Source organism: Nesoenas mayeri, assembly GCF_963082525.1.
Source record: "Nesoenas mayeri genome assembly, chromosome: 4".
Classification (NCBI taxonomy): Eukaryota; Metazoa; Chordata; class Aves; order Columbiformes; family Columbidae; genus Nesoenas; species Nesoenas mayeri.
In genome coordinates, this window is record NC_137540.1 from 43,703,067 (window position 1) to 43,847,245 (window position 144,179).

Here is a 144,179-nt window from a genome sequence, read left to right on the forward strand (position 1 = left end):
ACCAACCCTCTCAAGGGTGGCAGAAAGGTGCCAAGAAGGGAGGGTTCCTGCTCAGAAGGTCTCCTGCTGGCAAAACAAGCAGGTGCTCTGTGTGCCCCCACCCTGTCTGCCCCCACAGCAGCCTCTGACACTACGTGTCTGGGAGGCCACTTAAATATAGCTCAAGCTCTTTGGTGTGGTCCCCAGCTCACACTGCAGCACAGCCTGGGTGACGGAGCAATGTGACTCCTAGGAGAAGGAGAAAAACAAACAAACAAACACCCAATTATGAATGTTAAATTTCAGACTCTTCTACCTTAAGTTAAAATAGTCACTGCAAGTTACAGATCCTTTTCCAACTCAGCACCTTCTTTAAAGCTTTGGCTCTTTTGCCTTTCCTAATCAGTGTTTAATTATTAACAGAAGAGTAATTTTTGGATAACGAGTCCCATCTGCTGACTGCCTGAGTGTATTTGGCCTGGCAACCCCCATCTCCAGAAAGCTTACCCATAGCCTCTACACACCCAGCTGCCCATCCTCCCAAAGCAAGAGCAGATGCAATGTCTTCTGAATGCACAGGAGTATCTGAAGCTGATATCCTCTCTTGCACTTTTGGTGCTAGCCTGTCGAGTCCAGCAAGTTCATTTTCTGAAAGGCCACAGCTGGCCCTGCTGAGCTGTTTCTGGAGCGCAGCTCACCCGTGACTCATCTCTCCTGCAGCCCATCTCGCTGCACTTCTCCTTTGACAAGTCATTTCTGTCACTCTGACCGTTACCCCACTCTCAGGTTTGCTAAGCCCATGTAACGGAGGAGACACTCTTTCAGAGGCGAGAGGATAATCAATGTCAGAAAGTGTCAAGAAACCTTTCATAGTGTAGTAAAAGGTGACATAAATTTTAAGTCATCTGTTCCTAGAATTTGCTATTGCTACCAGGGTATTGATGAGGCATATTTATGAGGAAACCACCTTGGGGAATGTTGCTGTAATGCAGCTGGAAGGGAGATGAGATGGTATTTGAATGCAAGAGATCTCAAAACCCTGGGCAGGGTTGCTTATCTCTTTAAAAGAAAGTTTGTGGGAGGGGAGGGAGGGAGGAGGAAAGCTGTTGGCTATTAATAGAGAATATGAGTAGGAGCTTTGTTTTGAATGGCTTCTTCAATTAGAGATATGCAATGCAGAAGCAAGGCTCTCCACACACTCTACCTGCTAACTTTCCAAGTGCGGATCAGGGAGAGGCAGACGGATAAAAAAGCATTGCCATGCAGGGGAGTTATAAATAGGCTGAGTTGAAATGCTCAAATTAAAAAATAACCCAGAGATCAATCAGCCTTGATCTTCAGAGAGACAGTCTCTGAATGTAGGCTAGTGGAGTCAGTGCCAGCTCAGACTCGAGAAATTTGAGTTGCCTTCCCAGCCTTACCTGCCTGCTGTGAGGTTTCCCCATTACTCTTATTTCTCACAGATTTTGTCTTTGTCTATGTGGATTATATGCTCCTGGAGATAACAGCTGTCTCATCTTAGTGTTACAGTGCCTGGTACAAATGTGTCCTGCTTTCTCAGGAACCCTGCTCTTGTATGGTACTACAAGAAATAATATTGCTCTGTACAGTGGTTCTCCAGTAGGGCAATTTATTTGTACTGGAGTTTTCAGTATCTCAAAGAAATAAAAACCAACGACAATCAGAAGCAGCTATTTAGGTGATTTAAAGCTAGGAGAAGGCTTGCTTCTTTAGCTCTGTAAGACAGCACAGCAGCTGGACCCATGAACCCAGCTGGGCTTCAGTAGTACATTAAATTAGTTGGACTATTTTGAAAAACATTACGCAGATGCTTGTGGTTACTATTTGCCTATTTGCACCTTGCTTTAAATAATTACATGTGGGGTGGCAAATCCACCTTCTAATGAAAGAAAGGAGTACTCCACAGGTATGCATGTTATGGCTGATACGCCGCAGGCAGCCTTGCAGGAAAGGTTTAGTATGCAGGTATCAAAAGCAGGAGGACCGAGGGCTGCCAGGCCTGGGCAGAGCTCCTCCCTTCCCAGTAAAGCAGTTTTATGGGAATGCTGACTCACCTGCTCTCTGTATCATAGAGGTGGAGAAAAAGCAATTATACGTAATTTCACTGCATTCCTTTTCCTCCACCACCATTTCACTTGTGGAGTGGAGCTGGCTGAAGAGTCAAGAGTTCTCTGTGTTGGAATGCCTTATAAAATTATACCTTGGGCTAGATATGTAAAAACCTGATAAGCAGGTGTTAATAGTTCCAAATCAGCTTCAAAGAAAGCATAATGTTTCATTGCTTGGCAAGCCAAGACTTAATGCACATAAACCAGTTGTAAATAGTTTGTGCAACAGTTGCAGAGCACATTTACACAGAAGCTGTTAGCAGATCTGATGGTGATGTTTACACAGGCCTCCTCTCTTTTTTTTTTCTGTGTATTTAAAGTTCTCATCACATTATCTCCCCTTTCTTCCCAACTAGGGATATCTTATTCCTTAAGAAGAACATTTCAGCTCATCTGCAAGTACTTGCTCCTCCACACAGACAGTTGTCCAAAGCTGTGCGTGCAAGAATGGCTTCTGTCCTTTGGCCAAAGCCAAATGCTACTGCATTAAATGGTTTCAGGTGCAAAGGGGAACAGCCATGGAGGGTGGCTCTGAGAAATGCTTTGTTACTTGGCCTGTTGTTCCATCCGATCGCTCACATGTGGTACAGTACTTCAACTCTGTCACTTTTCTGCCCCTTGACCTGACAGCACGGCTAAACTATAGTATCAACCAAAAAAGAAGATTGAGGTGCACTATTGCAGTAGCCATTATGAGCTGAGGATTTTAGAAAGGCAAAAGAAGGTGGGTTGCTCAAAATGCCCCTTTCTCCCACTTCGTTAGTGGTTCTGGTGAAAGACATGACCTCTCTCTACAAGCCCAGCACTGCAAGATTGTTCCATGTCTTCTTATCTCCCACTTCCCACCAGAACTCAGATGCTGTTGCTTGCATGCAAAGCTGCCGGTTATTTTGCTAACTTGAAGGAAATACCAAAAGCCAGGAGGCTTGGAGGGCTCCTTGAGTGTCCATCATTACAGGGCTCCTTCTGCCCACAAGCCACCCCCATTAGTCCATGCTTAAGGTAAACCGGGAATGACCTGACCCAACACAGCTCTCTTGGTCTTGGCAGGCCATAGTCAACTAATCTCAGCTGGAAAATAAACCCTGAAATACAGCAAGCCCTGATGCACTGCCAGGTTCCTCAGCAGTGAGTGGGGGCATGCAGGTAAGACCTCTCTTCCCTGACCAGTGCAATGCCGGTGAGGCTGGATGCACCTTAAAACAACATGGAAAATCCTGGGCTAAATTATTTACTTTTTTTTTTTTTTTTTCCTCTCCTTCCTCCAGATATCACTTTAATCTCATTTGATCTGAGTTTCAGTTTTCCCATTTCCCAGCCAAAACCCCTGCAGGACCTCAGCAAGTTGAGTTGCCCAACTTTTGCTGTGGCTATGTCCCTCCATACATGTTTCCAAGACATGGAGTAACAGCAGTCTGGAAATGGGCGGCACCTGCAACGATGGTGACTTATGCCTGCAATCAATGTTTGGAGTGTTTTACATAATTTTACAAGATGGCAAAACAAACAATCCTCTGTTTTAGAAACAAGGTAAATGGTGAACTCCACTGCAGATACCTTACCTCTTGCTATCATGGGTAGACCAGGACACAGTCAAAACAAGAAGACTAAGGCAGAGGAAGCTTGCCTCTGTATTTTTACACTTTTCACATCATATCCTTGGGTTCCAGAGATGTGTGACATTTTGCACTGACCTTTTGCAGTTTCCTTGCACAAAGCTGCCTCGTCACTCAGTGCCAGCATCTACACGTGCATCCATGCTGGAATCTCATTTCCCAGCTTAAGCTTGATACCACCGTGGTTTTATTCCCCTGCTATCATGACTAAGCTGCAGGTTTGATTACAAGCCATGTGGCTTTCAGCTTAAACTCAGAGTGAAGCCAATCAGTGAAATAAATTAGTGGTTCCCCAATATGTTGAACCTTTAACCTAAATGCTAGATAGCAAAATAAAGGTGGTTGATTTGATGGGCTTATTATCAATCTTGTGAAATGTAGGTTTGGTTTTCTTTTTAAATCACCTCCAACATTAAGGCAAATGAACCATAGAAGGTCGTGCTCCCTTTGCACTGCTTTCACTCTGCTACACTGCCCATTTCAACACCACATTAATCTCTGGGGCACTGGAGACCCCCGTTATAAGCAGTAAAAGAATAAATCACCCATGGCAGCTGTCACTGACACCCTTTCCCCAGAGAAGAAACATGTGTGCAGGAGTCATTTGTTTTGAGAAAAATTCGTGGTTTGCTTTTATTTTGTGGTGGGTTTTGTTTGTTTGTTTTTTTCCAGCTTTCCTAAAGGAAAGAGCCCACGTTTGTGACCGGGCTTTGTTAATTCCCCTTCTCCCTGGCTCTCAGCTTCCCACCCAGCTACATCATCCACTTGCTGGCATGAGCAGAGCAAGGAGGAGAGGTGTGGAGGAACTGCGGTGCTGCACGGGCAGGATGGTGCAGGGTCCCCAAGAAACTCTGAGGAGAGCTCACCCCTCGTACGTATGGCATGAAAGGAACGTAAACAGGAAGCATAACAGGAAATTCAACGACAGAAGTTTCACTGTTCATAGAAGCATGATTTTTACTAGCTCTATCACTATTTCTTATATGAGTAAAGAGTGTTTTCCTCACCTTGCTCAGACCTTGGGTGGGAAAAATATGGTCCTTTTAGGCTATGGATTGCTTTATGTTCTGCCTGCCACAATGTTACAACCTGGTAACACTGAGCCCTGAACATTCACAGAAGAGAATGCTCAAGTCCAGCTGCAGGGACACAGCTCCTGGCAGAACTCGTGAAGAGTGGCTCAGGGGGAATATTCAATTGATTTAAGTGGGGTTTTAGAACTTGGCATCTGTGAAAGCTGCTGCTGTCAGGTTGTGCATGCATTCAGCTGTCAGTAATAACACATCCTTCACTTGCTTTCTATGCATTTCAGTCACTAGGAAAAGGCTGATAACTGCTACTTTGCTGTGAAGTGAGGGGAAGAAAATAACATGCTTTGTAGCGTCTCTTGGAGCACTCCTTTTAATCCTTCATAACTTTTTTTTTGCTGTTCCTCCCTGTAAAATTCTCCCTTCTATAATTACACAGATGAGCAATTTTTCTTGTAAATTCTCCTGTTCTCAGCAGTGAACAAGGGGTGCTCCATGCTTACCTCCTCCTCTTGTCCTCACACACCTCTCCTCAGGGATTTTTTCATGCACAGACACAAACCCCACTCCATCACCTGTGCTGCTGACTGATGGATCCACTCTCTCCTCCAGCACCATTCTCCTGTTAAACCTGAGGTGGTCCTCAGAGGCAGGTCAGAGAGAAGCCTGAAGCTTCTAGGCCTGTCTGTCCTGAATGATGTCTGTCTGTCCATCTGCCTGCACTGTGAGCTGGTGGAGAACCAGCGTGGGGGGACCTCAGCACCTCTCCACATGCAGGAGCAGTCCACGAGGGACACAGGTAGAGCTCACCTTACCTAACAACTCACCTGCAAAGAAGGATTCTGTGACTGGCCCTTTCCAGGGCATCCAAGCAGCTACAACCCTTGCTCAAGAGCTCCACATCTTGGCCACTACCAATAATTTGCCGGGCCCTCATGCAGGTGGTTTTCTCCACAGACACCTTCCAGGAGGTGGCTGTACCAGTGGCTTTCCCTACCTGCTGCTGCTCCGTTCCCCTTGCATCTCTCTGCTACTTCACCAGTCTCTTACAAATACGGTTTTCTGACACAGCCTGCCTGCCTTTGCTTTCAAGGCCTTTCCTGATCCCCATCGCCCACCAAAGCTGTCCTTGCTCTGCTGCCCAACAGGTGCTCCTCCGCTTTCTTTCCAGCTGCCACCCCCATTTGGTTGATGCTCTACGGCAGCATCTTTCACAGCTCCTGGCATCTTTACAGTTTGTCCTTCAAACTCTTCATCGTAACAGCGGAAAACCCCACAGCAGGTTGATACCGCTGCCTCTTAGATTGCCCAGCACCACCTCTGTGCCTCTTCTGCCTGCCCCATTGGACCCACCTGCTGTTTGCTTCCCCATCCTTCACTTATTAAGTCTTTGAGGTTGTAAAGTTTCAGGCTTTCAGGAGGCAGTGCCTTTCCTCCACTTGCTGGGACAGCACAGGTCTGGCAGCAACTCCTGCCCAAACTCGTGGGTGACATGATTGGCCATTCCTGGGGACATTTTGTGCCCATTTCAAGGTGCTGCTGCAGCTCTTGGATAGAGCAGGTGCCTTGACCTGCTGGGTCACCCACCACTTGCACTTCTTCTTCCCCACCTCCCTTGCCCTCTCCCCCAAGCTCCATCACACACTGCCATCTGAATGCAAATTAGCACCGATGCTTTACCTGGAGCTTTTTACTTCTGCTAAATATGGCATTCCCCCTGATTTTAAGGTTTTGCTGGTTTAGCCTTTTTCCTTGCAGGATGGTTTTGTTTTGTAGTTCCAAGTCCCATGCCTGGACCACAATCACTTGCACTGACTGTCCTTTCTCCTACTTCATTTTCTCTGTCCCTGGCCCATTGCCCCTTGTCCCTCACCCCCAGTTTTGTAAGCTAGGCTGCTTCCTCCTTCCCCCCTCTCCCTGGAATCATTTTCTGAGTGTTTTCTTTAGCCACTTCCCTTTTTCAGGCTTGCCGTACAGCCATAGATGACTGGGGGTGCAGCATCCTGGGCACACACTGGAGTAACCCTCTGCTCCCAACTGCCTGCCGCAGCACATTTTAGTCTTGTCAACAACTGCACCAACTATTTATAATCAGCTCTCTGATTACATTCCTAAGGTCAATGTCCAACTTAAAAACTCAGAGTAGCTGACACACTGCTGCAAAGCCTCCTCTCCCCCAGGTTTTCAGAGCCGCTGAGCAGTGTTTAAAGGCTGCAGTCAGACATGCCACCTCTCTCTTGGGTCTCCCACCCCCCTGCTGCCCCTCTCACTACCCCAACCCTCGCTGATGCCTCCCACAGAGGTACCTTTGGAAAAAGCTGGTCAAAACTTATCTGCATTGATACGCCTCAGAGGTCAAAGCCCCATGCACCATATACCACAGCAAGGGCTGCCCAGCTCACCCAGCCTGTGTCCAGCCTCAGGGGGATGCAGCCCTCACACCACCCAGCTGGGGACCAGCGGCACAGGTGGTGATGCTCACTGGGATCCTGTCCCTCCCTGCTGCTTGGGGTTTTTGCAGTAGGTGGGAGTTGTCCCTGCTGTCATCACAGACCCAGGTCACTTTGGGTAGCTAAGCCATCTCTTTTTCTTTGGCTGATTTCAGCATGACTCAAAACTCCACAGTTTTTCCATTACTTTCTTACAAATGTAAGCCAGTAGCATCACCCTTTGGGCTTACCTACAGAAATCTGGAATCTGGTGGGTCACCAAGCCCTGCACAGCACTTGTCTTTAGAGCTGGTCTACAGTGGGACCAGGAAGCCCCAGTACAGCAGTAGCCAGAGGGACTTATACGTCACATACAGCTCCTGGGAGGATTGCAGACATAAAATACGGGAACTAGTGAAAGGGAGAGAAGAGTCTGGTTTTCATTTCACCCCTAGATGCTTTCAACTAGCAGCACTTCAGCAAGCAGCAAATACTAAATATAAGGCAGCAGCAGCAGCATCCTCATCATCTGAGGGTCAACCCTCATCCAGAAAGCTCATAGCCCCAGCTGAGGCAAGGTGGGAGAGCTGAGCACAGGGAACCAGCTGAAGATGAGGAGACAAAGAAGGGCGAACGGGCTCTGCAGAGAACCACTCTACCCAGAGGAGGTTACATCTGTCTTTAACCAGCCTTTTGCATTGCATCATACAGGAGAGGGGTGGGCTGTGCGTTTGAGGAAGCTGCTTTTAGCTGAATGGGATAAAAGGGAACCCGAAGTGTTCTGGCTTTGCAACCAAAAGTAGACAGTGAGCGAAAGAGGAAACTCCTGTGTCTGTTAAGAAGGATCCTACAAAAAGAAACCCCTCTTCGAGTCAGCTGTCAAAGTTTAGTATTAATTATGTTTTGTACAGACAAGTGTAAATTGCACAGTGCTGGTTGTTTCCACTGCTCTCTTTATAGGTCTTGTGGTTAAATAAATAGAACTAATATTTTCTTAATGGCTGCAGAATGCTGTGGTAGCACTCTTCATCCATAGGTACATCTTTGCATCAGATACTCTCAAACCACTCAAATAGCACTACGATATCTTTATGCACATGCAGGTAAACCTGTTATCTGGTCCTGCGTTAGAGGTGGTGAGATGGCTTTGCATGACCCCTTTCTGTGTACAATTTGAAGCTAGGAGGACCTGTTAGAACATTTAAGTTGGTCTTTTACATACCCCATGCTATTGAATTTCACTGGATAAGTCCCTTATCAAGCTGACCATGTTCATCTAGGCAGAAATATTTAGGTCTTGTGTGCAGCAGACAGAGTGTCATTGCTGGTCCTCTGAAGTTGGTGGCAGCTGTAGTGAGCTATTGGATCCAATGCCAAATCTTACCTGCAAATGCTAAACAAAAACACTTAGAAAAATGACTGCTATGCACCTTGGTTTCTTTTGAGGCACTTTAATTATGCTACTGTCTTCATGGTAGAACATCTTGGTCTCTAGCAAGAAAAGAAAAAAAAAGTTTCATTTGGTTGGAAAAGTCAGGTCTTAATTTTTTGCTTTGTGGTTATCCAGGAATATCCCAACTTAAGAATTTGATTTTTGACACATAAAAATAAAATCTAAGAGCTTACAAGGCAAGTTCTTCTCTGTTTCCAGTAATCACCTTTCATGATGCAGGCAAAGCAAGCTATTGCATCATCCTTCTGCTTAAAGACCATCACCACAGCTATAGCAGAAGCTTTTTTGGGGAAGTGCTGTGGGATTTTTTTTGTTAAATGTTAGAGGACTATCAGTGGTGCAGCAGTAGGACCTTCAGGGGGAAATGCTACATAGTCAGAATTGTTCTCTAGGACAGCAGAGACAACCCTTTTTGTCTCAAAATGAGCCAATTCTGGTTTACTCTGACATGCAATGAAAAAGACAGAGAGGTTTTCTTGGGAAGCAGCAACGTGATGTTCTTGCATACTTCAGGGTGCAAGTCCTAGGATGTAATAAATGCTAAAGCTGACAGCGAGCAACCATTGAGTTGTGAAAGGGTTGTTGCTTCATTCAGGAGGCTTTTGGTTTTTAATTCCCTCATTAATGTGAGTTTTGGTGCTATCTGCAGTGACACCATGTGGTGATGAAGTAGTAGTTCATCTTTGTAATCTCAAAAAAATGTTCTGCTGCAACTGTCCTGCTGCCTGCAATCATTAGCAGGAGGAAATATACAGCTGAAAGGTAGTTTTTGCTGGTAATGATAAGCATTCCTTATAGGATAGGAGAAGACAAGTCTTCTGCTGTTACTGTTATAATTTAACCATTCTTATTCATACTGTTAATATTTCTAAAAGTGATTTAATATGTATACTGCCTTGCTTTAACAGAAAATAAAGAAGCGTGAAATTATAGTTAAAAATATAAATTGCATATGAAAGTATAGTAAATTACTTTAAAAGGTCAGGAGAAACCATATATACTTCCAAGAGGAATGCATTATGTCTGAAAAAGGACCTAGTAACTTGTTAACCAGTGTATATTTTGAGTAAGTTGCATGGGTTTTCTTCTGTTATGGAGTATAAGAAGTCTGGATTCTGTTGTCAAGGACAGACTGTTTCCAAGAGACTTACCAGCACCAGTGTCTGCCTTGCCTTTTTTTCCTTTAACAGAAACAGGTTTGGAATATGCACTCTCAGAGATGGTTGTGGGGAGAGGGCAGACTGACCACACTGCATGCAAAGATCTGCTTAGCTGGAAGGAAGGGAGTGCTTCACCTGGTATAAACCAGGCAGCACGAATTGCCTCCCCAGTTTCAGACTAGGTCTTTATTTTCTTCATCCTTCCATTGCTTAGCATCAAATGCATTAAAAGAAAAAAACAAAACAGTTTTGCTAGAAAGCAAACATTAGACAAATGTGGACACATGCAGGCAGAGAGCTGGCCAGGACTCTCCTGGTCCCTGTTCCCCCGGCATCCAGCTCCTCTCATAGCCTTGCATGTATACATCCCACATGGCTGGAGGGGCATAATGACAAGCAAACTATTTACACCTGACCATGCCCTTACACCTCTATTTTCTCCACAGTTGATCCTCCACAAATCACCTAAAATCCATCCCTTTCCCTGCCTTACTTTATTACAATCTTCCTCCCCACTGCCTCTTCCCTGAATTCAGCCTTTCAACTTGATGACATTTTCCCAGCTATCATGAGCTCAGCACAGGTGCCACCAACTGGTACACGAGAACACCAGCCCTCAGCCAGAAACACCCAGAAACACCCAGAAGCCTTCCTGGCACTGTGAAGAATTTACTCACTTGAAGTAAAACACAGTTCTTGTCCTGAAAGGACTGACAGGAACATTACCTCCTTCCGTAAGGCCTGCCTCTATGCTTTTCTAAATTACTCACTTTTCATTGTAGCTTAGCTTTGATTTAGTTTTGTTCTATTTTAAAGACTATTGGAAAAGCTGTAGAATCATTTTTCTTTAAAAGGACCAAGAGAGATCAAGACCAGAACGTATTAAATCTATGGGAAGGTTAAACTCAGTGACATGGCTTTCTCACAGCAAAATAACAAATAATTCAAGGAACATTCCTATTCTCAATTACTTTGAAGTAGATAGTCCTGTCAGTCATTTATAACATATAGCTCTGCAGACACTTGTTGTAATTCACAACCTACAAGAAGAAATTTACATATAGGTCTTCGTAAATGTTATTTTTAGGTATGTTTAACAGGGCCCTGTTTAGTTTTTCAACAGAAGCATGGGTAATAAATCCACTGGAACTCATTTCAATTGGTTACAATAGACTAACCCTCTCTCACAAAACATTTCTACAAGAGGAGACAAGGTTCCTCCTACTCACCAGACAGTCATCAGAGAACTCATCCACCATGTTTAAAATTGCCTCCTCTGTATGACTTTTGAAACTGCATTTTCCATGTCTCAATCACCACTCTTATTAACTGATGTTGTTAACATAATGTTTTAAAGCAGTTTCAACTCCCGGTGGTAAAGCAGATGGGAAAAGAAATAGGGAAAGCAGTATTTTGAGAAAAAGGGATGTAAATAAAGTTTAAATTAATTTGTAAAAGCTATCAGATCCTAAACAAATAATACACGATACAAATTAGGAAACAGTATTTAATTTAAGTTAAAAAACCCCAAATGCCTCTGGAAGTGAACATCAATTTGCTAACATGGTTTATGCTACACAGCTGAAAGAGTTTCAAGTTTTGCTTTGCAAGCACCCTATGGTCATTTACTGTTCTGTCTTCCTCTGATCTTAATAAGACTGCCACGAGCTGAAACATCAATAACAATGTTTTACAATTTTGTAAAAACCTGCTTCACAAAATTTGGAGTCAAGAGATAAATTTACATTTTGTTAATATATTTTAGCTAAAAGCTTAGAATTAATCAGTATTCGGCTTCAGAAGTTAAATTTCTCCAGTACCACAAATCTAGGTTTCCACACAGATTAAATCTGGTACACACGCAGCACAGAGCAAACCCAATCTATGGCCAAAAAGAGGAAAGCAGACTACTCAGAATGTAGACTTCCTTTTGCACTGATTTTTATCACCCAAAATATGCCTCAACAGCTCCTCCCTTTGGGAGCTGCAGAAAAAGTTTTGCAAGACTGGTCCCTTCGTCACTCAGCTGCAGGGTCAGTAATACAAAATTCATTTTGAAACAGCTTCCAGGTTGATACAATTGCAACATAAAAAAAGTTATTTAAGGAAAAAAAAAAAAGTAGAAAAAATGCAATGGCTGTTTCCCACAGTTTATGCCCTAAGCCATAAAAACAGTTTAGGTTGGTTTGTAACCTAAATTTAAGAACTCGGGTTAAGAAGAAATGTATGACTATGCTACTATCACATTACCATTATTAGTAAACATAACACATTCTGAATCTTCTTCCTATTGGCAAAGATATGAAACCAAACTATTTACAGTAACTGTTTCTTTTCTCTGCCCCTTCAAGAAAGTGAAATGTAGCACCAAATAGTTCTGGTAAGTGATCTGACCTTTCTTCAGTCTCTTCTTCCTAAGTTTCCAAGCTACTAGAGCACTACTTTCAAATTTGCCAGTGCTTCAGCTACTCAAGTTTGCATTTCTAACATAGCCAAATTATGTTTTACTTCTAATAACAGACATATCTAACTTTGAGACAGTTCATTATGCCACACACAGCAGTGAACAGTAATTCAGATTTAAAAGTGATATTCCATAAAAACATTGTGTATAAATTACAGATAAAATATTAACCGAAAAATTACAACGTGAAATTCTTTTAGCAAGGGAAGTAAAATTCTTTGGTGAGCATAGAGACAATGCACGGAATCTGTTTCTTTGCATTAAAATCCTGCCGAGTTGAGCAAGACTCATATTCTGCCACTCTGCGATTTACACGAGTTAAAATCTGCATGAGTTCAAGCTTTCTTGCATGTTCCTTCAGCATTTTACACAGTGACTGAATAAACCAGGAGCCTTCAGCTGAATTCCTCCAGGAGTAATAGCCTGTGGAAGAGAGAGACACCAAATCGATCAGACAGAGCTGCTGCTGATAGAGGACAGCACAGATTATGGGAACAATGCATTGTTTTCAGTAGCAATGTTTAAACTACAAACTCAAAACCACTAATGAAAGTAGTTTAGATTTGATAATCTCCCCAAATGCCAACTGGAAAGATTTTTCTAATCCTCTCATTTGTTCTAATCTAAGAAAACCTTAAGTAGGTAGAAAATCAAAAGGCAGGAAAACTATCTCCTGCTGCAACAGTCTTAGGTACTAATCATTTACTTTATAGAATATGCACATACGAAGAAGAGGTGACAGTACAGATGAAGACAAGACGCAAAATGGATTTCAGAGTCACTATCTTCAGGACTACATGCATGAAGACTGGAGCCTATTTCTGCTGGCTGATAATGTAAAGTGCACGCTACGGGCTCTGCCACTGCTAATTTTGCTTAGGAACACAATCAAAATAGAGGTGACAGCCAAATAACATGCTGGCATCTATCACCACTTCTGTACATGCATCTGCAGATATCAGATTGTTCTGTTCTCTCAGAACTAACAATACTTTTTATTTCCTGCTGTAAAATATTTGCAGAACTCAGATTAACTGAATTTACAGCAAACGAACACTTGAGGGTTTGCAACTGAGAAAGGTGTGTATTCAGGGTTGTTTGTTTTTTGTTTTGTGGGAACTAAGAGTAGCAATTACCTCAAAAGGAAATCAAACCAGGGAGACAAAAAGATCGAGGGAACAAAATTCGTATTTCCATGAAACAGAACAAATGAAGTTGTCAGCTACTGACTGGACACAACTGCAAATTGTCACTTATGGTATCAATACAAGCTGATACATCATTTCAGAAACAAACATTTCTTTGCCAGTCTCTCACCTGGAGCTGTAGAATACGCATAGAGGAAGTCTGCTTCTACCGGTATTTTTTGACACATTGTTTCTTCTGATCCACTGTCCGCCTCAATACCTGAATCTAATTCTGTCCCTCTACAAGCCTATTGATGGAAAGAAGAATGGAAAATAAAATAAAAAATGAGAAACAAAGGCAGCAATCATGATCAGAATACTGTTGTTGTTTTTTTTCAAGTTTTAAGACAGCAACATCTCAATTAAAAAAACCTACAAAAATAACAAGAATTTATGTGTCACGTTTCCATTAGACTCAGAAGAAAAGTAAGTAGCATTTATTTAAATTAACTACACGGTTTACTTAAGACAGATATTAATTCAAAATTGCATTCAGAAACTCACTGAACTATTGGCTAGTGTTCAGAAAGATTTGGCCTTACCTTAATTGTATGGATTAAGTAATCTCAGCTGCCTACCTAACAGGGCAGACTGTGCCACTTCTAGGCCTGAAGAGAATCTTATTCTGAAAGTAATGCCATTTAAATCAATTTTAGAAACTGTTTTGCACTAATAATATGAAACATTTTTTTAAAGTATACAGCTGGTTTGATGATCATTGTTTAGCTGTACATCACCTGAATGAAAAAGAGCTTGGGTTTTCCTGCTAAACTTCTGCACCTGTCACCTCTGAAAAGGCTTGTTAGTGCTTTCAGTTCAAGAGGGCCATCTGTACCATAGATTAATCCTTCATCACCATGGCTCAGCAACACGCAAACAAAGCTGCTTCGCTTGCTGTGATCTTCTTCAGAAACTTGAAAGAAAAAAAGAAAACTATCTTAACTTCCTGCCTTCCCTAAAAGCTTTGAACATTTGATGCTTCCTATGTGACAGAAGTCTTTAAGAACTAATTCACATGTTTGGAAACCTCCAGAAAGTTTTTGCTTCTGAACAAAAGGAGTCAGCCTACTTTACTTCAGGAGGTTGGACACAGAAAACCCCAAATTAAAGGCCAACCATACCTGTCCTAACAATCAGCCACAGAACCGGGCCAGGAACACCACGAGGAGACAAAGCGGGGTGTTCTGACAGTGTCTCAAAGCCTGAACAGGACACCTTGCTCATGCAGTAATGGTCAGTCTCATGAGCTGGGATCACACTGATGGGGAGTTCTGAGTTTTGAGAAAGGATGAGGAAGTCTGACCTCTCCAGTGAGGCTTCAGCTACTTGGATTACATGGGAACTGAATGCAGTATGAAAGTTGCTGCTGCTGCAGGGACCTAGGTACTAGCATTACTCCGTCTCTCTCACTCTTGTCCTGTAGCAAGGTCCAGAAAAAATTATCAAGCCTCTGAATTTTGTATTTAAAGACATATAGGCTTGATATCAAGTGTTTGCAGGTTTACAGGATTTTTTCCATCTTGTGGTATGCAAAGAGCATAGAACAGATATTCTTTGAAATACTAAATATACAAATATGGTTTAAAAGAAGGATCCAAAAAGAATTCTGAGTGGTAAACTCACGAAGATGCAAGAGTTTGTAGATTAAAACTATAACAGTCCTAAAAGCTGAAGTGTTCTGTTTAGACCTTGCCAAAACATTTAATTTCTATTCCGGAAAAACTGAACTATTTAGATTTTTCTAAAGAGATGCACACTAAGGCATTTCTATAATCTAGGGACAAGCCCTGCATCTAGAAGTCAAGAAGGGCTATTTTTCGGGAATCTCTAGTTAGGCTGCAGTCTGTAGTTTATGCCATCTATTTTGGAGGCCTTACAGAACAGGTACAATAGAAGCCTTGAGTCAGAGAATCTGACTTTCCACTTTCAGCTACAGGCTGCAACTATACTAATAGATTAACCATACTTGGGAGCATTCTCTGACATAAACATTAACTGGTACTAAAGAACCTACATCTATGATAGCAAACACATTTAAAAACAACCAGTAAACCAAAACAGGATTGCTGCAGGCTAACTGGCTGTTGGGAACAATCCCTGAAACACTTTTACTGTTGTAACTGTGACCTGGAACAGCCTGGGAGAGTGCTAGTAGGCATAAGTCACAGTCATGGCAGAAAACCTCCCAAAGGCTAATTAGAACAGACCATATTCCAGGGCTACAGATAGCCCCAGGCACCCTTTAATTTACTGGCCCAGAGGTAGCCAAGTTCAAACAAAGCAGGGCTAACACCAACAGCAGCACAAAGCTCTTACTTGACAGAAGAGTGTTTTGTTTCACAAGTCAAACAAAACACGAGCCGTTTCACTAAAAGAGTAATTCAGTCCACTCACTTGCAGTTCTGGTCCCTGGATCAGAACCCCTCTTGGGCCAAATCACTAAATATATAGTACAGAACCCCACTACACAATTAAGCAGGTTTCTTTCCAACTCACAGAGCTTCAGTGATCCCAGGTTCAGAATATAAATCAGTCTGCATTTAAGTTTCGGCCTTTTTTCCAGCCTTCTTTAGAAGATGAGGAAGGCTATGGAGACAACAGTCATGGCACAAAAGATGGAGAGACAGCAAAGATGAATAAACATAAAAACTATGAAGTACATGTCATCCTTAGCAATAAACAATCAGTAGGTGTGAAATATCACCTAAAAGAACCACAGAAGAAGAGATTTGAGGGATAGAGATGTATTTGGAAACACGGGTTGATTTAATACACACACTGAATGTATTATTACTTACCATTTTTCAATAGTTTAAAAATGTCCGCACATGAAAGATCATTGTTAATCTTTATTTTATATCCCAACTTCATAAAAACTTCTCTGACACTTGCAGCATCTGCATCTGTACCCGACCGTGGTAACATCCCTATACACAGGAGAAATGTATTATATTTTATATGATATAGATAGCATGGTCTGACTGAGACAAATTATTTTCTCACTTATACCTGTGTAAGTCTGGAATATTATTCCATTTTTCCAGATCCATTCTAACAGAAAAAGCATTGCACTGTTATACATGAACATCATCTCCTTTCCTCTGTACCTATGTCGTAGATTTGTCTATTACTCATTTTTATAACTACCTTTCTATAGAAAGACAAAGAAAAGGATTTTCTTTACAAAACCAAAATCATGACTAAAAGGTAAGGCAGACTTGTACTGCCCATCAATTTTATCCCCATTGCTGCTGTACTGTCATGTGTTTGCTGTATGCATATTTGGAAGAACACACAGAAATGAATCGTACCCATTTAACTTTAGACTGCAATCGAAATAAGTCTGCATATTTAATTTTGAAGAATAATACATGTCACTAATTCATCTGAATCAAGGAAAAAACTTAAAAATTTGAAAGCGGTACCGGTCTGTCTGTGGAAGTTCTTATTGTTTATTATTACACATTGCCCCATCTCTGGATAATCCATTCTGTAACTGTAGTCTGGCAGAATTCCAGAGTCCATAGACTTGCTGGCAGGTAGGTTCTTTCTGTATAGAAATGAGACAAACTTTAAGTGTCAATTTCTGATCTCTCTTCTCTACTTTCAAAATAGTAATAAAACAAGGTTATTTTAGCAAAACCAATGAAAATGATGAGGTTTGCTACTTGTTCCATAAAAGTTCCTTCAGCAAGTCTGCTGATGGCACCAAGCTGAGTGGTGTAGCTGATGATCTACAGAAAAAGGAGGACATCTGGAGGGACCTTGACAGGCTAAAGGCAGGCCTGTGGGAAGCTCATAAAGTTCAACAAGGCCAAGTGCAAAGTCCTGCTCTTGGGTCACGGCAATTCCAAACACAAATACAGGCTGGGTGGAGAATGGATTGAGAGCAGCCCTGAGGAGAAGGACTTTGAGGTATTGTCAGATGAAAAACTGAATATAAGGCTAGGTTGGACAGGGCTTTGAGAAACCAAATCTAGTGCAAAGTGTCCCTGCCCAAGGCAGGGGGCTTGGAACTCTATGATCTTCCAACCCAAACCATTCTATGATTCTAAGTTATGTCTGTAAAGTCAGATGGTAGATCTGATTTAAGACTAGTGAAAACTGTACTTTCCGGAGATTAAAATAAATAAAACCGCTTGTATAGTTATGCTCCCAAATAAAAGCTTTGTTTCAAGTTTGGCAAAATGTGCACATACACAAATAATTAAAAATTAAAAAGAAAAATAGTCATTTGTATTTGTAATAACCTTAAAATGTATAGAATCAAGGAAGACTGTCTAAAATGATAATGCCTCTGCAAAGGAGAACATAAAAATAGTTTAAGGAAACCAATAATTACATCAACAAGTAATCAGTTGGGGTTTTTTACTATTATCTTTTGAAAGCTAAGTACCTGGAGATCAGATCAGCTCTGAGAGTGTAAATCTATTCTGGATTCTAACCAAAAGTCGCGTTGCCATTGGATTTTCACAAGTAAACATTAAAAAACCTAGAAAATTACCAAGACTCTATATGCAGGCATAATTCTGCCTTTACATGCACACCAGCTACACCACCACTCATGATTCTGAAACCGCTGAAAGCTTTACTCAGTCAATATATGCTGAATTTGGTATGGATTTTCTCATTTAAGCATATGGGAAAGTGGTTACAAGACTGGGGCCCACTACCATATTGTATTCTACAAACAAAAGGTCTGTAATTCTCTTAAATTTAACTTTCATTAAAATATTAAAAAGAACAACTTCAAAAACAAATGAAGTTCCTGGAGAGACCGTAACTGATGACAGCGCTACACCATCTTAACAACTAGCTGGCACTAGGAAGAACAGGCCTGTGCTTCCTCTCTTCCACCCCGTAAGCTCCCCTTGCACTTGCGCTTCTGCACATGTAACTCCGCAACAGGTCAGCTCAAGCAGCTGAATCAACTGCCACAGGTTCAGGAGAGCTCTAGGAGCAGTTAAAGGTAACGGGTGAACATTTAGCCCAGGGTGAGACAGGAAAGCCTCTTTGGAAGAACAGCTAAGCACCCGATAATACTGTTAAGCCAAGCCTAACTGCACCTCAGGTGTTTTGCTTTTTAGTTACTTGTACATACACATGGCCTATTCTGTCAGAGACTTTATATTTTCAAAGTTAGTATAACAACTCTAACCTTTGTTTATGATTATTACAAATTATCGTAATTGAATATTTTCCTTTTAGCATTATTTCTTCTGGGGCTCTCATCTCCTGTTACAGCACATGATTCCTCAAGACTTAAACTGAAGGCTCAAACCAAAAGGACCTCACTTACCCTTTGAAACCAGGAATAGATTTCGCATCTGCCAGATCTTGCCCCGAATGGGGTCCATCTCCTGTATCCGCCATTATGACACCCAATTATCAGCTTGAAAACATAATAAACCAAAATATATTACAGTTAATTTTCATATGAAATAATATCTTCAGATTGCATAATTTTTGTTAAGCCGCCTTAAAACCTTACACAACCAGAGAGCAATTTTAAATTTATAGAGAAACCAGGAATGCTAAAAGGGGTTATTCACGCAAAATAACTTTAGCTTAGGTGTATTAGTGGGTAAAAAATAGCATTTCTGAGTAAACCCTACATATCTTATATTTGAAAGAAGAACATGAAATATTTCTCTAAATTATTGCATTCTAAAACAGTTCTGGGAAAAACAGCCTGCAGATCCCTGTGACCCAATGATCAAAAATGCCTCCAAAAAGCAGGATAAGAGACAAACAAATTGAAAACAATCATTATAATATTTTAATGTTCCTACATGTATTAGTAACATTTTAGTCTTATGAATATTGTGCCATATATAGATCCTTCTATTTCAGTAAGACAGAAATTGAGGTCCAAAACCAAGCAACAGAAGTTATGGGATGTGTGCAAAGGCTAATACAGAAGACTAGATTTTGTGTCATGGTATTTTGAGAAACAAACATTTTTTTCTGCATTCCATTTCAAATGAAACAACACTGCAGCCAGTCCTAATTCGTGTATGTGAAGGTAACTGCAATATAAATAACAGAAAACAACTGCAATATAACTTTCAATAGTTGATGAAATTAACTCTATGCTGTAAGCTGCTATTAGAACATAGGACAAGAAATTATGAATGACATGCTAAGTCAGAAATTTAAAAGCAATAGACCTCCCTCTCAGTTACTCTGTGCATACTCACAGAGCACATTACCACAAGTTACCTTTAACTCACAATTCTGAAAAGGATTAAGCATCATGAAGTTAAATTGCCAGATAGGACAAAGGAATAAATGCTTAGACCTCAAGAAACAAACAAGGCACTATAAGGCAAGAATTTGAAAGAAACTTGCTTAGCAGATATGGTAAATACAGATGTATAAATAACCAGACTAAGTAGTCAGATTTACCGGTCAGATATGATGAAGATGCTTATTTAAGGTTTAGGTTCTCTGCTGGAAAACTATATTTGTCATCTTACACCATCATATTACTATTAAACTGTTTCTTAATTTCATATCTACACACCAGCTAGTATACCATTAACATCCATTTTCTGTGGTAACCATCACTGACACACCAGAAACACTACTCTGGGTATATAACCCTCCTTCTTTCCTTGTTTCTTGAAAGACATTTACTTACATTTTTAGCGACTTCAGAAGATTTTCAGGGTTACTCCGAATATTATTTCTTTGTATCTTGGAGCACCAATGTAATTAAGAAACCTTCCTGCTCACAAAATTATTCCAGACTTCAGGACTGTATCACATGAATTAGCATCACACAGGATATTTCCTGAAAACCAAATCCCAAAAGTATCAAATAAACTCAGTATCTTAGAAATGAGATTTCTAAAATAAATTATTGCTTTATAATTTAGAAATTTACTTTAAAGACAGTATCATGAGGCAGGAACTACACCTACAATGCTGAACTCACCTGCTTAGCACCATGATCTGGATTAATTCATCCTAACTTCTAAGTCTAATCCCTTCAAAGTTCCCTATAAGAAGAGACAAGCGCTTCCAAAGGGTAACTCAAGTACCTAAGACCTGTGGCACAACAGTGATCCAACCGTATGCCCTCTCGCTGGGCAGGGAGCATCAGCGCTGACAACAAAATCTAGTCTGGAGGGACTACTGGTGTGTCCACCCAGTTGTAACTGAAAAGCAGATCCCAGACCCCTGGGAAGAGGAAAAAATGGATTTCATTGACAAGAATGCTACAAATTCCTCTGCTCCAGCCTAAAGGAGTTTCTATGCCTCTTTCAACACTGTCCCCACCACAACTATCCTTCACTGGTTCCCAGCTTTCCTGAGCTCTCAGCCTGACATTTTTGAACAAAACTTTATTTTGTAGGAAAACATTAACCAGACTGACCCCCAGTTCTGATGCAACCCATGCTGTTCCTTCTTCAGGAGAAGCACTATGTGCAGCAGCACAACCCAAACCCTTCACTGTGGCTGGGATTAACAGGAGAAACAGGGAAAAGGTTAACTTTCTTCCTTGTTTGTTCTTTGTCTGTCAACAGTAATTAAAAGCCACACCATATAAAAAAGCAGAGTATCACGTACCAACTCCATTATCAAAACTAGTCAGCAGGTGTACTGAGAGCAATGTGGCCACGTCCACATGACATTCAGCTTCTGCTAAATGCCCAGGTTTTGATCCCAGCTCTCTGGCACTGGGAAGATCTGCAGGGCTCGTGCAGCAAGTACCTGAATTAGCCAGTGTACACCTACATGAGCTGTGGTCACCTCCTGTCTACCATATGAGCCAGCCTGGGCTACCAATAACTACTTAAAGACTCTGGTAAACTATACGGAAAGCTAACAAACCACTCTCTGCCCAATAGATGGGACCTTGGAACCATTAGGGAGGGTAAGTGGGTCATGCAGCTGCCTTGGGTTCATGTCAGGTGTGCTCCAACCAAACTGTTGCATCCCATTAGGGACCAGTTTTGGTAAATTGGTAGGAATAACACTGGTGAACAGCAGCAGACTTAAGTGGGCAAATTGGAGACCTAACAGACTAGACCACTGAATGCTTCTTATAACATGAATGTTAAAGCACGCTGCAAACAGTAAAAAGTACCTTCAACATTTAAGTGACCTTAAATTAAGACTTACCTCCTTGACCTTTTGCAACCTTAAAACTGCTTTCCTTGATCCAATGCCAAAGAAAGAATGAAATTTGAAGAAGCAGCTAGTAAAACCTATGATTACAATGAGCAACAGTACTTTGCTTCTGAAAAATGTAAAATACATTTTGTAATACCATAAAAATATTTCTTACTAAAGCTTTTCAAACCTAGCTCACAACCTACACTCTCAATTGTTTAATGAAGTGTTAGGGCCAACTGCATTCTACTGCATCACGAGTGGAGCTTGTCTGAGAGTCTTTACAGAAGCTAGAGAGACAGTGAAGAAAAATGGAGTATAATACGCTAGGTATTTAAAACACACATGCTTTATCTTCAGAGTAGAATCTGTAACTCACCTTTAATTTCCATCAATTTTTGAGCACCTTAATGCACCAAGGCACCTGCACTTCCTTAAAGATCAAAAGACATGCACAAAGAGATACCTGTTTTGTTGCTAGGCACTCAAGCACACGTTTTCATCAGCAGTATGTTTTCTGCTTTAAAGCACCCGTCAGGGTAACAGCAACGCTCTCTAGAGAACAGCGCTGATTCTAACAGGCTAAGAATTGCCTCATCTTAGTTTAGGTAATGCAATGATGTCATGTTCTGTCAAGCAGAATACATATTTCCCTGTAGAGAATGATCTCATGCTGTTAGGGATAGGGGAAACAAAATCAGGACAATCCATCAAGAATTTAATTTTAAAATGTTATTCTGCTCCTTGATATTATTTTCTCTGAAAGCTTAGGTAAAGTGAGTTTACAAATGTAAGGAAACTTAAAAAAAACGAGTAGCTGAAATGAGCAACGGCATTTTTCTAAGCTAGCAGAATATATTCTGTAAATTTTAGGAAGCTTATTTTAAAACATTTTATCTGAAAAAAATATGATTTTTTTTTAAAAAACCCTATAAGACAGAAATAGCAGATATAAAAAAAGATGCTACAATGATGTTTACAGGTACTAAGTAGTAAAAAATGAAGTGGTTCAAAAAGGTCCAAAACTATGCCCAGCAAGCTACCAAAAATGACCAAATTGTCTCTATATAGCAACAGAAGTAATAATATATTTTGCCTTACATAAATGTCGTTGTTCCAATGCTTTCATTTTGATAGGAAAATTATAAATAAACCAGCCTGAACTTACTTATTCTACCTGGATCTAATGAAAACAGATTCACATAATTACATATCACCACTGCCATAAGAACCATCAGGTTCTTTTTACAGCAGTGTTTATTTGAATTGTGGACCAACAAGACAAAACAATGATAGTGACAAAAATAGTACCAAAGCTTCTCGGGCAGGGAAGGAAGCAAATAACTTAAATGTCTCTAGTTACCAACTGTATCTTGAAATATGCAAACCACAGGAGACAACACATGTTCAGTATGAGTCAGCTGCTACAAAGCAATAATTGTAGCAGTATTAAAATACATGTCCAAAACAGAGACCAGTATCCTAAAACATGTCTTTAAAGGTTAGAAAAGGGCAGTGTTCCACCTCACATGACTGCAAGAGAAAACGTCAAGCATTCAAGGAAGGTATTTTAACATACATTAAATATATACATGGCACATTGTGATACTAATACAGACATGTAAATTAAGAGTTTTTCATTCTACAATGTATAATTATAACTAATAATTATCTGATTAATAACAGCATGAAATAGAAAAACTGACTGTATGAAAAAACTAAAAAACCTGAAATATACCGCTACGTTTTCTGTCTGGCATTACCTCCCTATTAAATACTGCTACTACTGATGGAAGCATGCCAATACTGTGAGGGCCCTTCACATTACTTCTGGTCTGGATGTGGCTGTTGGAAAACACTGACACCAGGCCAGCACTCTGATCTCCCCAAAGCAAACAGACTTTTAGTTAGTCAGCATTAATCTGCAAAATCAGCAAGAACTGAAATTATTCTGAGGGTAGATGGAACCCTTGCTTGTTAATTCAACTGAACCTATTAGCCACATCACCACTGCAATAGATTACCAGCCCTACCCTTCAACCCGGCGAGCGACAGGACACAGGAGCCGCCGGGCGAGGTCTCCTCGCCGCTAGGAGCATTCAGCCGCAGCGCACGGAGCGGCTCAAGCGTGCCTGCCCCCAGAACGACACAGCTCCGTGTCCGCACCGTGTCCCCCCGACGGCGCCCCCCGGCTCCCGCACACCCGCCCTTTATCAGCAGAACCCTTTCTAGATGCGGTTTAACCCGCCGTCTCCAAAGCTTTATTTTGGTAGATGCAAATACTGATTTTCACCCTGTGCTTTCCTGTTCGTTAACAGCCTATCAGAGGGACGCGAAAAAGCCAATTAAAGTTAAAGCTGTTCTCCCCGCCGGCTCGCTTTGTGTTCAGGCATCTTCCCTACAAAAACAGGTTTAAATGAACAAATTCCCTGCCTTAAGCTTCTGCAAAACAAATAACTGAGGCCCCTTGCTCTCCCTCGGGGGGGGGGGAGCACCGCGGCCGGTCTCCTCCCGCCGTGCCCGGGAGCAAACCCCCCCACAACGTGCCGCCCCACCGGAGCCCCGCGGGCAGCCAGGGCGGCGGGAAGGCGGCTCTCTGAGCCGGTCCCGGCCCGGGTGTGCGGAGACTGCCGCTCCTCTCAGCCCGCTCCCTGCGGGAGAGTCTGTGCGGCCAGCCCCGCCGGAACGAAGCCCACGGGAGCCGGAGTGCCACGACCAGGCCCCGGGCGGGCGCCACCCCGCCCCCCACCGCTTTGTTCGGCCAAACTCCGCGCCCGGTGCCGCCACCGCCACCCACCGGCTGTGCCCTCTGCCCGCTCCGCCGCGCTGCGCTGCCACCAGCCACCCTGCCCTGGGGCTCGGCTCTGTACGGCGCGGAGGAAGCGCCGCCGCTCTACGCCGTCCGTCTGTGCTCCTCCGGCTCCTCCCCGCGCCGGGCGGAGCAGCCCGCTTCCTCCAGCGGCACGTAGTTCCAACGCCAGCGGCGGCAGCGTGCGGGCCGTGCCGGTGAGTCGGTATCGGCGGGGCGGCCGCTCGCCCCCTCCCTGAGGCCGCTGGCCGGCGGGGGCGGTGCTGTGACTGAGGAGACGCGAGGGGCGGCCCCGCGGCCTGCTGGGCGCTGCTGCCCCCGGGCCCCGTTTCGTAGCGCGGCGCTTGGCGCAGCGGGCCGGGCCTCGGGGCTGCCCGGCCACCGCGGCCTTGGGCTGCGCGTACGGCCCGGTGACCCCCGCGCCGCGCCGCGCCAGCCTTGCGTGGGTTTGGGGCTGGGCCTGTCGCAGTTTAACAGAGAAACAAAGCTTTACAGCTTCTCACAACAGGCACTAGCCTACTTTTTGAGGCCTTATCACCAGGTCTAATATCCTGCATTTTGCACAAAAACCCTGAAAATCTTAATTGTAGAAGCTGTAGGAGGGCAAGCTGAAAATTTGCTCCTCCTTGTTTTTGTTGAGGGAAGATGAATGGTGTTTGTCAGTATGCCGCACTTCAGCTCAACGTAAGGATAACTAAGCTAATTTTTGCTAATGTTAAGAAATACAGCGCTAGGGAGGAAGTTGTTAAATGGGTTCCTCTAAGGCTGATTCAGTAGCTGGGAGAAAATCTCATGGATTTATTGGTGTTGAGGAGCATGAACTCTGCCATAGAGCTGTGTTGCGTGCCAGGAAACCAATGTAAATAATGTAATTTTGAGCAGTGGTTGATTTGCATATCTAAACTTTGTTTCTCAGCAGGTGTGGATAGTGCGTTTTGTCTACAGTCCTTACAGGCTTTTGAGCATGCGTTTTTTTTAACAAAAATGTAGAGACACCTAATGAAATCGTGCATTTGTGTTTGTCTTTTCTCCGTAGCACAAGGGAGAAAATTGGTATATCTGAAATAGTGAGTCCGTTTGTTTAAAAAAAAACCTCACCACCCAACAGCTATGTGAGGTACAGAATTACAAGATGTCTGTTGTCTTCATCACTAAAAAAGAAATAGTCTTCTATCAAAGCAGGGGAATAAAATAGCAAGTTCTTTAAGTCATCTCCTAGCAGATGCATTTTTCCCAGGGTTTTCATGCAATCATCCTGCTGATTCAAAAGCACTCATGTCCAGGCGTGTTGGTGACACAATTTTTCTGGCAAGTAAAATAAAAACCATTACTTCCCTTACTTCTGGTGGGACAGAAGAGAGTACAGCGAAGGGGGAATTTCCCAGCGAACTCAGAAGGTGAGTCTGCGGTTACACCTGGTCTGTAGTTGTAAACTGCGCGTGCTCTAAAAAGATGTGTTGTGTTAGGTATAGTTTATATAGCAACTGAAGTTACCTTGGAAAGACCCAACACATTGGGCTGCTTAGAATCCAAGGGTATCTGGACTGCAAGAACAGTGACAACTATCAGTTTAAAGTAAGGGTCATAGCCTTCTCCCAGTTTCAGATATCCTCTCAGCTGTATTTCTGAAAAATTACGTCCTGATCTAACTAGAAAGTTTAAAATGAGTACAGAATTTTGGGAATTTTCCTTGCTTCCCTTCTTTTAATGGTCATGTTGTGGGAAAGTGCTGATGTAGGGAATGTCTTTTGCACCCAATTAATTTACAATAAAGCCAACAGCATCAAAATGAAACTGAGGGTTCTGCCAGCACTTCTGAGAAATGCTGATTGCTGTCTATGATTTCATTTTTCATTTCCAAAGAAGCAGCTAATTGCATGGAAAAGGAGGGGAATGGAGGAAATTCACAGGTCAGGAAATTGACAAGGGCTATAGAGATAATATGTCTGACCTCTGTAAAAAGAAAAAACATTATTTTATTTAGACTTGACACAGGCACTAAACTATCAAAATGCAGGCAGGCTTAGACGTTCCGTGGGCAGAAATGTAGGTGTTCAGGAACATTTACTACAGAATACTTGGAGGAGGATTCAGAGGATCTAAAATTTGGGCTTCAGAGTCCACAAGAGTACTTGAATACTTAAGCTCACCTTGTGGATCCAGCTTGTTAAAGGTTGGAATACTTTTGAGTGTAGTCAGTTTCATCTTGATCTTTCCTTGCAACTGGGAGGTTGTTTTGAGAACCAAGGGTTGATAGGTGGTTATGCTGGACAGAACTAAAAGATGCCCCTTCATCTTTTTTTACTTCTCGCCTCACTTCCTCTCTTTCAGTTTCATAGCAATTTGCAGGTGTTCAGAGGGGCAATGAATTCTCCCAGAAAACAAACATTAATTAAACTTACAAATAATCATATGTATGTTAATGTGTGTTTATGCTTTACTACATTACTTTGTAGCATTTGGATTACTTTTTGACTAGAAGTTTAAAGGTTGCAAGATAGCAAGCATTACTGCATCACGTACTATTTATTGAAAAGAGATAAGATTGCTGTCTTAAGTTTGCAAGAAAGTACATGAGATTTTAAAGCAGGCAAAAGTATCATTGACCAATAGTAAAGGTCAGCAGTGGAAAATGGAGCCCTCATTTTGGATTTCGATTCTTTCACTTTGAGATTCAGAGCTGGAGTGACTGAAATCTTGATTTTTCTCAGGAACTCAGTTGCTGTGCTACCCATACAAATTAATTATTTCATTTGTCTCTCCAACCATAGATAGAAATCATAGTATTTTTTCACTCTTTACTAATGTTGTGTGGCTCACTAACACAGTTTATACACATTTTGAGGAGGAATGTAGCACCGTTTTCTAAACAAAAATGAAACTTCATAGGCCTTCCCTGACTATGCCTATTCTGTTGTGTTTACTTTTGATAGTATTAATATTAAAATCTTTTACTTCCAAACTGCATGGAAAGAATTAATGTTAAAATTAGTATTCTAGCAAGGCTGGGTGTTCATTTGGAATACTGTCTCCTCTTGGTTAATATATAAAGTACATTCAACAAAACCAGAATCAAAATCAGTGGTGAGTACTGGGTGTTTTAAAAGTGTGTCACAAACATAAATTGATACTGATTTGACTATTTGTAATTGCTTAAGGATAAATGAAGAGAAAATGGGAAGAAAGACTGAAGAAAGTGGAAGAACGAGCATCTTACTATGAAAGAAACCCTCTTCCTCCAGTTTATAGACCAAGACTGTCCAAACCCTCTATGCCGTCCTCTGTTTGGAAAATATTTCGTCGACAGGTTGAAGCTTTCAACTATGTAAAAACCTGCAAAGAGGTAAATTGTTTGATAGGTGAATGTGTCTACTTTTTACGTACTTTCAAGGTTCACTTAAAACTTGGTTAACAGTAAAGTATTTTATCAGGTTGAAAGACATTTTTTGTTTTTCCTTTTTTTTCCCCCAGTCCTGAAACGGCAAGGTTTTGTTCTGGGATTTTGTTTGGTTGGTTTAGTGTGTGGGTTTTTTGGTAATTGTTGGTTGGTTGGTTTTGTTGGGGTTTTTTTGTCTTTGTAGGTGATCATGCTAGACTGGAGATAGCTCTAAGAAGTACTAGTTCTAACATATAAATTGATATGTGGTATTAGGTTTTAACAGTAAAAGTGTTTTTTGGTAACATTGTGGTGATAGATTTGTTTCTTCTGAAGATAAGGAAACTGTCAAGGTTGACAGCAGAATGGGAAAGTAGTGAGAGATGGGTAGAAAGAGAAGGAAAAAACAGAGGAAGAAAACCAGATAAACAGGAGGCAGAGACAAAACAAACACAATACAACTCTCCAGTGGCATCAGAGTATCAAGTTCAGATGATAAGAACTGATGAGCCAAATAAATATTTTGCAAAATGTATCCTCTGTTTTCAGTTCTCTGCATTCAGTACTTTTCAAATTTATTGCTGATTTTAAATAAAGTATGATAGTTTCTCCCTGTTGCTTTAGGTGTTTAAGTAATCTTGACAGTCTGTTTTCCAAAATGCACTCTCACTGACTCAGCAGTGTTTGTTTGTTTTCTTTTCAGATTTCCGTTATTGGATTTAAATAACATAGTGTCTAAAGAATATTTGCTATAAAGCCATATGCTGCCATCGTGTCCATGAGACTGTTCGTTTCAGGACATTGTTCCTCTTTCCCTTAGATGCACATGCCACTGATCAGAAAAAAGAAAACTTTACAGAGAAAACACAGTTTACATTAATGCACAGCAAAGAAAAGCTTCAACTTTTTACCACATAACTGAAATCAGAATGGCGTTCTTAATAAAAACAGATGCTGCTTGGGTTGAAAAAGGATAAGTGATCTACTTGTAGTTTTCTAGTATTTACTAACCTTTGACCAAAGAAACTAATGTCAAATAGGAACTTCTGAAGACTTTAACTCGTTCTTTGAATAAAAAAAACTTCCATGTTTTTGTTTTAAAAGGATGTTCATGTCTTTGCCTTGGAAAAGAAAACACAAAGTGGACAGAGATTTTACCTTGTGACAACATATAAAGAGCTTTGGTTTTATTACACGTGAGTATTTGAAAAGGTACCCTATATGTTACTGTAAGATATAGTAGCAAACGAGATAGACTGTTACCCAGCAAGAGCTATTACTGGATAAGTATCCCCAGTAGCCCTTTGCTGCTCTGCCTAGCACAGAGCTGTGATGGGTGGCCTGAGGTTTGATCTTGGCCCTGGGGAAAATCTTCATAAGGACAAACCAGTCTATTCTATAGTGGGTTTCAGCTTTATTTTGAGTTGCAGATGGACAATATTTCCTGGGAATTAAGGACACCATCTACGGAACTTAAATCTAATAGCAGTAGATTTGCTTTAGCGGTCAGCTTTCCTCAGGAGATCATACAAACATCTGACACAAACACATTTCTATGATTACTTATATATAAAAATAAGTGGGCATTAATATAACTGTCCGGTTACCAGTTTATGGTTTTGTATTTGTGTGATGTAATTTCAAGTATTGACGATTTGATTATGCACTGAACTTTTTCCCCCCAATTTTTTGTTTTAGAATAAAGCATTTGGTTATGAAGTAAAAGAAATCTAAGAATCAATTTTTATATTAAAAGTAAACTGGAATTTTTTCTCAATTTGAAAATGAGATTAATTTTTAATTTAGTTGAAAAAAAGTCTCTGTAATCTCGTTTTTAGTGCTTAAGACATATGAGTGATAACTTAGTAAGTTTTTTACTGTAGTTTCCATCATTCCTTAAATTTTCAACAGCATTTCTGTTGACAGTGTGTATTCTAAGACATGAGGGGGATGGGGAAGAGAATACTTTACGAACTCTAGATTCTAGGCCAGACAAATATCTTTGTTGATATTTGATGATGAAGTTACAATTTTTTCAAAGCATTACAGGGCTGCTACTTTTTTAATATGGGTAGTTGATTGAAAAATAAAAGAATATTTAGGACTTCCAGGATCCTTTTTCGCAGCTGGTAAGTATATATAATGTTTATTGTGAGAGGTTGTGATTTGTTGTTTTCTTTTGGTTTTTTTTCCTTAGCATAGGTTATCAAACAAGTCTTATGCACTGCTACGAAGTAATTCCTGAAAAAGATGCTTGCAAGCTTTATTTTGATTTGGAGTTCTACAAACCAGCAAATCCTGGTGCAGATGGGAAGAGTATGGTTGCAAAGTTAATTGAGGTAAACTTGGGCAAAGTAATGTAGATTAATCTAAATTTATTGTTATTTAATATGAAACTGAAGTATTGACCATTTGATTATTCTGTACTAAAATGAAAATGAATTGTAGACCTAATGGTTATTTTAATGAAGTAAAACGTACTGATTTAATTAAAGCAAAGGTTCTCTCCTTTAAGTGAAAATAAAAAAATAGAGAGTGATTGTTGAAGTGCTTGTATTTACTGTAGGTTTACTGATATGATAAGTTTGCTTTCGCAGACTGTTATATGTGCTCTGCCACTTCAAAGCTGTGAAATTGAAGGAATGTTTAGGTATTCCTTAGAATAGCATCAATAAAAGTTCAATTCAGATATTCCTCGGTTAATTTCCTTTGCCAGGTGCAGTCATATATCAAGTAATTGAGTTAAATGATGATGTAGAGAATATCAGGTGACTACACTTACCAGTTTGGGACCTAAAGTTAAGTATCTTTGCTAATAATAATAGTGCAAATTTCCATTTTATTGTACATTTGGTTGGAAAATGAACTCCACTGCAAATTCAATATTACAAAGGTAGAAAATAAAGCAGGTTTTTAGAAGAATATCTTCTATTTCAGTAAAGTGTCTTTGTGAGTGTCCATTGATTTGTGAAACTTCTGACACTTACATGTCCCTAGCAGGAAAGGAAAAGGGAAAGGAAGATTGAAGGTGTTCCTTCATAAAGAACCATTCATTGATACAGATTCTGGAGCTGTTTACTCCATTGTGGATCAATTGTGAAATCTAGAGATTCCTCGGGTTAGGAAAAAAACTTTGGATTTGCTGGATGGAGGATCTGAGATCCTAAAATCTTAAACTTCCAGATCCTTAGGTTCTGAGTCCCAGTCCTAAACATGAGTTTAGGACAAGTTTAGCTTATAGAAGATTTTTAGAGCTATTTTAGAGCCGAAGGTCTTATATTTTCTGCTTAGTTAGTGTTCATAGCAATGAATTAGCCAAATCATAACAGTGAATTAGCATACCAGCCCTTTATATCATGATAGCCTGTCTTCCACTCTAGGTCAGCCTGTATTACAAACAGTGTCACTGTGGGTGTGAACTGCTTTGTGATGGAAAATAAAACAGAAGATAAAGCCACTAAACTAAACTTTGACCTGAAAAACTGAAAATCTGCTCATCTTATCACTGTTAGTATATTCAGTGACTTGCTTATTTCAGGAAGTATAGTCTATGTCAAATTTGTGATGTTATGAGTTAGTTTGAATTAAATACTTCAAATGAGTAAAAAAACCTCAAAGAAGTTGTAGAATCTGCATTTGTGTTAGATTTCATAGATCCCACTATTAAAAATGTTTGGGGAAGAAAGCCTAATTAATGTTTATCATTTCAGTTTGTCAGCCAAAAATTAAAAGAACTTTATGATGTAAATTGCTCAGCTGAAGATGTCTTGAATTTAGATTCCAGTACTGATGAAAAATTTAGTCGACACTTAATATTTCTACCCCAGAAAACTGTATTTAAGGATAATACTCATGTTGGTAAGTGTTTTTTTCTCTTACACCTAGAAATAAAAAGTGAGGGTTTTACTTTGTAAAATGTCATCTCACAGTTCAGTATTTATTTTAATGGAATTACATGTGGAAACAAATATGTATTCCCAGCAGAAGTGACTATTTATTTCTGTTTCATTGAAACTCATTATTTCTCAACTCATCTACTTTCTTTTTCGATAATTAGCATATGTGTTTGCAAAAATGTGATTTTTTTGGGCCTGTATGTTTTATTTATGAAACTATGGGCAAGACTGACTTTTGCCTTGAAAATTGTATTACAGTATGACTATAGCTCCTTAATTTTCAGCTTAATGTCAGTCTTAACAATTGAAGCCAAGATTATTTGCCTTAATACTGTTGGTTTGTGCTCAGCACAGGGTCAGAAAGGCAGGACAAAGATGGTTTAAAACCACCTGTGCATAAACACGATTAATAAAAAGCCGAAAGTAATTTTACTTGTTGCTAGAAGTCAGGATTTCATGTGATATGGCAACTCCAACACAAATAATTGCCAGTTCAGGGTTTTCTTGACTCCATTTGAAAGATAAGTACAATAACACCTCCTCACTTCACAGAAGTATTTTGAACATTCTTTAAAAACACTGGTTATGAAGCACTGAGGTGCCGGTGGTGAGCATTAAGTTCATGTTGAAATTCATAATTTCTCCCTGTATCTGTATTCTGTGTGTTGTGCAGTAAAGCAGGCTTATAGACTTACTTTGAACAATGTGGGCGCAATAGAAAATCAGCTGAGTTTTGTCTGAGTGAAGCAGGAACTGATGGAAAACAGTTTGACCAGTGGTGGAATTAAAATCTGTATCAAACTACAAATGCAGAAGTTTGGGTCTTTTAAAATTGCACCTGCAGCCTTGGTTTTGTAATTTCTTAATATTTGAGTGTTTCATTTTGTAATCCTTGTTCCTTATTGCCTTTGTTTCAAACAAACAAATAGGGTGATGGAGGGGAAGCAGAAATGCTGTTAGAGAGTACTGTATTAATATTCTCATGGGTTAGTAGAAGGGATGAAATTTAGATTGGCGACATTTAGCTCTACCATTTGTGTTCAGGAGGAGCTGTGACAACAGCAGCAGAATTGCAAGAAATGCTGTGCTTTGTTACCAGGTTTCCACTGCTGTAGAACAGGAAGAGCTGAGGATGTTATGTTCATAATTTTGGTCCCACTCAGGTTCCTGATTTTATTCCACTGTCTGCTTGGTCACCATCTGTCTGACTGTCTTCATGCCCAATATTACTTTTCCTTTCTCACCTTTACCTTTTCTTTCTAGGTCTGTATCTCCCCTCATTGAAGTCTTGAGTAAAGATTATACTATATTTCTTGGTTTTTATACCCCCTGTGTTTTTTAAATAGCTTCTTACTATTCTTACTATTATTCTTACTATTCTTACTATTCAGATCCTTACTTCAACACAAAGAGGCCATAGGATTTCTCAGAACCATTTTTTTTTCCAGCTTTTTTTTAACATTAAAGAACCTACATCTCATTCTTAGGAACAGTGGAATGTCTGTGCCTAAACCTTTTGAGGAGTAGCTGACATGGCAAACTAAGCAGATTGTCAAAGTTGTAAGGAAATGCTTATAATATTGGCTTCCAGCCACAAGCATGACACAGAGCAGTTATTTCTTGCATGACACTGTGATAACAGCTAAAAGCCCCAAAGACTTAAATGGGATTACTGCAATTTTTAGTTCAAAACTATGGCCTTTAGCTCCTCTGCCACCGTAAAACTCTTAAGTAATACATGGATAATAAATAATTTGGTATGACAGCAATTTTAGCCTGTGATCTTGACAACTAAATTAGATTAGTCAGTTCTTTCAGCAGAAGCTTGATCTGTTTATTCTAGTCCATTAATTAAGTGTTCTGCATCTCCGCCATGACATGAATTTGACGTGTTTACTGTCAGACTTAAAATATATTTAGAGATTGTGTATTCATGTTCTGCCTTTGCCTTTTCAACAAGATGTTGAAGTTGCTGAAAAAATTGATTTTTTAAAATAATTGAGATATGTAAATATCAGTGTTAGATTCATGCATGTTACCAATAATATTACACTCCAGGCTTTTCATTAATGCATTTTAGTAACCTGCTTGACAAACCTGGCTTAAAGCCTATTTGCTTTGTACTTTGTGCAAACTACTCTTCTGTAGTAAATAACTAATGATGCAGATAACTTCATAATTTCACAGAATCTCTATGAAATACATATATTATTTGAGGTGATAAAATATTTTATCAAACTTAAGAGGGTTAATATATTTTTCAGACACATTGAAGTGTTGTCTCTTTTTAAATTCATCATTGTGGTCTATCTAACAACAATTACTTTAAAATGAGTTAGTGGTATTTATGTGAGATAAACTACACTATGAACTATCACTGTTGTTTCATAAGCATTTTATGTCAGGAGTCATGCACAAAGTGCATGGGCTTAAAATTAAATATGACTAAAAACATTTAGTATATAATACTTGGAATCAGTTACTAGTTAAAATACAGGGACTCAGTTCACAGTGCATGTAAGAAAGCACAGCAGATAATGTAGGTCCACAGGAAAGCCGTGGAGATCAGTTAATTGACACTGATCTACACAGTTGACAAATCCCAAATAGAAAAATATAAAATATGGTCAAGAATCAAGAGTGTGAAATGATGGGTTCAGTTCCCATGTCTGACCAGTTAGAAGAAATAGGAAGAGAGAAAACAAAGGTGTGTGTGAATGATAAAGGACTAACTCCCCAAATCATCTTTCACTGACAAAAACGTTGCTATTCTGAGACCGCACACACACAAAAGCGCAGTCAGTCAGAACTTTTAAAGATACTTTATCTTTTATGGTATTTGAAATAAACTTCAGTTCTGAAATAGGTAGATATTCTCCCTGAACTGAAAATCCAAGTAACTCTTGTTATAAACTGCAGAAATTCTGTGTGCATATTTGAACACACAGGATTAAAACCCTTCTTATGACTATGACTCATTCGTGTGCCTCAGCAGTACTGTAACGAATGATGAAGATGGTGATATTAACGCTTGATTCACTGCATCATCCTGCTGGTATGTAGCATAGGAAGACCCATATTTCATATTCTTTCATTGAAACTTCAACCAACAACTGCAGAATCCTCCTTGCCAGCATTCCTTCCACTTCAGTTTGTTTTTTTTTTCCACAACTATATTTATCTTCTTCTTTATCTTTGCAAGTGATTTGGCCATGGTTTTCATTTGTCTGTCTTGCTTTTGTTACCATTTAGCAGAGTCTGGAGTACAACAGGAGTTGCATTACAGTACTGGGAGTTTGAAGTCATTGCAAAATACTTTTGTAGAAGTAATTTGTTGTTTGAGTAGGTCCTGGTCAAACTGTTATATCAGTTAATATACCACGGAGCTGCAAGCAAAACTTTTTAATCATTCTGACAGTGAAATTAAGGAAAGCAGTAGTGAGAGGGACAATCACAAGCTCTTCACCATCCTAAATCTGAGCTTGTTAATGTATTGTGTGCTGTCATTAAGTACTACAACAATATTCAGCTAAATGAGTAAAAACTACCTGTGATTGGATTAAAAAAATAAGGTGTGTAATAGCAAAGCTATATGAATGTTTTATTCGTGTATCGAAGAGTTCTACTGAGTGGTACTTTAAATATAAAATCAAGCTACATTTTATAACAGACATTTAAATAAGTTATTTCTTGACTCATAAATGATGTAATCTGCTTTGGGGTTGGTTTGTTTGTTTTTAAGGTAACTTTGTGAGAACCATTTTGCAGCCTGCCATAAGGTGGTTGGAGAGTAAAGCTGCAGCTGTGATTCCAGAAGGAGCTGGATGTGTTTCCCAGTGTTCTGCAGAAGCAGTTGGATTAGATGGTTCTCTTAAAAACCTCACAGGTGTCGAAGGTGCTTCCAAAGGCTGGCCAGCTGTTGCTTGCGAAACAAAGGACGTGGAAACAGCACACCAGGGAGAAAATTCAGAATTTTCCTTTCTAATAGTAAATGACAAAGAAGGAGACAAGCAACTTTTTGTGGATCTGGGTAAATATAAGATGTGCTTTTAAACCTCTTTGGGATGCAGCAAAGGATAAGAAGTGAGATGTTGCTTCATCTTTGATTACAGGCAGTAAGAACACCAGTGTTCTTATTGTTGTCCCTATGGTCAGAATTTAAACCAAATACAGTATGTGCTGAAACTGCCATGATAAGTGTGGCACTTTAAAGAAGGCTTGGATTCTTGGTCCATGGAACTTCTTGTATTACTAAATCTCATTATTTTGTTCTGAAGTTTGAAGAAACTCTATCCACACAAGACTCTCTCTTTTATTCCTAAGGACATAGTGCTCCTGTTTGGATTAAGAGTATAGTATGTATTGCATTTTTGTTATTTCAGTTGAATTAGAATTTGCTTAATTATGGAACAAGTATTTAAGGCGTGGCCTTCTGTATTGTTTTGCAAGTACAAACTAAGCCTTCTTCACCTGTTTGGGCTGACAGTTATTAGGTTTTAATGATAGAATAATAGAAACTTTGGGTTGGGCACTTCATGCCTCAGTTGTGCTTAGCGTATTCATGGTATTAAAATGCTTAAAATCTCTAGAAGCACAACACCCATAGTAAAAGTTTGAAAGTTCCACCCTTCTCCATCCCCGTATCTGGTTTCTCTGCTTTTTTATCCTCTTTTAGTGAAATTAAAATAGCTGAGCATACTTTTATACAGCTGCGGTATATGTACTTGAGGACTGTGTATCATTTTTTTCCTCGAACTTCTCTGAAGAACCCCCACTCCTTCACATTCTTCTCCTGGAATTCAGAATCACTTTTATTCCTGGCCTCTCCAGTATGTCTGATTTGTTGAAACATAACCCCGCAGCTGGGCCTCTATTAGGCTTCTCCATTCCTGATTCGGAAGGATTATTTGCACCTACTGTTCAAAATTCCTTCAAGCATATTTGTGAATGGAAATTAGAGAAAAAGAAATTGTTTACTGTGTCACTTCACCTTTTAAGGATTTGATTTTAGTCCCCAAAAATTAACCATCCTCAATATTTATGTTACACACTTTACCTCAAATCTTGGAAGACTAATATCAAAATAGCTGGAATAATGAGTTACATCATGAGGCTGTAATGATAGAAAGGGATGTGACGTTCTCACTGTGTGAGATCTTTTAATTCCTTTCTCTTCATGAAACCCGCAAATAACACGTAACATCCTCCATGCATTCTTAGACTAAGCAATGTCTAACAATGCCTGTTCATTTTTTTTGGTTAGGTTTTGTTGATTGGAATTACATTTTCCTGAGGCAAACTTCACAGTGTGCTACACACAAGTGGTGTCTGGTATACAGGACCCTAGAAGTTTGATGAAGTACTTGCTGGTTAAAATAATTGTGCAGCTTTTTATGCTCAGCTGTATTTCACACAGATAATGTGAAAGCACCATATTTTTTTATGCTGAAGAAACATTTAGTAATGATAATGTCAAAATGATTAAAATGCCTTTGTAGAGGTGGTTCTTAATTCTTTGGAAACATAAAAATGTACATGTGGGCCTGATCTTGCTTTGTTGCGTTTCTTCTGTGGGAGGTGCAGTGAAGTCAGTAAGAATTTTTGTCCGTTTCTTAGACGTTTAGCTGGGTCTAAGGAAAATTGTTTAATTTACAAGTGCTAAGTATCTTAAATCCTAGCCAGCATTGTTATGTTAAGAAATATTTGTTTTCCTGTAGGCGTTTATACAAAGAATAGAAATTTCCGGATGTATAAATCATCAAAAGCAGGAAAAAATGTGATTCTGAAGATAGCAGAGGATAATAAGTTTGTCCCTAACTGTGAAGAGAATGTTTCCTTGGAAGAAGCATATTTTCTTTCCTCGTTGATCTGCAACATTAGGTAAATCTTTAATTCTAGTGGAATTGATAATATTTTTAAATATTGATTTTAGTGATTTTTTTTTTTCCTGCAGCAGTTACAAATGACAGCTATCAATGGGCAGTTATTTCATGAACATTGTTACAGTGTAATTTAGGAGTTCCCAGTAGAACTCCTTCTTCTGGAGAAAAGATTTCTTTGGACTTCTTTCTTTTTTCTTTTTCCTAACCTACTTTCACATGTTGAAAGAACACAGAACATGTGGTACAGCATCTGAGTTATGCCTCATTTCTCTATACGCATTCAAAATGCAAAAATGTAGTAATTATTAGGTTTGGTTGGATTCTGTACAGTTCTGAAAGGAAAAATTAAATACTGTCGATTAACTACAGAGAGTCTAAATATTTTGATGTATGATAAAAAAAAATAAAATATTTTTATACGTGTTTACCTGCATACAGATTTCCGATTTGATACTACATATGCCTCCTTAGGCTGGATACTGGTACATATAATAATCAAGTTTTCTGTATCTAAGCTAAATGTCTGACATATCTTGTCCTGCACTGACTGTATCTTAAGATGATCCTAATCGTTACTTCAGCAGAAAGAAGGTTAAAATGGTACATGCATAGGTATATTACGTATAATATTTTTGATTCAAAACATATTTGTTGTGACTTCAAATTTTATATCCTGACATATTCATTATCCTGAGCTGATGCCAGTAGCCCCAGAGCGTAACTCGTGTGGTGTGTTCAGACCACAGGTATCAGCTGAGCCTGTCATAAATATGGATGAGAAATTCTGTGTGATTGTCTGGCTCCCAGCTCATCATACAGCAAAGTAGTTCATTGTAGAGAGTAAAGAAAAAAGAAAATGAAAGCTTTTCAAGGGTCTATAAGCATAAATATTATACTTAGAGCAAATATTGTTCAAGGAATAGTAGAGCAGTACAGTAGACGAACAGTCTTTAAATGCCTGGATCTTGGGAGTTTTGCCAGGAACCAAATTTTGTTGTTCTGGAGGAGGAAACCTGGTCCTCTGTGGGTACAAGTCAGGGGAAAACAGCAAAATGAGAAGAAAAAGTGCTACAGGGCCTGTGAAAGGTACAGAATCACAGGCTGAGGTGGGCAGGGGCTTCTGGAGTTTCTGTGGTCCAACCCCCCTGATCAAGCAGGGCCACCTACAGCTGGTTGCCCAGGACTGTGTTACATTATACCATATTATGTTATGCTGTAAAAATCACACATTTTCCTTGGTATTCTCTTTTCAGAATAAGGGATGACACCAAAGTTCTGTCATCTGGCTTTTCAGGGGAGGAGAGAAAAGTGTCTGCTTTTTTCAACAGTAGAACTCCCAGAAGCAGTGGAGGTACCGCAAGCCCTTTCTGCTGTATAGAAAAAAGTACTCTTAAATTAGATGTACTATGACTTCCACAGCTGGTGACCTCTAGGTGAGCTTTTCCTCAGCAAGCTGTCTGCAGGAGGCAGAGTACAGCCGTCCCGAGGAATGCTCTGCAGCACCTGAATTCCGTTTACCCCAACTCCTGCTCCCAGTCATGCTTTGTTCCAGTTCCCTCTGTACAGGAAATTGACATTAGGTTTATCCCTGGTTTTATTTAAGGATTTGGTGTGATTCTTGTATATTTTCTGTCTGTGGTCTATATAACATGTAACAATTACATATTACAACAACAAAACCAGTAACAGTATGGTTCTGTGGTCTTTGTTTCAACAGATTTCATGGAAGGTTATCAGGATTCACCATATCCAGAAGTTGATAATTTTGTTCGTTCTTTGGTTAATAAAGATGGGGTTCAAGGAGGTAAATAGCACTTTACTGTTTACAAAATAATATTTGCAGCAGTATTTTTAAAGAATTATTTTTTTGTTCCTCACAGGTATACGACGATGGAATTATTTCTCTCTAGAAGAACTACTTGTATATGATATTTTTGGTTACCGTTGGTGTGAAAATATTGGAAGAGCTCACAAAAGTAACAACATAATGTATGTTCTTTAATTATTAACTTTAAAACAGCTTTATTTGTTTCCTGCTCAACTGGTATTCTATAAAAATGCTGAAAAACTGTTATCTTTGTGAAGTAATCTTCATGCTATTTAAAATATATGCTTAGAGATGCTAACATACATGTCAGAGTATGTTAAAGTTAAGTGGCTCTATGATGCTTCCTAGCTAGGAAGCTGAACAAACAGAAATAAAGAAAACAGATCACTTTTAAATTCATTTACAATATATTTTAAATTCCATTCTTATATTATTAAAATGACAAACCTGCCACCATTTGAGTCAAGATGAGTTTTGCTAGTGACCCTACAAAGACCTGGACTCATAGTTTTAGCAAAACAAGTGTTGAAGAGTCAGAGGGTTTAGATGACCTTAGAATTGCAGTAGATCATTAGCAGAATTTTTTTTGGCTGAAAAATAATGCTACATAACACTTAAATAACCGAAAGATAAGGAATGTGGTTTTGAGAAATACAGGTGTAAAAAGGCACTATGCCATAGATGAACTTGGTGTTTCTCAAGCAAGTTGGTTGAAGCCTGGTGTTTGTAAGGCACAGCTGAAAAAGCTGGCTTGTCTAAGCAGCTGACAGGAAATAGTGATTTTATCTGGCTTCTGTAATGAAATCATCTGTAACAGCAGCAGCAACAAAATCTTATCTTACAGTTAGGTCCCATATAGTAATCTTACTTCAATGTCTTCTTCCAAGCTTAATGTAATGAAGTTGACTAAAGTTCACTTTCAAATGTTAGTCTTAAAAGAAATATATTTTTATCTTAGGAATTTGGAGGTTTATTGAAAAAAAAACTTAACAGACTGTACAAAACAAATATGTAATAACTATGTCAGAGTACAAAAGCAATATCCATAGATGGGGACAAACAAAACCTGTTCATTTAGTGTTAGAGTCTCTTATCGTATGCATTCACTTCATTTATGTACTGTTACTATAAACTAAATTATTTCCTCCTCAGGATTCTCGTAGATCTAAAGAAGGAAGTTTGGTATCAAAAGTGTCATGATCCAGTTTGCAGAGAAAAAAACTTCAAATCACAAAGTATGTATTCTGTGAATTCAAAGCAGTTATTCTTAATGCTTTTTGGTATGTTAACTTTAATGCCATATATTTGATTTAGGTTTTCCATTACCACCTCGGATATGTCTCCCTTTTCTTTTCAAAGAGGTATGTTTTTGTCCTTTCAATATGCTAAAGTTTTTGTGAGTAAATCTGTCTCTGGAAATCATTGAAAATCCCAGCTAATGCAGTCTCTTGAGCTCCATACAGTAGTCATGCTCGTATAGAACAGCTCCCTATAACAGCTGTGTTGGTGCAGTAGCTCCATATATTCATTTTTAAGTTCTCCAGCAGCACATTTAGCATAAAAACTGTCAGCACAGATAAAGTTAATTCACTTCAATAGCCTCACTTCACCCAGGACTAAAGATTTTCTTCTGGTTTGGTCTGAACATTAGTTCAGTGCATGAACCATAAGACCACTGCAGGTGCAGAACGGAAAAACTGCCCAAGTTAAGCTTTGCTCTGCTAGGCCAGATAAAATAGAAGTGCTCCTGGAACACCTGAGTCAAATTTAAGTCCGTGACCCTCAAACTTGAAGTTCACTTAATTCCACTTTAGTTTATTAAAGTAGTTTTTACTCACTTGGGTAGAATATTTAAACTGACTTGATATTGCACCTAGATTCTAAGTCCTGAACCTAGTAGTTTTCCCACTGAGTAGGCAATAACAGTTGGCTTCTTTGCAACTTTTAAATTTCATACTGCAGAATGGCACATTAAGCTCTGCTCAGGCAGAGCTTAATTATCAATAGCTATTAAATTTTGTAGAAAGTGTAATTTAAATTAATTTTCAGATCCTGATAGTATCTTTAAACAGACATTAAAATTAGTTTTCACCTTGTATTATTCTAAGAAGCTGTATACAACAGACTACTTGTAGTTTGGTATAAAAACAGGAAATTTCTATTCCTGTTAAAATAGGCTTCCACAGGTTAACATGACTAGAAATTAAGGTGCTGGAAAATCTGTCTCATTGGCCAGCTTTCTGTAGTATCCGTTATATGTGACAGTATGAGTTTCAAACGTTCATAGCTGAGCAGTTAAAGGCATGAAGCCATTTTCATATGGAATAAATAGTATTCTTGTTTTTAAAAGGAAGAAGAGCATACACTAATGGATGAAAGGGGGAACACAGAAGTAAAACCACTTTCTAATGATTCAGACTTGTCAAAAAGCCCCACATCTCTAGAGGAAAGCTTGTCTCAAGAGTTCCTGTTGTCAGACAGTGAGTGGGACAATGCAAACGATGACGCCTGTTTCCTAGAAGCTACTGAAGATGTGGAACTCGCTGAAGCTGCAAATGATAGTCTGAGTGATGCCATGGAAGGAATTCCTGATGAAATTCTTTTGGAAGCTCTAGGGAGACAGGACACCTGCAGTAAAGAGGGCAGCTAACCACAGACTTGGCCAGCAAACAGACCACTAGCAACGAAATCTGCTTTAACAGTATATGTGTATCACACGTCTTCTGGGAAGGACACTGCAATGTAGTTCAGAAATGCTCTTCCAGAGCTGTAAGACACAAAGACCTGAGTACCAAATCAGTACCCTCATAACTGGATGACCATCAGCTGGCACAAGGAGATCATGGACAGTTACACAGGTGCCTGAAAACTCATTGGGAATGCTGCTCCAAGTTTAGCACTTTTAACACTTGCCGCTGTGCGGTTTCTATTTTGTTAGCCATATTTCTAAGTTTTATTGATAAGACAAGTAAAATAAATTTATTTACTTCCAGAAATGGAAATTATTTATTTCAAATACAAATTAATAAAGAGATCTATCACTAGTTCAAGCAAAGTCTATGTGTTCTTTTTTTAAAGTATATATTACTTTCATAGCCTAAGATTAAAAACCAGCATTGTTAAACAGTGCATATAAAAGTTTTAGTACTTTAAGTGGAATTGCTACTTCATTAATTTCACTGACATTCTGATTAAATTCTTACACAGACTATTTGCCAGTAGAAAGCTACACTCACTGATTAAGTCACTGACTTCTTGTAAACACTGAAGCAAAACAGAGCAGCAACAATTAAACAAGATGTAAGCACTGTCCATTTTAATAATTGTTCCTAAAGAATGTTGAAAAGTCTATTAAAATGCACCTAACGTTTGTTTGATAACTTCCCTCTTGGTACATCTAGAGCCTCTTCCAGTTTCATATTGATGTTCTCAAAGTGTCTTTCTGCTCCTAGAATTCTCCGTGATTCCACCAGAAGAGCAGGTAGGCTGGAAGTTCCATACTGTTGTTAAGGAAATCAAACCACAAAGCAACATTTTGAACTCTTGGAAAAAAAAAAAATCGCTTACATATCTGTATGATCACGATTCTTAAAAGTGAAGAAGAGCCAACATTAGAGAGTCTTCTGAGATGGCAGGATTTCCTTACACATGGCGGGCACGGGGCATTGCCAACAGAAAACACCACACCAGGTCATAAGCCACAGTAAAAGGGGCAGGAGTTCTAAGACTATAAATTAATCTGGTCATGGAATACAAGCGCTGTTCTTTGCATTAACTGTCTTACAGAACGGACATTAAGTACCAGAGCTTTCCCTACCTTTGAACAATAACAACAAAATAAACTGATTTCTTGTTTCTCACTGTATATCTTTCTTCAATTTCTATTAAAAAAAAAGTAGTCAGGCCTGAGGACAAACGTTACTCTTCTACGTTCTCTGAATTCCTGGATAGAGACAGCAAGGTAGCCAAATCCTCTCTGAAATACTTTTGTTTGTAACACAAAACCAAAAAAACAAGCCAGGTACTGCAGTGTTGTTGCAGCAGTGATTCTCCAGTTGCTGCCACAAAGACAATGAACAAAATATTGCTAGTCAATGTAAGCAAACATTAACAGAAATGCCCATCAATCGAGGAAAACAAAAGGGGAGGGGCTTATCCAGAACAGTTCAGAAACACAAAATATGTACTTACTACCAATTTTTCTTCTGGGTTTTCCTCTCTATAATCCAGACAGTCTTGCTGTAGCTCCTTTAAATCCGTAAGTAATGCAGTTGCTTGCCTTAAGGAAGATTTCCTTTCTTTTATCTCATTATATTCTCTTTGTAGTTTTATCAGTTGTGGTTCAGCTCTGAAAAAGATCAAGGGTTTGATGACTGTACCTACATATTTATTTCATGAGTAACTATGAACATATTTCCTCTGAAGAAGACGTAAGGGAAATGTTGGTCAGAAAGACAAAGCATAGGTTAGTATAATATACTATTTAATCAGAACAACGAGCATATTATTTGAACAGGAGCACAGGTCCAAATCCACAGAAAAATCCCAAACTTCTTTCCACATCTCACTTTTAGTGAGTCTGACAATACAGCCACTCTTTCTCAAGCACCTGAGTTTTTCAAGTGAAGTTTCTTAAGTACCCGATGTTCTGCTTCTGCACAGGCTGAGATGTTCTGTGCTTACGCTGAAGCGCATTCGGGATTTACAAACTCGATACATCTCCGCCTAAGTAAACTGAAGGGCTGAATCTGTTAAATTATCACCCCAAAAACTGAACACCAGCAGCCATTTTCATTTAATAGTGTTGCAGCAAAGCTTTCTTAAAATGATCAAATGATTAAAATCAAATACAATAACAAAAAAGTTACTTTAACTTCTCGGCTACCAAATATCAGACTTCTTAAGTTCTTCAGGCTATTATTGTGCATCAACACAAACATACCGAGTGAGCTCTTCTCTGAGTTGCAACAGCTGCTGCCTTTTCTTCTTGATGTTTGTCATTACCTGAAATAAATAGCGAAATAGTGAGGAAAGTATTTGAAACGGTTTCCGTAACTTCAAAAGCAAACAACTCAAATGCCATTGTGTTTTTTTATTTTGAGATTTATGCTTCTGATTCTGAGTGTGGACGATTCCAAGATACCAGACCTTACTTGAAATTCATATTTTAGACATTTTAAAGAACTTTAAAGTGTCAAACTCTGATCTCCATCAAAAATTTATCTTAAGGAACACTGGATTTACAAGCATAGGAGTTTGTGACATTTCAAATACAAACATGATCAACTCTGGCAGGTTCTGTTTCTGTTTGAAAAATGCAGAGAAATATGAATGTATGCTCAGTATCATTGCCATAAATAAGGAACTAAGGATAATTAAGCTGTCTTTAGTACAACATCCAATTAAAAAAAAAAAAACACTAATATAAATTTAGCACCTAAAGACCTGATTTTAAACAAATGCATAAGAGGCAAAATAAGGGTACCTGAATGGCTGTGAATGCTAGATGTTTATTGCAATTTTCATTTTACATGCAGAATAGCAGACCATATCACTTCAAACTAACAAGACTTCAGCACAAAATTGCTACCTCTCAGAATAAGCTCTCTCTTGACTTGTTAAAAACTATTTTGTCACCAAAAAGTTTGCAGAAAAGGTTAATCTTGGCAGAAAGCCTCTGGCAGACGGTGCCTAATATCTCTACATAAATATCTACTGCAGGGCTTCAGCTGATGCTAATGTGTACTCCTCCTTCTTACACCAGTACAGCAGTATATGTATGGAGTTTGCAAGCCAAAAAAACACTCTATTCTCTATTTGTGCAGTTGGTTCTGTAGTACAACACACTTTTTTGTGGATTATTTTCTTTTTTAAGTCAACTTTTTCAAATTCCAATGCCCACCTCTGTATGCTACACAGTCTAATGACAGCACGTCTTTCAGATATTTACCTTAGCATTTTTTTTCTTCATATTCTTTAATTCCTGGACTTCCACTATCTACAGAGGAAAAGAAGGATTACAGATTTACTATGGATCTTAATTTCACCTCTATCCTCCTAAAAACACAGTTGCAAGAATCTTGCATCAGTTAGTGCAAGTAATACTCCTTGTACCAATTAGTGTAATACTACCTAGCTTAACTTTTCTATAACTTCATATAAAACGCATAAATCTAGTAACTTTAAAATTATAGCTTTAGTACTTATCCATTGTACTTACGATAACTCTCACAAAGTCCTGAGTTTATTTTACTAGTTGTAACTAGTAAGAATAATTCTTAGCCTTCCAAGCTAACAAGCTTTTTACTGTTAGGTTCAAACTATTAATTAAAAAGGATGATTTTTCCTGAAGTATGTTAGAGGCCATAGTGAGGCCTCTACACAAGTGTCACTGAGACACAGTACAGAGATTAAATTGTCAACCCCTTAAAAATCCAGCCCACAAGCTGTTAAAAACAATGTTTTACATAACTGTGTGCTTATTCAAATTATGCAGCTTGACAGTTTTACTACATAATGCTTTAGATAGGAAAACACTTCAAGATTATTATATGCTTCCCTATTCTTAAAAGTCAATGATTTTGCATTGCTCTTGCATGACAGCAGTGTTCCATCTAAAGGCAATTATCATTAGTCAAAAGAAAGTCAAGCAAAGAGGCAGCAAATCATAAGCTACACACAACTAACTGATTTTGTGTATTATTTAACTTCACAAGAGACAGAAAATATAAAGTCGCATAAAATGAATGTGTAAAGGACAATATAAAACCATACATATTTTTACTACAATGTAATATACAATCTAATCTACAATCGCTACTACAAAATTGTTTTTATTTATGGTGTACTTACAAGATCTGTGACTTTGTCTGTGAAAGCAGAACAGAAGCTATTGATGGCTTGTCTGCAAACATTTGATTCTATGCTTTGCCTGAAGAAGTCAGAGGGACAAAACAGAACCCATTTGGGTTAGTTAAGGAGAAATTGCATCCAAAAACCATTCCTTTGAGTAATGAATAAAACACCATGTTAAGCAGCTAGTAGCACACGCAACTACGGATCTTCCATGTAGTAGCAACAGTTTAATTTCTATATTGAAAAACATCAGCTGAGATGTGTTGTTCTTATGTTTGGAAAAATATCAAATCCCCGGAGACCACCTCAAGATCACATATGAAAAAATATTTGTATCACAGAAACCTCATAATAACTGAAGTAAACCCATGCAATACTGCATGGCCTAAAGGACAACCCATTAGCAAAAATGCAGGTAATTTGGTTTTAAAACTGAGTATTTAGCCATAGGAAAGCTGAATATTTACCTGTAATTTGCTGCTATCTTCTCAAATTCAGTAAGAACAACATCCAGTTCTGTAATATCTCTAGCAGATCTCTTCAGATCTTTGGGACACCAAACCTGTACAGAAAGTGGGCTATGCGCTGAAAAGACAGAATAAAGATAAGCATTGTACAATTCAGGTATGTTTTCTAAAATAATGGCAAAGTTATTGTGGTCACCATTAAAACAACCATCTAAAACTTATGAAAATTTTAATAGGAAACTGGAGAAGAGGGATATATGAATTATTTCATCTGTGTTTGATGATGCAACTGTGATAGACATACCTGGGAACACTTTAAAATTCGGACGATCAATCATATGCAATCATATACAACTTATTTCTTATCCTTCATCATTTCAAGCAAGTCCAGGAACATGTTAGTAAACCAAGTGACACACTACACAGTGTACTGTGCTGTAAAAACTATTAGCCTGAGTTTGGGCAACCTGCATTCTCAAAGATTCATGAATGGCTAGATCATATTTGTATGTGTTTTGTATTAATATCATATAACCCTCAAAAAAAAGGTATATACAAATGTTTGTTTAAACTTTGCAACTCAAAGGTCCTTGTGCCAACAGCTGTGCGTCAGGGGCATCCCAAACTATGCCCCACAGCTGGAGCTCCAGGCACCCAGAGCAAGGGGTGCACTGAAGCGTCGCACAGCTCCGCACTCAGCGCTGAGCTCCCCTCCAAAGGGAACCGGGCTGCGTGCGAGGGACAACACACACCAGTGCTTTACCCCCTCAGGGGACTAACAGGCAAGTCCAGGGTTGTAAACCATGGGGATCGGAGCTGGGTGGCACACCAGCTCCTCAACTTAACCATTGCTAATGAGTGTCTACACCAAAACTGAAATTAAGACCTCCCATGTCTAGACACAGGATGTTGCTACATAACAGAAATGAAAACCACTGAATTATGGAAAAGCATTCATTTTGAATAAGGAAAAGAGACATGGGAGTTTTGAAAGGTCTACTTTACCAGGAGCATCTGACATGTTCCCCTCTAAAGGCCGCTTCTTCTTCACCTGGAACTGAATTGCATTCAGAGGCTTCTGTGATATAAAAAGCAGATTAACTTAAAGAAAAAAAAAAAAACCACCACCACCATCCTAGGTTCACTCATTTCAAATTCTGACTTACGGCAATTAGGTAGAATGCAGGAAGGCATTTCCTGACTGAAATGTCAGTAACAATTACAGTGGTTTTTGTTTGATTCTAATATGTATCTAAAATCTATTTTATCATGAAAAATCCAGTTATGGCATAAGTATGTTTTACTACAATATGCCATTCTTTAAGAAGACATATTCCAGATATGAAGAAGATATTTGAAAGAAGGAAAGAACACATTCCCAAATGAGCAACAGGATCCAGGAACACCTGGCTATTGTGTTCCCTGTTGACATGACAACTGTAGCTTTAAGCATTTCACTGGGCCATCTCACAGGAATACTTGGAGGATTAATGACTTCAGATACAATTAATACTACAACAGTAGTGAGAAACAAATGAAAGCTCTTCCTCTCCCCCCTGTCTAATGCAGGCACAACATGAAGTTAAGTTAAATTTAAACTGACCTGCAACTTTTTCTGTACCACATTCTCTGTAAGGGATTCATCTTCAGGATCAGCTGTGTTGAATTTCTGAACATCACTGGCAGACACTTTTGAGCTATGCATTTTTTTACTAGGAAAATAAAAATATCCATGTGTAAACTCACTACACACCGAGAAAGAATGACCTTCAACCATATACAAAACAAAATCTTGTGTTTTGGAGAACGTTCTGTACTGCTTTGCCATTTAGTTTGTGCTTCCTAAGTAGACTACATAAAAAGTTGCAAATGGCATATAAAGGGAACAGAAATTTTATGCCTCAACAGCAAACCTCACAACAGTTTAGCGATCCATTACTAGCTGAGCACTGGGATAGCCGTGTTGTATTGAGTAGGAACTTCGAAACAGACAAAATTATTTCTGAGATTATTTTAGGAGGAATAGAGGCAGCTTTCTTGGTGGTGGGCAGGGTTAATAAATAATAGTCTCATGGAAGTACTGTTATTGCCTGGCTATTTTATTCAAGTAAGTATTTCAGATTTAAACCAAATTTGATTTAACAAAGAAGAAATATGCTAAAGCTTGCTTTAAAAGCTTTACTTAAGTAATTTTCTTTGTTACATATAACTTAACTGGTTTCTATTTATTTTTCAATTTTTCTACCTTTTATCTTTAAAGACACCAACATTAGCAGAACTAATACCTCACAGAGGTATTTTAAAATCCTTTCATATTATAAAAATACAGTAAGTACTTCAATCAATATATTGCTTACAGAAGATAGACTCTAATTTATTCTCCCATTTCTTTCCCATGTTCCTCACTCTTACTTAGTCTTTTGGTTTTTCACCTGGGAAGTTTTAAGCTAAAGCATCTGTTTAACAAGCAGCTAGGGGAACCTGACAAACACAACATTTTTCCCATGTAATCTAAAAATCTGAAGATTAAAATAAGTGCCAACAATTATTTTTTTCACCAGACCTTCTTTCTGCATTTTTCCTCTGTGGAGCCGAAACGTGACCCAGTGACCCGCTGGGTGACTGCTCCTCTCCATAGGCATCCACAGCGGTGCTGTGCAAAGGGTGGTCTGCAAAGAGCACAAAACAAGCCCTGTGAAACCTGTTCCCACCTGCTCAGGCCAAGAGCACGGACACGGCACCACTGCCTGCCATTCAGCACTTAGAACTTGTGTGGTTTGCTCACTAATACAGAGCAAGCCTCCTTACAAGTATTATTTGAGGATTAGGACAAATTTATACAGTGAAAAGCTTCATAGTTTCTATAATCATCCACCTGCTATTTCTTCACAAACCGAAACTAAAGGTGCATGAAAGCTCAGCATGTGCGTATGACATATAGCAAGCAAAACATTTTGTACAGTTTATTTAAAGTCTCTCTTTGCTATGGCATACATCAATCTCCTATACATTTAAACAACTGCTTTCTAAATGTTACCTTTTTTTTTTCCCTAATACGGATTTCTTGCTGCTTTATTGACTGCTGTAAGAAGACAGTTATAGGTGCTACTGAAAGTCTGTAAATGTAGAATTCTTGAAGGTAGCTACCAGAATACATTGTGAATCTGAGAACGTAAAGCTTTTAGGCTGCCTTCCACAGTAAATATTTCTTTTCCAAGCACACTGCCACAAAAATTTACTGTTAGCTTACATTAGTATTAGTGGGCATCCTTTTAATAGTTTTTAACACAGACCACAGAAGTGAGGAAAAGAAGAGCTTTTTATTTTGCGGACTTTTCATTATGACAGTCCTTTTGCTATATTGTTCTTTATAGCTCATTTTCAATGCTGTTCCTAGTAGTTCTATATAGATTTCCATTATTTCTTTAGAGCAATAAATACTACAGCTGAGAAAAGGCTCTTAGCATTTTCTCTACAACTTCTAATTACATATTTTTTCAAATACTTTTCTTACTGACACTTACATATAATAGTTATATATATTTAATAAGAGAACTCCACACAGAGGTGCCTATTCCATCTAAACTAATTATCTTCCAGTATAGGGAGGCCTCATTGCACAAGTCCCAGACGCACCATGAAAGTGGTTTTAATGTTTCATCAAAACCAGTGTGTTTTTGTGGTGTTACTTTTCCAGTAAAACAACATCCCTGTGAACGTCTAAGCTTGCTGCCATGCATCCTCTCCAGCAAAGAAACAAAACCTTTTCCTAGGTAAGCACTGAAATATTTTGCCCGTGTGGTTTGTTCAGGGAAATCATACATTAAATAACACTGATTTTAGTACTCACCAAACGAATCATCGATCTCCTCAAGGTGAATTGCGTCCGCTACCTTCAATATCCTTGAGACATCTGGTTCCTCAAGTGGACACAGTTTCCGGTGAGGATGGGAGCCGGCTTTCTGTACCCAGGTGGGCATGAAATTAACAGCTAGTTCACCCAGCTTTGTAAGCATAAAACAGATTCAATATGACAATGAATTTCAAGAACATTTGACTAGAAATACATTTAACCTAGACCATACTGACTACAGAGCTATGATATAAAGCATTTGAAGAACGTGGTTTTTTCGTCAGGCTATGGATTTTGTTTCTCATAAGAGAAGTGATAGTAAAAAACTGACATGTTCTGCTATTTTATACCATGCTGTACCATCAGCTTTGTCTCATTTTATAAAACTAAGTGTATAAGCTTAAAAATCTTACAACAGTCTAATATCTAATTTCCATGACCTGTGGCCCTTTTCTTTTCAGGCATTAAAATAATTCTTCTTACACCTCTGTATTACATGAATTTCCATGCCGTCCAATCTAATGATTTGCACTTCAAAAAAATGAAAATCTGTCTGTAGCTTCTTATAAATGGCAGATTTTATAAGTCGAGTATTACTTGGACACTTCTGTAAAGCAGAAGTGTAGAACGACATTAGTTTATGAAATATTTGTCAATGTTAAGGTGTGTGTTTGCCACACACCTTAAGTGTGGCAGTAAATATCCTCACTCCTTTGCATGTGTGCATGTGTGCTCTTGTAATTCTGCCCAAACTAGTAAAACCTACCTTTAACTTATTTCCAGAGGGATTTATCTTCATTTTCTTCTTTGAGGACATTTCGCTGTTCAGTTTATACTAGCAAATATCTAACTGAGGATTAAGTTACTGAAAAATTGCCCTGGAAGCAAATCTTCTTTCTCTGTCTCGATAACCTGGGAGAGAATGGGAAATGTTTGTTAATTCAATGTGTTATGCATAACTCGCTTCAAAAGCAGCGAAGCTGACTTTATCAGAGCAGCCCGACGCCCGCTGTAGCACACAAGAGTCAGCAACCAGACATACGTATTAAAAATATAAAGCAAGACAACGCATAACGCTACTCACACCTTTACTTTTCCTTCAGCGCTGCCGTTCCCCTCAAGCAGGAGACCCCCGAGCGCCCGGAGCCGGGCAGGGCAATTGTCCCCCACAGGCAGCGCCCGGGCCGGGCCCCGAACCGGGGTTCCCGCCGCCTGGCAGGAGAACCGGCGGCCCCCGTGCTCCCTGCCCCGCCTCGCACAACCGCCGCCGCTCGGCCTGGCCCAGGCAGACGCCTTCCCGCCGCGGTTCGAACGGCCGCGCAGCGCCGGAAGGGGAAGCGGCGGAGGCGGCGCGGCCGCCGGGACAGACCCGCTCCGCTCCGCCCCCGGGCGCAGGCGCGGTACCGGCAGTAGGCGCGGTGCCGGCGGTCGCTCCCCGCCATGCCCGAGGAGCTGTGGCGGCGCTGGGTGGGCGGGCAGGAGAGGCGGGTGCGGACGGCGGCTGTCCCGGGGGGCTGCCGCGCCCCTGTGGCGGCCCCGGCCGGTGCCAGGAGGAAGGAGCGGCCGCTTGTAGAAGCGCCTTTGCTGCTGAGTGATCATTTTAAAATGGAGCGCCAAGGTGCGTGGCAGCAGCAGTTGCCCTCTCTTCCTTTTAAAGAGGCGAGAGGAGAAAAGCCGTTTCCTCATTCCAAATATTAATCATTTTTTCCAGTACCCAGGTAGCACATTGGGGATTCAGTGTTCCAGAAGAATTCCATGTCCAGTGCTCTACTGGGTTTATTATTGTTTTATTTTAATCTCCCTTACACAGTACATGACAAAAACCCCAATGTTTTCTTCTCATGTGCCAATATGGCATCATGGCTCTGACTTCCTACCTCTCTAAAAAAACCCCAAAAACAAAAAAAACCCCACCAAATAAGATCATTTATGCAAAGACAACCTGAAATCTCAGGTTAAAAATGTGCAGCAGTCAAAAAGAAATTGATTCAAAAGATACAAATCTTACTGCAATAGCGTGCAAAAAAAAATCAGGATTCAGCTTAAAAACTTGTAGTTCTCTGGCATTTAGCTACTCAGCAATTGAATTATGATCAGCAGATGTAGCAATTTGTCGGAAGTCTTCACTAGTTGGAGTGGCCCTTTTCATCCACAGGTGGCTGCGCTCCTCTACAGGTCATCTGCTGCCCACCCGCATCCCACACCTCTGCCAGCCGAATAAACTAAATCCCAAAGTGATGTTTCTTGTGCTTAACAAGTGGTCTCTTGTACTTGTACCAGCCCCACTTGGCAGTCCAGGAGCCACAGGTAAGAAGCAGTAGTACAGACCCCACACAGCACAGCAGAAAGCTGCCTTTGGTGGGAAGAAGTATTAAGAACACAAACCTTAGATCCAGCTCTCACCCATCTCTTGGCCACTTAGTTCCTTTAGGAGAGGTACAGTGACACTTCACTCTGTTTCCAAGCAGCATACACACATACTTGAATATAGTATTGAATAAGTGACAAATATTTGGTTTAGAGTTCCTTCAGTAGGGAAGGAATGTATAAGGAACACACAAAATTACTCAAAAAGATAAAGACTACCATGGCTAGGAACAGAAGCAGGCTTATTATTTCACAATAACATCCGTGTTAACATTGAGCTCTAAACATTGTTTTGGTTGTGATGCTCCATCGACCCTGGTCTGATAAATCTGCCCATGAAATCTTTCATACCATATCCCCAATTAAAGCCAGATGCACAGTATAAGGTAGGAAGGGGAGAATGATGACCTACCTGGAAGGAAAACCACTACCACCACCACCACCCAAAAGCACCGTAAGAGTTTAAGAAAACTCCAGATTTCACTCAGGAGTTGTTTATGACAACGGTAAGAATACTGCCTGTCAGAACCCATATTGAAGACAAAAATAAAAGACTGTTTAAGAATACTGATGGTGCAAGTTAGATGTAACAGCATCCCTTACAGATATTGGCCAAAAACTTAACACACAAGTATCAGAGCAAAGCAAAAAGTTACCTTCCAACAGTGAGATGTCAACAACCAGCATTTATCCTGTGTTAAGTTGTGTGTTTGTGGCAGTGGAGTTTTACAGCTTGTCAGAATTACCAAATTTCACCTCAGGCTGTTAGTCAGCAGCATCTTCACTTGATAAATAAACACTTCACAGAGTTGAAATGCAGAAATATTTATTTTGATTTCCTTCATTGGTTTTCAAAATTGTTTTGGTTTTATAAAACATAGAAATAGCCAAGACTACGCAAACATTTCAATTCCAATGTAACAAACTACTGCTCTAACAGCTGACTTGGATTTGTGTACCTTAATTGTACACATGTATGAAATTATGCTACAGAGTAGTGCATTACAATCACACACAAATCTTAGTGCAAACCTTGTTGTGCTTGTATTTTACATTTATCCATGTTTCCAAAAATCAGCAATGAATGCTAATGAAAAAACAACTCTGTTAAGGATAGCAAAAGACTTAATGCTGTAATAAGGCTTATTTCTGCTGATTTCTCAAACAAAAGGTAACTAGTTATTCTGTAATTTATCTGGGAATTAGGTTTTTATCCCTGAACAAACACCTATCCTGTGCCACAAAGCTCTGGTGGTGTATATAAATACTTCCAATTGCTGCAAAGCATCAGGCAAAAACATTCTACCTGACCTATTTTGCTATTCAGTGGCTCATACATAAAGCACAGAAAACTGAAAGGTTATGTCAGAAGCTCTTCTGCTTATAGAGGACCTGGCACATTTTTTAAAATGCATTTAAAATACATGTTCATTACATGGAAACAAGTGGCTAGTACAGGTGCAGTGTTTACCTGACTGTTAGCAGAGCTCAGCCTCCTGAATGGTTTTGATTTTAGGTCTAGAGTGTTCTTGCCAGAGTTGGGATCTGTTCATTGACAAGGCTGGCACCACTCTGGAATTGTGTTAATGTAGCCAAGGTGACGGTTGCTGAATTAACTGCATCTACACTTTCAGTGCAGAACCACCACATGCAGACTTACTCTCAGGACCTTGCATTATTTGGTCTTCCTTTGTGTGGAGTTCTGACTTATAACTGATAAAAGTACATCTTAGAACTGGCTGTAAATACAGAAAAAACCCCATCATTTGGATGCCTTACCCATTAATATTAGGACTAATGCAAGAGGTGATGCCAGCTACACAACTGTAGGGGCTGCGGGATTTTTTTGGTGGCTGTTTTTTTTTTTTTTTTTTAATGGATTAAGTGATCCTTCTGAGGCGATACAAGATACTTAGAGGCTTTTTCAAGCCTGCCAAATCGTTGTGGAATTGACAACTGCAAAACACACTGCAGACAGCAAACATGCTGTCAATAAGAAAACCTTAGCTCCTTGGTGAAGAAGAGTCTCATTTTTGGCAAAGTCAGTCTTAAATAAGTTACATATAGTTACTATTTCTGGTTAAGGCTCTTTTTGGAAATTGTAGGTCACCATAAAAACAGTATGCAACACAACTTGACGGTAAGGCAGTGTTCCATTTCTTCAATGTTCCTATGGCAAGTACCCTTTTTTGTACAGGTTAATGATTGCACAGTTTCCTTCCCTATGTTTGCTGTAGTCAGATTACAGATATGAAGGCCAACAGTAGACATCAGACATGTGCCACCTTCCTCACTCCTCAGTTACATTTTGTTATTGGCATAGAGTTCATCTATCTGTGACTGGAAATATTTTCGCAGTTCCGGTCTCTTTGCCTTCAGTGTTGGTGTCAGCAGGCCGTTTTCAATAGAAAACATTTCAGGGTGCACGACGATGTCTTTGACCTGCCAAGTAAACAGTTACTAGCCAAGCAACACTCCTGGGAATAGACAAGGCTGTTAAAAAGATTGCCCAAACATCAGAGAATCATAACATTGTTTTGGTTCGAAAAGACCTCTAAGATCATCGAGTCCAACCATTAACCTGACACTGCCAAGTCCACCACTAAACCATGTCCCTAAGTGCCATATCTACACATCTTTTAAATACCTCCAGGGATGGTCACTCCACCACTTCCCTGGGCAGCCTGTTCCAATGCCTGACAACCCTTTCCATGAGGAATTTTTTCCTAATATCCAATCTAAACCTCCCCTGGCACAACTTGAGGCCATTTCCTCTTGTCATATCACTTGTTACTTGGGAGAAGAGACCAAGCCCCCTCGCTACAGCCTCCTTTCTGGTCTCCCCTCAGCCTTCTCTTCTCCAGGCTAAACAGCCCCAAATCCCTCAGCTGCTCCTCTTGTGCTCAAAACCCTTCACCAGCTTTATTGCCCTTCTCTGAACTTGCTCCAGGACCTCAATGACTTTCTTGTAGTGAGGAGCCCAAAACTGAATGCAGTATTTGAGGTGTGCCTCATAACAAAGCCCATCACTTAAAAAAATTTCCAGATTGCAGTTTCTGCAGTCATAGTAGATTAGTATTGAGAAGTTTAAAGAATTATGTGTTCAGTTCTTATTGGCATCCTACCTGTTCAAATGACTTCAAACCGGATTCTTTCCCAATCCTCATCATGTCTTCCAGAATGTGTTTTTTGACGTCCTGTGGATACAGGAATACATTGTATAGCTTGCAAACGTTGATACAAAACAGCTAACTGTTTAGTCAGATATGACTCACCTTGTTTTTGCATAGCTCTTCATATGAGCCTTCAATTCCCTTTTTCTTGGCCCAGCTGTGCAGAACTTCAGGATCAGGTACCACAATAGCTACTAAGAAGGCCTAAAAAGGAATTTTTGTCAAGCTTTTATTTTTTCTTTTAAAATTAGCACTAGTTCATACACATTTCTTACTCGTTGTTAGGGTTTGGACAGCAGTTCTGATCCTGCTGTAAAGTCAGCAGCTTTCTGCTACTTGAATACAGGAGTGCAGTTCAGAAGCTTGTGCTTCAGAGAATTACTCTTGTTAAAACCCACATTTCAATATCCAGTTGCAAAAAACCTGGACATCTTGGGTTTTGTGTGTTTATTTTTCTTTTTTTCTTCCTTTGTAGTGGTTTGTTGTGTTTTGTAAGTGAGTTCCAGCCCCCCACCCCCCGCCACTGTGAGCAAATTACATACAGTCATTAATACTCAGTTAAATTAATCCAGCTCTACTATCTGGTCTGAAACTAAATCCAGAAACATGTTACATAACTGCTGGAGTTAAAAGTGCATTCAGAACCAATACGTGTAATGTTAATTTTACCATTTCAGTCCTAAAGTTTGAGGTGAAGGGAAGAAGGAAAAGAAGACTCTTTTCTGCCATCTCATCTTGCCTTATTTTTTAAAATTATCTGAAGAATGCTTACCTGCAAGCTCTCTCCATGGACAAACACCTGAGCAAGTGCTTCACAACTCAGATACACATTTTCTATTTTCTCTGGTGCTATGTATTCTCCCTGGGCTAGTTTAAATATGTGCTTTTTCCGGTCAATGATCTTCAATGTACCATTCTGTTGACAGAAATAACTTCCACTCAGATGAGGCACTTCAAGTGAAAAACCAATCTACACAGCTTAAGCATGCTACACTAGTACAGTAAAATAGTGCCTCAGGATTTGCACTGCTAACACTTTTTTAGTTCTAGAAACACATTAATTACCCTCCTCCTAACATGACTTGTCTTTCAGTTAATTCATTACGTTCAATACCAAATATTTTTTTATTTTGTTTGTTAAATCACTGCTAATGACTATGGAAGTACATTTCAGCCATAGGTTCACTTACTGGTAGCCATTTCCCAATATCTCCTGTGTGAAGCCAGCCATCTTTGTCCAGTGCTTCTGCTGTTTTTTCTGGATCTTTCAAATAGCCACGAAATACATTTGGCCCTTTCACACACACCTGAAAACAGGGATTTGTCAATGTATACTACTACAAAGGGAAGTTAACAGACATTATTTGCAGTGAATGTTTTCTCTAACGGTTATTGATAAACCCAACCAAAAAGACAAGATTAAGTATATGCATTAAATACAGAAATCTCTGCTTGAGATTTCTGGAGACCTAACATTTTCCATCATATCATAAGAAGCAACTGGAAGAGCAACTGGAAGCATCTGTTCTCTTCCAGTCTAGCAGCAATGTTCCTCCCTGCTATTTGAATAATCCAATTTGTCAGAGGAAATTTATTTTTATTTATCTGAAGAAATTCTGCTCAATCCAGAAATTCTGCTCACCCCTCAGCCTGGCAACATGTTCATTGCAGCTTTGGTAAGCAGCAGGGGCTTTGTGCTAAAACTAGTGATGACAAAGCTGTGTATCAAGCAGTCACATGCTTATTGTAGAAAAGTAAACCAGTTAATAGCTTTGAGCTTCGAGCACTCAAGACTTCTCTATAAAGGACATCTGCAATTTCTTTGAATCAAAGGTTGTTGGGATTTGTGTAACAAGTAGAAAACTAAGAACAACTTCTCTGGGTATAACTGGATGCATGGGGATTATTTGGATCAAGAAACATGCTTACAAGGTATGAGAAAGAGGACCAACAAGATTAAAGGTTTATAGATAAAGAGGTTGTAAGAGAGCCAGATCAGACCTTACAAACTAAATTAAAACAATTGGTTGAGTATCTGCCAGTAAAAGAACAAAATTAAAGCAACTAGTCAGGAACATGGAATAGACCCTCAACTATCCAGAGATGATCCCAGATCATGTATTTTCGGTGTTTCCCTCAGCATAAATATAAGAATGCTGGTAAACTACAGTACAATGAACAGCAGATGTTGTCAATATGAGGGAGGTCAGAGTATTAGTGAGGGTTCTAATGACCTTGCAGAGACAGTACTAAACTCATGACCAAAACAAGGTCGTGTTTTAAAAACCATGTAATTTCTGCTGTAAAACAGAACTTGTCTGGAAGGATGTCAGTAGAGGAGAACTCTGCATGTCCCAGTCAAGTCAAAGGCTGACTGATCAAACATTTCATTTTTCACAGCTCCTACAATCACAGGATGGCAGTAGGTGACACCTTTTCCCAGTAGAGACAGCAAACCATTTATCTGTTTCCTGCTAACTGGCACTAAGACCTCATCTGCATATAAGCGTATATAATTCTATTCACAAATTTATCCTTCTTGAACATGGATAACGGGCAGAAGTGAAAAGCAAGGGCTGACAGAATGGAGAATGTTGAAAGCTTACTCTCAGGAAGGAGGACTGGGAGTGTTTAATCCAGCTGAAAAGCAGACAGACAATGACGAGAAAGATCTATTTTAGGCAAAGGATAATGAAACCCACTTCTATAGCTATGGGTTCCTGTTCTGTGAAACATGTTACAATACTTATTTGGTAAATTCAAAATAGTTTGCACTGATGAAGTTAAGACTGAAAGAGTAAGATGGTAGCTGATATATTAAGGGGCTACCATACTTATTCAAGTCCAAAGTAATTCCTGATGCAGAAAACTTTCACAGTAAGTGCAAGCAAAACATTTTAGAAGTTTTTCTTAAAAACTACTTAACTCTCATTACGAAAATTTATACTCAGTTCCTCTAGCAGACCAAGCTTTAAAATCCTATTTGAAGTGAAGCAAAAATTGCAGATGAAGGCTAAACTTGGGGTCGTATGCAAGACAGGAAAGAATCTTGACATTGCTTTCAACTTGCAAATAGTTTCCCACCACCAAGCCCAATTAAATCCTTAAGAATTTCTGGGAATTAAAGCCCTATGATTTGTTTCTAGTCTTGTACAAATGACAACCAAAACAAATAAAGATTATATATTGTTTGCAGTAACAAATTAGTTACTTGCTTAACCTACTTTTTATTTATCCATTTCTCACCCCCCAGCTGCTTCCAAGGCCTCTTGAAAACACATGAAAAACACCACAATTAATTTGCTTTCAGGGCTAGGGGAAAATACCTTACCACATGGACATCTGTTCAAGGTACGTACATAAAGTTCAAGCTGTATACATTTTACTTGTAAAAAAATTGAAAGAGACAGCACATAGCACTACAAACAAAGCTGAATCCTCAAAGCGCAATTTGTAAAACATACATGTTCAATTTGTGCAGGCTGCAGAAAAAAGTTTAGAAGAATGTGTGGGCAGTTGTCACAAGTCATTAGCATTCTTCATGGCATTTTATCTCTATTTCTCTTAATAGTGTTCCAGCCACTTTAAATTACCTCAGCTTACACATCACAAGCTGGGTAAGAAGTTACATGGATCAGCTGTTCTCCAGCACTTGATGGGGTGGGAAGCCCTCTGCTAGCATTTCCCTGAGGGATACATGCAGCATGAGACAGCTGGTTTCTCAGCTTTCTCACAGCTGGAAGACAGTATGTTGGTCATACAAGCACAGTAATCTGTTATCCCACGGTAAATTGCTTTTTCTCCCCTCCAATACACTATTTTCTGTTTTGCCTCTGTGAATTGTTAGCTGATAATGCATACAGGAAAGCAGGTGTCTTTGATTTTGGGTAGCAGGCCATGTTTAGCGCTTTACTAAACTCAGTTACTTGTTATTTCAGGAACAAAAAACATTTTCCAAGATTTCATAAGAGGCTGACATCGACCTTTTGAAATTACTTACCTCACCCTCTCCTTTGGCAGCCAAGTAATTCATTTCTGGTACATCAACAAGTTTGATGATACTGCATGGCATGGGTGCTCCAACATGACCTATTAAATGGAGTAACACTTCAGTAGCTTGAACTGCTTTTTAGTCATGTTCTTGCAGTAATAAGTTGGTTACATGCTAAAGTAAAAAAGACAGCAAACCGACTTCTGGTAATGTTCTGCACCAAAACCAGTACAGTAATAGCTTAAATTTCCTTGGAAAGAAGCATTACATTCTCAGATATCACTAGAATGTTACAAGCCAAACCATGTACTCAGGTTTGCTTTTTCTTATAATCAGGATCCTCACTCTACAGACACATTTAAGTAGCAAAAGTTCCACTATAGTTTCAAATACCAGTGTTATATCAGTTAGGGAGCTAGAGATTTAACAGCTGACAAAAATGCTGACTGTTTGCTCCAACACCCAAAAATGCCATTTAAATTTCGAGCACTGTCTATGCACAGCAGATTCCTATTCTGTAAAAATTACAGGAGTCGATACTATGACCTCCTTTCTCAAATCCACTTCAACAAACAAGGACAAAGCCGACTGTAAGTTTGGATTACTAATTACTACATTTCTAGCTATTTAGGGGTAGAAACTTCAAGGGATCCATCCAAAACTTTCTTACTTCACTTGAAGAAAAACACAATCTTATGCTTCATAATTGGTGTACTGAAGACTAAATAATGTGATCAAGGACCTCTACAGCATCCTGAAATGTAACAGGCAGGCAGACCACGAAACACTGTACCTGCTGTCCAGTCACCAGGAACTGACAGGGAGCATCCCGCTGTGCATTCAGTCTGCCCATAACCTTCATAGAACTAGGATATGAAATCAAAAGACTTTTTAAAATTTGAACTTTTCAACATACATTTTCTTAAATAAAAAGAAATTAATATTTTGCCTCCTTTTCTAGTTGTTTAAATTTGAGTTTAGCAAAATCCCCAGCATCTTCTAAAGAGAGTATCACTAGAATTTTACCATGATACACAATTTTAAGTGCTAATAGTCCACCTTCAGTTCCAATATTTATTCAAAGTTTCACTCAATTTCACATGCTGTATGACACCTGTACAGATCAAAATAGAAAGCAACAGAGAGAGCAGGACAAAGAAACTAAGAACCTTGTCACTAGTAATTACTTCGTTCACATATATTAAGGACAGGTTTGCCCAAGACAGCTAGGAATGGAATCCCTATACCCCATCACAGCTCTGCGATTATTATATACAAGACAGGTTTCCCTTTTTTGTGCAGAATGCACTGCTACACCAGCACGCTTCTGAAGAACTTCAAGAAGTCACAGAGCCTTCACATTTCAGAGTGTTTTCATGTTTCTATCCTTGAAATTCATTTCAACACATCTGTTCATCCTGTGCCATTTTTATTCAGATTTTGCCACAAAAAGCATATGCTTTGAAGAAGCTCTGAAGACAAACGCAATGTGTGCAATCTGATTCTCCCCAGTCTCCAAAGCAACAACACTACAATAACATCACATTGATCAGATTCTCTGCAGTAGTTATGAATACTTCTGGAAGCAAGACAAGTCCCAGAAACTTAGTCCAAGAACATTAATTATTGCTTACAGCAGCAACTCACCTGACAGCCAAGAGCTGCTCTCAGGAAGGTCAGTACACTTGCAGACACAGGGGCTGCTCCTGTGATCATGAGCCTTACTTTTCCTCCCAAACTTGCCTACAACAGACACAAGATACTGTGGACACCAAAAGCATTTTAGAGAAGTTTCTAGAGTCTTTTTCCATCCCACCCTCAGCCACTGTTCACCTACGGTGCCACCCACAAATGTCAGATTGAAGTTTAATCTCCTATTGCAAGCTGTCTTTCTTGCAGTTTTTAGATCTGATTAATGGCTGCAAGAAACAGTATTTCAAACATACAGTTACCTGCAAACACTATGCTGTAGTGCAACTGCAATGCACACTTGGCCAGAAGTCTAAAAGAGCTTAAGTCATGGCCTTACAGCAATGACTATTTTTAACTGCTTTCTATCAGCTTCTCATACATTCTGACTGCTATAAAAAGCAGCCACAGGGGCATGTTGTACAACCAAGGTTAGGGCTGTAGCAAGTGAGTGACAGATATAATAGCCAGCATAACTTACTAGTGACCAACAGTGAGGAGATGGGGGGTGCTACAGGTGGCACTGAGTCACATTCAGCATTCCTCCTTCAGAAGGACAGTGTTTGCTTTCAAAGTGGTAAGAGACAAGCACTCGACTGCTTCAGAGAAACGACCCTAATACAGTTAGCTGATATTATTAGAGCAAATAGAATTGAAAAATCAAGTTGGAAATAAGGCTGTTTTGGTTTTTATTCCGAGTAGCCAGGTAGCCTTTAATCAGCGGTGAAAGCCATACCAGATTGTAACCATTCATATGAAATTCAGCAATTGCAATCTGATGCCCATAAACTAGTAAGCAAATAGGATATATATAGTGATGCTTCAGACTTCCAATATTGAAAACACACATCAAACTGCTGTTCTGTAACACAGTAAGCATATTTGAAGCCCTGTTCCCAAAATAATAATGAACAAACAAATAACGTAATAAAAAAGTTCCAATATCCACCATACAAAGCTTCAGAGGCTTTCAAGCATACCTGTATTTTGCGGAAGATGACTTTATCCCAGAAACTGTTGTTTCTAACTATACCACTTCTGAGTTCTGCTTCTTTCCTCTTGGAAGCAAAATCCAGCATCCACCTCTTTAATGAAGTATTTGCCTGTGCAAAAATCTATTAAGAAAAATGATCTGTGGTTAGAAGCCTCACAGACTGCCATTCCCTTTCTTACAGAAGTATGCATGGTGACAGTGAAAACCAAATAAATTAAACAACCTTTATTGGTAAGCATCTTAATTCTGGTAAGAAATACTCGTGGATTTTGATTTTGGCCTTTTTATCTCAGTTCAAGAGATGTTCACCAAAATTACCACTTAACTAATGCTTGTTTCCCATCCAACTGTGTGATGCTTTTTCAATGTATAGTTTTTTCATTAAAATGTATGAATAAAAGTGGATATTTTACTTCTCTACACCAGTTTGATCAAAAGTTGCATTAAGTATAATCCTCAGCATAATCTAGAGAGCACACCATCATTACATGTAATGTCACACAGGGTTTTCTGAGGAGATACATGTCCCTTCAGAAATACCACACAGATCTGTCTCATATATACAAATTTGCTTTTTAGACCACTTTTCAAAGGCCCCTTCTGGTTGGTCTCGGCAAGTCAGAGCAGACTCAACAGCAGATCACAGATTAGTATATTCACCTGGGAAGAGACAGACCCAACAGCTTACCAGCATGCATATACAAAAGGATGATTTAAAATCTTAAGTTCAAGAAACAATCTACTTCTGAATTCTCATCTCAAGTGACCCTGAACACGCAAGCAGCAAGTGCAGGAGAGGCTGGGGCTGCTGACACTCCCTCTCCCCAGCACTCCGGACTGGTTGGCTTGCAATTCCCCCTGCTAGAACACGCTGGCTGCTCTGTAGGAAACTTGTATGTGTCCATGCAAACATAAGCAAACACCTGACCTTGGTTTGCAAATTCCACTCCATGAGTCAGATGCTAAAAGCGTGGCATGCAGATGCTAAGCCTCATGTCCACATTGTAGACTGGACTTAAATAACTTGCTCAGAGCAAAACAGTAAGTCAATCAAGCTAGAGAGAAACAGGCTTTTCAACCCTAGTATTTGCACTTTCAGGTCTCTTTTAGAAAGAGATACAGCAATTTGTTAGCATGCCAATTTAACATACCGGGGCATAACAGTTTCTCCTACCTTGTCAGCACAGACTTCATGAAGTCTCTTAAAACCTTGCACAGGTCTGAATTAATGCCTATAGACTTACCTTGTCAAACATTCTGTTCAACAGCCTTGGTACTACAGGAAATACAGTTGGCTGCAGTGTTTTTAGGTCATCCATAAGTAGTCTGATATCCCCTTGGAAGAAGCCTATCCGAGCTCCGTGGCACAGAATCACACACTGTTAGGAAAAAAAATAGTTTAAAAAGTCTGAAAACACAGCATGTATAATGTGTTCTAGCTATATGTGTATGACCATCCCATGCAGAGTGGACAGTGCATTACCCACTTCAAATCCTCTCAGCTTCTGGACAAGTTCTGCAGCATTCTCAGACTGCAGATTGGGACTGGAAAGACCAAGTATCAAGACATGCCTGGTGTCCACACAGGGCAAGGACTTTGACAGAATGAGGTACAGCACGAAAGCCCCTATTCAAAAAGGGGCAGTTGGTCAAATAAGGCAATGTTAGCAACTCAGAGGTAGCAAGAGACTGAAAACCAGAACTTTCTTATTTTAAATAGTTATCAGTCTTTTTAAAAAATACTAGAACTTGGTTCCCTGCTATACACTAAAAAAAGTCAGTACATGCCATGTACCAGTCCAGCAGGGAATTCTGCCTTGTCTGTCTTGATTTTCATTCTCTTGTGCTCTGGATTTCTTTCATGTTTTGTAGGACTGATGCAAGCAGATTTGTTGTTAAGTGATCAAGATGTTCTTTGAAGGATTCTAGCAGAGCCACTGATTATTTTTTGTGTCACTTCAGACCTACACCAAGGAAGGCAGACTTTATCCTGTTGTGTTCTATAATTTCTATGTTAAAGTCTAGAAGCACCACCCCCTACACCTATACAACCCTCTTCTTCCTTTTTTGTTTTGGGGTTTTATTTATTTTCTTTTTACTAACATCCCTACTCTTCTTGCATTTCTTTATTCCTATTAGTTTTTATTTCTTCTGCTTCCTCCATAACACCCCTTCTTTCATTCCCTGCCATCCATTCTCATCTTTTCTGCACATGAGACAAGCTAAAGTGTCACTTTACCCCTTCACCTGTGCTTTGCCAACATCTGTTAAAAAGCTGTAAATCACAGAATCAGAATCACAGAATAGCTGGGGTTGGAAGAGACCTCTCTAGACCATCTAGTCCAACCCACCTGCTAAAGCAGATGCATCAAAATGCATCAGTTCAGATGGAGTGAGCAGCAACTGCCTTTGCAAGGCAGGAACACGTTTGTCCTGTCAAGTTCACTGACCATCTAGCTTCCTTAGAAAGCCAAAAATCAACAAACAAACTTTACAACAGGAGCAGACTCTAAAGACTGCTTCTCACAGAGCCTGTGTTCATACCCGCCCAAAACAGTAACAAATATTTTCTCCTTTCTACCAAAAGTGTGCTTGCTTAATCTCCTTATAAATATACAGGTAAACACATACTTTGTAAAGACCTCAAACAGCAGAGGAGTACTGAGATACAAACACTTTATTCTCATTTTACCCTTTATAACACAAGTTCCTATCCTGTTTCTACTTCATGATCAAGAACAGAGCTGTTACCCACAGAGCTTGTACCTTCTGGTGCAAGGCAGGCATCAGTAAAACAGACATTGAAGTCTAACTGGCATCCAGGTCACCAGGACTGAAAAAAGAAGAGCACTGAAACCCTACTCCTACATTTATACAATCCTAAAATTACATTTGGCCCTTTGAAGGCAACTGCGAGGCTGATGTGGCCCCCAGTAAAAACGAGTTTGACAGCCCTGCCCTAAGGGGACCTGTACACCTCAGTTAGGCTCTATTCCCAATCTTCATAATATACGTATATACAGATGCATATGCACATACACACTTTACATGTATATAGACACACTTTTTTGGTAGAAAGCTTTCCTAACTGAAATCAGAGGACAATTTCTAGCTCTGCCTTTTCACACTTGCATAGAGGATGTTTGTTTCCCTACACAATTAGAATGTGACTACCTTCAACACACATATTTACAAACTCACCTAACGGAGAGGTGTTAATTCAACTTCAATAAGTATGGTAATTAAATACCTGTGCCCTTACTGTATATAAGGTTGAGGAGATTGCAGCCTTTCAATAATGCACATCACCCAACTATGGGCTTAGAGTCCTTATTAAGACTGCCAGTATTCAGACAACTTGAGACTCCTCATCTTCAAAAATGAAGCCCCAGGTTTTGCTATATGGTAAAAGAAGTTATCCAAAAGACCTTCAAAGTTTGTCATTAAATGGCATTAAAAGCCATTTTAATTTCCTCGAAGAGGAACCAACTGAAACAAAATTCCTCTCTTTTTACTGAAGTTTCTTGGAAACAATGGTAAGTTTAATCAATTTAAAACTAGTGTTGTGTAAGCAAACAGGATGCCACATTACAAAATAAGTTTTTAAAGTCTGCAGACCAAAGAATGGCATGGATTTTCAACAGTCCATTGATTACATTACAGGGAATTTCTAGGCACTGTACGTGCACTAAGAGATTGTCTCATGTTCTAGCAAACCAGTTTCTTATTAACTACAGCTCTGAGGTTCATGACATTAAAACCAGTTGTCTAGTACTCATTGAATACTGTTTATGGGTTGTTTTCCTCAACCTTACACCTCAAGCTTTCATAGACATGTGCAAGAGTCAAAAAGGAACACTGTGTTATCACTGAGATTCAAGACACATACGTTCTGTAAGAAAAGGAAGCTTCTCAATAGTTCAGTACAATGGATGCTTACCTCAACGATTCTCTCAAACATATGAGCCAAGGGCAGGAATGATATCAGAACGTCATCAGAGCAGAGGCTAAATGTTTTCTGAAAGTGTCAGTAAAATAAATTTTAATTCTCATTGATTCTCTGTTTTGCTTAAGTTAAACACAACAATGAAATATAGCATCTAAACTCTAGAGCACAGCGGTTACTTCAAATTTTGTTTGTAATGAAGCTGCATTGTCTTCCTTTCATTAAAAACATCACAGCAATGACTTCTAGCATGAGTAAACACACATTGCAGAAGTGGTAAACTTTTAGAATTGAGTATAGTGACCAGATTAGTACAACTTCTTACAACAAATTCTGAGAGAAACCACAAAAAGTTCCATTACAGGCACTGGGAGAAAGGGGGAACAAAAAAGTTACAGTAGTATGCCTTCAGGGTTTAAGAAAATACACACTTTCATCTTAGATCAGAAAATTTGCTTATGCAATTTACTGTAAGGTTGATATCAGAAGTACCTTACATGATCTAATTGTGAGACTACTTGCTTAATTTAAAAACAATTCTATATGCAGAGTACTTGGCAAAATAAGTATAACTGTACTTTTAATTACATCTGTATGTGTTAGACCTGTCTTCTTGGCTAACCTGCAAATGAATTGTAGAAGTCTACTGTAAACTAAATGTTAACATTGTATTAAATAAAAATAGAGTTACACTTCTTGCTCATCTATGCAAGGGCTCTGATTATTTTTGGGTGTTAAAATACATTGTTGCTTCTCCCATCCCTAGTGGAAAAGGTTAGCCTCTGCACAGACCCTTTAATACAGAGCTTGCACTAACGACAAACACTATAAAGCCCACAGCGGGACATCATGATCTGAAGATGATTCAAGATCTTTATAATATTTTGCTTGGATGAGACCGAACTGTAAATCTGCCAGGTTCTTGACCCTGAGAGAACAAACCAATAACACAGACTTCTGACTTAGCATCGGCAGAGTGCCGTTAAGTTACATTTTCACCTGGACCTTACTAAAAGTTACAACCAAAGTTAATGATATTTCAATGTTGGTTTTACTCCTGAGACTCTTCCCTTCATGCAAATCCACAATGTTAACCTTTGCAGTTTACCTCTGTAGTTTTCATAAAAGCTGAAGTGTTGCTGACTATGTTTTCATGAGTGATCATAGCTCCTTTGGGGTTCCCTAATGAAAAAGCACATCAGGATGCAAAGTGAAATTTTTACATTCTTTACATTACCAAGCAGTGGTAAAACTAACAGCATTTCAATCAGTCCCTTTTCTGATATTAATAATCTTTCTTTGTATATCAATTAAACAAGGGCAGAGAACTTGGTAAAACACTTTCAAGAACAGTTGGTAACAGTTCTAAGCAGTAAGTTTGTGTTTATGTCCTCAAATTCCGTAAGGAGAGCAAACCCTTAAGAAATTGTCGTGTTTCTTGAATAAACTTCTCATTCAAAAGTCAACACTTTTGTGAAGATACAGCTATCAAACCCAGACTAATTTCTGTTCTCACATCTACTTTAAAAGTATAGCTTGTCATTGTATTCTTCCCTTTTGCTCCCTGCTAGCATTGGCTATTAACTCACAAGTGTCAAGCAGGTGATATCTAGACAGGAGCTTTTCTGGTTTGGTCTGACACCAAGGTTGCATAGAGCTAGGGCACAAGTTCTGCTAATACAGTAAAAGAAAAGACTGCAGAAGAAATGGAAGTTTGAAGTCTGATGCAGAGTCCTTATTATAATAGAAATACAGGTTCAGTACTTATTTCCAAGTCCAAAAATGTAACACCTCCACCCTCCAATACTGCAAATCTGTATTTATCAACAGGAAAAATAGTATCAAAGGGAGCCTTACCATAAAACTTCCCCAGCTACTATTTGCCAAAAAGATGCAGCAGCAGGGGACAGTCTTGAAAAAAACACAGCAGGAGGGCTTTTGAATTAGTTTTGTACATACATGATAATAAATTCTGCATAATGTAATGAACTGTACCTGTCGTTCCACTGGTGAAACAGATGATTGCTAGATCTTCTGGCTTTGGAGGCTATGAGAGTTAAGAAAGGATTAGTATGGTTAATATAGGAAAGAAAAATATTTTCTCGGACAAAACACTGAAATACTAGTGTTACTTTTGAGCTATGGGGGATAGGGAGATTTGCTAGCTTGATCTACAGAATGCTATCCAGCTTCAGATAAAGTAACTTAAACTAATTTCATACTTACCATAGGTTTTTGCCTGTGTGCTCTTCCCAGCTCCTACAGAAAAGTGAGAAAGGTGAGACAGACAGTTTAGACATGAGCATGTAACCTTTTCTGCTTTAAATTTACAAGATAAGCATCACCAAACACCATAATATTCCATTAGACTGTCTGTTAAGGCATTTTAACTTATAAAAGGATAACAAAGGCTTTAAAGCAGGGGTATCAAACTTATTTTCATTGGGGGCCACATCAGCCTCACAGTTGCCTTCAAAGGGCCAAATGTAATTTCAGGACTGTATAAATGTAGGATGTGGCCCCTGGTGAAAATGAGTTTGACACCCTTGCTTTAAAGGATGTTTTAAAGATGTATACAATAACTACCATGTCCTGCAAATACAAAAGTGATAACTAATCTAAAACTCGGTTGTTTTTATTTTTTCCAGCTAGCAAAGCAGAAGTCACTCACTAGACAAGCCGAAGGTTAAGCAGTGTTACAAGAAGCCACAGCAGGCAATCAATCCAATACCTCATGCAGAAGATCTATGCCACTGACAAGCATTGGACAGATGAAGCAAGATTCATTTCAATGAGCACCTTGCAGCAACTTCACTGCTTGTGAGAAGGAAGACAGTTTCCCCATGAAGGGACACTAGTGGTGTGTACTCTTTATATTGAAGATCAGAGAGCACAAGAGTCTCTCCTGCAGAACCTCTTCTCTTCCCTCTGCCTCCTTATAGTTATTCAGGCCTGACCATTAATGATGCCATCGGTCTTTAGGCAGAAACAAATGGATACCATGAAAATCTTTTTATCATCAAGGATATACTGATTAAGAGGAAAGACTTGAAAGCTGATGTTCAATATCTATGAGCTTTAAAGTTTCAAATCAAGACTTATTGCTGTCATGCCTATTTAAGACTAGAAATAATACTAGCTTAAGGACTTAAGCAAATTAAAATGGACCTTTGTTAAATATAGCTTTGGAAGCACCCTTTGAGGGCAGACACATCAACTACACCATTGCCTTTATGTTCCAAGTACACAACAATAGCACAATAGCAACAATTCCTTTCTTAGCCCTCGACTTCCTTTAGAATGATGTCCCTCTGATTACCCAAAGAGGCTTAAGAGAAAAGGAATGTCTGGAAACACAGTTAACATTCCCCTACCTGTAAGTTTTCCCTTTCAAAACAGTGCCATCATGCAAAAATCTGCCACTATTACAAGGCAGCTGTCTGCTCAAACCAATAGCATCTGCATTTCAAGTACCACCAGCAGTTCAATACTTCCCTACAGCCTGTTTGGAGGAAGATCTGGTATTTACTGAATATACAGCTAAGATCTCCACACACTTCTTTTGATCTCCTAGAACAGAACTCAAATTATCTCTTCCCACCAGAAGAGCCATTTATTCACAGCTACTGGGCTCTAAGTAATGACAGCATATATACAGATTAGGCATCAGAAATCAAGCTTATGTATTCTGGGAGATACATAGAGGAACTGGTCACATAACCTATGAAGCACTACTGAACAATAAGCTTAAGCCAGAAATCCAGAAAACAAGTACTTAAAGCTAGAAACAGTCATTCTATTCTAATCTAATTTCCTAAATACTTCATAGTTGCCTTCCAGGAGACAATAAAAGCCCCTACCTCAAAAAAAAATAAAAGTGACAAAAATCTATTCCTGCTCATTGAAACACTACTAGAAATATTTAAATTTGCCTAACTTCTGAGATTTAGACAAGAGGTTCTTGGAACACCTATTACTGCATATCCAAACATCAACTGTTGTTATTAAATAAGAGCTACAAAGTACTACCAGAAGTCACTACTTAAGCATCTAAACTTCCAACTTAAAGATAACATTCACCCTTGGATTTGTTTTTCTGTAGCTAGTAGATCCAGTGGAAAGCATCTTCCCCTGCCAAGAGCTGGAGGTCAGCTCAAGGAAAGAAGCTGATTTTAGTGTACCAACTTGCAGTTGGGCCAATCCAGGTTTAACCCAAGCCTTATGCCAGTGAGCTACAGCACAGTCACTTACTCTGCATAATGTTTTTAGCCCCATTTTGACCTGGCAGTTTTGCTGAGGCTAGTTAGCTACCATACAGTTAATCACCTTTTAAAAGATACGCGGGCATTTTTGTGTCTTTACCAGAAGGTGGCCCTGTTAACATAGCAGTTCAGACTACTGTGAAAACAAGTTCAGTGAAACGAAGTATTTCACACCAGTTCCTGACACATGCACAACACAAGCACACTGATTTAGAGACACTTGAGTCCTAGTGAGTCAAGCCTTCACCAGAACTCCAGCTAGAACCAGGCTAAACCCGGTTCCATGATCTCACAGTAAAGATGTACTTCATGCAATCTGATCCTGGGACAGAGTTCTCCAAATAATGAGTAAAGTTATGAAATAAACTTGCATAAGAGATCTATGCAGACAAAATAACTACAAACAAAACCAAGACTTGAACATTATGTGGCTAAGCAAAATGGTTTCTTCCAAAACCTGGAAGTCTCATTGCCCTACATTACCATAAGCCTTACCCTGGAACAGCTGACTGCCATTTTCCTCCTCCACCAGGAAACATTTTGTACATTCGTTGTACAGGGGGAAGATGCCATTTTTCAGAAGACCAAACCCTACACAGGCTCTTTTTGAAATAAGTATTTCTGAAGTATTAGTCACAGCATATAATTAGCACGTTACTGTTTCACATGAGCAAGCCTTAACACTCAGATCTGATGCTCAGTCTGGACTATGTTAACAAGCTTTTGTTCCGTCATCTTGGCATATACGCTTTTACATTTTGAACACTGTGAAATACTATTAGTAAGTTGTTTTCCCCTTTTTTTTTGAAATATTTTTAGTATTTTTTTGTGTAAACTTCAATCCAGGAGATAGTTAAGTATTTTGAAACTAACCCACCACATTTTGTTCACAGTCCTAAAGTCTGTTCAACATATGCTGTCTTCCTCATCTACAAGTAAATGGGATGAAACCAGTACAGGAGGCCGAGTGTGCTTACCTCTAGTTCTCTCATGCTGAAAATTTCTACTCCACACTTTTTGCCACGTTCCACGAGATCCTTGCTGAAGGACTCCATGATGACAATGGTGTTGAGTATGGGAGTTTCCCCCTTTTCCACATTGGTTAGCAGAAGTTTGGCCTTGTCAGGTTTGTCACAGAAAACCAATGATAAGTCAGCTAGTGAAAGAGAATTACATTGTTAATATGACAAGCTGAGTTTAGATTAGATCCATACATACTTCAGAACGTGGTAATGGATGACTCTTCTGAAGAAGGCTACAGTCTGCCCTCAGTCAGCTCTGCCATCATACACGCAAGTTGCTGAACTTCTGAAAGCATCCTACCTTTGTTCACAATGTACGTAATTGCTTCGGTTCCCAGTGTATCATAGAGGGGCACCACCACCATGGAGAATGCATAGCATCCCTGTTCAATGATAACCCACTGCACAAAAAGAAGAGATGCAAGTCACTATGTGTTTGCTTATCATAACAGACCTCCAAGAAAGGTTTCTTGTTAGAATCTAAATACGAGTCTAATAGGACAGAGCTCATTTGCACAAGTTTTTTAAAAAAACAAGTGGCAGTTTGTATCATTTGTTTACTTTAAAGACAAACTACATTTTTACCTGTGGAAGAAGAAAAAAATAAACTATAAGTAGCTATGGGAAAGAATCCAAAACAATAAAACTCAACTCTGCTCCTAAGAGTAATTTTAAATACTTTTCAAAAACATTTAACATTAACTGTCTCCTTAGTTTACCTTTTAACAGAAAGAGAAATGGAGCATAATATTTTTTTCTTGGTTTTAAGTTACCAAGGTAGCCAAAGGCTTCAATATTCTATATAACCATGGTATCTGAATCATTGAAGGACTTGCTCATGCCTTGACACACATTATATTTATATACACACAATATTCTTACCTCTACATTATCTGCATCTCATTTGATGGCCAGACATGCAAAATACGCAGTTAAATTACAAGTCCTTTGGAAAGTCAGTCCCAGAAAGTTTTTCAATATTTCTCAAGACTAACCATTATTCTTTAAAGGAATCTAATCCAAAAACTTCTATTAAAAAAAATAATTCCATCCCTGCAAGCTTCAGTAAGAAGGATTTGCCTGCTAAGAAGTGCAATACTCAATAAACACAATGGATATTGCAGCCTTACTGTATGTGATGCAAGCTGACAATGCTTCACAGCAACCCTGATTTCACCCAAAGTACCATCAAGGTAAAATAGTCATGCAATTATAGCAGCTATTTACTATAGTTTGTAAACAACTAGCTACACCAAAATCCACGGGAGCCTCTGGGCACATGAAGAGGCCAGTGGAACTGAAACATTTTAGCTTTTCCCATCAAATGACAGTGACAAAAATTCTGAGATATGATACGTTTAGTCAGTTCCAGTTACAGGAACAAAACAACATACATTTTAAAAAGCTATCAGAACTTAAGATTGAACAAGGATTACACTAACAAGGGTGCTTGTTTCCCTTCCCCACCCCTAAACTTTGTCACACTTTCCAGTGTTTTTGCAGGACACTGGCCAGTTACCTCACCCCTGTATGATGACAAGTTTAAGCATCATTCAGCTGGTTATTCCATATAATATAGATCATATGTTAAAGTTGCTAAATCTCAGTTTTACGAAGTTTATTATGGGCAAGTTTCCTAAAGTCAGTTCTCTACTGATGGACACAGCCTTAAATGCAGGGATTTTTTTCTGAAAGCAATTACACAATAAGTTACACATCTCTTATCCAAAAAGACTTCTTATAAAACTGGTATAAGGCCAGCTAATAGGTGACTAGACACTCATGCAGATATTAGACAGTGGTAAGTCTGAGCAGGCACACCTACACCAGCCATGAAAGTGTCCACTGAATATTTCTTCCTAGATAGCATCCACCTGTAATATAACAAGTGGGCAGCTGTATTGCTCTTCAGCAGCCTGAGGCTTAGCAGTTATTTTAATAGGGTCGGGGTCCAAAGCAGCAGACTTCAGAAGCCGCACACAGTGATAAAGGCTTCCTGTTGCAGTCTCCAATGACTCTTGCACATCATCATTCTCAATACAACAACCAGCATCTTTATTTTCTGGACTAGCAAGACATTTTTCTTCCATTTTATCTTAAGTAAGAGTATCTAAATACTAATATCAAACCTTGACACTTGTGTTCTCTCTCAAAACCCCAGCAAGCAGCTAGTACTGAATATAGACAGCAGTCTGAAAGTTTCAATTTGTTTTCTGACATAGCTCTGATCTTCTATTAAGGGACAGTGTATTTCACTGTCCAGTTTCCTCAATCCAGAACACAACTTTCCTTCCTTGCACAAGAGATCATCTGTTTTCCAGTTACTCAAAGAGAAAGTAATATTTTTATTAATATTTTGGGGTTTTTTTTTTTAGTGAACATTGAAGCAGGGAGCATGCTAGGATTTTCCCCATTAGGGGGATTTCCCCAGCAGTCATTCCCTGAACTGAGAGACGTGAGTCATTTCACACTAAAAAACCTTCACATAAACTCCTGTCTGGATTAGAGATTATGCTGGGGATGTCACAACACCCATCCGGTAGGTTTCAGCAGGGAAAACCCCGTATTTGAAAAAGATGGTTTAAACAAGTCTGTCCAGCTCATTCCTGATCCAACTCAAGTCCTGCTGGAGCAATGCAATTCAAGCACATTTTATCTCTTTGATCCAAGAGCAGACCACACGACCATGCTCTCCTTCAGAAATCCACTGACCCAGCAGTCAAAGACTTCACGTCCAAAGGAACAGTTCAACCTGGTAGAATATTAACATCTGGCTCCCTTTTTTACTTTCAGTTCACAATGTTATAAGCATAGAAGACTGAAGGGTCTGTAACATAATGTGATTTAATAGCTTCCTAGCTGAAGACATCCCAGCCTTTCTTATTACAGAAATAGGACCCTTGCTTTTAGAACCAGAATTCCAGCAGGAAAATACAAGCAGCAAACTACTGCAGATTTAAGAATCTGGAAAAAGTGTTTTTCTTCATTGTACACAACACTAGAGTTAGGGCTTTTTTTGTGGTGTGGGTTGGGGGAGGAGGAAGGGAATCAAGGTCACTTGTCACACAGCTTGCATTTTAATGACAGCAGGGAAGGCTCAGTGACAAACTGAAATCAGAACAGATCAAACAGCAAGCTGTTGTCCAGCACGACTGAGACACTGATACAATTTCTAACCCTGTCAACACTGTAGATGGCTCTAGATAACAGCATCCAGCTTGGAGGGTTTAATCGAAAGGGACAGCATATTTTTGACAAAAACAATGTCTCTTGTCCTCATACAGGTTTGTACTGAACTAGCTTAATGTAGCAAGTAACAGCTCAAGCTACTAAGCACATAAACACGTTAGAAAAATTAACTTCTAGTAAATACATTTAATAGACAAGTCTAAAGAATAAATATTTACTGAATATTTCATAATATATTTTGAAACAGCAATCTAGAATTACTTCTAGGTTAAAATGGATAGACACTAGCTATCAATCTAAATATCCTCATAGTTGTCTCAGGTTCATAACATCATTTTGCTTTGTCAGGTGATTTTATTTAATTATGTCACTTTATTTAGTCTTTTTGCCCCTTTATTAAACTGCAATTAATTTTCAATTTTTGCCTTAATCTGCAGTTTTCCCTCCCAGAATCTTGTGCACAGGGCCTTTGGCAGACATAGAACTATCATCTTTAGCCATCTTCTATCTGTGCAAATATTTAATCACCAAGTGTTTCTTCGGGTTTTGAAGGATTTAAAACATCTCGTTGTAACTTCAAATCACTTTCAGTTACCTTGTACTCCAATGTCACTTTTTAAGAGAAAGCAAATGAAAATTACATTCACTAAATACCGCATTAGCTTCCCATTCCTCTACAAACTGTAAAGAGGAAGAGAATGAGCTAACAAACTAATGGTTGTGCCAGCGATCAGTTTTGGTTCTTAGCTAAAGATACCGCATCTGTGGTTCTAAAATATCAGCCTTGAGTCTCCTCCCAAAACCAAACGGACTCTTAGCAGGGAAGGAGGGAAGCTCAGTACACTACCAAAAAGCAACAGATATAAGAGTGGGCCACTTCAAACACTGTCAATTAAATTACCTCAGGTCTGTTTTGTGAAAAGATTCCTATATATTGAGTGTGAGATGGTTTGAAGCCTCTGTAGAGTAATGCAGAACCCACATACTCAGCTCTGTCTGAAGCCTGGAGGAGTAAAAGAGAGAAGACAAAAATTGAGAACAAGCTCATCAGTACACACTTATTTTACCTTAAGTCTTAAAAAAGGTGGCAAATAACTGTTATTAAGTAGACAGAAGTTTTCTGAGCTATTTTGGATGTGCTCTGCAACTTCGATAGCCTAAACATCCCAGCACCATTACACTGCAGTGACTGTAGATACCACACTTGCACTCATTATGCAGCAGAAGAGACACTTAATCCAGTTGGACTTGAAAATCTTAAGTGTAAGTTTAGATGGTAAGTTCACATACACAGAAAAGGCCGTTTTGTTCAATCTGTATTAAATCCCAGAAGTGACCCTGGAATGATTCAGTACTATATTTCTGCTTAACCCCAAGCACTATATATGCCATCCTTCTGCTTCATTCAGTGCCTATGGGAATAGCATTTCTCTCTTAAAGTGGGAGATTAAGGAGGCAAAACTCAGCTTGTTCTATAAACTAAGCTTGGGAAGGCAATTTTCTACATTCTTTCCATATAGCACATGACCTGAATTTCACATTAGTCACACAACTCAAACAGCAAAGCTTTATTAAAAAGAGGTTGCACCTAACAAGTGCCCAGCAAAACATACAGGTGTTTAATGACCTTAACAGTATGCAATAAGCAATGTTTATACAAATTTGAAAAAAATAACTACTTAAATCAGGAATGACCTAAAAGCACAGTTGAAGATTTGCATAAAGATATTTTTAGCAATTGTGAAGGAACATTCTACGAGTTAGAAGCATATCTGTTAACACCCTAAACAATCATCATTCAGCACTATGGGTACAAGCTGTCAAGAAGCCCAAGTAACACCTGTAGATAGGACTTCTCATAGTGTTAAACGAGCCTCTCAGAAGCAAGCACCTCAAGTAGTACAAGTCCAAGTGCCTGAATATTACTTCAAAGCTGCAGCCCCTCAGAGGCAGTGTCCAAGTTCTAAACAATTGAGCAGTGACAGACTAAAAGCTGCCAAAATTCCAAAATCAAACCATTAGTCAGCCAAGTAAGTGCAGGAGATACTCTTTTTCTCCCCCTTGCATGTATTTGAGGCTGTCTCTTTAAGACACTCTGATAGGAACTAGAACCTTTCTGCAATATTCTGCTACTACTTTGAAATATCTATAAATAATTAAGATTTGTTTATCATAATACTGGATGTAGTATCAATGGTCTCAGCAAGCAAAAGCATGTCTAGAGAGACTACTTACCTCTTTATAGGAGATCCACTCATATGGCTGGTTTGGTTTTCTAACACCTAGACAGGGACCATTACCTAAAAAATGATAATCAAAAGTTACTCAAAATTTAACCCCTGACTCCCCTGTCCTGATCCCACACTAACTATACTTTCAGTGTTAAGCCTCTATATTCTTTGCAGACACCTTCAGAAGACAAACCTTTTTTGTTCAGAGCAGGGGCAGAGAGGGAAGCTGGGGAAGGACACAGAGGCAACAAGGTTGGTTTAGGCTAAGGGACACAGCACTGACTTTATTCACACAACTCTTCTTCACAAGAGAACACAGTTTTGCCTTCAAGAAAGCTAACATCCAGTATTTATCATATTGCTAGGCAGACATCCCCTATCCTCAACTGCATTTCAAAAAGAGCCCAGACCTTTAGTTCTTGACAAGGTGTTGCGAAAATTATCCTCAATTTTAGACTTACTTGATACTTGCACACCCCTTTGGAAGATATCGTATACTGTTCTTACATCATCATAGTAGTAAACCAGCGGTTCATCACTGTTAAGAACACAGGACCTTCGAGCATGCTCACCACCCTATGAAAACCAATTAGAAAGGTTAGACACACTTGTTGGTTATAAATGAACAGGAATTTCCTGAATAAATAAAAAACATCTCATCCATTAAGTTTTCTTATGAGCGTTGGCAAGTTCTACTTGAGAGAACTTCAGTTCTTTTCACCACCAGGGAAGAGATCTGCAAGGTTTCACAGGACACAGTTTAAAAGTCAGACTTCTCCCTGCATTACTAAAAACCCATCAGGCAAAATCTTCTCCCTCAGCTACCTATAATAGCACAGAACAAATGAGAATTACAAAAACACCCTTTGACACTCCTTACTACACAGAAATGTTTTACTCTGTTATTGCAGTATATAGCATAATTAGTTCCATCAAGCTTTATAAATCACTCCAGCCTCAGGGCTCTCTAGATACAATATTAATGCTAAGATCCTAATCTATTTTTTTAATTAAGATCACAAAACATAATCACACTCCAAACTGTGGTTTTAAAACCTAAACAGTTTTAAGGGTGGTCAACAACTATATCAGATAAAAATTGAATCCTATAATCCAATTTAAAGTTCCATTTACAGAAAAGATTTCCTCCTAATCTAGTTAGAGGCAGTCAAAGCAACACCACCTTAAGGATTAAAATTTACCATTTTTCAGCAGGTTAGCATTTATATAGGCTACAATTGGATGCCAATACAAGAATTTAATATTTCACAATTTTAACATAGCCTTTTATAGAGTGACTGATTAAATAATCTCATTTCATATCAATCAAGATTCACAAACTGCAGTAATGCAAGTACTATTGAGTGACATTTATGAGTCCTACTATGATGACAGACACCTACAAGCAAGTTCTTAGCAGGAAGAGCCTAGCTGGTTAAACAGAGGGGCTTGGGTAACATTGCATAAGATTCTCTATCAGTGGTTGTAGTCAAGTCCTGGATCTCTCAGAGTCAATACCTGGACTAACTAAATCTGTGCCCGAATTGTACCATCATCCAAAACAAAAACAAACAAAAAAATCTATTCATATGCAATCACAGGCTCTTCCCAGCCATTGGTTTATTTTTCGGTTTCCAAAGTACCCTGGAAGACCAGAGAGTACCTGTTCCTGTATAAACTAGGTAAACACAGATTTATCTGCAGCAGATGTTAGCTCCACAGGAAGGGGATAACCCATTAAAGGCACCTCAGAGAGGGAAAAACCAAACAAAACAAACCCAAACCTCTTAACACTAAAACAAGTCTAACTTGTTTTAGCAAAACACTGTGTGTAATGCAGTGCTTGCCACTCCTTTGACAGTAAGCAGAAACCTACACTGTGAACATGACACAGAACAAGTTAATGACTGGCTTACCTCTAAAAATTCGTAGAAATTCAAGAGCATACTTGCACTGAGACCAACATCCACTCTATAGGAAATGAACCTATCACTAGTATATGTCTCTGCCTGGAAAGAAGTGCAAGACTCTTGCTTTATTGTCCCGATCTTGGAGAACCAAGATCAGCTTCTAGATTTTCCCAGTTTTACCACCTCTGGAGCTAATCCAAGGAAGACCGCACAAGGTAGTTTGTAACAGCAACCACAGGTAACTCAACAAGTACAATGTATCAATACCACGTTTGATGTGCTACAACTCCTTCCTCAGGTGAAATATAATATCCTAGGCTGTTCCCCAGCAACAGTCAAGAAATACTTGTTTTCTCCTCACCTGAGCTACTACTGTTTTGTTTACATGCTCTATTACTCAGCAGCATGAAAGCAGTTTGTGCCATGCCTGAGGCACTAATCACATTCAAGGATGAGACTTATCAGACAGCACACTGCTTAGATACAAGACTGACTGCACTGCCCTTTTCAGGGTGGAAAAAAAAAAATTAACACCAGAAAGTCTGTAACAGATTGCTATTGAAAAAGAGCCCATCAGTTCTCCTGAGTTTTCAGTAAAGGGAAACATACACAACTTATGGTTCTGCTCGTTTTATTCTCTTTCTCAAAGTAAAGCAAAATTAACTGAATTTTTAGCAGCCCTAGAGGAAGAGTTTTGCTGAAAAACATCCAGCTCCTCGTGGGAAGACCATCAGGAGTTTAATATTATTCTTCTTCAAAGATGCAGTGAAATACACCTGGATATGTGGATGGATGACGGCAGAGCGGTGGATGTGGTCTGCCTTGACTTCAGTAAAGCCTTTGACACAGTCTCCCACAGCATCCTCACAGCTAAGTTGAGGAGGTGTGGTCTAGACAATAGAGTAGTGAGGTGGGTTGCGAACTGGCTTAAGGAGATAAGCCAGAGAGTGGTAGTCAATGGTGCGGAGTCTAGTTGGAGGCCAGTATCTAGTGGAGTGCCTCAGGGGTCAGTACTGGGGCCAATATTATTCAATATATTCATTAACGATTTAGACGAGGGAATAGAGTGTACTATCAGCAAGTTTGCTGATGACACTAAGCTGGGAGGAGTGGCTGACACGCCAGAAGGCTGTGCTGCCATCCAGCGGGACCTGCACAGGCTGGAGAGTTGGGCGGGGAATAACCTAATGAAATTTAACAAGGGAAAGTGTAGAGTCCTGCATCTGGGCAGGAACAACCCCAGGTTCCAGTATAGGTTAGGAAATTACATATTAGAGAGCAGTGTAGGGGAAAGGGACCTGGGGGTCCTGGTGGACAACAGGATGACCATGAGCCAGCACTGTGCCCTTGTGGCCAGGAAGGCCAATGGCATTCTGGGGTGTAATAGAAGGGGGGTGGTTAGTAGATCGAGAGAGGTCCTCCTTCCCCTCTACTCTGCCCTGGTGAGACCACATCTGGAATATTGTGTCCAGTTCTGGGCCCCTCAGTTCAAGAAGGACAGGGAACTGCTGGAGAGGGTCCAGCGTAGGGCAACGAAGATGATTAAGGGAGTGGAGCATCTCCCTTATGAGGAAAGGCTGAGGGAACTGGGTCTCTTTAGTTTGGAGAAGAGGAAACTGAGGGGTGGCCTTATTAATGTTTATAAATATATAAAGGGTGAGTGCCATGAGGATGGAGCCAGGCTCTTCTCGGTGGCAAACAATGATAGGACAAGGGGTAATGGGATCAAGCTGGAACACAAGAGGTGTTCCATTTGAGAAAAAACTTCTTCTCAGTAAGGGTGACAGAGCACTGGAACAGGCTGCTCAGTTTGGTTGTGGAGTCTCCTTCTCCGGAGGCATTCAAAACCCACCTGGACATGTTCCTGTGCGACCTCACCTAGGCGTTCCTGCCCCAGCAGGGGGATTGGACTAGATGATCTTTTGAGGTCCTTTCCAATCCCAAACATACTGTGATATGCTGAAGACAATTTAGTCCTCATGCTCCCAGTTTGAATCTGTCTACCATGCAATATTATGGTATTGGTCTACATTTTGCTTGAGAGCAGCAAGAACTAATATTTTAACAGCCTGTCCAAAGGGTCCTTACCAAGAATATTTGTGCAACATCAGGGAAAGTTCTGTTTGCAGCAAACTTTTCTAAAAAACTCTGGTCATTACAATCACAAAACATCTGAATCTCAGGACTCGAAGGTCTGGCTGGTTTTGAGCCAGGCAATAAAACCTTATTAATGTGAGAACAGCCTCTGGTTACCCACATCAGGCAGCCCTTGCAGCAGCAGCTCAGGAGTTGCAAGGAACTGACCCATTGCACAGCAAGTGCTGGACATTAAGTGAAAACCTTGGCATTAGTTCAGAATACCAACAGCTGAAAAACCCACACTTATTCTACAACAGAGGTGTATATTACTCTATTAATGCCTATTTGGGTCACAGAAAAGATAGCTGGTTTTGCTCAAGTCACAGGTTGGCTTCTCATTTACCCAGGCTGTATAGGATTAGTGGTACTGCCAGGACACACCGTTGGCTTCACCACACCTCAGAGGAAAGAGACCCAATTTCCATTTTCCTGAGAGGGCAGGTACACTAGCGAATGGTGCTTAGGTCACCCACAGGTCTATTCTGAGCAGCAAGAAGTATAAACTAGAGTTTTCAAACCAGTCGTGTAATTAATCATGCTAATCCCTAGGTAAGCACAAAACAGATAAAACTGGTCACTTAGTAGCAAGACAAGTCTATGTTTAATCAAGCGATTCTTGAAAGACAAGGGAAGCCAGAGTTCTGGGTAACGCATCAGGAGAATGCAAGTAGGTTTAAAAGTTTTCATGAGTTGAATACCTCTCCCATATTTGAATGTCTTTTATTAAGGTAAGAAAAAAAAGACAGAGTCATAAATCCAAGTGCTTACTAATAGAAAATGCTGACCTCCTAGTATATTTGTATGTTGTCCTACATGCTTTAGCAGAACTTGAGCCAATAGAAGTACTTGGGGTTTTAAAACAAGATTTAATATATTTGACAGCCATACACCCACACTCAAATCAACAGCCAGAGGTGTTCAGCTGTCAATCACCAATGGAAAGAGCAATCTACAAGCAGACAGACCCAGGTGTGACTACAATTACAGACATTAAGGGTGCACAGCCTTTGCAAAACACAGAACTAATGCTCTATTTCTACCATTACTGTAGCACTGAAATTCTTAACAGGATAGTGCACAAGTGAATATGGCACAAGTCTCGGCAATGCAGTCTCACACTAGTCAGATTTTGTTTACAATTACTGTTCATTAATCTTGTTGCCCCTCCTGCAGACAAGGGATTCAAGTGGATCCTGAAAGTTTCTCACCTATACCTCTGAGATGTTCCCCTGAAGTGAGATCAGGTTGGGAGCTTTCAAGATTACAGGGTTTATTTCAGTGAAATGTAACTGTAGTATGCAAACTTTAAAGATTGTAGTCCACATATTTTAATTGTGCCATTTACTTTAGAAGAGCTGATACTTTCAGTAACTCTTGGTACCCATATTCAACTAAGTGTGCAATCTTCACACTCACTCAGCGATGGTTAAACATGGGTCACTGGGTGCTGGCCTACCAAATCAAAGCCTTCCAGAGATAGGAAGTGACCTGAAGAGCAGTAAACAGGATCTTTTTCCTCCCATATAAAGTTACAAAGATTTATTATCAGAACATGTAGAAACCCTACTGCAGTCACTGACTTCATTTAACTTCGTTAGAGGCCAAGGAAATAAGTCAAAGTAAGAAGTAAGTAGGAGCTTATTTATAGTTGAAAATTATTATAATTAATGAACAGGTAGATTAGATATTAAGACAGTAGAGGAACTGCCTTATGCCATGTCCTTTTTGGAGCACATTTCTTACTCCCTAGCCCTTTTAATATTGTATTGCTTGAGAGCAGTATCTGATATTTTTCTTCCATGGAAGTGACAATCCATCTTAAAACATGTATGAGAGAATGGATGGACTAAAGGCAGTAAAACCTTATTAATGCGAGAACAGCCTCTGGTTACCCACATCATGCAGCCCTTGCAGCAGCAGCTCAGGAGTTGCAAGGAACTGACCCATTGCACAGCAAGTGCTGGACATTAAGTGAAAACCTTGGCATTAGTTCAGAATACCAACAGCTGAAAAACCCACACTTATTCTACAACAGAGGTGTATATTACTCTATTAATGCCTATTTGGGTCACAGAAAAGATAGCTGGTTTTGCTCAAGTCACAGGTTGGCTTCTCATTTACCCAGGCTGTATAGGATTAGTGGTACTGCCAGGACACACCGTTGGCTTCACCACACCTCAGAGGAAAGAGACCCAATTTCCATTTTCCTGAGAGGGCAGGTACACTAGCGAATGGTGCTTAGGTCACCCACAGGTCTATTCTGAGCAGCAAGAAGTATAAACTAGAGTTTTCAAACCAGTCGTGTAATTAATCATGCTAATCCCTAGGTAAGCACAAAACAGATAAAACTGGTCACTTCGTAGCGAGACAAGTCTATGTTTAATCAAGCGATTCTTGAAAGACAAGGGAAGCCAGAGTTCTGGGTAACGCATCAGGAGAATGCAAGTAGGTTTAAAAGTTTTCCCGAGTTGAATACCTCTCCCATATTTGAATGTCTTTTATTAAGGTAAGAAAAAAAAACAGACAGAGTCATAAACCCAAGTGCTTACTAATAGAAAATGCTGACCTCCTAGTATATTTGTATGTTGTCCTACAGGCTTTAGCAGAACTTGAGCCAACAGAAGTACTTGGGGTTTTAAAACAAGATTTACTATATTTGACAGCCATACACCCACACTCAAATCAACATCCGAACAGTCAATAAACAAAACTCAATAGATATTGCTCATCTCAAAATCTTCTCAAAGTTTGAGTTCTTTTATCACCAAGACATGCTAACACAGCTGTTTTTCATTTAAGTTTTACTGCTGTTCAGTCTTCCCATTAAAATGTTTTTCTGAAGAGGCAATGAAAAATAACAGTTACACCTATCTTGCTCTGATCAGAGCGCTGATGTTAATTACGTAGTACAATATAGATCAATGATGCATTAAGTAGTTTAATGAAGTATTACGTTACACCAAACAATTATTTCAGTCACAGAATCTAGCAGCGACAAGCAATTTAGCTTGAAGAGGTAAGGGCAGTGAACTGAGACTGCTGTCAAGAGTCTCAAGCAAATAAACATTTGTCACTTGTTTTAAGGCCAGTTAAGAGCCACTGTTTTACTACCTTCCAATACAAGGTCCTCCAAATCTGCTGAAGTCTACACTGACTAGTGAGGCCCTCCACAGCTGGAAAGCTTTCACTACTACTTTATTCCCATCACCAACACGTGCTGCTCTACAAGACTATTCCACCCACTGTCTTAAGTGTCTTCTGTCAGGATTGGAAAAGGTCACCAACATGATTAAGATCTAACCTCTGGATCCTTACTCTACACATGTTCCTTGAGAAGAGGTATTTTGGGCAATTATCTCATTGCCAGAGCATATTTTTGTTTCCACTTTGTGTGCTTCTAATAGGAGACCATTACTTGCTATAGTAGTGTGACAAGTCAGTAAGCTTACTGTACACCAGACTAGGAAGATTAGTAAATAAATGGTACTAACTAAACTTTTGAATGGAGGGGCCAACTAATGCTCTATTCTTTAATCTCAGTATCATGAAACACTGCAAAGAAAGTGCCTGATTTGAGGCTATGACAGGAGTTTGCTTTGCTGAAGCTCATGGAAGTTTACCTACAGGTAAACTACAGTTTACCTGCCACATTTACTTACATTAGTTTGTAGTCACATCTACTCTTAAGCACAAGATGTCATATTAACTGCATTTGATACAGAAAAACTAGAGACTGTGTTTATCCACACAGAAGAATGTGCTGTAATGGGAAATTTTGGTTGGAAGTATAAAGAAAATCTATAGTGGTAGCTTCTGACTAGCAAGAGTAATGCAAGAAACTGTCAGCCTTACAATCCTACATTTTCTACATATCTCTCAAAGATCACAACCTTCCAGAGCTGCCTTGTTTCTTCAGAAGGACGAAGCACCTTACCTGCCCTGAAGAAATACAGAGACACTCTTGAAAGAATGAGGTAAGTGGTAAAATCTCAACTCTGTCTTGAATAGAGGAATTGATATAAATGCTGCTCAGGAAACACTAACCATGTAATCTGTTGTTTATATTTGCTTCTAAGCAACAGTTCCCAGTCAGACTGTTTCCATATTTGACTTCACCGTTAAAAACACACCACCTAACAGCAACTCTGCCTCTAAAAAGCATAAGACAAAAGCTAAGCTAGCACGACCAGAGTTTAGCAGGTGGTTGCTTTAAGTTCAACTTACTTTGTGGCTGTGATCTCTCTCTTGGCAGGACTAATATATCTTCCACAGATCATCTGAGGTCAGTTAGTACCCACCTCATGCCTGTAGCCCAATATAAAGTCTCACCTGTCAGCTATTATAAACTAAATATTATAACAGAAAAGTATTAGCCTAACCAGTGCACACTCACATACATACTCTGACCCCAACACCTAATCTAATAGGTCATCACCTAAACATGTTGTGAGGAATTGAAAACTACACTGTGGCAATTCTAACATTCACAAGTTCCTTACCACCAGTCAGATAGGCAGCTCAGTTCTCAGCAGAAAGTCTTTATCTCTCATGCTAGTTACTATCATTTTGACCTCAACCCTCAAATTGGTTTTCAAATTCAAAAAGTCAAAAAACTGAGTTCAAGATATATTTCAGGAAAAAAAAAAAAAAAAAAAGCGCGCCCTGAAATATACTCCCCAGAAAATGCAAGTTTAGAAACACTCTTAAGTAAATCAGTGTTTGGTCTCCCTCAGTGCTGCCTCAGGCTTCAAAATTCAGAGAACGACAGCATCCATCAAGTGACACTTACCTCTACTTCCACGGACTGCATTGCTAGATCACATGCTGGTTTTAGTGCTTTTGGTCTTGTTGCATACCAGTAGGTTGTGAGAGCTGCAAATGCACCGAAGCCCATCAACGTATTTGTCGGAAGGGTGCGCACATACTGTCTGACATCCCCAAGTTCTGGCATTCGTAGGTTTCTAAACAACTCATGTGCTTGCATTGCAGTTCAGTGTAGTTTTCCCAATGTTGGAACCTGTTGATATGAGAGAGAGTTACACACAAAGATTTGAAATCCCCTTTCAGTTCACTGTTGTTGCAGGAGAGTGATGTATGCTTTGTCCAACTATCAAAACAATTTGATCTGCTACTGGGCAGGCAATACCTTCAGACTTCTGTGCTGTGACTGAGTAAGCAAGTCATTACTGGTTCATACTCTAGGAAAACAAGCAGAGCTGACAAGAGGCAATTTCTGTGGGGTCTTCATATTGCTTTTAACAGACACTGACCTTTAACAAAACTTTTGCCCTTTTTTTTTTTTTTTGAAAGACAGCTTTTCACAAATGCAAAACAGTTATTTGTAGAGTAGCTGTACTATTAATATAAGGCTGTTTAAACAGTGAGTGTCAAACAGGGAAGTCTGGGAGAGGGAGGACAGGGCTGTAACGTGTTAACTTGCCTGCATTAACCCAACAGAGAGCATCCTAACACTATCATAGCATAGCAAGAACAGGATATTTTCATCTTTTAAGTCTGGTGAGATAAACTACCTCTCTTTTCTACTCTCCCTTCAGTTGTGCACAGAAAGCTCACTACAGCAAGCTGCCTTCACAGCAAGCTTCCTATTTCACCCAGCACCATGCCAGTAATTTCTCTCTGGTCATAAGGCAGAGCAACGCAGCATCTCAGGAGGCCCAGGGAGCAGTGCACAGCAATACAATCAAACACAGGAAGCACATTTGATTTGTCATGTTCACAGAGAAGGAAAAGCCAAAAGAGGCAGCCCCCCACCAGCACTTGCTGACATGGATATTCCAGAGCAAGAACCAGCTGGGGGGGGAAGAAAAACAAAAAAAAGGATTGCAGCCGGCTCAGCTGGTGCTCTCCTCTACAGCCAAGGTCTCCTGGGACGTTTGTCACATGCCAAATCCACCAGCTCCTGCCCACTAGGTGAAAGGTGAACAGCAGGCAGCCGGCCTGCCGGGGGCCAATGGCAACCCGCTGCCTGTCACCCCACCGCCGGCTGACAGGTCCCTGCCCGCCCGGCTGGCAGGGGCGCTCAGCGCCTGTCACCAGCCCAGCCTCTGCGCCTGGGGCGCCTGGGAACGGCGGCTGTCCGGCTGGGCTTGGGGGAAACAACACTTTCCTGCTTGCTTGAAGAGCCGAGATGTATTTACTTGGGTAATTTAGGTCCAGCCGTTGTTTTCTATGGACAATAAAAATCAAACAAAAGACCTAAAGAATGTTCAAAATATGTGTTTGAACAGCTAGAATGTACTGTGTAACAATATGCCGCTGCAGGATGGCAGCGTAGGAGATGCAGAAATCCAAACAGGCAGAATGACATGCTTATTAGCTTTTAAAACCAACCACACCAGGCTAAGATTTCATTTTTCTACAGGAAAACCTCTAGAGTTTACAGTCTGCCCTTGAAATCTTCACTGCAGCAACCAGTTATTCAACCAGGCAACAGTAGAGTTGTCTAGTTCACAAAAAGTCTAACCAGTATTTGGACAAGGATTTGCTACACCAAAAAAAGCCATGAAAACAGTTCAAAGGGCCCATAGTTTCACAATGTTAGCAGGAGGACAGGCTGAAGTAAGGTCACGGATGAGGGCAGCATCAGGATGGAATCAAGTTCTATCTCTGGAAGGGTCCTGGGCCCATTGAGCACTCCCCAGACTGCACACACTACCCCCTCCCCCCCCACTTCTCTTTGCTTTTATGGCACAGCCTCAGGGTACAGGGCTGCATCACCTAGATAGGCAGCACAGGTCCACCACAGAAATGCCGTTTGGTTACTTGCACTGTGACACACAGCAGGCTGTGCTCAAAATCAACAATACATCAGGCTGTAGTAATGGAAGGTAGAGAAGAACTAAATATATTTATGAGGAATCTCTTCATCTTCCCTTGGCATTCAAAAAAAAAAAAAAAAATCAGTTAGCAACTTAATAGTTAGGATTACTATGCTGTTGCTTTTTATGCATCAAATCACGCTCATTAGCATTGCAGGCACAAAATTTCCCTCTTAAGTTTTAATATACACAGATGAACAGTGAGAATAAAGTCATTCCAACAAGGAAGTCTTCGCTTACAAGTCAATTTTGGGTATATCATAGAAACCATGTTATGAAACTGGAAAAAGGGGGCTATAATGCATATAAGGACTAAGAGCAAACTCAGCTCTTTGCTCCTCAAGACCCGCAATAAGCACCTTTGACTTTTAAAACAACAGATACTTGTTTTCCTCTCTGCATTTGTCATGTGTCCTGCACACACACACTATATGATTTAAGAATGCAATGTAATTAGAGAGTTACTCTATCAAAAGGCTGTGATGCCATTACAGCCAACAAGAACTGATGTAAACATCATCAGTTCATTCACATGAAAGTCCCATCATAGTCATGGAGCTGCTCAGGTTTCAGCCTAGGTGAAAAGAAATGGACATCACTACTTGTCATTTGCTTGTCCAGTTGTTTGTAGAGCAGCCTGTAACACAAAGCATTTCTTGAGCAGTTATACTGCAGGTTTCCAGATACCTAATGATACATTTTACTGCTTAGGTTTATATTGAGGGATGACTTTCTGAGGTGTCTTCTGCCTCATCAGCACAAAAAACAAGGTTAGGATAGAGCTTTCTGCAACACTAAGCAATTTCCAGCTTTAGCACTATGTGTTACGTCATATCAACTTGTTTTCTGTATTTAAGACAAAGCCAGATGCAACAGGGAGAATAAATTCATATTCTTAGCATATGCATCCAAATGCACCCCATCAAGAAAGGAGGCTTCAACACTTCCCAGCCTTCTTTGATCCATTCTCAGTATTTACTTGGCTCATGCTCCAATCCCATCAGACATCTAGAGTCTTTAATGTGACCCAGCAGAGCAGTTTAGAGCCTTCAGATTGAGATACAACAATCTTCCCAATGGAGCTAGAATCTGGCTTTCAGTCCTTTTCCTCAAGGAAGGACCCGGCTAAATCCGTTCATTCAAGACAAGAAAGCTACACTGTCTTCACAAACTCAGGCCGTGCAACTGCTTCTCATCCAGACAGGATCTGGACCACAAGAAACAGACTCAGAAACTCAGCCACAGTGTGAGACAGGACATAAACAATGACTGGAAGTCACAGCTGAAGACGCCAAGGAAGAAGATCCCAGACAAGAGAAGTACCAGTCTGTGATACTCAGGTTGCTACATGTAGCAAAAAAATTTGGAGCAGAACCCACAACATTCGAGGTCAAAAGCACTTTTTCCTCAATGCAACCAGTAGACCTTGGTTTGTTCATAAGTTTAGAAACAATACCAGACAGATATGGGAAAGTGGTTTTAATAACAGGGCAAAACTGCTTCACAGATAACTACCTGTCCTGGCCACCTCCACAGAAACAGCAGCTCCCAAAATCCAGCCCACAAAACCATCGTATCAATTCAGTTAAGGAGTTCTGTAAGGCTCAGACAAAGCCAGCTCTCTCTGCTCACACACACGCACCCCACAGGACCCAAAGCTCATTCTTTACAGCAGAGCCAGTATCTCAAGGCAACGATGCAACTTGGCAGGACTCTGCGGTTCTTTGCTGCTCCTACTCTGGACATACAATGGGCTATTTACAGCGGGCAGCAGCCTGCCTATTGTCTATCCATAGCCAGACATCATTCGAGCGCAAACGAAGTGAACAGGAGAGCAGTCGTCAGCTTCTGTACTGCAAAGAAAACAACCCCAAGAACCAATGGCCTCTCCTCCTCTCTCTCCTAATATTTAGATGAATGGCACACCAGCACTGCGGTGGCCTGCCATAAAGGCAGGCCCACCTCATGATGTAAAAGAATTGATTGTGTTATTCCCACAGGCTCTGACAGGCAGAAGAAAGCCACAAGACAAGTTGCCTCTCTCTTACTATGAGCAATATGGCCCTAGGATGCTTTCACTACCATATGCTAGAACCCACATGCCACCCATACACCTTGCAGTTATCCTGAAAGCTACTTGCCATTGCAGTTTGTTGTTCTCTTACTGTTCCAGATTATGCTGCATAGCTCCCATGGATCTCTGTTTTACTTAAGTCTTTCTCCACTCATCCTTTGAAAGAGCAAGTGCAGAATCATGTTCTAACTCCTTTATTTCATATAAAAGAGGGTGTGAATAGTTTTGGCTATTAACAAAGGAAATCCTTTTGTCTGAATAAAATGCATAAACCTAATCTCAGAGTGCATTTACAATGAGTTTAAATTTGAGACAGTCCAACCTATGCCAGATACACAGTCCCACAACCCTCTTCATGCTGGCCAAGTACTCATCTGGTTGTGCAGTCACACTAGGGAGGTGATCTGGGCAACACCATTTTGCTTGGCTAGTTCTGATGCTAATTCTCAGCTAGATAAACTCTCACCTGGGCGACCAGACAGAAATTAGCTCCCAGAAGGAAACAAGACAGTACAGCTGGGGTAAGGAATAGACACTTTAACACTACACCTTAAGCATACCACTCCAAACACTGCATGCAAGTCTTCCCAGGATTTTCTTCCTCCACCATGCAGTCAAGACAATAAGTTGACTGAGGTCTTGCAACCACGTTTGATAGAGCCAAACTGTAACCACCAAGGAAACCACAAACACCCTCAAGATATAGCAAAAGAGCATAGGTAATTGAGACTCTAAGGAGAATCCTCAGTTTAAGTCCTGTATAACACGAACACAACAGCAAGATATCTCCTGTGGTAAGACATGACAGTCTCTCCTTAGCCACAAAGGACTTTCTTGAACAAATCAAGTACTGTTGAACTTTTTAATCCACTCCTCTGTCCTCCTCCTCCACCCCACCATCCTAAATTAAAAAAACTAAATATCTTACCCAGAATCACCTGGATCACTCAGCCAGGCTTCAGAGCTCTAAATCCTCCTTTTAAAGCAGTAACTGACAGATTCACTTTCCTGCAACAGTAAAGAGGGAGGAACTAAAAAGCTGTTAGTGAGGAACCCATTCCATGCACAAGAGAGGATCCAGCAGGTCCTTAGTACTCAGCTCCCCAGTCTGGCTCTGGGCAACCACAGGGCATCATGTGGTGGCTCAGGTTGCCTCTGCTGGTTCAGTTTCTGTTCCTGCATTTGGGGCAAGGCAGGACCAGAGGGAAGCTGCCTACAAGCTAGATTCAGCCCCATCAGATGGGCCATAGTGATGTATTTCATAAGCTGTAACTGAAGTTAAGATTCTTACTGCAGCCTTTAAGGAGCACTACATCTGATATTGAAGTGTCAAGGCTCTGTCCCCATCAACACGGAAAGTCACAGCTCTGTCCTCAGACATTGGGCTACAATCCTCTTGCAATAAAGTGAAACAACACCTGGATTCTTGCCTCTTAATGATGTCCTACAAGTAATCCAAGTAAACACCAATGAGGTCACTGGAGTTTACTCAAGTTCAGAAGCTCAACCACGTGACAAGAATCTGTTCAATGCCTTTTGTGCAACTACAGTCCTTCAGCACCACTCGGTAACCCAAGGAAAACCAATACTTCCCACTGAAACCTTTGAGACTGTGATCAATTTAAGTTTCCTCTGACGTATACCTATACACACGCGTGTCACTAAACAGTCTTATCAGCTTCTCATCTTCAAAGATGCTTACAAATATCTACTTGCAGCCTAAATTACCATCCATTAGAACTGCAACCCTACAACTCTGATTTGCAAGTACATCACAGCACAACTCTTAATTTAACCTCAATCCAACTACAGTTAGATGAGGATCACCCTACAGATGCAAACTGCTACAAACCAGCAGCTTTCTGGTGACATTAACAGCTTGAGTAGATCATACCAACTTATTCATTCTACTCCTCCCAGGACAAAGCTACTGCTCAGAAAGCCTAGTATGCAACGTCAAGTTAATGCATGCTTCAAGTGCTCATCTGAAACTCTGCAAGAATGAGTTTCTTACTCATACTTCTGTCACCTGAAATCTGGCAGAAGACAACCTGTGTCAGGCACACTGAGCTGCATTGCATCACACTGGATAGTGTTTACAGTCAGAAGGATCTTCTACAAAACATAACCCTTAAAACTATGAGACCAGACAGAGCAGTGAGTGCTTAGGAGAAGCAACTGGTTCACCGAGTGACCTCCCAACACCAGCATAACAAGAAAGAGTATGACAAACCAAGCAACCCCTTGACCTCAGGTATTAAAGTGTCCCTGTATTTCCTCTGAGTCTGTGAGAGTAAGCATTTTCTTCTCGCTTTCCTAGGAAGTCAGTCCATCCTCACCAGGCTATTAATGCATCCCAACTGCAGAGGCAGAGTTTTGGAAACAAGGCACATGTAGTACTAAAGTAAAAATCTTCAGAGTTCTGGGTTTAGGAACAATAATTCATATGAAAAGCCAGAAGTCCTTTTCTGCAAACAGAATAACGTGCTTCTGCTGTAAGCCTTGAACAGTCCAACTACAGAAACTGTCTTTCCTCTAAATCGCTAAGAAACCATGCAAGCTGTTTTCAGTCAGTTTTGGACAAACTACCAGTACTATTAAGCTTCAAATCCTAACCAAAGAGGAGCATTTTACTATCATATTCTACTTTCTGTAGATTAATATCTCCCAACATGAAAGGCAGCAAGAGAAAGCAGATGCCTTGTGTTATTGAATGTCCTTGTTTCAGGAGTCAGGCGGGATCTGCAGAAATGCAAGGCCCCCATCTGCAGCCAGGGTTCAGCCTGCTGCCTCTAAAGGTCAATGCTGTACAGCAGGGCTTCCCAGAGCCACATGGTATTGTAAACTCCCATGCAAAACCACTTACCAATGAACAAATCACCTCCCGTCCTCTTTGTGAGGATTTCTGGGGAGTTATCGCTGGTTACATTTAACATATTAAAATATTTAACATATCTGAACTTGTAATTTAGCACAGCAGGGAAGTAGGATGTAGCAGGCAGTCTATTCATAGGACTACCAAAAGCCAAATTTATCAAACAATATATCCCTCTGGGCCAGAATCTCTCTCCCTCTCTGCTGCACTTTTGAAAAATTTGGTGCTATTAGACATTTTGAGTCTACCCATTTCAATCAATTGTAGTACCATGATTTAGAAAAAACAAGCAAAATACAATAACCTACTATTATCTGCTATTGCTCACATTAGTCAAAGTGGTCTTTTTTTGTGGGGGAAAGAGGGAGAGAAAAGAAACCACTTGCCCCTCCCCACTGGAGGTTAACATACCTATGATAAAAAAGGTATAGCTCACCTCTATCTTCTCAAAAAAAAATCCCACGAGGTATTAAGTTCTAGTGGAGCGATGAGGTAGGAAAGTCAGCTAAGGAAACTCAAGAGACAAGAGTCACTTACCCAGATAGGTATTTTCAAGTTGCCTTTCCTTCCATTTTGAATTACTGGTTTTGTTTTTCTGATACCAACCTTGTACTTGCCCTTGAAGCAAAAGGCTACTTGAGGGTTTGCTTCTCAAGAAGTGAAGACTTACTTCCAACCAATTGGCCAATTTGTAGTTGTAAAACAGCATCCACCAAATTTAGAAGCTGTCTTTTAGATTCATTATAATCACGCAGTCCTCAGAATAGGCCACGGCCATTTGCTCAAGACCTTGAATTGAGTACGCTACACATAACAGCTACTCATAACTACATGCTGTAGATTTTCCCTATCAGCCATCCTCAGACATTTCCATATTCCACTACAAGCAAGCTAGATATCCTTGGACTTCAAAGAATCAGGCAGTAGCATTATGGTTCCATGAGGAACTTTGTCTCTCAGGTTTTGCATTATTTATGGTGCTACTATTGCAAGAGGAAAAGAATGGTATTTTTCAATAAACTAAATGCCTTCTTACACTCAGAATTTCATGATCCAAGAAACCTGACCCAAGTATCTTGAGGCAAGAAACCTCAGCTCATGAGTTTGAGAACGCGTTCCACAAAGGCAAATACAAACACTCCTGAGCAGGCTCAGCAGACTGCAGGGTTCCCTCTAAAGCAACAAGGATGAAAAAAGTCTGCTACCACCACATGGAATAGCCCAGGTATCATCAGGTTTCAACAGCAGTTTCTTTAGATGTCAGTCTTTCCTATCACAGGACATGACCATCATACCTCAGACTCTAACCCACGCGAGGCATATGTTCAGAGGGATTACTAGGTCCAAAGAGAGTGACTATAACACCCCAGACAGCTCACAGACATGCCCTTTAGAAATTCTGAAGGCTTCAAGTGTTGCAATTCCTGTTCAACAGGAACAAGAAATGTATGCACCCGAGAACAAAAGCATCGTGTAACCAGGCTAAACTCCTGTGCTGTAGCACTGCAAGACCTACCTAACAGCAGAGAGGAGGCCTGCAAAGTCAAAGTCAATCAACCTTCCATTTTAGGCCAGTTCGCCTCATGCTGTTTCCATACGTGCTCTGAACTGCTTAAAGAAGAAGAAAAAAAGGCTGCTCCAAGCACATGCTGCATTCACGCCCGTAAGAACAACCTCCTCAGAGACAAGGTCCAGTAACTAAACGTTAAACCCCTCCGGGTCAGACGGCGCCGCGCTCCCCGCACGCTGCTAGGCCGGGCAGCGCTCCGCGGGGAGCGGGGCCGCCCGGGGACATCACCCCGCGGCCCGAGTTGTTTACTCCGGGCCGGGCCGGGGCAGACGGTAGCGCTGGAGCCAGAACAATGCCCTGCCGCCGGGGCTGCCGCAGCCGCGGGGGGAGGCCGGAGGCAGCCGGCTGCGCTTTCCTGAAGGCTTTTGCGCGGGTGGGAGCCCAGCCGGCTCCGGGGGACGCTAATCCCACCGCAGGGCAGAAGGGAAAACGCCTCAGACCCAGAGCGGCAGCCTGAGGGCACCGGCGGCGGGACCGCCCCGCCGGCACCCGCCGGCACCCGCCGCCCCTCACCGTCGCCCGCCCGGCGCCGCAGGTGACAACGGCCGCGCAGGCCGCCCCAGCCCCACGGCGAAGGGCCGGGCGGCGGCAGCTCCCGCAGGCCCCGGCGCCGGCTGGGCAGGTTGCGGCCGGCGCGTCCCTGACAGCCCCCGGCCCCGCGCCGGCGGCAGCGCCACCCGCCCCTCAGCGCGGCCGGGTGCGCGGCCCCGTCCCCCGCCCCGGGCAGCGGCGGCACCGCCAAGCCCCGCTCACCTCCCGGCTGCGACGGCAACAGCGACCACGACTCCGCGCGGCACCCCCGGCGCCACCCTATTTAAGCCGAGGACGGCGGGAGCGGCGTGTGCGTGTGCGTGTGCCGAGCCCGCCTCCTCCCCCGCCCTCCCGCCCGCGGGCGCTAGGGCCCGGCCCGCCCCAGCCGCCTCGCCTCCCGGCCCGCCTCCCTCCCCGCCCCAGCCCGGGGGCCACGGCCCAGAACGGCCCTGTCGCCCGGGGCGTCGCTCGGGTGTGTCACAGCGCCGGTCTGCGGCGCTACAGTAATTCATCCAAAACCCCCGTGAGGGGGGTGGAAATACTGTACTTCCCCTGTCACTTACGCCCGCACGTAGAGGGAAGCGAGCAGAACACAGGCACTGCACGCAGCACCCTGCACCGTGCCGAGCTGAGGAGACAGCTTGCAAGGGCTTTGCAAAAGACATCTGCATCCATATAAATAGGCTAAAAGGACGTTATGTTTCAGTACAAAAGCACTGGCTGAAGCCAACGACCTTGTTGCAATGCGGGGAGCTATCTCATCACCACCAGTGAACTTTGTGACGGGGCCGCAGGTTTGAGGTGCACCCTGATAAAGCAGAGGCTCTTGTGGTCATATCAGTGACCTCTGACAGTTACCTGAACCTTGGGCTGGCCCTGTGCTTCATCACTCCATTCGACCTGTAAATCATCAGCCTGGAAATCTCAAAGTCCCGCTATGCTTGTTGCACACTCTGCATTGACATAGTTCTGTGTTTCATGAGTAGTATTTGGGTTAAGTGTGTACATGAGTTACGACTATATACATTCATGTATATATAATATTTTGCAAATTACTGGAGGTACTTTTATTTTACATGAAAGTAGCCACTGTCTCCTGATGCTACAGTTTATACTGGAGTAGAGCCAGCATAGGACCTTCTGCAAAATAGCATTTTTAAAAAAGGAATGAGCCTATATTCACTTTTTAGCACAGAGGAGTGTACTTGTGAAGCTGCTGATAGTCCCCTTTTAACTGCACTTGGGTTCAATTGTGGAGGGGCTCAGAAATGCAAAATAAATTCCTTTATCAGGAAAGGAAGTGGAATCACATCATCCAGGAACGCACCTGATTGACTGCAGCTCCTCATGGGCACAGACTCCACACCACTAAAGCAAGTCTGAATAAAGCCCCAAAGCACAGGCAGCATGGAGATCAGCTGCTCTGCAGTTGGGCTCTGCTGGTTTATTCCCGTTGCACCATACCTCGTGTAGACACGGCCAGACTCTGACAAGTGATTTTTCACGTTACATCCACAGTTTTGGATGAAGAAATCAAGTGATGTAGAAATACACCATCGCAGACACTGGTGACTTCATGTTTTGTCCTGAATGCATCTAGCTTCCATCTGCCAGCCACCAAAACTCATTATGATTTTATCTACGATGCTAATTAATCCTTCATTATCACATCTATCTCCACATCAGGGTTTCTAAAGGCCATAAACCATAGGTTTTAGCCCTCTCTCAGAGAAACTTCTGTGAACTGATTTCCTCTTGTCTCTCACTGGAAAGAGGGTTTCTAAAATAAAAAAAAAAATTAAAAAAAAAAAAATCTTTCTCATACATATCTTTTCATGAATCATGTCATTCATGTGAAATTGCAAAAGTCCCAGCTATGCAATATTTAAACAGGCATCTCACTAATGCCAGGTATCATGATGTCTCTGCTCCCACTTGGCACTCACCAGATTATACACCCAGGGATGACATTACTCTCAGCTTTTTTCCAGCTGGTTGGAAAAGAGAGGGACTCAGTCTCAACACAGCTACTTAGAAAAACATATATAGAAACCAGGAAAACAAGGCACTGTATACAAACAAAATCTACCGGGGAGGTAAGGAACTTGGCTCCCAGGGAACAGCATGGGCTGGGATCCTTTAACAACTACATTTGCATTTTAATTACATTAGAGATGCCACCAACTCTTTTTATCGATGTACAGGGCACACAGGCTCTAAATCCATTTCACTAGGGAAATCTGCTCTCATTAAGTACATCAGATAAATCAAATAAGTAAATAATAATATCCAACAGGAGATTCTGGCAATTCCCTGTATTCCAGTCTGTCTCCATTGCCTCCTGTCCTTTCACTAGGCACCATTAAGAAGAATCTGCCTCCATCTCCTCTCCACTCCAACACCAGGAATTTCTGTGCACCAGCAAGATTCCCCCCTAACCTCAAGCTTTCCCTTTCTGAGGCTGAACTCCCTATGTATGACAAAATCTCCAGTCTCTTTACCATATCCATGGCCCTTCACTGTCCTGTCTCCAGTATGTCCATGTCTCCCTTGGACTGGAGAGCCCAGACTGGACACAGGTCTCCAGGTGTGGACTCTATGGTGCCGAGCAGAGGAGAAAGATCATCTCTGCGTGGTTTCCTGTACATGGGGATGGACCACTGCTGAGTTTGGAGAAGGTGATCCTTGAAAAATCAAAAAAAGCTTTCTTGGACCCCTCTTCTCCCCAGGACCATTTCATTAATGGGGTAATTATCCTGTAAAGAGATTACCCACAATAGAGGATTTCCATTTCAGCAATGTGTGGATAATATAGAATTTTCAGGACCAGCATTTGCTTTTGCCAATAATATTGATATTGAAGTACTGTTCTTATATGCATGCATTGGCTATAATTGACAATGTAAATTAAGTGTCTGCCAGAAGAAAAATCACTTAGCTATGTTCATCTTGATTTACAAATGATGCACATCACTCTACTGAATTGGGTTATCCCAAGTGTACCATTTGAAAGCCATCCCAAGTGTATAATTTTTATACAAACCAGACTGCCTAGCCTTCTACCATACTGTATCTGCATCTGCTCACACTTGTATGGAATCTTGAGAGAAGAAAAACAAAGAAACGTTATGTAAATAAACACTTCAAAATGTCTAGCATATATTGCAATTAAAAAACATGAGCTACCAGGTCCGTGGAGCAGGCATAGTTACTTATGTCTTGTCAGCTTTCTTCCTAGTGGGAAATGGAATAATGTTTGGTTTACATTCAAAACTTTCATACACTTGAAAAAGGAAAAATAAATCCTGATAGGAAATGGCAGGGAGGGTGAGTGTGGCCGCTCCACAGCAGGGAGGGCAACTCTGGCAGAGACGAGGCTCTCCCCTGAGGAGCAGTCCCAGGGTACCCATGTAGGTGACACCAACTGCCTCTGCTGACAGCCCCCAGCGAATTGAGATAATGAGTCAGGGCTGGGATCCACACAGAGACCCATTGGGAACAGCAGGAGCCCACACCAGGACTGAAGACAAGGCCAGGACATATCTAGGGCTCATCCAGGAGACAGGGCTGAAGGCAAGCTGCCTGCAATGTGCCTTCAGGCTCCATCCAGGAAAAACAAATCAAGCAGCTGGGAGAGCAAGGAACAGGGCTAGGAATGGCGTGGCCCAGGCCTGAGCTTAAGTGGAGCCCCTGGACCACTGGGCAGGGATGTGGGTGGGGGTCCCAGTTGAGGCTGCTCAGAGACGTTAAGGTCTATAGGTGTCCCCAGGGCTCTGGCAGTGACACCAGTGCACCCCCTGCTCACTGAAATACACGGCAGGTCTATCCCACTATATAGATGCATTTCACCTGAACAAACAACACATTGTACTGAGCACAACAGCAAATATCCCAAAGGTAAGAGTCTCCCAGAAATAAGAAAATCTGTCCTAGTTCAGAGAGAGAAATATATTTGGGGGGATTCCTGAAGACCATAGTCATCTGTCTCCCTTATAAACAACTGAACGGAAACTCAAACATCCTGATGTCATGAAGGAGCTGTGCTGGCAGATGAAAGCCTGCCCAGGGCCAGCCTAAACCAGGCTTTGGTCACACTTGTTATGTTACCTTAAAAATTTGTTCAACTTAGAAATACACAAGTAAGGAAGTCATGAATGTAACGAGTTCCATGAAATATAGGTCTTCTAAACACTGAGATATCTAGCCAGAAAAATACAGTGTTTATGAAATCTCCTGTATAAAAGCACCGGAAAAAAATTCAAAACTTCTATTGCAAACAAGAAAAGAGATATGATGCATATATACATATATACACAAATATAGAGAGAGATTTTTCAGAAAAATATAGAAGCAAAACTAGAAAATCAGCTTAAATAACAATCATGTTTTCAAACATGTAATTACTTCATTGGATTTTGAGGATTTTGTGGATTTTTTTTTAATACAGAAAGGATATTTCAGCTATGCCTACCATTTCTTCCAATTTGTGTTACTGTCTTCATCACATATTTCTCCTTCTTCTGCTCCCTACTCCCTTGAAGATAAATACATGGGCTTATGGTTTGGGATCTTCTGATGTCCAGCAGCTGTATGAACTGACAAAGTCCCCATTTCATTCACACTCACCACACAGAAACTGCCCTTCCCATAGCACTGAGGAGCCAGTTTGAATACGACAGAGATAGAGGAGTCCTGTGGAAATAGTATTCTGTCCAGTAAAAAGAAGACAACCTGGCTGTTACTGATTCAGCTTGCTAATGTCAGGCTCACAAGAATGTTATTCCTCAAATGACAAGGTACATATGTAATGGCACAGGACTGGAAAAGCCAGCATAAAGCATCAGCAGGTTAAATTGTGTTAAAGCCAGTTTGTTTGCCACCAGTCCTTTTTCCTTCTCTGAACTTTGGTTCACAGGCTGTATTTCCCTCCTTCCTCCTGCAATCGGTACATGTGTGCAAGACTACTAGCAAGTTTACTACTCGCTTCATCCAAACAACCAGCATGAAGCTTTTCAAACGTGAAAGTTATTTCAGTAAAACCACACACATAAGAAGGATGTTCTCTTGTTTGTTTCTGCCAGCACAATGCAAACAAGCCAACTATACCCATTTGTTCACTTTTCTTGTAAAATATTTTCCCCAATCACCATTCCACTGCATATCTACTGTTTGGAGTAGGGTCAAAGGCATCACACAAAAAAAAAGATAAAAGTTTACATTCTTCTAAAATCTACTGAGAACAGAAGCTGCAATGTATAAAGCTACATTACAGACATACATAAACGGACAATAAAGTTCTGTTTGTTTACTGAATATTAAGTAAAATATTACACAGAAATAACCAGAGCAAGAAAGCTTAGAAGTTAAATATTTATTATGTTTAAACTCCAACTGAGAAATGAAGTGCCTGTGTCAAAAAATAAAATACCATCTCTTCGTCTGGAACATATCCTGAGCACAATATTCTCTGGGTGACAAAAGGAGTAAGTTGTTTTATTAGCTAGAGTTTACAGTCAGCAGCGCATGTTCAACACAAAACTGAAGAGCAGAGCCCTAAATAGTACCAGACTACAGTATTGAACATCCCTTGTCAGCAATGACCTCCAAATGCACAGCATGTTTTCATATTCTTCACATACCCATACCTCCTTGCAACTATTTCAGTGAGTATTGGTGCACAAGCCCTGGGAGCAGGCCAGATGTCATGGCAAGGAACATCTGCTTTTAAAGGATCTCTCAAGGTGAGCATGCTCACGTCCCCAAACCTGCCAGCTAACCAGTGTGCTCCACCACTGCAAGGATACATTTGGGCTCCAACTCAATGTTAGTGCCTACAAGGGCAAGAAAGGGAACACAGAAAGAATTAATGAGGACCAAGCCCTTTCCAAAAGCCAAGGAGCTTGTACACAGTGATCTTTACATTAGTGCCAATCACTCAAAAAAGCCTCAGTGAAACTTATTTCTTATAAAACACCTCTGCATACTGGAATATGTACATCAAAATTGTCATTTGCATTTTCATGTAACACATATGTCGCAATGCTTAAAATGTGTGTGTGAATAGAGCTTCACTTTTGAAAGAGTGGCTCCACATCTCATTTGCCTGAGCCCATCAAGTGCCAAACAGGGCAAGCCTGCAGATACCAGTTCAAGATGATGGGTGAGGATGATGAAGCACAGACTTCTGAAAAAACCTTACAGTTTCCATGTGTGGCAAGCCCTGCTCCAGTGCCTGGCTCCTGCAGGAAGAGGGGACTAAGTAGAGGGAGCTCAGGTTGGCAGCCAGAGTAGCTCAGGCTTTAGTTAATCTACCTTGTTGGCTACAAAACTGAGGTTGCACACTCCTTCATGCTTCTGTACAAGGCTGCATTTAGACAGGGCAAGGGCTAGTGATATGGAGAAGAGAAGCCATGGGAATATTTTTAATAAAGGGCTTGTAGGACATGGATAAGATCAGTTTGGCTGGCATACACAAGGTATGTCAGTAAACTATATCTTCATTTGGGATAAAAGCCAATACAGTGATTAAAAGAACAACTTGTCAAGGCACCTCATCATAAATCACCTGTACTGTCTCTGGAAATGGGTGGAAACAATCCCACTCTCCAACCTGTGACAGGCTGATTCATAGAGTTGTTGTTGCACAGGAAAACAAATGGGTCTGGCTTGTAAATAACAAACTTTCCAAAGCAAACTGACTTTTATAGAAAAAAAGATGTTAAAAAACAAAACAAAACACACAGGTTAAATATGCCTCTCTTTGGTAAAATGGTGTTAATAAGTGGAAAACAAGCATTGTTTGGCCCTTTCTATGTCATCAAGAACCACCATTAATCAAATTGAGCATATATCCAGTTGTCCACACAAAATAACTACAAGGTATTGGCACTGTTCCCCAGCCAGTGAGCAATGGCTAGCATGCTCTGTGTCATCATGCACAGACCCAAGCACGCTTTAGAGTTGGGATGCTGAGTAGCATTTGGAGATGAAGTTCCCCTATCCCATTCCTGAACAGCAGGAGCGTGTCAATCCATCACTTCTGACCTGGCGCTTCCTGAGCCCATCCCACTGCCATGCTTACGACACCTACCACCCCAATCATCCACTGTGGAGACCTCACTTTATCCTACCCCTGATCATCCCTGGCTCCAGCCATGGCCTGCCAACAGTGTTACCCTCCATCGCCTCAGGCAGCACCACAGCCCAGCCGGAGCAGAGGGATCCCTGGTACGGGATGCAGGAGCCTCTGCCTCACACAGGAGCACATTTGTCCTTGCAAGCTGTCCTCCCCCACCTGGTGTTCAAGCTCTTGCCCAGAGGCACATGCGAGGCTGCTTCAGGTTGCCTCCTTCCTCCCACTCTACACAAGGCTGGAGGTTCACCTCAGCGGTCACTACTGAGGAGTGAAGAGATAGCGTGCAACCTCTTGTCTTGTGGGAGGGGCTCATGAACATATCTGGGGATATTTTAGTGGTCTACATTTATTCTTGGTTTTGTTTTCTTATATTTCAAGATGCAGACCCCTCAGAGTCAGCTACATCCAACACTGTTTAAAGTGATGGGTAGGCACTTGTCTTTGGAAAGGCATCTTTTACTCTGCATCTTGCTAGTGAAATTCCTATTTCTTATATAAAGATAGACCTGGAGCAATATTTGAGTACTACTTCATGTAACAAACTGCTTAATGATATTCAACATTATTATTTCAAGTGCTTATCTTTATTTTAATGTAACATTCACGGACAAATGCATATCAGTACTTTAGAAAACTCATTTTCCAAAATCTGTCTAGAAATATCTAGCAGCAACAGATTTTTACTAGAGACAAAAGAAACTTAAGTTTCTCTCTCTCAAAAATAACTACATTAAATTTCTTCCTTGTATTTTCTGCTGTGAAACAGTGGCAGATCTCATTGCAACGTTGTTTAACCTCTGTGTGCTAACACAAATTTTATATGACTGTATCTATTACGTATTTCTGAGACTTTAATCACTACCAGATTAAGAGATCACTCAGATTAAGGGATTTGAGTCTCTTAATCACTACCATAGATTTGAAATCTATAAAGTACATAGAGACCCTAAACCGAAGTGAGATGGCACTTACAGTGTGTAACAGAGCACACAGACAGTTTGCCACTGGCTGCAAGTGCCGCACAGTCACCAGCAGACCAACACCAGACAGCTTCTGCCTGGAGCAACACGTGAGCTCCTCAAAATCCTAACCAGGCTCTCACCATACGATATTTCTCATCGCTTTTATGACACTTGAGTCTTTTTGTTGTTGTAAGCACCAGTAAGGATGTTAGTCCTTGCCTCTTTCAAACTTCAAGATACCAATAAAAGAAACAGAACTAGAGCCTCTAGAATGGACTAGCAGGCCCTGGATGCCCCCAAACAACACAGTACAATCACTGCTGCTCAGTAGCTAGAGCCTGTTCTCAAGAAAACCATATGGGCTCCTGGCAGCGATGACAACACGTGAAGCCCAGGCTGCTCATGCCAGTCGCAAGTGTTTTGTGTACTCCAAACCAAACCGCTCTGCCAGGGCGCTTCACTGCCCTCCTGGGCTCTGTTTGCTTCTCCCCGCAGAGGTCAGCGCTCGCTCCTGCTGGCTGGCACAGGATGCTTTTGTGTAAAAAGGGCAACAGGTGGCCATGCTGACCCCAAGGTCATTGAGGAGCCCGTGTTTCCCAGCTGCCTGGCACGTAGGTGGCCAGGGAAGGAAAACTGCGTTCACATTCCCAATCTTACCTGCCTGGCAGCAGGTATTGCTGCAGTTAAACTTGTGGTTTCCATTATATGAGAATTTGCTGACAGAACTTCAAAACAACCACACATTTAGGGCAGGTGTGGGGTTTTTTGTTTGTTTGTTTTTAACCTTAATTTGACTAAAGTGACTGTGGAAAACAAGGGCCTGGGGGTATTAGTGTGGAGCACTGAGTATATTTAAAAAAAAAAAAAAAAAAGGCAAGATTAAAGTAGACTTGCAGCTGAAATTACTAAGGGTTGAAATATATTATTGGGTACAAACCATTGAGGAATGTAGTAGATATCAGTTTGGCTTGACTGAGTTAATGACAAGCTGAAAATGATCCAATAAGCCCAGACAAGGAAGTTTTTGCTTACCCATTTTTGTGCTTCGTTTATTAACTGCACACCTACAAGGTTAAATACAGGTGCTGCTCTTCTCACTAAATCCATGGTGTCTTAGAGCGAAACCATAAACTTCACAGTTGTTTAGCAAATCTCAAATGTGGTAAAAGTTCAGTGTCCTATGCTTCAATTTCAATTTTTGACATCATTTAAAACAAAAAAAATTGCAAATGTGCAGGTTGCATAGGCTCTTTCACATTATGAGAGTGCAAACGCAAACTTTTGTGTGCTCACTTTGACTAGTACACCTTAACAGGCAACAAAAAGCAGAGGTAACCTTTAGATAACAATTAAGATATTAGCTGGTAACAAATTAGAAAATTTAGAAATTTAAAATTAGCTATTAACAAAAAAAAATAAAGGAAAAAAACATCCAAGAGTTAGTAACCTTTCCAGAAAGTGTGGTAGTATTTTTCCCCTCATGGCACGTGCTGCATCCCCTGTAATGGCACAGCCCAACTCTGCCTTCAGTTGGAGCACGACCTCCTGGCTGGGGCTGCAGGGCGCCCATGGGCCAGCATGTGTGATCCCCGTGTTCTGTATCCTCTCCGGAGAGAATGCATCGTTACACCAGGTGCATCCTGCAGCAAGTCCCTCTTACTATGCACAGGCTCATCTTGAACCATCAGTGGGAACCGCTGAAGCTGAAAGATATCTTTTAGCTTTGAAAAAATATAACTTCATTCTTTTCCCTTTAGTACACTCCATAGTCTCTTTTTTTCCTCATTCAAAGGCTTGAATAATGCAACTTCCTCTCATATCTACCCTGCTAAGCACAGAAAAAAAACCTTTCAAAGCCCAGGCTATAAACCCTGGAGCAACCACAGTCACAAACTATGCTGAGTTATCAGAGATCTTGCTGGGATGAAAAGAACTTGATTGCATTCCCAGAAAGCAGTGGAGGGTATGGCTTTGCCCGTGCAGAAGTTTTCCCTCTCATGAAAGGCAGTTAGCTTGCTTAGAATGCTACAAAAGTATGCCCACATCCAGCAGCATCGTGCAGTCATTCAGAACACAAAGTAAATCATCCTAAACATCAGGAAGACACACCCAACTAAAGCATGGCAAGAGATGTTTCCTGAAATTTGTTATCACCTACTGTAGCATGGGGTGGTGAACCATGAGGACTTTTCTGACAGGTTAATTTGATAAGAACTGTGAAATGGAAATACAGAGCAGGGGAAATGCTGAGATCACTTTCAACCTCTTTTAACCAGTCCATATAGGTCATATACAGTAATGGTCTCCTTGTCACTATAGTGACTAATTAGCCAGCACTTCACGTTTAGCAGTCCTTTAGCATGATTACATATGCACATGGACACTGGGGCCAGCCGACCGCTTCATCCAACTTCTGCTGGAGTTGATGCATATCTTTCCCCCAGCTTCAACAGAATCTAGATTGGGATATTAATAATTCACAGCAGGTGCAGTGCACTGCCTAGATTGCTGCTTTTATCTACAGTAAGATGGCACTGGTTTTCCACACTCATACCTACCCTTGGTACAATCAGATTTTAAATGCACATGTAACTTAAGAATGTGTATGTCTTAAAATTCAAGTTCTTCAGCAGATGAAAAATTCCCTTCAGCATACATAAGGGATTCCCAAAGAGATTTACAATACAAAAGTAAATGGCTTAGACCAAAGTGTCTCTGACAACTTAAAAACTTCAAGTATCCAAACACTTAATGATATTTTAAAAAATTCTCAAGAACAAATAATTACTGAGCTTTTTGACTGACAGAGCATGTGGTGCATTGGCAGAGCAGCAGCAGTCTCCTGCCAAGCAGTGACTTCTCTGCAAAGGGCCTCCTCACCAAATTGCAATTTCATAGCAACTCTGGTTAGAAAAAGAGCAGTCTAAATCCTGGGAAGCAGAGCTCTAGATAGGGGTGGGGTTTTTTTTTTTTGGAGGGAAGGTCTTGGTTTTTGCTCATTTGAGACCACAACTGTAAAAGTAATCACAGAATGTTAGGAATCGGAAGGGACCTTGAAAGATCATCTAGTCCAATTCCCCTGCTGGAGCAGGAACACGTAGATGAGGCTACACAGGAATGTGTCCAGGCGGGTTTTGAATGTCTCCAGAGTAGGAAACTCCATTCAAAGTGAAAGGTCAAAAATACTGTTTCAAATTTATAGGAAACTACCTGTACCTTTCAGATAACACTCCAATTTTAAGATTTGTGTAATTATTTTTGTGCATCAAAATTCTTTACAAATGACTCCCAGTCCAATAGAAACAAGTAAACTTCTAGTGCCGAGGGAATTTCAGGTTAATCTGACTTTCTCAGCCCTACTTCCACTGAAATAGGGTCATGTCAGGCCGGACATGAGTCACTACCGGGGTTCTGCAGGGATCCATCTTAGGGCCAGCGCTCTTCAATGTCTTTATAAATGACTTAGAACTTGAGAGATTGCTTAGTAAATTCACCATTGACACAGAACTGAGGGGAGCTGTCAACACTCTCGAGGGCAGAGAGGCCCTACAGAGGGACCTGGACAAATTGGAGAACTGGGCAATCACCAACCGCATGAAGTTCAACAAGAGCAAGTGCAGGATTTTGCACCTGGGACATGGCAACCCTGGTTGTACATACAGACTGGGGGATGAGAGGCTGCAAAGCAGCTCTGTGGAGAGGGATCTGGGGGTTCTGTTCAACGGCAAGTTGAACATGAGCCAACAGTGTGCCCTGGCAGCCAAGAGGACAAACAGTGTCCTGGGTGCATCCAGCACAGGGTGCACTGCCAGCCAGGCGAGGGAGGTGATTGTCCCACTCTGCTCTGCACTGGTGCGGCCTCACCTGGAGCACTGTGTGCAGTTCTGGGCACCACAGGATAAAAAGAGACATAAAGCTACTGGAGAGTGTCCAGAAGAGGGCTACATAGTTGGTGAAGGGTTTGGAGAGGAAGCCGTATGAGGAACAGCTAAAGTCACTTGGTTTGTTCAGCCTTGAGGAGACTGAGGAGAGACCTCATTGCAGTCTACAGCTTCCTCACAAGGGCAGGAGGAGGGGCAGGTGCTGATATCTTCTCTTTAGTGACCAATGACAGAACCTGAGGGAATGGCAGGAAGATGTGCCAGGGGAGGTTTATGTTGGACATTAGGAAAAGGTTCTTCACCCAGAGGGTGGTGAAGCACTGGAACCACTGGCTCCCCAGGGAGGTGTCACGGCCCCAAGCCTGACAGTGTTCAAGAAGAAACTGGACAAGCCCCTCAGACACATGGTATGAACTGTGGGGTTGTCATATGCAGGGACAGGAGTTGGACTCGATGATCCTTGTGGGTCACTTCCAACTAAGGACATTCTATTAATCTATTAATTCCATGAATCTATGAAATCCAGGCCAAGATTCCCCTGGCTCTCCACATGGTAAGGTCTGGTAAAAAAAGAAGGCCATCTACAATTTGCTTAATATTTCCTTGTTAAACCCGCAACTCCAAATCCAGACGTAAATCCCTAAAAAAAAAGTCATGCTTCTTCAGACACCCTTGCTCAGCTCAATGCACACTTGCTCCTTCTTTCAGGAACTTTCTGGCACAAAAGTGTTCCAGCTTCTTAGTTAGGGAAAGCATGGGGATTTTTTTATGAAGCCTTGTATTAGGATCCTTTCTTTTTTTCTTGCAAAGCAGGAAGAGGGCCAAGAATGAGAAGATGTGATCAGTGGGGAGAACCAGGAAGGATTTGCAGCCCTGTTAAATTCCCCTTTCTTCCCCAGGAGTCACATTTCTGCCCTGCTTCCTTCAACGCAGAAAAACTGACTCTTTTCCAAAGCAAGCAAACAAACGGATTTTATTTCAGTCCTTCAGGCCATAGAAAAGCATTTGCTTGGGATGAATTACTCAGGATTAATAATTCTCTTTCCTGTTTGCAAGTTTAGAAATAGCTCTAGAACTAACATGCTGTGTTTCAGGATGGTTATGGAACATTAATTTTCAACACGATATTGTCTTGTAGACTTTCATTTTCCTTTACCTGTTCTATTCATACACAATTTGAGTATGTAGATTTGAAGTAGACTTATTAAAAAAATAGATGGATTTAATAATATTAGACTTGCTAAAAATTTAACAAGCGACAAGAATACTTGGGTTGAGTGAAAAGAAAAAATGTTCAACCAATATCCAGGTTTGTCAAGGGACCAAAGTGGAGAATATTCTCGTTTATATGTATGGCACTTGAAAGTGCAAATGAAATTCAGAAAGATTATGAAGAGATGTTTAATCAATAGATCTCTGCACAACTGAGAAGCATGCAATCGGTATCTTACCCTGACTGAATGGCAGCAACAGGAGCAACTGCGCACCTTATCAAGTATTTCCATATCAGAACACTTCATCATAACTAAAGCACCAGGCATCTAATGCTATATCCGTCCTACGGGCTATTTGTCCAGATAATATCAAGAGTGCTTTCCAGGTAAAGTTAATAGCAACAGCAAAATCTTTGGATTGTGGATAGGAAAAAGATATTGTCAGTGTAAACCCATTACTCAGTGAAAATTTGTTTGACTATCTTAATCATTACTTCCTAACATAATGATAGGATCTAGCCCCCAACTCTAAACCCAGCACATCCAAAGGCAGCTATCTCACATCCCTGCACTACTGATGGCAGACATCAAAAACAGACCATCTTCCACATAAATGTAACAACAGTGATAGAAGTCCACCAAACCCTTGGCACTTAGCCTCTATTATGGGTAAAAAAAATCTATACGTGAGGGTCATTTCAATAATTTTGTATGTTAATAGCTGGGAAGGGGAAAAGTGCTTAGGGTTAATTTGTTTCCAGATGGGCTATTCTCTCCCTTTCCTGGCTGAAGAGAGGAACTTAGTGCTGAAAGGTTTGTTTATAGGGCTTACACCTTTTCAGAAGGGATGGAGCAGCCGAATTCTGAATTCACCACCTCTCTCTGCCATGGTGTTTCATAGCTTCGTCACTTCACAGCCATGCTGCTGATGTGCACTTCACACCAGAGCAGTCTGATATAGCGAAGGCTTGAGCTACACATGTATCCATGCTTCCTGTGGAAGTTCAAAAGAAAAAGTATTTGTTCAGGTTTTTACATGCACCAGGATGTTTGTTCAAGGACATGTCAAAGAAACAAGGACCCCCTGAGCTGTCCTCTGTGGTACAAAGATATCCTAATACTACAGCTGCCTTTAAGGATGAATTCCTTTCACTTCAGAGAGCTCATGGTGCAAGGTGGGGGTCTGAGGGCTGACTGGATTAAGTTTTGTTACAGCAATCCTGAGACCAAACTGCCCTGACTGGGCTTCAGGCACTCAGATAAACTCAGCTAATTTACACACGGGTGTGGGAGGGAGCAAGAAAGTTTTCAATGACATCAGAGAAGGATGAACAGAATAAGAAACAAAAGATGCCTATGTACTGCAATAAGGTCAGAAAAGTTTGAACTCACATAAAGTAAGTGCACAGGCTCTGTATTTTAAACTATTTACCACAGTTTTGAAACAGGAACAGAAATAACACCTGATGCAGAAATCAGGAGGTGGGGAAGTACCTGACCCTTCCACAAATCTAGGCTATAAATCCCTGCTCTAAGCAGCAGTCTGGACATACAGAGGGGAGAATAAACACACAATAAACTTATCCCTAACTCCCTTCCCACTTCAGATCAGTATTTGAACAACAAGGGTGACATCAACATGACACACTTCTGCAGCAGCAGCTCTGGTCTCCACTTTGCAGGGACTGAGCACACCCCAGTCAAAGCCCTGAGGACATCGTGGGGAGAAACCACAGCATGAGCACTAGTGTGATACTCCTTCCAGCGTGCTCCCCAAGCCCAGTTCTCCTTTGTGCTATGGCTTACAAAACCAGAACCCTGCATTCAGTGAGGTTACACCTCCCGCTCTTCCCTTTTCAGAGAGATGTAAGGACAGGCTCTGGTTCTTACTGTCCTACGTTGAGCTCCTGATCTGCGTGGAGGTACAACCCAGAAGTAACTCTGGGAGTAACAAACTCCTGGAGACAGCTCTGCAGCAGCAGCTGACAGAAGAAGCCACCTGCTTCCATGACATGGTGCAATGGATGACCAGCCCCTGACGCACTGCATGCAGTAAGAGAGAAGAGGAAGCCCTGACCCAGTCTGCGTCAGCACAAATTTCTGACATGTTAAGAAACTTCCTGGAGGCTGTGCAGCTGGCCAGCTGTGGTCAGTGGGAGCCTACAAATCCTAATGGCTTAAAACTGAAAGGAAACAATTTTCACCTATAATTTCAGTTCTTGTACATATCGGTTCTCTGATGACCCCTTCCCACCCCAAAAACCACTCAGGGACAAACCGAGAGTGTATCAGCTGCACCAGCCAGCAGCGATGCAGCAAACGCTCTGGCACAGAGGCCTTCCAGGGCTTGCGTGGTGAATGGAGGACTAGAAACAAGTATATGTGGGGACATAATTCTCCTATCACTCCAATAGATGCTCTATGGGTTTTTACTTTTCAGGTAGCATCACGTTAGACTAAAACCTTATGGTATGTTAAATCTCTTCTACAGACACTTTGTCTGATCTCTTTTTGCTGCCAGAGAAGTTTCAAGAAAACAAACAATTTGCATATAACCTGAAGTGGAGTCATTTAGATACACTCCATTCCCTTCAAAGCAGAAAGGAACAAGGGCAATAGAGTAGGGAGCTTAAAAGCCACTCTGTCAGAAATACAGTTTCTTACAGTGCAGGTGCTGCCTGCAGGTCCAGCTATCTTTCCAGCATCTCCTCCCAGCCTTAGATGGGACGTGGTAGGGTTATAAACAAACCTGCGCAGCTTTACAAGGCTGCCCAAAGGGCAAGCCTGAGTGTGACTGACAGATAGAGTTTGATATAACTGACTCAGCCTTTCAAGAGCTCCCTTTGAAATTGAACATATCTTATTTCCAGCCATTAAAGAAAATGGTCAATTGCTGTTTTCCTATAGAAAAAAGGATAATCATCTCCTAGTGCTCTGGTCAGCACTTTTTTTTTTTTTTTTTCTTTCTCAACTACATTTCCTAATTTCCTTTCAGATCCGTGCTATCAGAGAACCAACCACCAGACACATATTTGATTACATCAAAAGCACATCTTCTTTAACAATCCTGATCTTTCTTCATATTTCATGGCCTTACCATCACTAGTAGAAAAGTCACAGTTTCAGACATACCCTCCTGAGGTCAACTTTTCTGCTGACACATACCCAGGCCAAACCAGGACTGTTCCCAACTAAGTCACAGTGATGCTGACTCGTTTAGGTTTCTGAAACTGCCCTGGGATTTAGCCCACAATGGCACTGCCCAGACATCTCAAATCTCAGAGCAGAGTTACCTCCATTTCACCGATTGAGAAAGAAGGGCAAAGAGAAGTGCACTGATTTGTTGACACAGCAAAATAAATACCAAGAATATGAGCAAAACCGAGAAGTGTTTCTGCCTCTATGTCAAGCTACTAGCTACGGAAAGCTGCAAGATAAGAGTAGATATTTGTTCTGTGTTACTCCAGTGCCTACTCATCTGAGCATAAGCCTGAAAACCTAAGGATCTTTGCTTCTATTTCAAATAAAACAGATCAGATCTATGTTGCAAAACTTCCCCGATGTAATTCAGGGATAGGTGGCAAAAGATAAAATCTCATATCAACACAGTTTGGCAAGGGTCCCTGATGTCAACACAACGACACTCAGAAGAGGTGCCATGGTTTATTTCACTCAGAAAAATAAGGAGTCTGCCCATGTCTGTGGTTAATGTGTGCCCTGGCAAAACTGTGGCTGTGGGGTGGACTGCTGCAACTGATATTTTTATAGCACCCTTTAGAGCTAAAGTAACACCACAATTTGAATCACACTGTCTACGCAGCATCAAAGTTAGTGGTTCTCCTATGTTCAAGTACACGGCAAAGTTGTGAACTTAACCCTTGAGCTTTCTCTACTTTCTAACACATCAGCATTTAGACCTTTTTCTAAAATGATACTTGGACCTTTGTGCCCTCCATGACCTTTCAGGATTTCTGCAGTATAACAAGCGCCAGAGCACAAAATGTGCTCATCCATGTCTGTATGGTGATCATAACAAACAAAGCAAAAAAGATTTTCCTAGCTGTCAAGAAAAATATCTTCAATATCCATGCTCAGGCAGAAACTACTGGTGGGACAAGAGTTTCCGCTCTTGGGATTTTTCATTACTTTAAGCATAATTATGTGTTGAAGCTGATGTTTTATCTGATCTTTCTCCATTAAAAAAAACAAAACAAAACAAAACAAACCTCCAAAACAATAAAACATCTGAAGGAAAAGCTACGGCTGAATGTAGAATGGCTAATGTCATCAACACTGAGCTAATAGGTGACTAAGCTTTGACTGATGTCAGGCTGTCCCACAAAACTCTTCTGTGTCCTCTTCCTCTCGAAGCTCCCCAGCAACTTTTGGTGACACTTGCCCTTCCCCATTTTACGCCAAATTAGGTCAGAGTTCATCTGAGGAGGGGAGGGACTCTATTTTCCGCTCTTTTCTGCTTTCTGTTTGCACATTGCCAAGGATGAGAAGATCAGGGACTCCTTCAAGTTGTGAAAAAAACTAGTGTTAGGATCTGTCAGATACACTGGCATAAGGCCAGAAAAACTCTCCAGAGTTAGTGATAATTGAGTGACGAGATGCAAATTTTGGAGCTTAGACCCAGATTCCCCCTTGTGCCTACAAAACCCTAGGACACCGTTTCTAGCACTGAGCTCCAATAATTATTCTCATTTCAAACTCATGAACAGAAATCTGGAGTTTCAGCAGTGACATTTATTTTTTATCCTTTCATAGATTAATTTTTCTAGCAAACTTGGAGGTGGGGCATGTCACTTGTGCTGAAAAATTTATTTTTTCTTTTAAAGTGAATGTGAGCTCATTTGAACACTCTGATATGTATTGGAAACTTGTTCAAATTAGTCCCTTTCTGTTGTAAAGCCTCCATCCTACACTGATTCACTATGGACAAACCTCTTGGCCAGCATGAACACCTTCTGCATTTTCAGGAAGAGTGAATTACAGAAGGAGGCAGAGTTAAATAAGCAGCATCACTGAAAATGACGCAGTGCTACAAGAAGATATGGTGGAGACCACGGAAAGCCCAGGTAAAAACAGTAGTGAAGGGACTCTCAGATGCAAGTTTTGGGTAAAAACTTGGGTGCCACTCGTGATAAGAGGTTCTCCAGACCCTTATGTGGCATTCCCTGCACAGTTGTCCCACCGCTGGCACGGGCTTGAGACATTATTAGGCTGCACACGGGAAGAACAGCAGAGATTATCACAGGAATAACAGGATCCTGGGAAAAAAACATGTCACATTTGAGATTCACCTGAAAAATATTGGGGGAGGGTCGGCAGGAAAGAGCGAAGGAAGCCAAATGCAGCCCCACAGGATGTGAAGCAAAAGTAGATAAACATAAACTTAGTTCCTACACTGTGCTGCTTCCTGAGCTGGTTTTCTCACAGGCAGATTTGGAGTCATGTTCAGTTTGAAAAGAAATATTCTTTTTAAAAATCATGCAACCTGCCTAATGAATAAAGAGATCATGAATTGAAAATCCATATCTTTCAGGGGATGGCAAAAATGCCCCCAGGTCACTACAAAGCCCCTGTTCCTCACATACTTGGCATTCACTGTTTACAAATATCTGCGAAGTTACAACACTGGTTAAGAGTAAATGCAGAGATTTCACCCAGTGTGCACGATGGGAGCCTTGCTGTAACTGGAAAGTCAGCAATCCTCTTTTGAATGTGACAAAGTTATGGCCAGACGGAAAACAAAGAGAAGAGAAGGGAAAAAAGAGTAAAAAAAAAAAAAAAAAAGAAAAGAAAAAAAGTATCTTCTGAATGTCACTGGAAAGGTCTTTTTGGTAGAGTCCATCAGGAGACATCACTACAAGCATACAACAATCCTAGGATTATAAAAAAAGATAACCCAGAGGAATTTTGGTTATGGAGACATTTCAACTTTATTGCTTTGCAAAAAATAATGCCACCCCATTTAAGGCAAAGCAGTCTCCCCACAACCAGTTGTTGAAAAGAACAGACACTATATAGGAATTTATACAATAAAGTAGTCATCAACACAGGCTAATGTAGACGCCTATAATCCAGACCACTGCAACTGTTCAACTATCTCTGCTTTCTGGAAGCAACCAAAGCCTTGCAAAATAATTGGTGAGCAAAAAGGACACAAAAACTGACTGAGATTCCAAGCAGTGTAGGTAGAGGAGGTAAAATCCACATCCAGGAGGAGTCACGCATAAAGCAATTTCAAATCTTTTTATAATACTGCTTGTTTTAGTAACATGAACTCCCATCCTGTCTTCAGCTATTTAAAATAATAATAATAATAATAATAATAATAATAATAATAATAATAATAATAATAATAATTGGTAATTTTCTATTTTCGTGTAACATCTGCCCAGCACCATCGGGTGTAGTAGCAGAGGCAACTCATCTGGTGTAAACTCGTGCACGGTACAGGGGCAGCCCCTAGTACTCAGCTCTGCAAGGCTGCTCTCACCATGCTGTCTTCCTCTCAGCTTTTAAAGGTGAAGAACAGGAGAGCCAAATTCAAAGAATCCGAAGAACCTGAGAACAACCAACTAAATTCAAAATGTATCTGCTAATACGTCACTATCCAACTAATCTGTAATTTCAGGGTATGTGCATCCCGTTCTTGTAAACAACATGGTTTACAGGGAGCAATCCTGCTGCCTGTAGTCTGTTCGTTTTTATGAATAAGGGTTTCTGGATTCTACTCTTAAACAGAAAACTATTAAAGACACATGAAGACTAGACCAAAAGGTGAAGTAGCTACAGCACAGCTTGCAACTTTATTTCATAGGACTTGCCTTCACACGGCTTTTCTACCCACAAGCCCACATTATTATTGCCTACAACAAGGGTGTATAATAGTCTATGGTTTAAAAAACAAGAATATTTTAAAATTACTCAGCCCTCTACAGGGAAGAGTCTCCCCACACACTGTCTACAGAAATGTATGTAAATATCAGTCACCCACTATTTTTGGGCAGAACTTCTTAGCAATTTGTTAAACTCCTACTAGAAATCATATGGCACACACATATATGTGATACATATATTCACACATATATCCGATATATATACACAGAAATCAGACTGATGCTTCTGAAATATCCATTATCAATCTACAGAAATCCCAGATTCACTAAGGCCAAGAACTCCTTCCTAAGGAAAAGTCATCTCAGATGGTAAAGCTGAACTGGGGATTATCTTTATACGGCAAGGTCTTGGCTGCATGACAGAAAAATTAAAGGGGCTTGCCGATCAGCTAAAATACTACCGCTCCAAGTATGTTTGGACGACAGCCAAAGTCGTGGAATTGTTTTGCCATGAAATCTGCTTTTAGGCAGGAAGAACAGGAAAGTTTTCAGTCTGGAAGAGGCTTCATGATGAAAAGCTTGGAAATCAAGCCCATTATTCACATCCAATCAAGCCTGCCCCTCCCTGCTCCTTGCTCCCTTCTCCATCCCAGCACAGGCGTGCCCGTGCATACAAGTGCACTCCACACACCACACGTTCTGTGCCTCTTACATGCTTTAGGATGTTGTTTTCAACCAGCCACTCCATATTTGAATCAAAATTATATTCCTGATTAGCCATTTGAGTGAGCTATGCTTCATTCACATACTATAGGTTATAGAGATGACTGACTTCATTAAGAGATTTACTCATATTTTAAAAATAAGTTCTTTGCCAGTGTTATGTGAATATATATTATATCCACTTCAAACATTCTGGCTCCTAAAGACAAAGAAAGTTCAGTCTTACAAAGATGCTCTACCTGCACTTTTCCTCTGTCTGCTTGCACTGCAGCTTTGGTTTGCAGTTGCATTTCAGACATCACATACTCTTATCTGATACCTTGGTTTCCATACAGACAGTGCAGCACAGATATGTACTTAAAATGCAGATGACATACAGAATTGCACTGCTTTTCTGGCCATAATACAGGGAGCTCTCCATGGCCACTGTTGCTGGTGAATTATTGCAGTCATGCTCTCACTGAAGGCAGCAAGAACACAGTCCAGGGTCTGATCCTAGAAATCACAGGCAATTAAAATCATAGCCTGCACACCCATGAAATGCTCCCTGAAGCAGAGTATCTGCCCAGTTTTGCTTCACCTGGAACACCCAAGGACTGCCCTCCATCCCTGCCCAGGCCTCCACGCAGGTGGGAACTAATCCTTTGCACCCAGCAAGGGCTGGATGTGGTGGAGATGCAGCCCCAGCAGTTGCAAGAGCACTTGCTCCGCACTGATCCCATCTCTGTTTCCATATAAACTGTTCAAAGGGTTTTCATAATACCAGTTTGTCACCACCCTAGGTATTGGACTGTATAGACGTTGTTGTGGTTTCACAGTACTAAATCTAGTTTCACAACTCCTGGCGTTGAACCAAAATTACCTTGCATCAGATGGCAGCAGCCTCAGGCATGCTAAGTCAAATTTCTGGACGAAGTAGTGACAAGTTAACACTGCAGTGACTAGCTTTGGGCTAGCGCAGGTGCTGTCCCCTCCTCTTTCATGCTGGCATCAGAGCACATGGATGCCACAAACTCCATGTCAGCTGCTCTAGCGCACTGGATGGACAGGCAGTTCTGTGTCCTCAGCTGATCTGTGCTGAACTCGTGCACATGCCTTCCCAGTACGGCTGCAGAAAGCTGTGGTCACTGACACAGGGCCCTGCCACAAGGGCTGCAGTGCTGCTGTCTGATTTGAATCCACATCTCATCAAGCCTGTCTCATATCCAGTCTTGCCCTCCCTCCTTTTCTCCCTCCCACAGAACCACCAACAATTTAAACCGGATCTTAACTCTGAATTTCAAGTAAGCCACTCTTCTCCCATCCCCCCCCACAAGTGTTGTAATAGTCACTTGTTCTAGAAAATTAACTTTATTAAGAGATTTATTGGTGTAATTTACATGATTGAAATACAGATTTTAAACTAACAGGTATAGAAAAAAAAATTCAAATTAACACAGAGATCGTTTGCCTCCAAGTTACTTTTGTTGCAAGCTTGGGAGGGCGTGAAAACTGTCATACGCATGTATGGCAGGGAACGTGCCAGGGATTTTAGTCACCAACAGTTAAGCATGACTGAGAGACATTTAGGCATTGCTTTGAAGCCTTTTGTCTGTGCTATGTCTATACTTAGCAACCTATAGGCAATTTCATAATTACTGTTCTACCCAGCTGCCTCTAAGATCACTTGCAGCTACTACAGAAATACTGAAACAGTCACGCAGCCCCTCATGCCTTTGAGAACTGGAGAGAATTCATTATGGCCCCAAACATAGTTAATTCACAGCTACTGAGCATCTCCTTGGCAAGCAACAGAGGCAAGGTCTATCTACCTTGGCTCACAGAAGCTGTTTACAGCCTCAGCTGCTTGATCTCACCTTCTCCCCTCAGCTATCAGGAGGAAGAAGGTCCGCAGAAAGGACAACACAGCTCCTGTAGCTCTGAAAGAGACTTACAGAATTGAACAAGGAGCAAGTTATGTCTCCATGACATGCAGCCCCTCACCACACCTTATTTATGCCCAGGCAGGGTACTTTCACAGCCAGCCCTCACCACATAAAGAACATCTTATGGGCTTTGAGGAGACCTCGATGGAACCCTTCCAGCACACTTCTCATTTGGCTATATGTTTTATCTATAAGACACTCTCTCGTTATAGAATCATCACAATCCATGGATTTTATGCATATACATCCTATACCGTACTTCATCCAGGCCATAAAATCCATCATGTAGGTTTTTCAGATTTTTCTGCCATCGGCTCCAGGACAGCAAGTGAGAAGGGTGGGTGGGTCACACCACTCTGTAGTGTGGGATAGCATGGGATACCTGGTTCTCTAATCCACTCTGGATTAGGGTGGCACAGATTTGTCAATGGGTGGCACTGAGCAGCTAATGGTAGATAAAAATCAGGCATGGACCACTTCCAAAGACATGAACTTTCACATCTTGGGTATGTTATTATAACATTCTCAGGAGAGTAGAGGAAATTGAAATTGTGTCTATTCCTGACCAACTGCTGCCATGAAGCCTGTTTACATTGTCCTGAAAGAGATTATTTTTGTTGCAAGCAGAATACTAAATTTCTGAAGATGACCAGTTACTGACTACTTTTATGTTACACAGGGTGATATGCTTATATATTATGTTGCATACCTTCAGGGAATATTTTGTTCATGAATTTATTTTATGGCTTCATAACTTCTTTTTGATCCTGAATATCCTCAGAAAACAAATATTCCATTTAAATGTGTTGTCTGCCTTTTGAAATATGCAGAATAAACCATTACAAATGTTTCCAAAGGCAATGCCTCGAAGCGTGGTTTATTTCCTCTGAGCTCCACTAAGGTTGTCTGAGTCATGGATTTTCCACTTAAGTCTGTAGCCTATTACCCCTAAGTACAGTGCTGAAGCCCAGTGTTGCAAGTCCAAGGGTTTCTGTTTCCTTCTTATGTAAAACCAGAGATTTGACTTTGCTCTTGCAGCCCCATTGTACCAATCACACATGATTCATCCTGAGTGCTCAGCAGTTCTCAGTGGTCTTGGCAAAGCTGAATTGCACTTGCTCTGAGGATGAAGCTGGGTGGCACTTCTTGCTCTCCCTTTATGAGAGGTCAAAATTCAACTGTACAGGGGTGGCAGAAGGGCTCTGACAGACACTGCTGCCTCAGAGAGGCTCATGGTGTTAAAGCTAAATGAGTTCCCTGATCTCAGCAACAGGAGGCCACAGTCTAGTTCAGCTCTTTGCATGCTTATACATCCACAGTATTCAGCCTGTGCTTGTTTCTCTCCTCATCACCTGCAAAATATATATTACATGGTGCTGCTGACCTGGGGAGAAAAGGGTAAAACAAATAATGTGCTCCCCGTCAATGCTCCCACTCCATTACTGGCATAACCTGAGATGTGGAAGGCCTATATGCCTGCTCTGTGTGTGCATCCCCCAACTCCTCCTTCAGGACATCGTTTTCCACCCACATCTACCTACCCCTGGGCAACTGTCAACTTTGCCTGCATCTAATGACAGATTTAGATAGCTCAGTTCCTTGTACTGCCAAATAGTTTAACATACTATAAAGAGGCAGAAATTTGGATATGACCTTGAGAGTTATCGCAGTACTCCTGACCAAGACACTTGGAATCAGTTTACCCCTTCTTTAAAATTGAATGACAACCAAGTTCTCCATTGCAGACCTCTGTGCTGGTACTACATAGCAGACATTGTTTTGTTTGCAGTTAAAGTACAAAGTGATCCCGAATCATGCCAAAACCCAACCCACTTTGGCTGAAAGAGGCTCACCGCATTTGAAAGCAAGTCAAGGAAGGGATGCTTAATCACACTCAAGGCTTCTTCATTCAACCACTGCAGCTAGACTTACAAAGACAAATATACCCTGACCTGAAAATCTAGTACAGTATCTAACTTTTCTCACACTTCTAATCTTGGATCAAACCCAAGAAAGGGAGGAGAACGGACTTAAGGAGGTGGGTGGTCTCTGTTGTATTGCTGCTGCTTGGTATCTCCATCATCCTCATATAGCCCTGTACAATCTCTTCTTTGTTGTGTTATTACCTGAACTTCACCTAGCTCTTTCCCCCCAGCCTTCTGAGTCAAGACTTTTCATCCTCAGTTTTCTCAATTTGTCAAAATCATTCACAGCAATTCCATTTTATGCTTGAAGAATCACCACATACCTCAGGTGCATGTTTTATTATCACCACAACTTCATTCAACTCACAGCCCTTTTTTTCTTCCGTTCAGAAAAAGTGTGGAATTAAAATGTCCTTTGCAAACTGCTCTTTTCCAGTTCCTCATTTAATAGCTGCTTTTTGGGCATTATCTCCGTAAGATTTTTCCTGAGACATTCTTTCACTCTGTAACATCTGGTTTGTAAGCAATGATGACGCTTTGACCCTTTCTTCTTGACTACACCTTCTCTTATTCATCAGCATGGTGCTACCTCTCACCGTTCTGTATCCTTTTCTACTTCTGATTCCTTTTCCCTTCCCTCCCATTTCAACTTTTCTCCAGCAAACCCAGTCCTAGTTTATCAACATCCATTGCTTAGATTGATGCTACAGATTACATCTGAGAGAAACCCTATAGCAAGGATGCTCTTCCTCGTCACAACAGTGTTCTCTTCCAGACATACCATCTCCCACAGTTTGGCCCCTATCTATAACATCATGCTTTTCAACAAGATCTTGCCGATTTCATCTGAGAAAATGTAACCATATTCATTTGCCTAGAACTCTCCTTTCATCCTCCCATGTTAACAGATCAGAAATTTTCCATCTTCCCATACATAAATGCCATCAGTACACAACAGCAAAACAAAAAATCCCAACAATCCCACTCCCCACAAAACAAACAAAATTCATCAGTCAGACCTTATTGCATAAGCAGAAGAGGAAAAAGAGCGTTCAGATCCCTGAACAAAATTTCCCAGCATCCTTTCAGAGCAAGCATCTGTGCTTCCCTCAAAATAATGCAGAGAGGAACCACCAGCTACAAACATAGTTCTTCTGCAGGGCCCTTCCCTGGGCAAACAAGCAGTCCTGAAAGAAGCCTCAAACCCTACCTGCTCCTTCTGTGCTGGGCCCCAGCATACCAACTGAGTATCATGCTCCTGGGCTCACTCCCAACACCTCTGTGCTGCTGGGTTAAACAGGACCAACTGTTCCCCTGCAACCTTAAAAGCTTTCATTCTTTTCATTCCTCATTGCACTGGTGACCCCATCCCATCTGAGTGATGGATATAGCTCACACCTGCTCCTCCCCCCTCCCTCACCTTGGTCCTAAACCTGCTGTTCTCCCCTCCCAACACAGAGCTTCTAGGCTCTCCCAGCTATTGATGTCCACACATAATCACTGCCTTCCTAAGATGCTTCTACATTTTCCTCCTTCCTTTCATCTCAATGTTTTCTTAATGCACTGCTACACTAGGAATGCCTTCAGAAAGACCTTTAGAAAAGGTCTGCTGGGACCACCATCTATCAAGCTGTACTACAGCTTCTCAGCTTCCTTCTACCCTGCCAACATGCAGGATCAGCCTTTGACCCAGGCTGAGCTCCTTGGGGTGGGAATATTTGTTTTCTCAGAATCTATTAGCACCAGGTTCAAGAGCAATCTTCTAGGTGCTACAGTAGTTAATAACAAGAATTCAGTCACTTATGGCAGCACATTTCACAGCTTGACTGCTTTACATAAGGAGATATTTCTTTCCTAGTTTGTTTTTAAGACTTGTTTCATTTTTCTTACTGGCCCTCAGGCTAAGTGGGAGGAAAGGAGAAGACCGCACAAAATCTTAAGATGGATAAGCAGAATGGCAGTACTCCTTGAAGGCAACAGCCTTTGTGCTGAAAATAATTTCATCTGAGCAATTACTGTTTTAATTCCTGGCTTGGTACACTGAGATTTGAAACCCGTGATCTGTAGGTCATTGTGTTTTTTTCCTGCAGCCCAGTAAAACTAGTCATAAATTTGCATCAATTTCAACAGCTTCAGGCATCCACTTCACCATTTACTTGCCACTACATTTTCTGTTTTTCTTTTGACATATTCAATACAGGAGTTCAGCTTGCCATTTCAAACTACTCTTTCAAAGTAAATTCAATTTTAAAATAGACTGAAAGAAAAAAAAAAGAGTGTTTTACTCAAGCTAGTGCAGAGTTGTGTGATCTCTTTTTTAGCAAAAAAAATGAAGACAAAATTACTTCAATTTCTCCAATTTTTTCCCATTCTCACCAATGCCCAAAAATGTTATTAGCACAACTGCGGTCTGAAAGTTACTGCCCTAGCCTAAGTAGTACATCATCTTCTCTTGGTTTCCAGTGCAGAAAAAAAAAAAAAAAATATGGACAGATTTTAATGTTATTTTTGCACCAACACTACCAGTGCCGTTGCCACAGGAAGCCTGCTGCAGATTCCTGAGTGCCACCTGGAGGCCCTCTCCCTTTGTGCCCTACACCTGTCCCAGCACACCTTGGTGGCATGGTGCTCCACCAAAACATGGGCTTGGGCTACATGCCCAAGAGCTGCACCTGCACGAAGCTGCGCAGGCAGGACGTCTGGCAGATGTCCCTCCAAACCCTACGGCCCATCTCTATGAACTATATGTGCAGCATTCCTGGTGCCCTTCTCATGACCATCCATCATCCACTATTCAGTTTCTATGAGAAGATGAAGTCAGGTCAGTGAAGCCTGGTGTGGACGCAAGATGCATTTTAAAGACACCATTCAACAAAAAGCATCTAAGGTGCATCCTGACCTCACAAATCACATTAAATCTGCACAGCTAGGCTGACCAAGGCTCCTTTCTCTGGGTCAGCAGCATCATGGGCAAGAGGGTCAGAGCACAGCTTCCCACACTTGAGAGCAGACTTGGTGACCTTTACGCCTGCTGAGGCTCCAGCAGATCAAGTTTCCTGGAGCCTGGACTCGTCCTCTCCACAGTCCCAATGCCGTGCCTCTGGCTCACCTCTGCCTGACTTGCAACACCGCTTTTTCCACAGCGTTTCGTCAGGCTGCTGTAGCAATTCAGGCCCATACACACTCTCTTTCAGGCTGCCTTTGCCAACCCCCTTGTGATACTGCATGTTGAAGCAACATGTACCCATCCGTAAACTCCAACACTATCCAAAGTACTCATCTCTGCAGTTTCTTTAGCAGCAAAAACTGCAGAATAACATGTCGGGGTGGATGGTATTTTGCAAGTAATAAGTGTACGGTCTTTGCACATAACAAGTGTCAGGTATTTGCTGGGAATACACCCCAACCTTTTGCTTGGCATGCAAGGTAGATAGAGCAGAGGGAACTGCAGTTGTTACGTGAAAAGTTATTTGGGTAAAAGGTTAAAATAATGTAATTGGCTTGGGCTTCCCACAAGTTATCTGAGATCAGAGTTAACCATTCACAAACGATGAGGTGCCCTGAGGGGACAAAATAGGATTGCTCTGCTCCCATTGGTACAGATAATTAGAGGTTATTTGGGAGAGGATCACTGGGACAAGAGATAACCTAATAAAGAAGGGAGGAGGTTACAAAAGCCAACTCTAATTTTCACAATTAGGGTACAACATGCACAGGATTCTACATTAAAAAAAAAAATAAATAGATAAAAATAAAAATCCTCAAGTCTCCCAGGAATATGGCAAACCCAGTTTTCAATAAAAACACACAACCATTTATGTTCTTGCACATTAATATTCACGCCTGCCCATTTCAACATGCTAACTCACCCATGCTTCTTACTGTTGGCCCACGGCCCACATAAATATGATTATACATATCATATTTTATAGGAGAAACCATATATCAAAGGCTAACCAGGTCAGACCAGGTTTACACAGTCTGGTCAAAGACTGGAGGAGTCCTTGCACAGCTGCCTGGCAGCTAAAGCTGCTCTTTGGTCCCACTGAAATCCTTCTGACAGTGTTTATCCCAAGCCACTAAATGTTCTCTACATGTTGCTGAGGAAAATTGTGCACATCACTCCGGTATATATAATTTTAACTCAATTATCCTTTTAAAATGCATCATTCATGTCCACTGCTTATAAAGCTTATTTGTATTACGTTATTTGTAACAAAAAATAAATCTGTAAATGATGCTATGATTTTCTATAAAACAGAGACTGACATATTTGCAGGAGAGTATGTAGGCAGAGGTACCCCAAAGAACTGTTTCATTACGGCATTTTTAAACAATTTTTTTCCTCAAATACATTTAAGGTTTAAAAACACCCATTTGTTCTTAAAATCCCTTATTACATACAGAGAATTTTTAGTGAAAATTTCAGGTCAAACTGCTTCCATTTTATCTAAAATGCAAAGTGCAGACTGACTCAATCATCACTATATGTATTCAGTTAGAATTCCGACTTTAATTACAGAGTTTATTGAGTAACAGCAGACAGCTAAGTACCTAGCTTAAAAGCTACTTTCAAAGCAAGTAAACGAGCTGATTTAAAGATCACCACACCTTTCTTATCAGGTGAGTATCTATTTGCAAGGCACGGATCAAAAGAAACACCTGGCAGAAAATTGAGAAATTACAATACTTCTAGGCATCTCTCAGTAATGCCTGCAAGTAAGTCCTAAGATATCACATTTACACTGCATACGCCTCTTTCTTTTCACTTCTGCAAAAGGGAAAAGAACTACCTAAAGCAAAATAGGAAAAAAAAAAATAGAGGTATGATTGTAAGTGGACCAATATTATTTTTCAATGCTGAAATGTCAAAATAATCCTTGAGGTTCTCCTGGATAAAATACTCTACCCCACTTAAAACATCTATTGGTTCCATCAACATTTTCCAGGGGTGGGCCAGCTCATCGTGTTACCAGCCTAAATCCCTCAGTCCAGCTTCACCTTATCCACAGCTCAATTCCTCTTGAGCCATTGCACCTTCTTCCTTTTCTGTGGTCCTCACTGCTCTGTCCATCACACTCATGCACAGAGCAAGAGGGCAAAAGCAAGTCACTCCTGTAGGGAAACAGAGCTTTGTTAGGCTGCTGCTAAACTAGTCCTACTGCTGTGTAGGTAGAGCTCAGACACCAAAAACCACAAATCTCTGTCAGATTCCGGGGATTCAGTGTTTATGAACCCTGGAAAACAAACCAGGAGAATCCTCTTGGAGTACACTTAACCTATGTTTTACCTACAAGCCCCGAGTCCCAGCGAAAAGTAATCAGAAATTAGTCTAATTTCTGTTAACAGGGAGCTCAAAAGCACTTTGTAGGAGCTTCCAATTAAGCAAGGCAGGTGAAGCCAACTGTGAAATGTTATACAAAGGAATGAAGAGTAAGGTGCCTCATAAAATTGAAGCCTGTAAGTAGTATGATTTTGAGTACAAAAGAGGAAACAACAAGAGGACCTATGACTGGCAGAACGTAAAGAGCTACCTTTGAGAAGCTCAGTGAACCTCTAACAAGAGACAATAATTTAGATGTGAGACAAGGAGACATGTAGCAAGATGCTACATGGTCCAAGTAGATCCAGAATTAACTTGGGCCAAAGCAATGGAAATTTGCTGGCCAAAGAAAGGCACCCTCATCACACTGACACAGAGCAACTTCACTTGTACAGCAGAACTCTGATACTGTGGGCACAGAGGAGAATCTAAAGCAGCAGATGAAAGCAGATGTGAATCAGAAAGATGTGAAGGAAAACAGTGCCAGAGTCCACAAGAAACTGGAGAATACTCTGGAAAGGTGGCCAATGCCAAGTTTTTTTTCTGCGCTTCACATGTCAGCATTGTTGTGCTCTTAGGACGCAAAGCTGCTGCAACAGGGCCTCCCTTTCCCTTGCTGCCTTGAAAAAAGGTGACTTTTAAAATCCCCAAATAGATTATTTGCGATTTAGACTATGAACTTTAATAATACGCAGATTGGAAGACCAGTGAAGGGCAAAGACCAGAGCTGACATGCCAGTCCAAGTCAAATACATGCTGTTTGGTCTCCCATGGACTGTGAACTACAGTTATCAGAATCAAACCCTGAGAAAGCCACCAAATCTCCCAGCATAGGATGGGCTGACCATCATTTTTGGGGCCTTATTATGGATCTAAAGAAAAGCTCTCATAATTAAACCAGGTTTCATCTAAAGGCAGCAGGAAACTGATTCCTGGCATGATGAAGATTGAATGGCAACTGTGCAGAGCTTGAAAAACCTCACTGAAATGCCTCAGCTCGCTGATGGAGCTGTAGAAGCAAACACAACCAACAAAGAAAGCAAAAGAAACACAGAGGAAAAGCTACCCAAAGGAAAGGGGGCGCCAGTGCATGGTTCTCAAAAGGAATGTCGCCACTGTCTCCTACGACATTCCTGGTGAGGGTAACCACTGGGTTACCCTGCAGCACAGAAGTGTTTCAGCTCTGGATCCTGTCTTGAGGGATGTAAGTTACCCCAAGCATCGCACAGGGCGTCCCTGTGATTAACTGAAGGGGCAGGGCTCTGCTTCTCCAGTAGGACAACTGGGGTGAGGCTCAAAGCTCCTTTTCAAATGCAGCCCCCAAATACCAAAAAGGTCAGATAGAGAAAATATTATTTTTCTACCAAAAAAGATAGTAAAAATTAGGTCAAATAGTGGAAAAAATCAAATACACAGTTTATTTTAGACCTCGTATGGCTGCAACAAGCTTGTATCTGTTGGAAGAGCTTTCCTCATTCTGTAGGAGATACCCTGAATTGTTTACCAGTCTTCACAGCATGTTTAGAGGTCAGATTGTATCACCTTTCATGCATATTCTTTTGCAAGAACCACAGGAAAACAAAAAACCTGTCAGTAACAGCTTATTTAGCTGTTCAGTTGTTTGCTTATGGAGTTAAGCACTTCACCAAGAAACCTTTCAAACCAATTTAAGAGTACAAATTCCATTGAAAAAGAAACAGTCTTAAATGCAGTCTTATTTAGCAAAATACTTTAAAAAGTACCTGAGCTTAGCTGCCTTTAAATTTCTAAAAATCTTAAACTTTCTGACCATATGTCTCATGGATACTGAATACTGGCAATTTGCCTTCAGCAAGCTATTACAAAATGTATTTCTGTGTGTCTGGAGTCTAAAATTTGCACTGCTAAATAAAGGCACCCTAACTCCCAAAATAGTACTGGAAAATTAAGTTCTCAGAAAAAGAGGGAAAACTGTCTGACCTGAAAAAATGTATGACTTCTGCTATCACGCTGTTGTTAATGCTCTATGATTAGGGTGAAATTTAATAAGGATTACAAACGAAGAATTGCTTATTAAGCAATTTACTTCACCCTTTTACCAGGGTTGGACAATTCCCTACAGCACTCTCTTGAGCTTTCTGCCCAGGGTGTTTAAAGATAACTCTGATAATGCAGCTTCTTTGAAAGATAGTGCCTTGGTGTAATAGATTTAACTGAGAAAAACAGTCTGGTTTTCTTCCTAATTTTTGTTTTATTGTCTTCATCCTTCTCCCTTTACCTGCTTTGCCTGAGGCCACATTTTATCTCCCTCTCCAACTGCCTGATAACACAACAGTGGTAAATTAAAAAAGTGCTTTGAATGAAAGACAAGGTACCATGGTTTGGTAAACAAGACAACTTCTAGTGAAGAATGTCTGTATAAAAGTCACAAATAAAAGCTGCTTTTTTTTTCTTTCCTGGACTCCTGCAGCTTCACAGCTTTGATCTTTGATCCCTTCCAATCCCTAACATTCTGTGATTCTGTGATTCCCAAAAACCAAAAAAGAAGTTAAATATTTTCAATCACACTTTCAAAAGGCCACAGCCTGGTCTTTTGCACTGATGTCCCCTGAGCGGTACCACGTTAAAAGTTCACAGGTATGTCCCAAATGTGCTGTACCGCACGGTACCGAGATGTTCATGGTACTGAGATGTTCACGGTACCGAGATGCTCAACCTGGCTCACAGGCTCTGCCGCTTCCCAGACCAGAGCTGGTACCTCCACAGGGCACCGTGGAGCATCCATCCCAGCTGGGGTCCCTACCCCATGTCCTGATGCACTGTACACATTCCTGGGCTTTCAGATTGCTGGTAGGTTTTTCTCCTCCTGATACCTCTCTGGCAATTGCTGGTGCTGAACATCAGCATTAGAAAATATTATCGCAGCTGAAGCAGCGTTGTATGTACCCAGTAGCTGTGAACAAACAAGAAATCTCTCCCTCTGTTAACAAACAGATCCCCAAGACCTATTTCAGAGCTTTTGTAACATCGAGGTTAGAGAGCAGAGCAGATCGACAGCTGCCCAGAAACATTTGCTCAAATGTCTTCCTAATGTAAACTCACTACATTCAGAAGCAATACAGAAAATGTGAATTTAACCTATTGATTCCACATATATCTGAAACCCACAGTCTTCTTCAGACGTTAATTGCCTTGAAAAATAAAGTTGCATTTTTCCTGGAAACAAATATTTATTCAATGCCAAAATCAATATCATAATTAACAGAGAAAGTTTGTACTGACACTTCAGTGTTTTGACTCCATGTTTAGAAAATCAAGAAGATGAATGTGCAAGTGTAAAGAAAAACATTAAAAAGTCTGAAACTGCCAACAAGTGAAAAGGGAGGCCTTCAGTGCCACTAGAGATGGAATTTAATGCCCTCTGGTGCTAATGGAATGACTCCAATAGAGTCACATGGACTATCTTGGAGTTAAAAGGAAGAGTGGTTGTGAAATAAAATCAGTTTTATGCTGAAAGAGAACAGCCAGGACCGGGAGCAGCAGTAGCCTTGGCCCTTTTTCTCCTCCTGCTCATTGCCCTGCACCGTGCAGCACCCACCTCCTGTGGCAGCACCCGCAGGATCAGACAGAATCTAAAATAATAATATCACAATAGCCCCCACGCACATTTACATCGTAAAAGTTAATGTCCTGACTGGGGTTATTCATAAGACCATCTCCGCTGCAGTCTGGGAATGGTTTGAGAAGCACCCAAAGAGAGGCAAGAAGTGGCAATGCCGGCTCATGCAGAAAAATTAATGAAGACCATAAACACAGAATCAGAAACTCTGCCTGAAAAGACAATGCCAGGGTTACACGTACCAATAAAACATAGCACATAATGTGTATGGAGTCAGTCTGCACTTCTGGAAAGGAACCCAGAATGTCTTTTGAATGACTGACATGGCTGATGACAGGAAAGGATTTCTCTTGACCATGATCAAAATACACCTAAAAGGTCCAGCACCAACATCAATAATAGAATTACTTGGTCAGTGTATTTAGTCCACACATGCCATGTAATGAAAAGCTGGAATTTGTTTATCACACAAAAAGTGAAATATCCATAGGCCAAGGTTGGCTGAGGATCCAAGAAACAGAACTTATAATGCAGAGATTTACAAAATTATGAATTAAAATTACTGCTTGATAATCCCATTCCAGGTGCCATCAGGCACAATTGTGTCAGTCCAGCCTCTCCTGTACATCCTGGACTTACTTTTCCTGTCTCTCACCCCTGTCACAATGGTGAAAAGGACAGCACAGATTTTTCATCGATGGTAATATAAAATTAATATCCTAGGTATTTAATCCTGCTTCATAGGACCTTAATATTCATCAATCTGTCAGTTCATCAACCTATTTCCTGACAGTCTCCTTCTCATCCTGCAAAGTAATGTAATCTGGCTAACATGACATTTTAAATAAAGATACTTTTATTATACATGGCTGTACCAAAAGGGAAAAAAAGCCCTGCGCTCTCCTACTTTCACTTGCAATTTCATTAATGCTTTTAGCTTTCAGCCAGTTTGAAGTGTTACAAGGAAAAAAATCAGCCAATGCACAGTGTAAAAGCATCACAAAAAGGAAAAACATGTGAACGTGACTTCACATGACCCTTCAGATTTTATGTCAAATTCTGTTTATTTTGCAGTTGACTTTATATTGATGCATGGGAATTAAGAACAGGACTGTACCCACAAGCAATGCTCTCGTTTTACACAGCAAAAGCACTGAAATGCATCTCTCTCAGCCCTGCTGGTGCTGCTTGCCTGTGCTCTTCACTGCGCATTTGCACGTGAGTACCATCACAGCAGGCAGCCACGCATGCTTTCCCATTATTATCTCAAAGCAAACTCTTCTCAAGCAGCATAGATCCCTAATTGTCAAGTAAATATCTGTTTGCTATAGGTTTTTGTTCACAGGTCTAACACAAGCAGGGAAGGTTGTGACTTCCACCTCCACGAAAACACTGGGGAGAGGAAATAGCAATACCCAGAAGACTGTTCATGTACATCCCAGCCATGGGTAAGAGGATGGAGAAGCGGAGGGAGGGATTCCAAAGCACAGAAGAAAGGACAGAAAGGGAATGGAAAATGGCAGAAAGATGCTGGGAAAATAGTCTTCTTCGCAAACCTGATGATCTTCCCTTCCCAGTCTACCTCTTATTGTTTCACATCTGCTACTGGATATCCTATGCACCTATGAATGGTGCCAAACACAATTTACTCCATCTGTATAAAATGCTTGTTGAAATTTCCTAGGACACCTTGTTACTATGCTCATAAAATGCAATGTTTCCTCTCTGCTGATCTACACCATTTTGGTAGTTTCCTGAGACAGGGACTCAGTGCTAGGAGAAGCTGGCAAGCAGCTGGCACCAGCCAAGAAGCCCAGCATGTTCACCATTGACATACAAACAGCTGTCACACCTCCCTGTGCAGCAGGAACCAGAGAAATCTTGCACCGCTTAAACATGATTTACTCTCCCAACTTTAATTTTTCTCTCTCGTCAACCTTGTGTCTTGTTATTTAATTAGCTGAGCAGATGAACCTGCTGCTGCTGGCTCCCATCGCCCTCCCCATGGAGTCGGAGCTGCTGCAACCCAGCCCAGCTCCACAAGTCAGATGTGGTGCAACAGGACTCGTCTTCACCCAGCTTCTTCACATGGGATTGCCAGTTGTCACACTAGGCAGAAGGGATAACTTGTGACAATTAAATTTTTACCACTCATTAACTATTATAAGGTTTCTTCTTACCAGGTAGAGCCCATTGGCAACCAGGAAGAGGGCAGAGAGAAGTTCGGCTGAAGTCAGCCTGAAGAAACATGGGGCTTTGCAGACCATGGTCTCCAAAGGGAAGAAGAGGCCAGTGATAGCACTGGAGAAAGCTGCTAAGACACTGTTCCCCAAGATGAACTCTTGCTTTCCTTCCACTGTGTGTTTTTAGGTGGCAGCACACTCTGTTGAAGCACAGTATGCTGGTCCTGTATATTTGACTTGTGTGTCACACACCTGCAAGTGCTTCCACAGAAACGACAGCCTGGGATGTGCTCAGGCAGAAGCAGAGTGTATTGCTTCATTGAGCTGCCATTTATTAGTTTTCCAAGGATTTGGGACAATTCTCCTTGGACTTCCCATTTGTTTTCAGAGCAGCCTGACTGATGCATCTGGAGCAGCTATTTGTCCAAGGTGAACAAGATTTTCACATTTCAGATGCTGTATTCCTAAAGATACCTAAGAGATTCCTCTCTGTCTGGTATCAAAAGGCATTGCCATGAAGCAATTTTAGTGGAAAATGGGATTTTCCAGATTCCTGGCTTTTGCTGGAATCAGTATGACTCTGGTAAGAGTGGGAAAAACTCTTATCAAGTTCTTTCTGCACAGATCTATGCAGCAAGCAGGGGAAGGAGCCTGTCAGGACACCACTGGGGGAAAAAACAGTCTGAGTCAGGTTTAGTCAGATTATAGAAATCTTGAAGTTAAAGTTGCTACTTTACCCCATTACCTGGAAAAATCTGCTCTGTTGGCACTGCACTTGGTGAGATCCCTGTTCACCTTTTTGAATGACACAGTTGTCAGGTCAGGGGACATGAGACTCTGCGGTTGTCAGCCATAAATGGAGTTATCTTCAGAGATATCTAGGACATACTCAAAATCATAGAAATTGAGAGGATGCAGTTTTCTAAAGTACTGGGTTGCAGCAGACAAACATCATCTTCCCATGGAGATGAGGGTAGAACATTGCATCACATAGCAAATAATTTCGCTAACATCTTAGGGAATTACTGGAAAAATTGGCATCTCCATTACCATGCTATTTTTAGGACCATTCAATATCGTTTCAAGACAAGTAATGTTGATTTTGGAACAATCCTCAAAAAACAGAGTAGCTGTCAGCATGGCTTATACAGAAATTTTTCAGGATCTGAAACATGCTCTCCTCTAGTTCACCATTTTTTCCACCCATATTTTATTACTCTTCCTCTTCCCTCAGCTGAATGGTGAATCACTATCTTCTGACAATCTCATGTTAATGAAAAACCATTCGCTTTCTATTTGCTCCAGAACATTTTCTTGTAAGTCATATAAATCTGGGCCTTGCAAATCATCCTCATGCCTTTGTAAGGTTTGATTTAATAAAGTTGCCTCAAAGACCTTTTTTTACAAGAGGCAATTTTTACTCTGTAGGAAGTAGTCTCATCAGTAGATAAAGCAAATACTTTGTTATCCAAACATATCTCTGAAAACACCAGTCAGTTACACAAGAGGCTCTTTGCTGCTGCTGATTTCCTCCTACATCATATGGCAGATGACAAGAACTTTTGTAACCTTTGCCCTACATAATTCTGAAGGAAAAGTGATGAAATATGAAGATGCTGTACTTAAAGATGATCATATGTAGTGTTCATTGGCCTAGAAGCAAGAGCACAAAAGGTGTGACAGAGCAAATAAGCTGCACTGTTCACATGTGTGATGGTCTCACATCTCTGAATCAAGTAACAGTCTCTGTAGCCCTGGAGATAATTTAAGCATGGTAATTTTGCTAAGTTGTGTTGCTGAAAACAAATCAAAGGTGTTAACCACCCAGTTAGTCTTCCAGGATAAAAGTAAAGGTGTCTCTCTTTCTTGTGTGCTTATTACACAGGCCAATTAGATCAACACACTTCTTGCTTTGAGGATCTCATAACTGCAGCCACTCCACCTGCAGAACTACTCAGCTGCCCCAACCCCTGGTTGTTGCTGTTCACTGATGAGCAACTCAGCTGGGTGCTAGGCTTAATGAGACAGTTTTTCTTAATTGGCTGTAATGCATTTAGGCTGGGTAATAGAGTAAATATATCTTTGCATCAGATCCTAGCCCAGACCAAAGTGCAAAAAAATCAAATCCTCAAGAGTGCCCTCTAATGCCAAGAGTAGAACTCTGCTCAGACAGCACTTGCATTAGGTAAAACTCGATGAGAACTTACACAGGGAATCCAGCATTTTGAATCAGTAACTTGAGTGAAAAAGCACACGTCCTACTTCTTAAGTAGCAGGCAGTTGTTCATTTTAGAACAGAAGCAGGAAAAAGAAAATTCTAGAGTGCTACTGACAAATTCTCAACTAAATCATTACTTTGAACTAAGTATTCTGTTCCTCAATGACTTACATATTATAACGTTTCCCAAAAGTCATCATTATTATCATAGAATCATAGAATCGTTTTGGTTGGAAAAGACCTTTAAGATTGTCAAGTCTATTATTACTATCATTTTGAAAGGAAGGTGACTTGCTTATTATTACAAGGTGGTATTTAAAATGCTTTTATTTAAGGAACAAATCTGTAAATAAGCTTATTTCAAGCAAGGTATATCAATTTGTAAAGGACTGGGAAAGAACTAACTTAGGTGATAATGTAAATACCTAACATAGCATGCTTGGATTGAATTAACTGTATTTTTAGAGATGTATCAGCTGGTGTCCACACTAGGGACAGTCTATACTGTCGCTTGGTGTCAATCATGAGATCTCGTGAATCAGGCACTGCTTCATAATACAGAATTTCATGCATCTGATCACATACAAAGTTAATTTTTAGCAACTTGATTAGGAAAAAGTCAAGTCAGAAACCTTAGATGACGGCGAAGATCACTAGAGGGCAGTAGCCAACCCCTAATCTCCCCAGAGTTCCCCACAAAACTTGGAAGGTTTCACAGGAGGAGCAGCCTCCCCAGTGAAGGTGCCGATGTGTTGGGAGGTGAAAAATAAACCTTCCTTTTTCCTACGAGTGTTGATACCCCTCGACATCAAGCTATTTTTAAAAAGTTCCCGGTCACAAGTAACACAGGCAATGCTGCTTCTTTATCTAGTGGTGCCTGTGTTTAGCACCAAAGATGGGTTGCGGAAGAATTGAGATGTTTCTAATTTGCAAATGCCAGGAGCAAATTGTGGGTCTAATTATCCACTCCCTCCTATCTTGTCAGCTACATGTGACATGGCAATCTGCATTTCATATCAATCTTCATATATGTATATAAAAGAACAGTGCAGAAATTAGTACTTTCTATGTCAAGGCCATATATAAAATTGCTTCAGCGAAACAATGCTTTCCTTGATGCAGGACAAACTAAATTTTCCAGAAGCAGGGCACTTTTCAATGATCAGCCAGAAAGGCAGAACTTTCACAGAACAAAAACTCAGGTAGCAATGGAAAGCCTTGAACTCTTGTAACATACCTTTTCCCAGCAGCATAAAGAACAGTGCTTCTCAGCGCTTCCTTTCTGGTTGTATCCATCTCTTCTCTGAATAAATGACACACGCAAGAAACCAGATTACACAAAGCTACCACAGGATTCAGAGAAGCAAGGGATGACTGAGCCCTCAGCAACAAGGACCACTCAGCATCCAAGAAAAATAGCCAGCAGGGAGGCCACCCACCCACCCAGCAATAATGAAGCTGCAAAAGGCAGCTGGATGGGGCTGCAGCCCTTGCCTAGAAGACACAACAGACTCTGCAGGAACCCCAAGGCATCAGTCCCTTTCTCCTTTTTATTTCACAGTATAAGCTTTACATTAGCTGCCTTCACAAAGTGTCTGAGATCTTACATTTATCCTGCTGACACTGGATAAGCCTCACAAAAGCCAACAACCAGTGTGACACGCAAATCCAGTGGTAGCACCCCACTCTTTCTGCAGAGAAAGGGAAATGAAGGGATGGTTCCCCTCATCTAACCTCTCTTTCTGCATTTGTGCCGTGACTGTTACAAGTCCAACATTTAAACTTAAAAAGCTGGGCACAGCCTGTCTACAATGCAGTCCCAACATCCTAAGTCTCTCAGAGTTAGCAACAAGGACACCTTTCAGAAATAATTTTCTGGAAGCCAATGTAACAGGGAGTAGAGTTTGGTCCACTCAATCTCTGGTAAGTCAGAGCAAAGCTGAACTGGCCCTAAGGTTATCACTTTGCTGAAAATAGGTCCTTCAAGTTCCTGCTCCGCACAATATGCTCAGTACTGAGGGTTCCTAATAATAGGATGCTTGAACTATGGCATTACCAAATTAGTAGGCTTTGCTGGGTCCATAAATCTCTCACAGGGGTCCTCTTTTCCACTTCAGCTAGAAAGAGAGTCATGGCTAGGAGTTACAAAGGATTCTAGAGGGAATTAAGCTCTGAAGTCCTATTGAATTAGCATTGTTTACAAAGAAGATATAAGTATAACGGATGTTAACGAGTCTTTAATGAGTCAAGTTACAATGAAACACGTGGTGAAGTACAATAAACAAAAAGGCTGTGCTTCCCTCTCATTTATTCTGCTTGACACAGGTGTAGAAGCCCTGAATCTAAATGAATCACTTCCTATTGAGAACAGAGTAAAAGAGCTGAATCTGCTCTCCAACTTAAGGAAGTTAGAATACATTCCTTTTATACCAAACCAGGACTAAATTGCATTGGGACTAAATGTTCACAGAGGCAGCTGACAGAATTACAGAATCAGAATGGCTGAGGTTGGCAGGCAGCTCTGGATGTCATCTGATCCAACCTCCCTGCTCGAACATGGCCACCTACAGCCAATTGCTCAGGACCATGTCGAGATGGCTTTTGAATATCTCCAAGGATGGAGACCCCACAACCTGTTCCAACAATTGACCAGCCTCAGGGCAGAAAAGTTTTTTTCTTGTTTAGACAGAAGCTCTTGTGTGTCAGTTTGTGCCCATTGCCTCTCGTCCTGTCACTGGGCACCACCGAGAAGAGGCTGCCTCCAACTTTACACCCTTCCTTCAGGTATTTGTACATATTGATAAGTTTCTCCCCGTGTCTTCTCCAGTCTGAACAGTCCCAGCTTTCTCAGCATCTTCTCGTACGTGAGGTGCCCCAGTCCCTTAATGACACTTGTCGCCCTTTGCTGGACTCTCTCCAGTATGTCCATCTCTGCCTTGTACTGGGCAGCCCAGAACTGGTCTTAGCTCTCCAAGCGTGGACTCCCCAGTGCTGAGTAGAGGGGACAGATCACTTCCCTCGACCTGCTGGCAACATGTCTCCTAATGCAGCCCAGGATCCCATTAGCCTTCTTTGCTGCAAGGGCACTTTGTTGGCTCATGTTCAACTTGGTGTCCACAAGAACCCCCAAGTCCTTTTCTGCAAAGCTGCTTTCCAGCCAGTCATCCCTCAGCATGTACTGGTGCGGGGGTTTGTTCCTCCCCAGGTGCAGGACTTTGTGGTTCCCATAGCTGAACTTCATGAGGTTCCAAATAGCCCATTTTTCCAGCTTGCTGAGATCACTCTGGATGGACGCACAACCCTCTGGTGTATCAGATACTTCTCACAGTTTTGTATGACTTGAGAACTTGCTGAGGGTACACTCTGTCCCATCATCCAGGTTATTAAGATGTTTAACGGGACTAGACCCACTATTGATCCCCTGGGTACAATACTAGTTACTGGATGCTAGCCTTGGTGCCACCGATCGTCTCTGAGCTTGGCAATTCAGCCAGTTTTCAATCCACCTCACTAACTGCTCATTCAGCCCATACATCATCAGCTTCTCTGTGAGGACGTTACAGGAGACAACATCAAAAGCCAGGTAGACAATATCCACAGCTCTTCCCTCATCCACCAAGCCAGTCACTTCATCATAGAAGGCTATCCAATGGATCAAGCACGACTTCCCCCCACGAAGCCGTGTTGAGAGAAAGTTTTCACTCTTTTTAGTTCATACGTTTTTAGTTTTTACTAAGACTGGAGAGGTGGAGGTAGACATTTTATCAACATTATATGTGGTGTTGTAGGAAGAGCCCTGAACCAAATCTTTCAGTCTTTGTTCACACCAGGCAGCCACTAAGCCTAGCTATTTAGACCACTTCAGTCACAAGCCATGACAGGTACACCCCATCAAAGATTCGAGACTACCTAAATCCCACTGAAATAAATTTCATCACTCAGTTCTCATTTTAACGAGCTGTCATTTAAAGAGAAATGCATCCTGTTTCAATGGTGACATGGCTGAGAAGATAGCTGTCATCAGGAAAATCGCAAATATCTCTGCACCACTTTGGGGCAATCACCTTGTACAAACACCCAGCACACGGTCTCAAGTTTTGCCATATATATGTAAACATTTGACAGGTAACAGCTGTGTCAGGTCATCTGCTGATGTAAATCAGCTTTTGTAAATGGGTATAACAGATACGATTATATCTGGTTTTAAATCAGTGAAGCATCCTATATAATTCTGTATACATTAGCTCCACAACACATAAGCCTGAAATCTAATGTCTGACCAAAAAAAAAAAAAAATCAACAAAGGAGATATTATGAACTACAGGAACGTATGAGAGAGCATAACTCTCAAATAATCCATAATGCAAAAATCATTGCTTTTTGAAGCCCTGATTTCTGCAGGTGCCATCTAGCAGTTCTCTTCTCTAACTTTTTATTCCTGTCAAATTGCACAGTGCTGTCAGACAGACTGACAAACAGCACCTCTCCAGAAAGATGGTCAGTAGAAGGCCATAGTTCAGCAGCAAAAGAATGAGACTGCAGGCAAGGCAGTAGTCGCCTCTGTGTGATCTCAGGGATGGATTATTTTGGGGATGACCAAGCCAGGCTGCTGAGTGGGTGGGTTTATGCATTTTGAGGAATTCTGTGCATTCATTGAAACTTCCATTAAGTCCTTAAAGAAACTGGGACCTTTTTCAAGGGTCCCACCTTCAATCTTCCTCTTCTGCTGCCACCATCACCCACAGCTTAATGACAATGAGGATGACGCGCGGACTGCAGATTGCAACATGTGTACAAATCAGTAAGGCCAAAAAAGTATATGATTATGGGAAGTGAGTCTTCTTTAATATAACAACCTTCTAACTGATGCTTATACAAACCAGAGTAATCCAAAAGCAAACCAGATTAGATTTTACATTTATGAAAGGCTTTTAATCCTGAAGAACAAAATGTGTTATATTGAAATTACACTACAAAACATACAATAAAATATGCCTCCTCAGAGGTGGAATATGACAAGCACATAAAGAGCACTCAAGAGCACTATTAACCTCAAAATGCTATCTGCCACCACAACTCCCTAAGGTAAGGGTCAAAATTTCAGAGTTTTTAGGATCAAAGTTTAGCTTATGGGTATTGCTGTGTGTCACAGCATGAGAAGAACAGCATCTACTGAAGCACAAACAGCACTTCCTAGAGCACTCTAGGCTTTTGAGGAAAGCACCCTGTAACCAACCCAACAATATCAGTGTCATGGCTACAAGCAGGGCTTATTCTGTGAAGGACCACCATGGGATGGAGTCCCAAGTCCTGTCATGTTATCACCACCCACCTGCTGATTCCACCATTCACGGCAGGTGAGCAGAATTAGAGGAGCATGGTCCTTCCACTGGGACAGACGAGGAAGACACAGAGCAGGACTATAGCTGGAAGAAACAGTAGCATCAATGTAAGAGGTGTCTCTGAAGCTGGGGAACAAGGTGATGTCCAAGCAGCTCCAGACCTGGAGACAGAGAGCATTATAAGCTATCAAAAGACTGGAAACTCCTATGCCAAAGTTGCTAGCCCAGCTGAGCCTCACTGAGAGTGCAAGAGTAAACAAACTCACAGAATCACAGAATGTTAGGGGCTGGAAGGGACCTTGAAAGATCATCTAGTCCAATCCCCCTCCCAGAGCAGGAACACCTAGATGAGGCTACACAGGAAGGTGTCCAGGTGGATTTTGAATGTCTCCAGAGAAGGAGACTCCACAACCTCCCTGAGCAGCCTGTTCCAGTGTCTGTCACCCTCACTGTGAGTTTCTTCTCAAATTTAAATGGAACCTCCCATGTTCCAGTTTATACCCATTGCCCCTTGTCTTATCATTCATTGTCACCGAGAAGAGCCTGGCTCCATCCTCATGACACTTACCCTTTATATATTTATAAACATTAATGAGGTCACCCCTCAGTCTCTTCTTCTCCAGGCTAAAGAGACCTAGATCCCTCAGCCTTTCCTCGTAAGAGAGGTGCTCCACTCCCTTAATCATCTTCGTTGCTCTGCGCTGGACTCTCTCCAGCAGTTCCCTGTCCTTCTTGAACTGAGGGGCCCAGAACTGGACACGATATTCGAGATGTGGTCTCATCAGGGCAGAGTAGAGAGGAAGGAGAACCTCTCTTGACCTACTAACCACCCCCCTTCTAATACACCCCAGGATGCCATTGGCCTTCTTGGCCACAAGGGCACAGTGCTGGCTCATGGTCATCCTGCTGTCCACCAGGACCCCCAGGTCCCTTTCCCCTACACTGCTCACTAACAGGTTGGTCCCCAAAAACTGTCAGGAACCACTATATATGCAGCTGAGGGTTAAACTACTAAGTGGAATACCTTGTTTCATGTTTCATATCACAGCTCCTTTGCACACCCGGGATCACCAAGGAATAAAGCTGCCTGCTCCTACAAGGAGAAGCTGTTGTTATCTTTTGCATTCTCTCACTCTCTACCAGCCATGAGATCAGCCAGCAGTGTGACTGCCTTGCTGGATTACACAGCAGAACCTCTTGTACCACTCTTTGGAGAGCTGAACCCGACCTGCAGGCAGGGGGACAACTGCAGCCCCAGCCACACCGAGACAGTTTCTGCAGTCCATCCACAAGTTGCATGGACAACAATTTCCACGGGAGCTGTCTTGCGTGCACAGAGCGCCAGTGATTTGGAAGACTAATATCTGCAGCTTCAACTACTCGGTGAAGTAAATGCATATAACCCAAAGGTTATATAGAAACCAAAAGAGAAAAGAGTGAAGAAAAGGCGGAAAGAAGATCTGTTTCCATAACAGGGCAAAACTAGATACCACTTCAAAGCAGCCTGACACCTCCCAAAGGACCCTCCCGACCCGTGGCTGGGCAGAGGACCAGTTCCACGCGCTACTGGGACGCGACGAACCGCCCAGTGACAGCCACCACTCCCGCAGCAGCCGTGCGCCGCCAGCGCACAGCGGGGCCGGGCCGGGGCGCTCCCCCGGTCCGCGGCCCCTCCATGCGGGGACCTCCGGCCCGGCCGCGGAGACAGGGCGAGGGGCTGTCGGGGAGGCGCAGCCTCGTCCCCTGCCCCGCGGCCCCGGGAAGGCGGCGTGCTCAGCAACCCTCCGCGCGTACCGCGGCGGGGGCCCGCACCCTGGCCCCCGGCCAGCCCCTCGGCCAGGGACAGGGCTGCAGCCGGCGGGGGACCTGGGCGGGAGCAGAAAACCGGTGGTGGGAGATGGAGACAGGAGAGCACGCCCTGGGTTGCCGAAGAGCCGTGCACGCGTGTCCCGCACGGAGATCCAACAGGCGCTCGCGGGGACTTTAAAATAACAATTTTTTTAAAAGCCTCCTCCTGGCTTCCCTAAAGCGGTGAAAGTCCCACCGCGGCAGTGTCGGGTGATGCCCCTCTAGCTCAGCCCCGCCGAAGGTCCTCGAAGGATGAAGCGGCGGTGCACGGGAGGATGACGGGGCTGCCCAGCCCCGCGGCTGCCCCGCGTCCCCCCGCCGCTGGCCCGGCTTGGCCCGGCCGGGCGGCCCGACCCGCGGGGGACGCAGTGCGGGGGCAGCCAGGGAGAAAATAAACAACTTTCCTCGTGTAAAAAGTTGCCTCGCAGGTGCCTGCAGCTGGCGGTTAACACAGACAGTAAGAGGATCAACTCCATCTCCGCCAGTGGAGCAAAAGAGGAGGAAAAAAAATAAAAGCCCCCGCATTTGCTATTCAGAGTTTAGTTAATTTGGATGATAACGGTTAGTGTTTAATCCCATTGTACAAGAATGAATATACCGAAACCTACAAGGCTCCTGGAAGAATAATCCGGCCAACAGCACCGCACGCAGGGGCGCCTGGGCGGGCAGCCGGCCCGGCCCGCCCCGTCCCGTCGGCCGGGGAGACGCGCTCCGGGGCCGCCGTCGTCGCCGCCGCCTCCCACGGAGCCGCTCCGCACTCTCGGCCAGCCCGGGAGGCTGCGGGCCAGCCCGGGGCGGCGGGGCAGGGGCCGGCACCGCGCCTTTCCCCCGGCCGCTTCTGGGGAGACGAAGGCGCGAGAGCCGTGGTGCCCTTGGCCGTGCACGCCCAGGGAAGACAGGGTGCGGATGGTTTTCCCCTTTTAAATCACAAAGGGAAACGGGTGGGAAGATGCGGGACACGGAAGGAGACGTGGAGGTTTCTGAGAAAGCACCTGCCCGAGCTGACACGGCTGGAATAAACGCCCTTCCCACAGCACTGCCCGGCGATCGGCGGAGTCGCCCAGGCGGGCAGGATCAGGCACCGGCCTGCCCCATCGCCTCCTCGGCCGCCCTCCGGTTCTCTGCCCCCCGCCAGGGGTGGCGGCGCCCCGGGGCAGCACCGAGGGCGGGACGGCGGGGGGCTGGGGTGGGAGAGGCGGGCGGGCGGCCCCGCGGCCCGGTGCCGGCCCCGGAGGCGCACCGCCGGCCGTGGAGAGGGCCCGGGGGGCTCCCCGCCTGCCGCCGTGCTGTCAGGGGGGGCGGCGGGCGGCAGGGGCGGGCGGCCCCCCCCGGCGCGGCGGGGCGGCCCCGGCGGGGCGGTGCGGGGCGGGTCGGGGCGGGCCGGGGGCTCGGTGCGCTCGCCAGGCGAGGAGCGCGGCTGCCCGGGCGGAGGGCCGCGGAGAGGAAAGCTAACAATGCTGTGAAAATATGTTTGCAGAAAATAGACAATTGTTGGATTAAACGTATTCAAGTATGAAATAATGCCTTTTTGTGTAAAAAACCTCAGCAATGTGAGCGTACAAAAGTTCCCCTGTGGCAGTTACTTGCTCCCTTTGTGAGCTTTGCGCTCCGGCGTCTCCACTTGGCGCGTTCAACTCGGAGCCCCCCTTTAAACGCGATTGTTTCTTTCTTTTTAATGACATTTACCGGATCAAAACATGCTGTTAATTCGATCAGAAAGCTTTACCCTCCTTAACAATGCCACAATAATTTCTCCTGAAGTTTGTTAAATTGACCAAAATTAGGCAAATGAATAGGGGGTCTGTCGGCGACCCCGCTCGCAGGTGACACCGAATAATGCACTCTCGGACCAGCTGCGATCCCCTCTTTATTTGCCCCTCTTTTCTTTGACCCGCATTATTAAAATTTAGGCCCAATGAAACTATTCATACTTTTCAATGGGACATTTTCCTATAGGATAATAGGCTACAAATTGAGCCTCTCCAAAGGAGAGGGGGGGAGCAGGGGGGGTAAAACAACAACGCACAGACGCGCACACCACACAAAAAAGGAGCGTCGTGTGCCAAAGGCTGGCGAGAGCCTCCCCGGGCCGGCGGAAAAAAAAAAGAAGAGGGGGGTGTGGGGGGGGATATCGTGTGCCAGCCCTCCGGTCCCACACCTGCCGGGGTGTCCCCGTCGCATAAAGCGGTGTAAACAAAAAAAAGCCTCGCTGCCATCTCTTATAAAGATGGACGTGTCACCAAGTCGTGTGAGAAAAGCCTGAGAACAAACGGGGCCACTCCGTCTCCAAGGGTTCTCCCTTGAACTGGGCGGAACAGCCTATTAAGGGCTTACTTAATTACTTTAATGACTCTGGACAGGCTTTAAAATGCAGTCAGCGCCGGGACTAAGGGGAGGGGTGGGGGGTGCCGGGGATTTGCAGGCAGGCGGCGGGGATGGGGCCGAGGATGCGGCGAGCGGGGCGCAAGGCGCAGTACCGCGTCCTGCGCTCCGCTCGCCGCATCCCCGGCCCCATCCCCGCCGCTATTGTGGGACCGTCACGTGTGTCCCCGAAGTCCACGTGGGGCGACACAGCTGGGCCGCCCCCGGCTGCGTGGACGGGGGCGAGGAGGGGGGCGAAAGGAAGAAGAGAGAAGGAAAAAAAACAAACCCACACATCATCCCTCTCTCGCCCCCTTCCACCCTGATCTTTAATGCATACATTCCCCCGGCGCCGCTCGCCCCTAATCCTATGGGATCAGCGGGCCTGTGGAGGCCCCCCGGGGTCCCCCCCAAGAAGTGATGGCTTTATAAAGGGCCCGGAGAGAGCGGGGATGCAGTGCCCACCATGGCCTCCAAGCTCAAGGAGCGGAGGGTGAGTCGCCGTCTGCTTTGCGCGCACGGCTTTGCGAAGCTGCCGGCTGGACCTGGCCCCATCCCCCTCATGGCCTTTCCCTTCAAAAAGCCTCTCCTCAAAAAACAACCACCACTCCTCCCCTCCCAAACAAGCCTGCCTTGCCGGGGTCGCCCGCGCAGACGGGGAGCCCCCGGGTCGGCGCGGAGAGGACCCGCCGCCGAAGCATCCCTCCCGGGGCCGTGTCGCGGTCGGTGCCGCTGCTCGGAGCGGAGTCGGGACCGGCCACACTGTAGGGGTCGGGGCCGGGGGCGCTTGCCTCGGCGAGGCCATATCAGGCTGCTTTGCCCCCGCTAACGCGCCCCGTCTGTTTTGCAGAGGACGCCGGTTTCCCACAAAGTGATTGAGAAGCGGAGGAGGGACCGCATCAACCGCTGCCTCACCGAGCTGGGGAAGACGGTGCCCATGGCTCTGGCCAAGCAGGTAGGCAGGGGGGGCGGCAACTGCCCTCCTCTCCCCAGTGCGGAGCGACCTCCCCCCGATGCTGGAGGGCTCGGGGGGTCGGCCCGCCGGAGCACAGCGCAGCCACAAGCGAGAGGTGATGCCCCTCTGCCCCGCCCGTTGCAGAGTTCGGGGAAGCTGGAGAAAGCGGAGATCCTGGAGATGACCGTGCAGTACCTGCGGGCCCTGCACTCGGCGGACTTCCCCCGCGGCCGCGAGAAGGGTAGGTGGGCGGGTGCGGCCCCCCGCGGGCCCCCACCGATACACCTGTGGCTTGGGAGCGGCCCCGATTTCCCCACGACCGAACCCCGAGGAGCTCAGCTCCGCTGCCCCTTCCTTTCCAGCAGAGCTACTCTCCGAGTTTGCCAATTACTTCCACTACGGCT

The 144,179-nt window shown here is 41.6% G+C and overlaps 5 protein-coding genes across 11 annotated transcripts in view; 2 read left to right on the forward strand and 3 right to left on the reverse strand.

The window, feature by feature from the left end:
- Positions 1-11,293: 11,293 nt before the first annotated feature.
- On the reverse strand, positions 11,294-24,509 carry CASP3 (caspase 3). The gene is made up of 8 exons (XM_080344525.1): positions 24,364-24,509; positions 20,089-20,241; positions 18,745-18,837; positions 16,871-16,995; positions 16,244-16,372; positions 14,183-14,358; positions 13,576-13,693; positions 11,294-12,681 (listed from the first exon to the last, which is right to left on the reverse strand). The coding sequence occupies exons 3-8, from the start codon at positions 18,816-18,818 to the stop codon at positions 12,455-12,457; spliced, it is 849 nt and encodes a 282-aa protein (XP_080200651.1). The 5' UTR covers positions 18,819-18,837; positions 20,089-20,241; positions 24,364-24,509; the 3' UTR covers positions 11,294-12,454.
- A 25-nt stretch (positions 24,510-24,534) lies between these two features.
- On the forward strand, positions 24,535-42,401 carry PRIMPOL (primase and DNA directed polymerase). 5 transcript variants are annotated; one of them, XM_080344520.1, is made up of 14 exons: positions 24,535-24,572; positions 25,412-25,772; positions 27,534-27,718; positions 28,856-28,947; positions 29,949-30,090; positions 31,462-31,609; positions 35,390-35,677; positions 37,365-37,527; positions 38,783-38,880; positions 39,247-39,333; positions 39,410-39,518; positions 40,510-40,592; positions 40,672-40,718; positions 41,708-42,401. In XM_080344520.1, the coding sequence occupies exons 3-14, from the start codon at positions 27,539-27,541 to the stop codon at positions 42,005-42,007; spliced, it is 1,737 nt and encodes a 578-aa protein (XP_080200646.1). In that variant the 5' UTR covers positions 24,535-24,572; positions 25,412-25,772; positions 27,534-27,538; the 3' UTR covers positions 42,008-42,401. The 5 variants fall into 5 exon arrangements, with proteins under 5 accessions (XP_080200646.1, XP_080200648.1, XP_080200649.1 ...); XM_080344522.1 differs by having other exon boundaries at positions 24,539-24,572; positions 25,730-25,772; XM_080344519.1 differs by lacking the exon at positions 24,535-24,572 and adding an exon at positions 24,817-25,059.
- Positions 42,402-42,489: 88 nt separating this feature from the next.
- On the reverse strand, positions 42,490-51,713 carry CENPU (centromere protein U). Its single transcript, XM_080343947.1, has 12 exons — positions 51,617-51,713; positions 51,299-51,444; positions 50,530-50,683; positions 49,243-49,348; positions 48,283-48,391; positions 47,685-47,757; positions 46,680-46,797; positions 46,210-46,288; positions 45,308-45,355; positions 44,300-44,361; positions 43,549-43,705; positions 42,490-42,857 (listed from the first exon to the last, which is right to left on the reverse strand). Exons 2-12 carry the CDS (start codon positions 51,347-51,349, stop codon positions 42,720-42,722), a joined length of 1,095 nt encoding a protein of 364 aa, XP_080200073.1. The 5' UTR covers positions 51,350-51,444; positions 51,617-51,713; the 3' UTR covers positions 42,490-42,719.
- A 2,035-nt stretch (positions 51,714-53,748) lies between these two features.
- ACSL1 (acyl-CoA synthetase long chain family member 1) lies at positions 53,749-95,673 on the reverse strand. 2 transcript variants are annotated; one of them, XM_080344173.1, is made up of 21 exons: positions 95,557-95,673; positions 86,235-86,462; positions 77,858-77,972; positions 77,401-77,465; positions 76,067-76,168; positions 72,278-72,377; positions 71,932-72,110; positions 68,919-68,951; positions 68,688-68,739; positions 67,801-67,874; positions 66,687-66,764; positions 63,991-64,125; positions 62,733-62,867; positions 61,711-61,806; positions 60,857-60,929; positions 60,073-60,161; positions 57,263-57,379; positions 56,845-56,988; positions 56,175-56,276; positions 56,025-56,096; positions 53,749-55,341 (listed from the first exon to the last, which is right to left on the reverse strand). In XM_080344173.1, the coding sequence occupies exons 2-21, from the start codon at positions 86,427-86,429 to the stop codon at positions 55,201-55,203; spliced, it is 2,097 nt and encodes a 698-aa protein (XP_080200299.1). In that variant the 5' UTR covers positions 86,430-86,462; positions 95,557-95,673; the 3' UTR covers positions 53,749-55,200. The 2 variants fall into 2 exon arrangements, with proteins under 2 accessions (XP_080200299.1, XP_080200300.1); XM_080344174.1 differs by lacking the exon at positions 56,845-56,988.
- A 47,613-nt stretch (positions 95,674-143,286) lies between these two features.
- The window catches only part of HELT (helt bHLH transcription factor), a gene marked incomplete at both ends in the record, with an annotated part of 1,348 nt that continues 455 nt past the window's right edge, over positions 143,287-144,179 (forward strand). The window contains 4 exons of one of the 2 annotated variants that reach the window (XM_080343741.1): positions 143,287-143,313; positions 143,671-143,775; positions 143,920-144,016; positions 144,138-144,179. The exon at positions 144,138-144,179 is cut by the window's right edge and continues 455 nt beyond it. In XM_080343741.1, the coding sequence (XP_080199867.1) occupies positions 143,287-143,313; positions 143,671-143,775; positions 143,920-144,016; positions 144,138-144,179 (271 nt within the window). The remainder of the gene's footprint in view (positions 143,314-143,670; positions 143,776-143,919; positions 144,017-144,137) is intronic. The other variant, XM_080343742.1, reaches the window with a different exon arrangement.

Bases quoted from the DNA above. Each gene is read 5' to 3' on its own strand.
- CENPU (XM_080343947.1), bottom strand. From the start codon at position 51,349: ATGTCCTCAAAGAAGAAAATGAAGATAAATCCCTCTGGAAATAAGTTA. The intron at 50,684-51,298 runs GTAGGTTTTACT...ATGCTTACAAAG, and splicing joins CCTCTGGAAATAAGTTAAAG to CTGGGTGAACTAGCTGTTAA. The intron at 45,356-46,209 runs GTAAGTACACCA...TTTCCTCTGTAG, and splicing joins CAGACAAAGTCACAGATCTT to ATAGTGGAAGTCCAGGAATT.
- PRIMPOL (XM_080344520.1), top strand. From the start codon at position 27,539: ATGAAGAGAAAATGGGAAGAAAGACTGAAGAAAGTGGAAGAACGAGCA. The intron at 38,881-39,246 runs GTACCGCAAGCC...TTGTTTCAACAG, and splicing joins AACTCCCAGAAGCAGTGGAG to ATTTCATGGAAGGTTATCAG. The intron at 39,519-40,509 runs GTATGTTCTTTA...TTTCCTCCTCAG, and splicing joins CACAAAAGTAACAACATAAT to GATTCTCGTAGATCTAAAGA.
- ACSL1 (XM_080344173.1), bottom strand. From the start codon at position 86,429: ATGCAAGCACATGAGTTGTTTAGAAACCTACGAATGCCAGAACTTGGG. The intron at 66,765-67,800 runs GTAAACTGCAAA...TGACACTTTCAG, and splicing joins CTTTTATGAAAACTACAGAG to AAAACATTTAGCCTCTGCTC. The intron at 64,126-66,686 runs GTAAGCATCCAT...TTTTCCTAACAG, and splicing joins TGTTTGAGAGAATCGTTGAG to TGTGTGATTCTGTGCCACGG.
- CASP3 (XM_080344525.1), bottom strand. From the start codon at position 18,818: ATGGCGGATACAGGAGATGGACCCCATTCGGGGCAAGATCTGGCAGAT. The intron at 16,996-18,744 runs GTAAGTGAGGTC...ATTTCTATACAG, and splicing joins TCTATTCCTGGTTTCAAAGG to AAAGAACCTACCTGCCAGCA. The intron at 13,694-14,182 runs GTGATGTACAGC...TTCCATCAATAG, and splicing joins CCAAGCTCTTTTTCATTCAG to GCTTGTAGAGGGACAGAATT.